General features: G+C 40.0%; 2 protein-coding genes across 2 annotated transcripts in view; one reads left to right on the forward strand and one right to left on the reverse strand.

Annotated features, from left to right (window-relative positions):
- The window catches only part of BUB1B (BUB1 mitotic checkpoint serine/threonine kinase B), a 23,601-nt gene extending 13,645 nt beyond the window's left edge, over window positions 1-9,956 (reverse strand). The window contains exons 1-12 of the mRNA XM_032208963.1: window positions 9,844-9,956; window positions 9,201-9,356; window positions 8,636-8,695; window positions 8,393-8,537; window positions 6,574-6,770; window positions 4,905-5,083; window positions 4,625-4,824; window positions 4,170-4,264; window positions 2,559-2,776; window positions 1,742-1,848; window positions 1,501-1,637; window positions 1,271-1,320 (exon numbers count right to left, since the gene is read on the reverse strand). Coding sequence (XP_032064854.1) covers window positions 1,271-1,320; window positions 1,501-1,637; window positions 1,742-1,848; window positions 2,559-2,776; window positions 4,170-4,264; window positions 4,625-4,824; window positions 4,905-5,083; window positions 6,574-6,770; window positions 8,393-8,537; window positions 8,636-8,695; window positions 9,201-9,340 — 1,528 coding nt within the window. The 5' untranslated portion in view covers window positions 9,341-9,356; window positions 9,844-9,956. The remainder of the gene's footprint in view (window positions 1-1,270; window positions 1,321-1,500; window positions 1,638-1,741; window positions 1,849-2,558; window positions 2,777-4,169; window positions 4,265-4,624; window positions 4,825-4,904; window positions 5,084-6,573; window positions 6,771-8,392; window positions 8,538-8,635; window positions 8,696-9,200; window positions 9,357-9,843) is intronic.
- Window positions 9,957-38,880: 28,924 nt separating this feature from the next.
- Window positions 38,881-74,444, forward strand: BMF (Bcl2 modifying factor). Its single transcript, XM_032233664.1, has 4 exons — window positions 38,881-39,184; window positions 51,016-51,336; window positions 52,743-52,906; window positions 73,584-74,444. The coding sequence occupies exons 2-4, from the start codon at window positions 51,021-51,023 to the stop codon at window positions 73,683-73,685; spliced, it is 582 nt and encodes a 193-aa protein (XP_032089555.1). The 5' UTR covers window positions 38,881-39,184; window positions 51,016-51,020; the 3' UTR covers window positions 73,686-74,444.
- The last annotated feature ends 69,735 nt before the right edge of the window (window positions 74,445-144,179 follow it).

A 144,179-nucleotide genomic window follows, 5' to 3' on the forward strand; every position in this document is an offset into this window, starting at 1 on the left:
TGGCCCTCACATGCACACCCTGGCATTTTTGGCACCTAACAACAAAATGGTTAGCCATCACTGGTCTAACCTATTTAATTGCTATGAAGAAACCATATCGGAAATAAGGCACTGTAGGTAATCCTCACTTAGCAATAATAATTGTGACTGGAAATTTGATTACTAAAGAGAAAATCACACAATTACAACAGACTACAACCTTACTTCCCCTTCAATTGTTAAATGAAGCAATGCAGTTGCAATGCATGCAATCACGTGATTCCAACATATTTTATGTTCATTTGTCCACATTCTCCAATGACATTGCTTGCCACAAGTGATCACAAAACACACAAATGGTGATCATATGACCAGGAGCATTGCAATAGGCATAAATTCACGCAGGTCACAAAGCATGCAAATCAGTTATGAAATCATAGGATGCTGTGATGGCTATAAATGCAATAATTGGTTATAAACTTTTCACTGTTTTAATTTCAAATGGTTGCTGCATGAGAATTGTATGTAAATCTCTCTCCTAGACAGTGTGAGATATAATTACAATAGTCATTCCTAGTCTCAGAATTCTTTCTCTTATTAGAAAATAAAAAAGTATCATGCCAAAAACTGTTACCTGGCTTTTCCACTAAAAGTCCTTAACAATATCGTTACGTGATAGGTGAGTTTTTCTGCCATTTTCTCAATGCCCATAGGCTTTAAAGAAACCTTTCCGCAGCTGCCAACTGCCGCTGTTTGTACTTTGTTCTAGTCTTTTGTATCTATTTTCCTCAAAGATACACTCAGATAAATATTTCAAGCAGATTAGAGACACACAAATGGCCAAATCCCTTTTCAGACAGTCAAAGCATCCACCCAAGTTTTCCAGATTCAGCCTCTTTATAAAGGAACATAGGAAGAGGGGGAAAAGGTCCATAAAATGGTTACATGCTTTCCCATCAACGCCATGACATTATATATTTGTATAAACTTACAAATATAATTTGAGATGCTGCATGATTAAATTTGGTAAACTAGGCGAGTGCCTGTTTAATGGCTGGGAATGGAAGCAGTATGTCCCTCACTAGAACTGAAGAATTTATTTCCCTGCAAAGCAAGCTAATGAAGGAAGTTTAAATTGCAATTTGATTATTTTCATGCTCTCAAAAAAACAAAACAAAAAACCCTAACTCACTTTACCAGTAGGTAGGCGATTCATATAAAAATACTTCCCATCTTCCCTTTGGTTGGACTCATGATTGTATTTTTTAAAAAATCTATAAACATAACTTACCATTTGAGTTTGAATTCTTGCACTGATTACTTTCAGCCAAGTCAAAATTGCTTTAAGATGACAGGATGTAAAACAGAAAACGAGGTTAATAAATAGATCTACTAATACTTATTTAAATGTATGTGTGCAAGTAATCACTTGTTTCAGCATAGAATTTTGAATTATTGGCTTTAAAAAAAAAGATCTCTCTTTCTTTCTCCCTCCCTCCAGCAAAGCAATTTTCCTATTACCTTTTTATAGAAAAACACTCTGGAAGAAATCCTTCAACTGCTTCAGTATCTAAAACATGTTGCTGTTCAGTTGGGGAAAATTTCAAATCCTTTGATGCGGCAGAAAATACGGCTGCAGCCTCTTGTTCTACTTGTTGCTGTGATTGTTAAATAAATAAAAAATGACAACATGCATTAAGAATAATGCAAGTGCACAGAAGTTAAATAATAAGCAGATGGTAAAGCCAAACTAGAATATTACCTGAGTGCCTGATTTCTGCTTATTTTCTTGCTGCTCTCTCACTACTTTTTCCATTTCTTCAATCTTTCTCTGCAACTCAGCTTTTTTTTGCGCTAAAGCCTCCAGTTCTTTATATGAAAGAAAATCAAGATATAATCTTCATAGCAAAAAGCTGTGTAGCAAAATGCTAGAGATTGCATTAAAAAATGCTTAAACTGCTATGTAATATATAATTCCAGCTACTCAGCATCGTAACACCAACACCATTCTCTAGATCTTTAAAAGAGAAACTTAGAAACAGGCTGCCATTTATAATGGCTGCACTGTATGTAACCCCATTCTAAAGCATAATTAAAATAAACATATGACTCCTATGCCACAAAATTGTTGTGTAAAATCAATACAAAAAAGGATTTGCAAACTATCACAAATATTCTGGAATAAAACAAAAGAAAATGGTTTTTGTATAATTTTAAAATCTTCCATTATTTTTGTTTAGAAAAAAATGACCTGGGCACATAAAGGCATGTCTTGCCACTTACATTTAAGGGCACATTAGAAAATAAAAATTGCAGCATTCTTATTCCAGCTTAAGGAAAACCTCTACCGTGGGATGGGGGAAAGAGTACCTTTTTAATAAATACGTGCCATATTTCAGTGGCAGGACAGGAATGGTTTCAACTGTAGAATAACCCAAAGGTGCTTTCCAAATCTCTTTCAATCATATGATGCTAAATATAGCAACCTTTGGAAATTATCAGTGCATTCCACTCATAACTCTTAAAATACAGACATTTAGCAATTCTGGAAGTTTCTTTGTAATTTTTGGATCTAATACCTTCCCTTCTCTTTTTTCTGTAGATTTCAACTCTAATCTCTTCGAAGGAGAACTCCTCTACTCCAGCATAGACTCTCTCTTTACAATACATGGGCTGTTCTTTCTTTTCCTGACCATCTTGATGATGGCTTTGCACACGATGTAGTGGATCCTCCTCTTTTCCAGGTTTTCGGGCACTTAATACAGAGTTAATGCTGGACTCTATTTTGTGAGGAGTCCTGAAAGAAACATGGAACAAAGAGAGGATGGACCAAGTATAAATAATCAAGGAATTAGGGTCATTTCCTAATTTCTTTTTGTCATAAAAGAAAGGTACATAAAAAAACCCAGTCTCTAATGAAAAACAATTGTTACAAAAATTTATAAGAGAAATTACATATTTTTTCCCAGAAAAATAAAAGTAACCGCAAGCACCTTTGGAAGAGATGGTGGAGGGAACATAGGTGTAATTTCCAAACTGGCTTCCACTTTGAAAACCTATGCTCCAAATCTGAGCAAACTTAAGTTCATCATAATCCCAGTTATCATTAAGTTTGGAGTTAAAAAAAAATCTCTCCAATTTATTCCAAAGGTAAAGAAAACACATGTGAAAAAAAAAGTGGAGTTCACATAAGCTGATCCTTCATAAGAGAACAGGGAAAGCCTTGGTTTTAGAAAGGCCTGTTTTTGCATTTCCTTTGAAAGGATGTTTTTTGTCCCCATAAAGTTGCCAGTAATTGTAGTTTGTATGGAGGGAACTTTCTGCAACTATACCAATGTCTTCTACAGAAGAGGTGTTCAAACTTTTTAGGGCTGCATTTCCCCCACACCTATTCCTCAGCTTGTAACGAGGCAGTTATTGATTTCTATATTATTGCCCATATTTGCCAATAAAAATATTCAGAGCACCCAACTGACTTTATATTATGGGTACAACGGCAGGCCAAATTTTCAAATAGGAAATTTGTTTTGCTATTTACAACTACTGATTTGGCAAGCAATTAACACTTCAAACAATATTATTCACATAGCATCCTAACACAATCACACTCATCCTTTCCCACATGAGGACTACTTTATTTAGCAAATAATATATCCAGATAAATATACAACAGCAATTCTGAACAGTACAAATAATCAGAAAGGAATACAGTAGAATACTGGGAACAAAACTAACCTTCCAAAATGTTTAAATTGTCCCTCATTATTCCTTATAAGCAGTTCCATCAAAAAGACACATACAAATGGTAACACTCACTACTGAAGGAGTCAGTTACATCTCATAAAGTAAGTAAGGGTAAGTAAATATTTACTGCAAATTGCTCTATTCCTGTTTCAGGGCAAAATTACATTCACTGGGGGTTTTTTAGTTTCATTTTTGGAGGCTGGAAGAAAAAGTATTAACATATCTAAACAATTTATCCTTTGACCTAGAAATGAGAAGACGATTTTTGTTCTTTGGGATTACACAAAATAAAATAATCTCTTAAAGAAAGACAGTTCCCATATGGATTACTTTATTCTCAGATTTCTTGAGTAAGATGACAGAATAGCAGAACCCACTAGAGAAGATTTATAAGAGTACTTTCTCCCCTTACTCAGTTATTTAATAGTCTAAGGCTGAAATCTTACATGGCCTGCTGCTGTGCAGTCTCTTCAACATATGGAGTAAAGCTGGGGGTTGCAGCAGAAGCCACAACACTGGAATCTGTATTGGATCGAGGACGCTGAAACAAAAGAAAACCATTTTTATGTTAATACATCAACTGATGGACCATGTTTGATTTGTAGATATTTTATCTATAGTCTGATTAATAGACAGTTGATGTAAGCAAAGCAAAAAATGTACTTATGTCACATTTATAAAGTAATGCAAATAAGCAGAAAACATTCATAATACCTTGAAAATTTGTGGAGCCTAAATAGTTGGGGGGGGAAGGTTTAGAAGAAACCTATCCAAAGACAGTGCTAAGATAACAATGAATCCTTAATAATAGGTTGTTTCCCCCCCTGAAGAATACATTGTTGTTTTACATTGACACACTATATATATTTCAATAGCATTAAGTAGATTTCCTATTTCTTACCCTGCCTGTGGTCCAAGGACCTGCTTTCAATTCATTCTCCTTTGATTTTGTGGGTGGAGGAGCAACCCAAGGCTGTGGTGTAAGTACTGGAAAATCAGGTGTAGAATCTGCAACTTTGTTTTCATCAAACACAGAAAAGGTGGGACGAACTGATGCTTGCTGAGATGGTGGGTATTGGAAACTCTGTCCTTGGCTTGGGACTACAACACATCATTGCATAATGAAGTTATCAATGTTTCATAAATAATTGGCAAATTCTAATAGCATAACAACAACTTACCTCTTACAGCATTTCCTACACGGCTAATTGGGGCTTTTATGATTCTCTTTCCTCTCCCCTTCAGTTCTGCCAGTGTGGTTCTCTGTGGTTCAGAAACAGTACTGTCCAACTGCTCCTCTACATCACAATCATTTCCTAGCTCTTCCAAAACCTGTCGAGACACACGGGCTTGGAATTCCCTACAAACAGAAACAGCAAGATTTCAGCTATCATTCCTGCCTTTTTGCTTCCTAATGAAGCAGTGTCTGAATCCAAAATAATCTATGCAAGGAGATTTCTTGCAGCAAAGTACCTCTGCTAAAACCGGTCAGTCCTAGAGATCAAACCTGGCTGCTTTTTAGAAGGCCAGATCCTGAAGATGAAACTCAAATACTTTGGCCATCTATCGTATTTTTTGGAGTATAAGACGCACAAGGGTTTTGAAGAGGCTTTAAAAAAAAAAGTAAGTAGGTAGATAGAGGGATAGAGAAGGAGAGAAAGAGAGAGAAATAAAGTAGGTAGGTAGGGAGAGAGAGTAGTTGGGTAGGTAGGTAGGTAAAAGGATAGAGAGAGAGAAATATAGAGATGGAGAACTACAGTAGGAAGGTAGGGAAAGAGTGTAGGTAGGTAAGTAGGTAGAGGGATAGAGAGAAATAGAGATAGATAGATAGATAGAAATACAGTAGATAGGGGGAGAGAGAGTAGTTAGGTAGGTAGATAAAGGGATAGAGAGAAATAGATGATAAATACAGTAGATAGGTAGGGAGAAAGAGAGTGTGTAGGTAGGTGGGTAGGTAGGCAGAGGGATAGAGAGAAAGAAATAGAGGGAGAGAGAAATTCAGTAGATAGGTAGGTGTTTCTGCTGGCACAGCACTTGATCACTTGATCTCATCAATTAGTAAAAGAGGTTTCAAAAAAGGGGGGAGTTTTTGCACTCTGCAAACCTCCCCAAAACAGCCCGTTTTTTGCTCATTTCTGCCCTCCCCAGACCCCAGGAGCTCTCTGAAAGCCTCCATAAGGGTAAGCATGGCTATTTTGGTGAAGGGGCAGGGCTTCAGGAGGCAAAAAATGCTGTATTCAGTGTGTAAGATGCACCCAGATTTTCAGCTTCTTTTTTGAGGAAAAAGGTGAGTCTTATACTCCAAAAATATGGTAATGAGAAGGAAGGACTCACTGGAGAAGAGCCTAATGCTGGGAAAGATTGAGGACAAAAGGGGATGACAGAGAATGAGGTGGCTGGATGGAGTCACCGAAGCAGTAGGCCTGAGTTTAAATGGACTCTGGAGAATGGTAGAGGACAGGAAGGCCTGGAGGAAGGTTGTCCATGGGGTCACAATGGGTCGGACACGACTTCGCAACTAATAACAAGAAATTCTGCTAAATTCTTCCAGTGCAGCCATGCAATTATCATTCCTATTCAAAGTCCGGTAGCATTTTGGTTAACTAAATTATTAAAATGCAAAAAACTTTGTAAGCTGAAACTCACTGCATGGGGCATACAATGGCTAATGTGTGATTAAATTGGGCCAAAGTTTTGGGGGGAGGAAGAGAGGTTGATTATGCAGTTGCAGGTTACATGCAAGGCAGATTACAAATACTTTACCAATTAACTATTACAATGGGCTAAGAAAAACTGTGTTCAATTAATTTTCTATAGTCAAGCAAGCACCTCTCAATTTTCATCAATTACCTATGGTGGGACAATAATTTATCCAAAGGCTCTGCTTTATGAAGGATCCCTTCCTGGAATATCACATCAGCTTTCTTGTAATTCTCTCTTGCCTCCAGTTCTTCCGCCCAAGTAATGTAAAGTTGTGCTAGTGAAGTGCCTATCGCCTGGCTATGCAGGTAGCTATAAAGATCCAAAGGTTCACTGCAACAGTTCCCCTAAAAAACACAATGAAGGGAAAAAATGCTCATTTATAAACTATTTTTCAAAGAGGAACTCAGAATTCAGTAAGTTTCAAGTTCAAGCTCTATGTCTAGTCTTTATATCCACAGATAAAACAGACATTACAATAATTCAGAAACTATTCAGAAAGGTGTTTTGTGATAGATGCAGACCTAAACATTTTTACTCTGAGAAGTGGTTTCAGGTGATAATGGGCAGGAGCATGAAACAAAGCTAAGAGATTTATTTGGCTATGGAACATGCAAAAAGAAAAAAAGGACTTGGAAAATCAGAGATCAGTGAGTTGATCCTTGCTGGGATATTGATGGCTGAGGTAAAGAACAGTGGAGGGCACATAAGACACACAGAGGATGGAATTGGAGTACAGAGGAGTGACATTTCACCACTTTGCTCTACTCAGGCCGCACATACCCTCCAATTTTGTTTTGGCTGAAACCCAGTATACCAAAATTCTGAGTTTTGATTCTGCTGACATGCCTGATCTGAAATGGTTTGGCACAATTTTTTGAACATAAAGGTTTCATACTTAAAACACGTTTCTCTTTTGCACATATTCTTACTGAAGTGAAACAGAAGCATGTCTTAATTAGTAGCCAAAAATTAAGTTTTTTCTTCTCTAAAATCTCTAAATTTGAGTTTTGTGGGCTCTAGATTTGTCTTTATTTTGGGGCTTGGATTTCATGGTAATAGATGCATTACCATGCATTACTGCATCCCGCTTGTGTTCTTTCAATTTACAAGGATTGAAACAGATGAACAAATGAATTATTAAGTCGTAGATACAGCCATGGGGTCCATTTTAGTTGCCTTGAAATATTATCTAGCAAAGGTATTTCTGTTCTTTAGAAATGCTCCTTACTATTGAGGCCAAGTAATCTTTTTTTTCTTATTTCATTCTAATTACTTGTCTAACCATGTTATCTATTTTATGCAGTTCTAAACTAATACGATGACACTGAGAATCAAGTATGTGATCATGTTACTTAGGGAATGCGATTACCTTTCCTTTTGTGCTTATTACATCTAATAGGGATGGAATTTTTGATTACACCCAGGACTTATAAATTTGTCTATTTTATTCTTAAAAGTTTAACATTGTAATCCACTTCAATACATCTCTCTGGCTAAACCCTTTCAGCAGATTGTTAACCAATTTCAGACACGTTTGAATAAAACTCATATAGCTAAATCAATTCTAGTCAGGCTTCAGGCTTACTTTGGGAAAAAGCAATATTGCGTTGGTGATCTACTGAGAAATGGTCAAGGAAAGCACTGATCCAGTGATCTGTGGTCTTTTGATTAAAAGGAAAACTTGTAAGGTATGTATACATATGCTCAGTTTAGATTTAGCCTGGTCTTGTTGTAATGCTGTGATTTTGTTAAGGGGAGAAGATTAAGCATGATTTGATGAACTATTCAGATACTCCCAACACATTACAAATTAGTGTAGTATTGCTGCTCTATGAACAAATAAATGGGGACAATTCCCATAAAGAATGTTTTGTGTGAAAATATTGCTGTTCACAGCACGATAAGGTATCATATCTAAATAAAGTTTGCCAATGAACTGGATACAAAATAATATAGAATTACTCACAAATTTAAGCCAGAGACTAAGATAACGGGGATCTTGGTAGTATCTCTGCTGTTCATTCAAAGCTTGAATAGCTCTCTCCAAAACAGCAGAAAGATTGCCCTCTTTACCTCCTTGAGGAAAGGTCTGTTCTGTCCATTTGATGTACCTAGTGATATTAAAAATAAATATAAACACAAGGGGAAAAAATAACTAGATTTGAAAATTATGGGTTTTTTCATATTTCACTTACAAAGTTAAGCATACCTGTCCCAGATGTCCAATGGATCATCTCCACAGTAAAAGCGAATTTCAGATTCAAATGCCCTGAAATAATAATCAAATGTATGACTTTTACATTATAGATTGTTTTAGTTGTTGATTTTTCTAATATTGCTGAGTTAGTTTATGGTAAGCTGCTGTCTAGATACAGTAAATAAATGTCTAAAGAACTAGAAAAAATATTTTCAAATTAAAATAGCATACATATAATTCAGATTTTTAGGGAACAGAGTGTATATTTGATATGCAATAAACTGGAAAAATCCTACCAAGAATACAGCAATGGTAAATGAAAAGTGTAGTTGTACATGCTTAAAAATTATTTTGAAATTACACCCAATTTAAACTTTCAACACAGAGAAAAACCTACTAGGCATATATATGTATATATGTCCAGAATTGTTTAATCGTGAAATACATATTCACAGCAGCAGTCATATTAAACACCCAGCTATTCTATTTGTATGTAAAATAAAACCATGTCTTATTTTAAAGAAAGAATTGTAAATGGCATGCATATAGTAATGAGATAAATGACTGTCACATTCACCTCTTTTGCTGCTGAATAACTGTGTGAGTAGAAACATCTTGCTGAGCCAAAACTCCTTGCAAAGTAGTCATTATTCGTCCCTGCCTCAGAGGCTGCACATTTTCTTTGCTCAATTCCCATTCATTCCCATCCGAAGCCATGGTAATTTGTGTTGGCCTATTATTCAATAATATAGACAGATCCAAAGGTAAGTACCAAAAGAGGACAATCATAACATGTGTAAAAACAAACGGGGAAAGTGTAAGATAGCCTGTTAAGGGCTTTATAACTATAATTACACCAGAAATCCTGATATCGCTTTTACAAACGACTCCTCTTTGGGAGAAAACTCCATATTTTAAAAAAATAAAACAATTTTACGTAAGTTGTATGTATGTATGCATGTTGTAACTTTACTCAAAGGATTAGAAGAGCGCTGGTATAATAGTCTAAATGGTTTTCGCTTCTCCGGCTTCACGTGTTCCTGTGAACTATTGCTGCAATTAATTTAATATTTTCCCCCAAGAAACTAACTTAGTAATTAAAACAGCGCAAATGCTGCACGGAGCGGCGAGACATCATTTTAATTTTACTTCCCCCCACCCCACCCCGCGGAAATCCCACCATTATAACACACAGGCAAACACGCGCATCTCTCCTTCACCTGTTTTGGCCCAACACAACCCAGGACAGAGCCTCCAAACGTTCATTCGCCACAGCCGGAACGTATTCACCAGACTCTCCAAGCCGCTTCCTCCACCGTCTGCGTTCAAATATTAACCGCCACCAACCGCAGCAACTCGTTCGGTCTGATTGGCTCTTGCCTTAATATTTATCGTCTCTGATTGGACAGAACATGAAAATAGACAGGCTTCCGCCGGCTGACGTGGGAGACTTAACTCTTCGTGGGCGGGGCGGCGCTTTTCTAAGGCTGGAACCGCTGTAATTAATTCATGTCCAGCTAGAGGGCGATAAGACTATGATTTTATTTAAGAGATTTTATTTGTAGACTCACTTTGTCCCAGGTGGCCAAGGAATCGCAGATTTCGGCCATACCAGTAAACCACCTTTCCAATATTTATTCTCCCTTGTCTAAATTGTGGGGCTCTGTCAGTTTGCTAGGAGGAGATAAATTGATAGACGCTGTTATTACTACACTACAGCTCAGTCAGACCCTGCAACACATGATCGCACATTGCTTTAATCAATTAAAAAATATCTTCAAAAATTAAATTCGGACACATGCAGGCCTCCCCTAATCCGTTTGAAAAATTGCAAAAGGACGGTTGATTATTTAAAATGAAAAAAATCCATTTTAGCAATTTCTTCAAGTAAAATGTATCTGGACTTCACAGTTTGCTCTAGTTACGCAAGTAGTTTGTAAAGTTCAAACTTCACTCTGTAGAAATGAATCGGATGATTCTACGCCTATTTTCAAAAAAATTGCAAGGGCGAATATTAATCATTTGCAAACACTTCGGAATTAAAAGTTATATATGAAGAATGAATATGTTTATGAAATTAAGATGAGACTGAGTTTCTTTTAGAGGAATGGGAAACTTATAGGATGTAGGAAGTTAGCACCCACTCCCCCTGTAAAAGAATGAAGTATCCTAGGAAATATTGAAAAGGCAGATTATTATATTACCCTGGATCAGAAATGGAGAAACATGTTTTTAGGCAGCAAACAGACTCATTCTAAATAGCCCCCACTTTTGTCAATGGGCTATTAAAAGGCCTGAGCCAGTTTATTCTACATAACAAAGATCCCCCCCTTCAGGTCCATGGTGATGGGATTAAGGCATAATAGTATTAGCCCTTTACCCATCTCACCACAGGGCAGGGTGGGAAGAAACAATGCTCAATCAAACTTGGACTCAAACACACAAACTAGAGAATTGCCCCTGCATGGACCCATGGGAGTCTGACAACCAATCAGAATACACTTCTTACACAGGAACAGGAAACAGAAAAGTGGGGCCAAACAGAGAGTATTAAAAACCCAGGAACTTTCAGCAAGCTCTACTCCTTTTTCTTCTTCACCCAACATCTTGAAGCATGTGATCACCTTTTTCCCCAAGGCCTCAAACCATGTGGTCGTGTCCAGCATTAAAATCATCTTTCGAAGCAGCCTCCATGTTTCCAGTGTCTTTTTCCCCCCACTTGGAGCTGAACTCAGAAGGACATTTCTTCCAACAGGGATACAGCAAAAAATGCTTTAAAACTACCTTAATGTTGTTATTTTAATAATATATTGCTCAGTTTTAAAAGGTGTCATGTGGTATACATCAAAACACTTAAACACCAGTGCAGTATAAGGAATAAAACTCAGAAATGAGAACAAGTGTTAGACTAGGGATAGAGTTTCCCAGATTCTAATCCACCCTTCACCATATAAATTCACTCAGTGACTTTGAGTCAATTACTGTCTCTTAGATCAATCTACATATACAATTATAGTATGGAGAAAATGGATAGAAAGAGCATTATGTATATTGTGTATTTCCTGAAATGAAAAGTAAGATATTATTTTAATAAATATCTTGCTTCTTACCCTCAACTTTTGCAGGCAATCCAGAAAGATACCTAAAGCCACTAATTAAGAGATACAGATACAAATGATTGAACAAAACATGACTTTTTATGTTGTGCAGGTGACTCCATAGAGACATAATACTGAAAAGAAATGTATATTAACATCTCATCAATAACATCATCAGTCTACTGATTGTGCATAAATAAAATGCATAAGAAATGCTGAAACTGGTGGGTCAGGTAATGGAGCAAATATCTTTATTATATTTTCTTTTATATTTTATATTTTGGCCAGTAGGGGCTGCTGTTAAGATATGGAACTTTTTAAAACCAGCTCTGTTCTGCAAGATCTTTTCTTGCTAAATAGTTGAATCTTGAAAACTACAGTGCTTGTGTTACTTGGTATTTCTTACAGATACACTTATGTACTTCATGAACATGTACCCTTCCCACCATAGCTGATGTAAGTAGTATCAGAATGCAAAATTTAAAACTGAAATGCAATCATAGCTTTTTATACATTGACCAAGAATGATTACCTCTCTATTTTATCTTTTTCACCGTGGCTCCTGTTAAGTGATACATCTCTGGGAAGCTTTCCCATTCTGCAAATAGTTACTGTTACCTCTGTTACTGTACATTTGTTTAATTAATTGCTCATTTTGTTTCCAGGCTGTAGTATTAGCCCAATGTGCTTAAGGTATGCATGAGTGCTTAAAAGGTGACAAGCCTCAGAAGGATGAATCTGTCAGTTTAATTTATTTATATCTTAGGTACATGATCCCCTATTAATTGCAGCTATTGTTATCTAAGTGTGACTTAATGTAATGTTGTTTCCAGGCCTCTTTAACTGTGCCAATACTAGACCTTTACTGTAATTTAGATCTTAGCCCGTATCATCCTTCAATAATAAAATAGTAACATGAAGTCTTAAAAGATGAGCATTTATCTTAGGCACAAACAAACTGAAGTCTGGTCTTTCAGTTAGCCTGAAAGTTGTCTGCAAGAAAAAATTAAAAACTGTAGCATTTACAGTTAGTGAAGAACAAGATATATGCCATCAAAACAAACAAACAAAAAAATCAATAAAGAAGAATTTGTTCATAGAGGATTTTGGAATGACACACCCACAAGTACCCCAAACCCAAACATTACAACATTAATAATATTCCTTGTCACTTGTGGGGAAATCTAATTTAAGAGTAGCTAAGCAAGCATAGGATAGTTGGGCAATCTGTGATACCTGAACTCCTTTTTGTAGTTCTGCAAAAAAAAAATTAATCCATTGCTGAACTTGTCTTTTTTTGCTACCTCAGCTTCATCTCATATTAAAGAGAGTGAAGGGTGGGTAGGACTTCCCTCCCCCCATCAGATGGTGATATTCTGTAGAAAAGAAAGGTAACACAGCCAGGAAATCCTCTGGTTCCCGTTCGTAAGATCCTTTGCACCTTAGGATAGCCTGTATATTGACAGTGTTTTACTCATTGCACTAAATCATGATTTGTTAATATAGTTTGCATAATAACAATTGGCTCAGTTCTCATAACATGCTATTATAAAAGCCACAGCTAAACAAACAATGGAAAGTATGTTCATATACCAAAGCCATAAGCAAATAAACCATATTATGACATAAATGTGCAAATTTGGTTGTCATCCTTCTCCATCAAAAGGTTTCAAAGTATGTTCTAAAATAATAATCCTGTTTTTGAATATACAGTATGTTTTTATCTTTGGTTTCCACGCCATATCACGTTGAGTGTCAAGCTGAATAGTTTTATAAGTAAGTTATGTCCCATACAGGTGAGTGATCACCTGGTGATTATATGAACATATACTTATCATCTTGAATTGCTTTTAGTAATAAACAAATAACTCTTCTAAAAAATTACTTATAATCCTTTTGAACCTATCTATCCATCTTACTAGTTATCTGTTCTCAACCATGCCAAGTATATTAATTTTTTTAGACCAGTCTCTAACATCATAGACCTAGGGTATATTAATTTCTATTTGCTGATCATTACCTCAGTGCCAGATTCAGCTTTTATTTGTTTGTAATCTGGTTGATTTTTCTTAAGTTCCCCATGTCATTTGTAACCAATCCCTTGCTGACCCACTAGAGTGGGGAGGCAAGGAATGTTGAGTGTCCCGTCCCCTAACGAGATATATCTGGTAGGACCCAGAAGAAGGGTCTTCTGTGTGGTGGCTCCCTCTCTCTGGAACATCATCCTCCAGGAGATTAGTCTGGCCCCCACTCTTTTGGAAGGCCCTGAAGGTGTGGTTCTGCCAGAGGGCCTGGGGAACCCTGAGTGAGATTGAGCACATTAAAAGACTAGTATGACTATGTGTTGTTGCCAGAGTGGAGGGGGGGTTATTATTTTATTATTTTTCTTTTTATTATTTTTATTTCTTTTATTTAGTGTTTTAATATCCTTGTAAACTGCCTTGAGTCGCCATGTGCAAGTAGCAATAGCAATAGACTTATATACCCCTTTACAGTGCTTTACGTCCCCCTCTAAGCGGTTTACAGAGTCTGCCTATTACCCCCAACAATCTGGGTCCTCATTTTACCCACCTCAGAAGGATGGAAGGCTGAGTCAACCTTGAGCCTGATGAGATTTGAACTGCCAAATTGCAGGCAGCCGGCAGGCAGCCGAAGTAGCCTGCAGTACTGTACTCTAACCACTGTGTCACAGTGGCTGATAAAGTAGGCGGCAATATAAATTTTCTAAATAAATAAATAAACCAGATCTGTAATTTCTCAGTATTCTACTTTTCACAGCCATGGAAAAGCACTGGAAAGTCAGAACTTTAACAATCTTTCAGTGATCTTTCTTATCACTGAAATATCTTCATTTCCACTTTTAAAAGTAGAAAACAATGTCTACCATCTTAATTTGTTCACTGAAAGCTGTAAATTTGCTATATGATATTATTTTTGGCTTCTTAATATTTAACATTAGTCCAGATTTTTTCACTTTCCATTTTTACTTTCATAATGAACTCTTCTAAATTGTTTCATATTCAACTATTGAAGCAATATCTCAAACTATTGGTATGATTGAATCTGCTCTTGATTCCTCATAATCAACACTTCCCATCTTCCTTTCACATAATAATAGATGTAAGCTCCAATTCAGTATACGTTTTCTTGGAGTAACTTTTGTTGAACAAAATACCCATTGTTTATTTCTTAATAAAAATTATAAGATTGTGCTCCAGTGTAGCAAGAACCCAAATTGCTCTAAGACTTCGAAGGATTATCTTAAAACACAAATTTAAAAAAAAAGAAACAGGCAAAAGAAACTATTTTGGAAATAGATGTTGTTTCCCATTGCTATACTGAGATAATTGACTCTGACCTTCCATCCATCAACACTGGTGACTATCAGGAGTACCTTTTCTATAAGTTCTGGCTTCCCAAGGGATCAAACAGCCTCCATCCTTTGTTCTCTATTCAATGTTGGGATGAGATGCTTTATCTGTGATCAGGGGGGAGTTAATTACATGGACAATATGCCTGCAATGTAAATAACATCTGCTGGCTCAGCAACTAAATATCATCAGTAATAAATGGACCAGTATGTTTATATAGTCATAGATGACAATGACTATATAATGACTTATGACTATAGTGATTATAGATAATGGACATAATATAGGGCATATACTCTTGTTACCTGAAACACAAGGTTCTATAATGTTTGCACGGAATGCATATGGATGAATCAAAGATACCCAGTAGGATCTTCTTTCTTTAAATGGAGTAGACAGCTATTCTAATTCTAATTAGGAAGCCATTATTTGCTGGGGTAAACAATACTTCAGCAATAAGCCTCTTCCAAGAGGGTTGTTGACTTTATGTAATTTCTGTTAAGGTGGTCAGGTACCACTCAGCACAGCACTCAATAGCTAGATGAGATGAGATTTTAAAAGGCCAAGATCAAATGGCTGGTTTTTGTTACTGGGTTCCAGACAGCTGAGACAGAGTTCTGATATAACTGTGTTGTGCATCCTAGAAAGCTTTACAACTGGCGTTTGTCATTGAGAAGCCACTAAATAAACCATTTACTCCTTATACAGCCGTGTCGTACAGATGCTGAAAGATCAGCTATCATCTTTTGACTGACATCACTAATTGCAATGATCTCTATCACTTGGGACTGCAGACTACTTACTATAATCTTTTCCATATAATCTTCTTTGAGAAAAGAAAATTACCACCACAGTGACTAAAGTAAATTTATCATTTTCTTCTAGTTTATTTTATTTCAAGTTTCTGGCTTCTTCTAGCACTTATAAAACAGGAACCCTTTTATTTTAAGGAAGTGATTAAATTGGTAAAATTACCTGGTAGGATATGGGCTTTAATCACAAGTTTATCACCTACAATATGTAGAGTCCTGACTGTTTCCTCCCTAAAATTGTTATCAATTATAATTGTTAATAGGAAATGACAACTTATCAAATAGATGGAAAGTTGTATTTAATTAATTGAAAAAAATATTACTGGTTTGCTGACAATGAATTAATGGCTGTTAATCAATAAATCAATTAATTAAAACAAAAATAGTTTTAATTAATTGATTTGCCTTACTGCTTTTTAAAAGTACAGCAGTGGGCATAAACTGAACAGATAAGGATAACTGTATCCTGAAAATGATTGAGCTCAAAATGCTTTCACATCAACAATGACTGGTGCAAAAGAAACCAACAGGCATTATGACTGAACTTCCATGTATAGGTAGTCCTTGTGGGTTCCACCACAAAACCGCGTTCGACTAAAGGGCGCTCGACGAAACCGCATAGCTGACATCACAGTGCGACAACAGCGCGGAGAAAAAAGCACGCTGTAAACCCCTAAACCTAAACTTAAAAATTAACCCCTAAACCTAAACTTAACCCCCCTAAACCTAATCCTAAACCTAACCCTAAACCTAACCCTAACCCTAACCCTAAACCTAACCCTTAACCTAACGCTAAATCTAATCCTAACCCTTAACCTAACCCTAAACCTAACCCTAATCCTTAACCTAACCCTAATCCTTAACCTAACCCTAACCGTAACCCTTAACCTAACCCTAAACCTAACCCTAAACCTAACCCTTACCTTAACTTGAATCGGCTTGCTTTCAAAGCGCTATTTAAAGCGCCCTTCTTTCTCCGCGCTCGCTGTTGTTGCCCTGTTGATGACGTCAGCAACGCAGTTTAATCGGGCGCGCTTTAGTCGAGTGCGGTTTTGTCGTGCCACGGTCCTTGTGTCCAAGATGCATGTCACTGACTGGATCTGAGAAACTCAACACTTTTCTTTAGAGGGCATTTTGTCAGCCCTTGGCATTTTGACATTACAAATAAGGCTGTGCCCCCTTTTGAAAATATTTTCAATCTTTTCTCAGGATTGACTGGAGATACCATGAAGGTCTTTCCTTCATCATACGATGATTGGTAGTAAGAGTGTGAATGGGGCAGAACAAGGTTAAACTCTAGTATTGTAAGAGCTTTCAGGCCTTTGTTGATGTATTATGGAATTCCTGTACCTCCAGTGCTGTTTCTTGACAGGGATTGCTACCTCTGAAAAAGTGCTCTGTGGCTTGGAGGTCCTCGTGAACTCATAACTTCTATCAGGATGAGACTGTGGCCCAAAGGACCCTTACCCAGCTTTGACCGGTATGCCAGTTACAGTCTTAGCTAATGTGTAAGAACTAGGCTAAGTGACATATGTTTTGGCCACCATAAGACTGGACTATTAAAATGCTCTCCATATATGGGTCTATAATACAATACTGCATTGGAAAATACTATTATTCAAGAATACACCAGTTTGAATTCTGATCAGCAACACATCACGTTTGTATTCCGTGCCCTACCCTGGTTTCCGTTTGCTTTCCAGGTACAATTTAAAGTGCGGGTTTTAACCTACAAAATCTTGCATGGCTTGGTACATAGGTTTCCAGGACTACATTCTCCAAATTCTTTTCTGGCTACAGATCCAGTTATAACATCGTATGTGTTTCTCAAAATGTCATCTATGAAATGCTGGGGCTACAAACAGCAGTTCAGTTACTTTTCTTGAAAAGATGTTCTATAGCAAAAACAAATGAACAATTATTTCATGAATTGTATCTTTAACTTCTCTACTATTGGAATCTTGGCCTGGATTTTTCAAAGGCCAACTCTTGATTGCCCTAGCGATTACTGAACAATTGTTTTGTGAGTTTGTCTTTAAACTTTGGACTTGTGCCTGCTTTTGAAATGCAATATGCTTGTGCACTGAATGAAGGTTCCTCCTTTCTTGATTTCCCTTTACTCCCTCCCCCCACCCCTCTCTTTCTCCCCTGCCTCCATCTCCGGTGTCACTATTCCTCAGCAGGCTGAGACTACAAAGCTTTGAGCCAACAACTTCTCTATTACTTCTCAGGTAACTCAGTTCTTCTGATCAGATGCAGTCTTAAGAAAGCCTAATAATGTGGTGTGCATTCCAGATTCCACTTCAATAATTCACACTAGGATTGTACTTCAGTATCTTTCACTCAGATAGCTCTTATCTTGCTTTACTTTCTTGCTTCTGTTTTAAATGATTTGCTGCACACCAAACATAGTGAAGGATTTAAAGAAGGATTTGGTTTCTCCATTTCAGACATCGGTTCGATGTGCTTCCCAACTATAACTGCCTAACTTTAGCTAGGTATGCCAATAAATACATTGCTATCTTCTCAAGGAGAGCCAGTTTGGTGTAGTGGTTAAGGTACCAGGCTAGAAACCAGGAGACTGTAAATTGTAGTCCCACCCTAGGCGCAAAGCCAGCTGTGTGGCTTTAGGTCACTCACTTTCTCTCAGCCTTAGGATGGTGGCAATGGCAAAAGATCTTTGAAAAATCTTGCCAATAAAGCTGCAAGATTTGTCCAGGCAGTTCCCGGGAGTCAACACTGACTCAAAGCATCCCTCCCCTCAAATAAATAAATTTATAATTTTTATCTATCTCTATCTCTATCTCTATCTCTATCTTTATCTCTATCTCTCTGTCTGTCTGTCTGTCTGTCTGTCTGTCTGTCTGTCTGTCTGTCTGTCTGTCTGTCTCTATCTATCTATCTATCTATCTATCTATCTATCTATCTATCTATCTATCTATCTATCTATCTATCTATGTATGTAGGTTGTCTGCTTCTCCAACACCAATAAAGCTGATGTTAAAGACTTCTGGAGGAGAGAATGTAATTCAGCACAATAAGTGATAAATTTGAAGCCAACATTCCAGTTAGAATAGATTGTCTTGCCCAGTAGCTAGGTGCCAAACATAAAGGGCTTTATGGGGTAAAACCAGGACTTCAAATACCCCAAAACCAACTGACAGTCAGTGCAGAGCTTAACAAACTGGTGTTATGAGCACTGAGGCTCCTGTATCTTGAACCAGTTGTAGTTTCCAAAAGGTCTTTATAGGCAATACCACAGAGAGAATACAATAGTCTAATCTGTGGCTGTAATCACTGTTGGCTGGATTCTCACATTATAGTAAACAGTAAAGAGTAGTAGTTTTGGAAGGGACATTGGAAATCATCTGGTCCAACCATCCTGCTCAAACAGGAGACCCTAAATCCGTGATGGCAAACTTATGGCACGTGTGCCACAGGTGGCATGCAGAGCCATTTGTTAGGGCACACCAGGTGTTGCCCTTTCAGCTGTAGCGCGCATGTGGCCTGCTGACTTCGGCCTTCTTTTTCGGTCATTTTTCACTCTCTGGAGGCTTCAGGGAAGCATCCTGAAGTCTCCGGAGGGGGGAAAATGGCATTCCGGGCAACCTGGAAGTCCCCATTCCTGAACTTCCGGGTTGCCCATAGGACCATTTTCACCCACTGGAGGCTTCAGGGAAGCCTCTTGAAGCCTCTTAAGGGACTCTGGGGTGACGGGGGAGGCTGTTTTTGCCCTCCCCAGGCTCCTAGAAAGCCTCTAGAGTCTGGGGAGGGTGAAAAAAGTGCGCCAAATGCAGGGAGGCTGGTTGCACGTATATGCACGTGGGGAGGTTCACGTGTGCAGGGGTCATGTGCTTAGCATTATGGGTGTGGGCACACGACCCCTCTGCGCTCCCCCTGCTTTTGGCACACGATCCAAAAAAGGTTAGCCATCACTCCCCTAAACCATTCTGGACAAGCATCCAGCATCTGAAACCTCTGGGGACAATTGATTGTTTGCACTGTCAGGAAATTTCTCCTTAGTTCTAGGCTGGACCGCTCTGATAATTTTCCATTCTTGTTTTGCTTGTTTTGGAGAATAAGCTTATTCTCCTCTTTGTGGCAGCCCCTCACATATTGGAAGTCTGCTATCAAGTCACCTCTAGTCCTTCTCTTCATTAGTCTAGACATAATTCTGCAATTGTTCATATGTTTTATCCTCCAGTCCCCTAATCATCTTTGTTGCTCTTCTCTGCACTCTTTCTAGAGTCTCAACATCCTTTTGCATTGGTGTTGTCTCACCTGTACAGTATAAAGCATACTAACTCTTCATGTGATCTTGATACTATCCTGTTGATGGAGTCTAGGACTGTACTTGCTTTTTTTGGCAGCTGTAACACACTACTGGCTCATACTTAAGTGGTAACTCCTACATCCCTCTCACACTTACTGAGGTTGAGCCATGCTTGGCTGTAAAGTATGGAATACAAAAACAACATTAGCTATATGCACATATGGTGTGAATCCAATATCAGTCAATCAATATTACAGTTCGGTTTAACATGCAAGCCAGGTTATTGCCTAATAACCAACAGAACTTCAAGATGTCTGGTAGGCATTTTCCAGACTTACCTAGATATGCAAACTCCTAAATCATACATAAACCAGCAGTGATCTGTTTGCAAATTTATGTTTCTTGTTGCTTTGGAAAACGTTATGGAAATTCCAGTTGAGGCGGAAGGCTGCCATTTGATCAGAATAGAATTGACCTACTTTAGGAAGCTTCTGGCTCATAAAAAGAGGGAGAAGTAAATTCTTTAATTTATATAAAATAAAGAGTCTTCCTTAGGAATGCTTTATTTCCTATGGTCATCAATTCCATCTTGTTCAGTTTTAGCTGCAGTATATTAGTGTGCTCAAACAATCATTGAGGCTAGCAATCAACATTCCCAGTGTGATCATTAAAGAAAATTACCCTGGGTAATCAAAATATATGGATGATGCTTTATTAAAAAAAATAATTAGTTGCATCCAAAGCAGCCTCAGATAAAACAGCGTTTTAAAGAAGGATTTTTTAAAAACTCCGATCCACAATGTCACAATTTTATCTCACTTAAATCAATCCTGTGTATATTAATTCCATAATTAAAATTCTACTAGTAAGTGCACAGGATTCAGTCTTAAAGAACCAAGAGGAGATTTTTGCTGTTTTTTAAAAAGAAAACCCAGTAAATTTTGAATATGCATAAATCAAGTTAGAATATGTAAAGTTGGCAATCAGCCATAAGAAAACTTTGATTGCTCGTTTCCAGTCATATATCTTATTGCGATTGGACTTAATTGCAATTTAATGCATACTATGTATCACTTTTGAATGAATATCTCGTGCTGGTCGCTCTTGCAGTAGCAGATTATACTATAAAATCAGCTCTGGACTGACAGGTTATTTGTGCTCTTTCTCCCTCTCCTCTCTGGAGAGGAGGTGCTCTGGTCAGCAGTGGACTGAGTCCAACAAAAGAGTAAAGCAACATCAAAGGAAAACATCATGCAGATTTAATGGTGCACTAAGAAGAGTTAGCATAATAGATGAGAGCCAAGATCTCCCCATTCCCTCATTACCTTAATGAATAACTTTACTTATAGTATATAGAAATGCACATGTCAGATTGTGCTGCCATGTGCATACTGATGCAAAAGTATAGATGGAAAATCCTAGCATAAGAGTTGTATAAAAATCAAGATACATTAGCAGAATCCAAAAAAAGAGGCAAATAGAAGGTGACAAATTGTATAATTGGTAATTTTCACAGTCAAGAGGACTGTGTGCCAAATTAATTTTCTGCATGGCTCAAAAGAAGTAACACAAGGTATGGTGCCTCCAGGTTATACAGAACACAGAATATCAATGTTGGAAGGGACCTTGGAGGTCTTTTAGTCCAACCCCCTATCTAAGCAAGAGACCCTGCCATTCAAGACAAAAGGCTGTCCAATCTCTTCTTTAAAATCTCCAGGGTTGGAGCACCCACAAGGCAAGCATTTTGACTGATTAATTGTTCTCACTGTCAGGAAATCTCCTTAGTTTTAGGTTGGCTCTCTCTGTCCTTCTGTTCCCATTTATTGTACTCATTTCTTATGCATATACTTATACCTGCTTATACTATGTTTATATGTTATATTCATACTTATACTTGTTTTCTCATACATGCTTGACAAACCAAATAAAAATAACAATAAATAAATAAATAAAATAAAATAAAATTTCCCACTCGCTATTTCTTGTCTTGCCCTCAGATGCTTTGGAGAATAGATTATCCCCCACTTCTTTGTGTCAGACTTCCAAGTATTGGAAGATTTCTATCATGTCATCTCTAGTCCTTCTCTTTGTTAAACTAGACATACCCAGTTCCTGCAACTGTTCATCATATGTTTCAGCCAGTGGTAGGTTCCTACCGGTTCAGATTGGTTCGGTCGAAACAATAGTGGTATGGCCACGAGGGTCACTTGAAGTGGCAGCGACCTAGGCCTGCCACGCCCCCAAACCAGTTCCCGGGTCTCTTCTACCATCGCCGGCATGTTTCTGCGCAGGCGCAGAACAGTTTTCAGTCAAATGCGCATGCATAGCAATGTACGGCTCACGCGCACACAAAACTCCCGCTCAACGAGCATGGTACCGGTTAGGAACCCACCACTGGTTTCAATCTCCTGATCCTTAATCATCTTTGATACTCTTCTCTGTACTTTTTCTAGATTCTCAACATTTTTTTGTATCATGGCTACCAAAACTGGATGCAGTATTTCAAGTGTTATCTTACCAATGCAGTATATAGCAGTACCAATACTTCACGTAAAGTTGATACTATTCTTTTGTTGATGGAGCCTAGGACTGCATTTGTTTTTTTTTTGGGGGGGGGGCAGCTGTAGCACACCTCTGGCTCATACGTACGTGGTTGTCCACTGGGACTCCTAGATCCTTCTCACAGTTGTTACTGTTGAGCTGGCTACCACCTATTCTATAGCTATGCCTATTTATTTTTACCCCTAAGAGTAAAGCTTACTTTTCTCATTACTGAATTGCACTTTGTTCGATAGGGTCCTATAACCAAAGAACTTCCCAACTCCCTCCTTGCTGAATATAGTTTTATAGAACCTTTATATTTGGCTTATTACAAAAATTCTTCCACACCTCAAGACCCTTACTTCAATGGTTATAGCCCATATACTGAGAGAAAAAGGTGGATTGTTTATGATTAGCAGCTGATCAGAGATGTAAATTTGTTCCTATCCTAAGGTCTGCAACTGTGCACAAGTGTTTTGGACTTATGGGATGGATGATAACCATCTCCCAACAGTGCATCCCTTCTCAAAGATTTCCCCTTTCCATGTTGCAATTTAGCTATAATATATTCCCTGTTGTCATTAAGAGACTTGTTTTAAGACTTAATTGCTCTGTGTGTATATTTAAGAGAGTGACAGATTGTGTGCTGGGATGTGACCTCTCATAGATCTGCTTGTCAACTTTAAGGTGCTCAAACAAGTAGGTCCCCATAAAAGAGGCAAGGGTAAAAAGAGAGTAAGCTAGAAAGTTGGAAGGAGATGTTTTGCCTTATCCACAAGAATTAGAGTATTAGGATACATCTAGAAGAATATTTTGTAACATGGTGTTGAATCAAGTTATTGGCATTTATAGGGAAGTAACCTTTTGCAGGGCACCTGCTTGATGTAAACACAACCTCCTCCTATGTTTAAAAACTTAAAAGGATTCCCCCCCAAAAACATTACAGCAATGGTGCGATTCAATTTTTTTAAACTACTGGTTCTGTGGGCGTGGCTTGTGACTGTGGCAGGGGAAGGATACGGCAAAATCCCCATTCCCTCTTAATCAGCTGGAACTCAAGAGGCAGAGAATAGATGGGGGCGGGGCCAGTCAGAGGTGGTATTTACCTAAGGTGACCAGATTTTCAGATTGGTAAAGAGGGACACCATTGACCGGGGGGGGGGGAGGAAGTTAGGCCGCGGCGGTTAGTGCCAGCCCGCGGCCTCGCTAGGGACATCTGGTCACTTTAATTATACATATCCTCTCTCTCTCTATCCATCCATCCGTCTGTCTGTCTATCTGCCTGCCTATCTGTCTATCTAGTTATGGTATCTCTCTGTCTCTCTCTCTCCTTCTGTCTGTCTATCTGCCTGCCTATCTGTCTATCTAGTTATGGTATCCCTCTCCCTCTCTCCCTCTCTCTCTCCGTCCGTCTATCTGCCTGCCTACCTATTTCTCTCTCTTTCTCTCTATCCATCCGTCTATCTGCCTGCCTATCTGTCTATCTAGTTATGGTATCTCTCTCTCTCTCTCTCCCTCTCTCCCTCTCCCTCCCTCATCTCATTATCATCTATCTCAGTGTTTCTCCACCTTGAAGACTTGAAAGTATGTGGACTTCAACTCCCAGAATTTTGGGAGTTGAAGTCCACACACTTTCAAGTCTCCAAGGTGGAGAAACACTGATCTATCTAATTAATATAATCATTTCTCCCACGCACACACGCAAATGCATAGGGCAGCCCACCTCATACACAGGTAACGCCAGGCGGCTTACAACATTATGATGCACACCCAAAGGGAATAGAGTCAGGTGCCTGTGATCCCAACCCTCCTTTCCCGAGGGGGAAGGGCTGTGGAACACTCCAAAACTTCTTGGTGGCGTCACTCTATGGGGCTTTCACTTTCGCTTGTCCCCCCACCAACCTTTCCAAAGCCAAGCTTCATCTGATTCTAACCAATCCCAGCGCCTCTCACATCTCTCCTTTGCAAGCGTCACCCTGAGCAGAGAGCTGGGATGGGAGGTGGAGTCCGATGCCACTGGTGATCTGGGGCTGCTGTAAGCAGGCGCAGGGCTTCGGGGGAGGGGGGATGCGCAAAGCCCCCTCCCCTAATGCTTCCGGCTCTTCTAAAGAAGAGGGTGGGGGGGGCTTGTGCAGAAAGGAATCTCTCCTCTCCTTCCTGCACGCACCCCACTGATGCCCGCATCAGAGCTCGGGCGGGATGCAGGCAAAGGAAAGGACTTTTCTTTCGCCCGCATCAGAGCTCGGGCGAGCGAAAGCAAGCATTTTAATCAGTGGGCTCCGCGCAGGGAGGAATATCTCCTCTCCTCCCTGACCGCATCCCACTGAAAGCACTTTAATCAGTAGGGTGTGTGCTGGGAGGAATCTCTCCTGGCACGCACCTCCCTGCCTAAAGCGCTTCCTCTCGCCCGCCCGATCTCTGCTGTGGGCGAAAGGGAGCTGGGAGGAGAGGAGAGATTCCTCCCGGCACGCACCCCACTGAAAGTGCTTTAATCAGTGGGGTGCGTGCTGGGAAGAATCTCTCCTCTCCTCCTGGCACGCACCTCCCTGCCGAAAGCGCTCCCTCTCGCCCGCCCTATCTCTGCTGCAGGTGAAAGGGAGCTGGGAGGACAGAAGAGATTCCTCCCAGCATGCACCCCACTGAAAGCGCTTTAATCAGTGGTGTGCGTGCTGGGAGGACAGATGAGATTCCTCCCAGCACGCACACCACTGAAAGCGCTGCCTTAGACTTAGTGTGGATGGGCGGGGGAGCGAGCGACAGCTGATGGGCTGGGGAGCAAGCGAGCTATAAAAGCGGGACTTTTTGAAAACTGTGCGGGGCGCGGGACAAATTGTACAAAAGCGTGCCTGTCACGCTGAAAGCGGGATGTCTGGTCACCTTATATTTACCGGTTCTCCGAACTACTCAAAATTTCTGCTACCGGTTTTCCAGAACTGGTCAGAACTGGCTGAATACCACCTCTTCCTTACAGGATAATTTCTCCTGGCTGCTCATTTCACTTTTAGTTAAAATAGTACCTCTTTTAGCCAACTGTGACCTAAATCAGTAGTTCTAAAACTGGTCCGTGGACCCGTGGGGGTCTATGAAGACTTGAAGAAATGTTATGATTTAAATCTTGAGTTAGGTCTTGGGGGAGGGGGTCTGTGGCCGTGGTCCATGTTGACAAAAGGAAGAAGGCCATGGTGAGGAAAAGTTTCTGAGCTATTGACCTAAATAAATAGTGCTTATTATTTTAGCTAGTTAATTCTCAGTGGTAAGTCCATCTACTCTAATAACCAACACTACCTTTTTATACCTTCTCATTTACCTCTTCTCCCCGCAAATACCTCGTTAAAAAAATGGAGCTGTAGTATCAATGTAGTAGTGCAATCCCACAACTGGGATTGTAGCACAAAACCAAGGAGTGCAAGTATTTTCTTCTGATTCTAATTCTGGGGAAAATCCTTCCTCCAGAATTTCATAGTGGGAAAAGTGAAATAATCTACTTGGTGACAGAATGTCATTAGGAGTTTACAAACCTGGAACATGTTCCGTAACAGAACGTTCAACATTTTGTGCTACTAAATTGTCACCTTCATGTTATGGCTGCAAACCAACAAAGGATTACAGTATTGCTGTTTAACAACATGATCATTGCTAGACACACTGAATGATGCAATGAATGCAACACATTACCTCATTGGCTGGGCCAGCCCAAAATTTCCTTGGAAATCTATAGTAACTCCTCACATTCTGCTTCTTGTTTTAGTACTAATGTGAGCATTGTGTGTGGTGCTAAAGTAATATAGGATTTAAAAGAAAAAAACCTTCAGTAAGGTTTTGAAAAACTTAGTGAAAAAAGTCAGCATCTGTTCTGGTGACTCTTGGTATGGAATAGGGCAAAGCCTAGTCATCTCATAACACGTTAGCTTACCACATCTGTGTCACATGTAGTTTGAAAAAACAAATGTCTAAACATCTCAAAAACCATTTTCTAGATCAAAATATATTGAAGCCTCAACATTCTAATCAGAAAAAAAACAAGCCAACTCATTGTAGAAGTAATGAAGAGAAAGCCTGCAGATATGAGGGTGGAAACGCTTGGGGGCAATATCTAGCAGAAAATATGGGGGATTTGGAAAAATGGTGAGCACATTTCTTCTGCTCTGCCAGACTAGAGAAACAAACTTTTAAATATAAAAAGGCATAAGAAAGCAAATAATATGAGCAATTATTTACCAGGGAGAACATGGGCTTCTACATTCTGTTAATACTGACTATCCCACAGAATCTGCTGTTCTAGGACTGGTTTAAAAAGCCCTCTGCAATATCTCATCCGATTTCTGCCTATGGCTTCACTCACCAGATTTATCCTTTAGGATAACTCTAAATATACTTAGGACTTGGGGGTATCTTTATGAGATTTTCATAGTGAAATCCTGTACTTCAAAATGACTATCAGATTTCCAACTTGCATAACCTGTGGTGTATATTATCATTGCTCTCCTACAGGATGAAGGCAGTGTAATAATCTTGTCTGATTTAAAGAGGCATCTTTACGAGAGAGAGAGAGGAGCATGTAAGAAGATCTGGTCTACCTCTTTAATAAGTAAAGAATTTGGGTGATACAAGACCTTCTTGTATCCAATGAAGAACATTTTCCTCCTTGGGAACTTGAAGCCCAGTTGTTATTAAAAATGAAAATCTGTCTCTGGCTTTCAGTCAATTTCCTAGAAAGGATAAACATTTAAAAGGCGTGTAGAAGGAAAAAGAACCAACTAAGAGAATCTTTTTCAGATGAAACTTTTCTTGTCATCAGGATCAGAAGATCTGTGCCAATCAATCTAATATAGGCATGACAAAAACATGGGTGAGCTATTCTGATTATTTCTGTATATTTTATATATTGGGCATACCCTCTTTTTTGCTTTTATACACCACCCTTGTCCCATCTAGTATTTTGCAAGTTTGTTTAATTGCAGTATCCATAATCCATACTGAGCATTATAAGAATTGTAGTCCAAGATATCTGGAGCGCCAAGGACAAAGAAGGATAGGATTACATACAACAGAAAAACTTATGATTCTTTATATTACTCAGAAATGTCTCATGTAGCAAATGTGAATCTTCAGAACTTTAAACCACCAAATATTCAGAGAGCTACCAGAATAATCTTAGTTAAAATATGCTTAAAATGGCCAAAGTAAGTAAATAATGCTAGGAGAATAAACAGGGAATGGTAAAATAATTGCTATTAGCTACAAAATCTCACAGGGTAATTACCTCCATGTTTCTTTATATATAAGCCTTTTTTTGTTCAGAGAGACTTTATCCCAAGTATTGTAAGACTATAGAGACATGCTCATTGTTGTTTTCAATTTTTAGTTTTTACATTTAGGTTGGCAGGAAAATGTATTCATCTCCTATGAAACCAGAGAAGCTTTTCTGCGGATATCACCACATTCTGAATTGGATCCTTAATTTTTAAATTAGTCTTCACTTAAATATACAAGTTGAAAGATCCAATCAGTTCACAATGAAGTTAGGAACAAGAACCTGTTCCTGCACCATAGGCAATTGACAAAGAATGTCTATAAGACTTTTAAAAGCAATTTAATAGTTATACTTATTATGTAAGTTAAAGCTTACAAAATAGAGAGCCAATACAAAGAAAACAGAACTACTCCTTCATTTGCCAGTCCCGTTTAAAGTGCATATTATAGCAGTTGTGTTTGAATGTGGAGCAATGTTGAAAATCAACAGTTCCAGAGTGGGTAAGAAAGACCTAAACAATTTTCTTTCTTGCTGTGGATCACTGGGAAATTTGTCTTCCAAAGAGCATGGATGAATTCCCACTGTCATGTCTAGTTTGGCTCTAAGGGAGAAGTGGTGTGTAACAATTGAATACTAAAAATGATTAAAATAATTCTATTTACATTTTAAATCAGTGGTGGGATCATGATTTTGTGTTTTGTTTTTGAGAAAGCTGCTTTCAGTGGGAATAATTATTCAGTGGGAGAAATGCAAAAATATGGCATTTTTAAAACTATTCCTATACATTTAAATGGAGCTAATGTGTAGTAGAAAAAGTTGCCCATTTGTACTTGATGCTATTGTGCTAGCTTCATCAGCAGCGTTCAGCAAATTCATCACTACATAGTTTGTTCAACTGAAACTTTTTTTTTCTTTTCAGACAACCTGTCTCTGTCTGGATTGTTTATTCAGAGCCTTTGGTTAGCAATGACTAATTTCCTTGAGGAACCCCCCTGAGATTACCTTTGATGAAATCCTGCCATATCTCTCTGAAAATCATTGCAAAGCTATTATTCTGATACTGTCATGGCTAGTTGGACGCTCCCTTTTATTCTCATGTAATTTTTCAAATTCTCAAATCTTTTGCACAAAAAATGTCACTGAAGACAAGGATCACGCCATGCATCTTTTTGCATTTTGCTTTTAATTTAAGATTAATTTAATTTAATTTAAGATACATAAAGTCTTTTAATTCCTTTGCCACCTCCCTCTTTCTAAAACTTCTGCAAAACTGACGCATAATATATACGTGGCTTCTTAGTTATCTGTAATAGAAATCAAAATATTATGTGGCAATATTAATAACCTACATAAATCAGTGCTGTTTTTGTTTTCCTTGAATGAAAAATGGTTCTATAATTCTACCTCATTCTCAAAGTGATTACAATGATTATGAGTTTATTTTAGCATTGCAAAACAGCAAAAGTGCTGCTTTTGTTGCTTCTTAATGCACATCTCTCCTTCATCCTCTCTCTCTTTCTCTAACTGCTTCTATTCTCAACCTGAAAAAGAGCAAAAAAAAAAAAAACTACGGGAGAATTTCTCTTAAAATGTCATTAATTTTAACTAAAAAAGTAGAAAGTATATGATGTGATAAACTGTTGTCGATTACAGATATGATATTGCATAATGAAAGTCACTTTTCCTTCAATACTGAATTAAGTCCAAAATATCTCAACTTCGCCTTTTTTCCATCTTTTAAAAATCAAACAAGAATTTTAAAAATACAGATGAAATTGTTCACACAATGTTAAGTGTATATATTTATTTACTCACCCAAATCAGAAAAATTACTTGTTTAGTAAGACAGTAAAACATTTTAAAAGTAAAGTATATTAATATGTAGTAAAAGAAATAATATATAGAGAAAAAAACAACAACCAACTACTATGGTGGCATTTCACCATGCACACAGAACCCATAAATGATAATAAAAATATCTGGGTTAAATCATTTATGGAGGAAGAATTAATGTAAGAAGAATGCATTAGGAAAGGATATTACATACAGGTGCATAAAAACCCAAACTGAATCTTGATGATATGCTACAGATAGGCTCCTTAAACTTCAACACAATCACACATAGACATACCCATCACCACTGTAACACCCAGGTAGTTTTCTGGAAATAATATTAAACTTCTCCATTCTCTTCTCTGTTGGAATACAAACTCAAATAATTCGCCAAAATAAAGATAGTGGATATTGGTACTTAGGGCCAGTATTCTAGTTGCTTGGGTTTTAAAGACAATTCAGTATATGGCACTTTTCCATGGATAAGGCTCAATATGATTCCCCTTGGAAGCAAAAGCTTTATTCTTATTATATCTAATGCCAGAACTTGAGTCCAGGAAAAAAAATCCTTTAAGAAGCACTATTGTATGTGATGTCTGGCCTCTTTTGTTTCCTCAAATGTTTTTGTTGCTTGATATGGCTTTTCACAAAGCTGTCTCTTGAGAAATTTTTGTCCTTTTACTAACCTCTTTTGTTCCAACAGATCATTAATTTTATTTCATATTAGGTGCACAGACATAAACACACATTTTAGTATATTTCATTGTTTCCTATGCTTAAGTAGTGGAGTGGTTAGACTTCAAACGCCTCGGGGAGTCTCTAAAGCCCAAACAAACAATTGTTTGATTTGAAAATGACTGGGCTGCTGTAGCAAAATACTGAAATCGTTTGCAACTTGGCTAAAATTTTCCAGAACATCTGTTACAATAACTGCTTTCAGAATTAAAATCAGGGCCATCAAAGTTGCCGGGACCTAAAACCAGGAGGATAGTGTTCCACTCTGTAATTGACAGCTGGTTCCTTCAACTTGTTTCTCATTTGTGCTACAAAACGCATATTTAAAATGAGCTTGAGAAGTAGGCCCAGAAATTCAGTTTAAATGATTTTTTTTAAAAAAGATCTTCAAATTATTGGTGCTCACTTTTCTTACAAAAGCAATTCTTCACATGGAGGTTTTTCATGCCCTACAAAGAAGCTCCTCCCTTAGATGATTAGGTCTGTTGTGAAAATGATAAAACTAAGACTTTTGCCTATTATGGCCCTAATTAAGAGCAAGGCAGGCAACTTGTTAATTTCAAAACCCTTCTTCAAGAAATCATCAGATCTTTGAAAAGAATGATCAGATACTTCTTTGCCAGTACATAAGAGTACAGAGAAAGACACAGACAAGGGTAGAAGAAGAGAAAAACAGCTACTTTTCTTCACTAATTATAGAAACTACGGTACTTTTTAAAAAATGTCTTGTTCTAGCTATAATTTTCTGATAGAGAATTCATCATTTAGGTAGAAACTCTGCACATATAATTTAGACCAGCAGGAGGAACCAAGTGGCACAGTCTTGACTAAGTATCAGTCTTGTGTCTTCTGAGCACAGTCAGTAAGATCTGTTGTGGTGTTACTCCATAGAATTGATCAACCAAGAAGGAGTCTGGGTCACATTTACTAAAGCACAGAGATGAACCCAAATTTCTGGGAGACACAGGCAGTATCCCAGCTGTTGGTGAATGCTGTGTTCACCTGATTGGTGCAGGTTAAACATTTTGTATTGTGTGAATGAAGCCTATGTAAATAGGTTTATTTTAAATACAAAGTCACATTACCTGGATAATAATATTATTATTTTATAATAGGGTTAAAGAAAAACCAGTCATGGGCTGTCATATTGTGGCACAGCAATTCAAATGGAAGTTATGGTTATAAAGTATGAATTATGAAAATGTGGAGAAAATACTGGATTATGTAAATGTGATTGTGTAACAAAAACTTTTTTTTCACATGATAAAATTCTTTTGAACCACAATATAGTACCTAGTATGTGAAAATTAACAACCGAATACTGTAAATAGATTCTCCCTTACCATGGCCAAAGAACTGATATTGCAGCATTGGAAAGATAACTATATGGCCCTTTTTATTAAGGGACTGATTGCATCTAAGAGTAGGATGCTAATAGACATATACTTTATATGGACACATACATAGCGAAATGCTGGGCTCACCTATACAAATTAGGTATAGAATTAAAAGGTGTATGTGTATGTATGTACATACATACATACATATATACGTACATACATAACATATGTACTTCAATAATTACATTAGATAACAATAAATAGAATTGTAACTATTTACAACTTTAAATAATATACCTTTTTTCTTTTTTGTTACATTTTTTCATTTAAAATATTTTGCGTTTTTTCTTTGACAATGCATGAATTTTTATCGTTGTGTTTTTTGTGATTTTTTTAAAAGCAAGAAAACAATAAATAAATAAACAAACAAACAAATAAATAAAATTATAGAAATGTAGCCAGCTCCTTTAAAACCACTCTCCCCAAGAAGAAAAAGTGAATTCAAATATTTTCTCTTTGAAGATGATCATGAATCTTGAAGAAGCAACAGTACCTTAATATACTGTACTTTCTATTTAAAAAGTACTAAAAAGCAATCCAGTGTTGCTTATGTGGCCTTCTATTGGTCAGTTCAGAGAAAAACAGCCCAAGGTGTTTCTACAGGGTGTTTTTTAACCATCAGATTTTTGCACAAATACCTGTCTCATCTATAGAGTTCTCTAGTTATCTGCTGTCTGATTTGAGGTGACATAAGTTCCAAGAATATCACATTTTCTCCAGTCGTCGACTGTGTATTTGGGAAAATGCCATTCTTCCTCCCAGAGAAACAGGAATGCTGCAGTGCAGAAAAATGAATGTAGAGTGTCACAATATTTTTGTTTTAGATTCTATAAAAGAAGTGGCTATGGATGAGAGCTAGAGGGGAACAGGGGATACAAGACTTCTATCTCCTGCCCCTTAAGACAAGACATTCTCCTCTGTTCCACATTCTAACACAGAAGAGCTCATCCAGTCTTTTTAAAATGGGAAAGAGATCCATGGCTATTAGCCTTAATAGCGGTGGGATTGCCTTAAAAGCCATCTGTTGGGATACTATCATTCAATCAATGCTTAACATTATCAAAGCTAAAATAGTTACTAGAGGAATTGAGCAAAGGACATTTTCTTCAACATTGACCCCCTTTAAATACCTTTTGTGGCCACGGACTATGACCATGGACCCCTAAGACTTAAGATTTAAATTTTTTTCAAGCTTTTATGGATTCCCTGTGGTAACATTGCGGCCCACACAAGGAGTCCGCAGACCCTAGGATGAGAACCACTGAAGTAGGGTATAATTTACAGAGACGGGATATTTTATAGAGTCATATTCCTAAATGAAGGATAGAAGAAAATATAAGGCCTAAATTAAATAAACATACTATGAAGGTTTCAGATTATATCTTACAATTACTAATAGCCTAATCACTTTGTGATTGGATTAATGTAATGTGGTCCACATGAAGCTGCCCTTGAGAGCTACAGCTGGTCTAGTATGCAGTGGTACAGGCAGTATTGGGTCTCGTGGCACCACTGCCCTGTAAGCTGCATGTTGCTGGTGAGCTTCTGGTGCAGTTCAAGATGCCGATCATTCACTACAAATAAGGTGACCAGATTTTCAGATTGGTAAAGAGGGACACCATTGATGGGGGGGGGGGGAAGGAGGAAGCTAGGCCGTGGCGGTTAGTGCCAGCCCGCGGCCTCGCTAAGGACGTCTGGTCACCTTAATTATACATATCCTCTCTCTCTCTATCCATCCATCCGTCCATCTGTCTGTCTGCCTGTCTATCTGTCTATCTAGTTATGGTATCCCTCTCTCCCTCTCTCTCTCTCCGTCCGTCTGCCTGCCTACCTATCTCTCTCTCTTTCTCTCTATCCATCCGTCTATCTGCCTGCCTATCTGTCTATCTAGTTATGGTATCTCTCTCTCTCTCTCCCTCTCTCCCTCTCCCTCCCTCATCTCATTATCATCTATCTCAGTGTTTCTCCACCTTGAAGACTTGAAAATATGTGGACTTCAACTCCCAGAATTCTGGGAGAAACACTGATCTATCTAATTAATATAATTACTTCTCCCTCTCTTTTTCACTCTCTCTCTCTCCCACGCACACACACAAATGCATAGGGCAGCCCACCTCACACACAAATAATGCCGGGCGGCTTACAACATTATGATGCACACCCAAAGCAAATAGAGTCAGGTGCCTGTGATCTCAACCCTCCTTTTCCGAGGGGGGAGGGTCGTGGAACACTGCAAAACTCTTCTTGGTGGCGTCACTCTATGGGGCTTTCACTTTCGCTTGTCCCCCCCCGCCCAACCTTTCCAAAGCCAAGCTTCATCCGATTCTAACCAATCCCAGCGCCTCTCGCATGTCTCCTTTGCAAGTGTCACCCTGTGCAGAGGGCTGGGATGGGAGCTGGAGTCCGATGCCACTGGTGATCTGGGGCTGCTGTAAGCAGGCGTGGGGCTTCGGGGGAGGGGGGATGCGCAAATCCCCCTGCCCTAATGCTTCCGGCTCTTCTAAAGAAGAGGGTGGGGGGGCTTGTGCAGAAAGGAATCTCTCCTCCCTGCACACACCCCACTGATGCCCGCATCAGAGCTCGGGTGGGATTCAGGCGAAGGAAAGGACTTTTCTTTCGCCGGCATCAGAGCTCAGGCGAGCGAAAGCAAGTATTTTAATCAGTGGGCTGCGCGCAGGGACAAATATCTCCTCTCCTACCTGCACGCATCCCACTGATTAAAGTGCTTCCTCTGGCCCGCCTGATCTCTGCTGCAGGCGAAAGTGAGCTGGGAGGAGAGATTCCTCCCTGCACGCATCCCACTGAAAGCGCTTTAATCAGTGGGGTGCGTGCTGGGAGGAATCTCTCCTCTCCTCCTGGCACGCACCTCCCTGCCTAAAGCGCTTCCTCTCACCCGCCCGATCTCTGCTGCGGGCGAAAGAGAGCAGTTTAATCAGTGGTGTGCGTGCTGGGAGGACAGGAGAGATTCCTCCCAGCATGCACCCCACTGAAAGAGTGTGGATGGGCAGCGGAGCGAGCGACAGCTGATGGGCTGGGGAGCGGGACTTTTTGAAAACTGCGCGGGGCACGGGACAAATTGTACAAAAGCGTGTCTGTCACGCTGAAAGCGGGACGTCTGGTCACCTTAACTATAAAGTCCTTCATGGTATGAGGGTTTTAGAGGGACTGCCTGTCTCAGTGATGGCTAACCTTTTTTTGGTGCCGAAATCATGTGTGCCCACAGCCATAATTCAACCCCCCATGCATGCGTGTACAACCCCTCTGCTCCCCCTCCTTGCATGCATGCACAACCCTCCTGCTGCTCCACCGTCCATGCATGCACACGTTCCCTGCCGCCCCACCATGCATGCGTGCCCAACCCCCTGCTGCCCCCATGCATGCATGCACAAACTCCCTGCTGCCCCCGTGCATGCGTGTACAACCCTCCTGCTGCCCCCGTGCATGCGTGCACACACTCCTGCTGCCCCTCCATGCATGCGTGCACAACTCCCCCGCTGCCCCCCATGCATACATGCACAAACCCCCTGCTGCCCCTCCGTGCATGCGTGCAGAACCCCCCCAGTGCCCCTCCGTGCATACGTCCCCAACCATCTGCTGCCCCCCCCGGGAATGCGTGCCCAAACCCCCGCTGCTCTCCATGCATGCAGGCACAACCAACCCCCCACTGCCCCCCATGCATACGTGTAGAAACACTCCACTGCAGTCCATGCATGCGTGCCCAACCCCTCACTGCTGCCCCCGTGCATGGGTGCACAAACATCTGCTGCCCCCATGAATGTGTGCCCAACCCCCAGCTGCCCTCCATGCATGCATGCACAACCAACCCCCCACTGCCCCCATGCATACGTGTTGAACCCCCCGCTGCGCTCCATGCATGCGTGCCCAACCCCTCTCCCCTGCTGCCCCCATGCATTCGTGAACAACCCCCCGCTGCCCTTCCATGCATGCATGCCCAACCCCCTGATGCCCCCGTGCATGCGTGCACAATCCCCCGCTGCACTCCATGCATGCGTGCACAACCCCCACTGCCCCCCTGGGCATGCGTGCATGACCGCCCTGCCCTCCTGAAACCTGGAGGGGGGAGAAAATGGCCTCCCCTGTCCCTCTGGAGGCTCTTTAAGGGCCAAAAAGTATCTGGCCGGTGCGCACATGCGCGCTGCAGCTGACCTAGGGCAACTGCTCTCAGAGATGTGTCCACGTGCCACCTGTGGCATACGTGCCATAGGTTTGCCATCACGGGCCTATCTCATCATGTTTTTGGCCATTCGGTAAAATCAGGCTCACTTGCTCTCTTCAGAACGATTCAAATAAATGATTCCCTGTCATAGTACTGTTCTCTAGAATCATCTTCTGAAGATCTGTTAGCTCTTCTCCCAGGCCTAGTTTTAAGTGGCTGTGGAAAATTATCTAGATCTGTGTTCCTCATTAGGCAAAATACAAATTCCTTTCTAGGAAAGAAAGAGAAAAATGGCAGGTTTATATATTAATATTGCTAGTATAAAGTTCTACCATATAAAGTTCTCCAAATATTTTGAAAAATATTTATGTTTCTCAAAGTAGGCAGGTTTCTCATATAGAGCAGCAAGTGGTTTCAAAACAGGAAGCAAGGGTATGAATAAATTGACAATTCTGACAATAGAGGGAAGTAAGTACTGAAGGCTATCCACTGGGAATTCTTCAAGGTACATAAAAAGCAAAGGCAATGAGGTTATTTAGAAGGAAATTATATCCAGAAAAGTTTAAATCAAATCCTAGGAGGGTAAGTTTATGAAAGGTTATCATGAAAGGCTATCACAACTAAATTAAACCTCCCTGTTCAAAAACCAAATAATACATATTTTTAATATCGGAAACAACTCGGGAACAGTTCTTTGTGCCCTCTTACTCCGGATGATGCAGCTACAAGTTTTTCCTTTTTATTTGACAATTTGCAGGTGCCCGATTTGGGGGCACCAACCAAGCAAAAACAAGTATCCAAGTCTTCTTCAGTCTGGCATCCTTCAATATATTGCATTATCATAGGCCCATGCTCTCCAGTGACTGTTCTGGCTGAAGAAGATGGGAACTGTAGTCTTCCAGTGGACATCAGGCTGAGGACAAACACAACACAGACTAACAACAGTTGGAAGGGACCTTGGAGGTCTTCTAATCCAATTCGCTGTTCGAGCAGGAGACCCTATACCATTTCAGGACTACTGCAAACAACCAAGAAAGCAGGAGAGAAGCTTCCTCTTTAGAATTCGAAAAAAAGAAGGTGCTAAGGACTGTACAAGAATTGCTTCTCTGCAAAGAGATTAAGAGATATGGACAAGAAAATGTATTAATAAAAGGAAAAGATATATATATATATATATATATATATATATATATATAGATAGATAGATAGATAGATAGATAGATAGATAGATAGATAGATAGATAGATAGATAGATAAAATAGTAGTATATACATTAATAGACAATATATATGTTATAACCCCAATAAGTAAAAATTAGTAGGTGGGAATTTAGGACTAGATAATGTAATTGTGTTAATAACATTAATAATATGTTAAAGTATATTGTGAATTTAAAATAGTAAGGAATAGAAATTATTGGGAGTTGGAACTATATTCCTGGGATTGATTAAATATTGTTAATAATTGGCTTTATTAGCAACCCTACACATTCGGGACATTGAAGTTATGGTGAAATAATGGGTAATTTTTAAAACTATTAAATGATATTATTTAGCAGGGGATAATAAATATAGGGCAAAAAGAAATGCTATTTATGTTTAAATGAACTGTTGGAAGAAATGTCCTTCTGGGTTCAGTTCCAAGTTGGGGGGTGGGGGAAGACACTGAAAACATGGAGGCTGCTTGGAAAGATGGTTTAATGGTGGACAGGATCACACGGCTTGAACTCCTGAACAGAAAAGGGGGATCACATGCTTTAAGATGTTGAGTGAAGAAAAAGAGAGAGACAGATGCTGAAAGACCCTGGTTTTATGTCCTCTCTGGGCTTTGAACCTGAGCTTGTATTCTGATTGGTTGTCAGACTTCCATGGGGCCATGCAGGGGCAACTCTGTAGTCCCAAACTTGAGTCCAAGTTTGGTTAAGCATTGCTTCTTTCCAGATGCCCTGTGCTGAGATGGGTAAAGGGCGAATATTATTATGCCTTAATCCCATCACTATGGAGCTGAAGGGGGGAGATCTTTGTTATGTAGAATAAACTGGCTCAGGCCTTTTAATGGCCCATTGACAAAGGTGGGGGTATTAAGAGTGAGTCTGTTTCCTGCCTAAAAACATGTTTCTCCATTTCTTATCCAGGGAAATATAATATTCTGCGTTTTCAATATTTCCCAGGCTATTTCATTTTTCTAGGAGATGAGTGGGTTTTAACTTCCTACAGAACTATTAGAAAAATGATAAAGGATTATGGAAAGAAACCAATATTGTTGAAGTTGGAAGATTTGAAGTATACATATTTATTTATTTGTATTACTATTGCTTAAGTGGCTTAAAAAAGACTTGACCCAGTCAATGTACTGTCCATAAAATATAAATGTTTATATTGGAGGAAAATTTTATTTAAAAAAAATTGCTTCTCTGCAAGTCTGGACTTGCCCTGCCTTCGATTGATTGTGAGGTTTGGCTTTGGGCTGAATGCCAAGACAACAAATAGGCACGGTTAAATATAAAATCTTTTGCTTCAGGTCTCCCAACTAATTCTCGCCCTCTTAGCGCCACGATTTGGGGGAAGGGGGCGATTGCCCCGTCTAGAGCCAGCGGCTTTTGGAAACGGCTCTGCCACAGCTCCAGCCTTTGGCTCGCTGTGAACCGAGATCACGAGCCAGACTCGACAAAATTATCCACGTTGTGACAGCCCCGAGCTGGGAACGTGCGCGCCTGCCACTTCCCATTGGCTAGACCCCCTCCCTGACGTCACGGCGGGGAGGAGTGACTTTCATCAGCTGTGCGGGGTAATGCCAGGAAGCGAGTGTCTTTTTGGAAACAATACCGTGTGGTGCTAAGCGGCGGCGCCTCAGGTTGCAAGCCCGGGGACTTTCCGGCTCCCGCTCTTTCCGCTGGCGGCTCTTGTTGGCGCTTCAGCAGCAAGTAGTAGACCTGATGAAAGGCGGGATCCGTTTCGGAGATCGCCGCTTTGAATAAGCGACCAGGACTCCTGGATCTTGTCTCCGGAGTACGATCGTAAGCTTCTGCAGCTGTTCTGCCCGGGCAGAGGCGCAGTGGGGGCAACAGGTCAGTATTTGGGCAGTAGCGGGGGGGGGGCTGGCAGGGCAGGACTTGAGTGACAACTCCGTTATTTGTATTTATAAGTTCTGTTATTTATAAGTTCTAAATCACAACGTGCTCCTTGGGATTTGGATTTCCTTAGCGAGCTAGTCGAGAGTCCCTCGAGAGCCTTCATTAGAGATGCAGGCATCGCATCGGCGGATTCTTCTACTTGATAAGTTCTGGGGGTCCCGTTGCGCAGTTAAGGAAGTTACATTGAAGCAAGGGGCTTCTCCCCCCCCCCCAAGTCGGTTAAATGATCTTCCCCCACATGTGGCTTTCTCTGCGTGAGTCAGGTTTAAAGTTGCACAGGCTAGCATTATACAAAATATTCATCGAAAGATACACTATATTGCCAAAAGTATTCGCTCACAACTGAGTCTGATTAAGTGGATGGGTGAGCGAATACTTTTGGCAATATAGTGTATATTTGTATATATTTTCCCCCTTGCACTCTCACATGAGATATTACTGCTTTGTATATCTTGCAGTTAACTTTCCAAGACATAACTTAGTCCTCACTTGGCTTAAGTAAAAAGTGGGGGGAGGGGTGTGTCATTGCTACTTGGCTTCCAATATTGCTTGACAGACAGGACCTGAAGAATGGAAACTTCTTCTCTTTCATTTTTGTTTGCTGGCCATTAAAGTTGTCGAAGATATAAGGAGAACAAACTAGTAGGACCACAGCAGCTGAAATTTCTGCCAATGGTTTGTGATAGTTTTAGATATACAGAAAAAATGGGATGCAAACAAAGATAATTTGTTATCTAGTGAAAGACTATAACCATCTTAAATAGTTCCCACATAATCATTAAGGAATGCAAATTTGTGTTCTGCAAAATAGAAAAGAGACACTTGGTTTTGCGGAACTGGCCACCAAGGTGTTGTACTTGATGTTTTAATTCTTAAAAGACTCAATTTATTTCTTGCACCATGGATGCAGTAAGGCCTTGCTATTTGTGGACTCATTTGGATAAAATATGAGTATCTGATTTTTTCCCCTCCTTCCTTTTCACTGTAAGAATTTGGTTTGACCTCTTCCTGGGCTGATATAATACATTTCAACCTTAAAGATTCTTTATGAGTCATTTAAGCACCGATTGAGTCATTTAAGCACTGGGCAGAAGGCAAAAGGAAGAGCTAAAGAAATCATGAAACCAACTTGTCACTTTGTTTTGGCTAACTGGCATGCACGTGTGTTATGTCCTCCCCACCCTCTTCCTTGTTCTTCCATTCCTGAAGAAAGGCAAGTGGTTGTATATTGATTTTTCCCCCCTGAGAGAATGCTAGAGGTAATGGAAGAATGCCTGCATTGTATGGTTCCTCAACAGGTGTTTCCAAGTGGAAAGAACTGCAGAATTGGTTTCATTCTTTCCCATTCGGGGTTGTGAAGTTGGTTGCTGAATTGATTTCCTTCTTTCCAAAGAGCATGATGGTTATTTATTATGCTTCTATAGCATTTCAGGAAATATAAAACTGCTTGCTTGGGACTTTCAGGGGATTCCAGTCCAGGTGCTCAGATGTGCTGAATGGTATCAATATAATTGCATCGTGTGCACTTAAATCCCCAGGATGTTGCCTTTGGATACCAGTGTATTCGTGGATACTTTTCTTGCTGCCACCTGCCCCACTCTTATTATTAAATATTATTATAATTCTAAACATCTAGAATAATTTTTATTTCTCAAGAGTGCCCTTGCATTTCACATTGGCATTGTTGGAAAACAAAAATAATAGATTTATCGTGTGAGAAGGAACTGCATAATCCTTGCCCTTGTGCTCAGAAGATATTTATAATTTGCGCTCCTTTCAAGGATCTTGGATTGGCCCCATAACTGCAAAATAGTGTTTGAGTGCACACATCACATTAAAGCAAATGATGTGGGTTTGCTTTTGGCTCAGTGTATAGTGCAAATACAACTATTGCCACTTATGAAATTTGCCACTTATGAAAAAAAATGAAAGTTTTTGCTTTAAGAACCCTTACAACACTGGGTTTATTCCATAAACCATGACTAAATGAATCATGATTTATTGTGATCTGTGAACCTAGCCTAAAAGAAAGTGATGAGTTCCCAAGCTCCAATTCTGTTTTTCCATACTGCTAACTGTTCAGAACCTCACAGACTCAAGGACTCTTATTTCAAAGTGAGCCCCACTGAACACAAAATGACTTACACATAGGACTGTATAGTAAGTGAATATTGTTCATAACATACTTACAAACATAGGATCTATGTTGAGGGACCGTTCTTTCTCTAGGTTATAGATTAAAGACCCTAACTATGGTGATAGATATTATGAATACTTATTGGATAGCAGTCTTAATTATGCATGCAAGATTATTAGTATGTTTAATCTAGAGAACAGGGATGTGGTGGCTCAGTGGTTAAGATGCTGAGATTGTTGATCAGAAAGGTCGGCAGTTTGGCGGTTTGAATCCCTAGTGCTGCGTAACGGAGTGAGCTCCTGTTACTTGTCTCAGCTTCTGCCAACCTAGTTGATTGAAAGCATGTAAAAATGCAAGGAGAAAAATAGGAACCACCTTTGGTGGGAAGGTAACAGCGATCCGTGCACTTTTGGCATTAAGTCATGCCCGTCACATGACCACAGAGACGTCTTTGGACAGTGCTGGATCTTCGGCTTTGAAACGAAGATGAGCACCACCCCCTAAAGTTGGGAACAACTAGCACATATGTGCGAGGGGAACCTTTACCTTTACCTAGCCTACAGAAGAGGCAGTTGTAGACAGATAGGATCGCTATCTTCAAGTATCACAACAGTTATTATATAGAAATGGGGGAGAGTTATTCAAATCCTATCCCAGATGATGGAAAAAATGATAATGGGTTGAAATTACAAGGAAGTCAATGTCATCTGGACATTAGGGTAAAAACAGCCCTAAAAGTAGGAGCACAGTGCCTTGGGTGGTGGTGGACTCTTCCACATTTAAACAGACTGGATGTTGTAGAAATGGACTTTTACCCTAGACATGAGATTGGACTAGAACATTGTTCTACCCTTTCATGTTGATGTTTCATTTCTGCAATCCTTTCTTCCATTTACAGCCTACAGCAGATACATAAATGGAGTAAAATGAAATCATTAAAAAAAATTAAGTCATTTGGGAGTTGTTTATTCCAAGGCAGAATAAAAGAAATACAGTGGAAATGGTGCATGGCATGGCAAACGTAAATTGGATTTCATTCTGCTCAAACATGAGATTGCTCAGTGAAGGTGAGATCAAAAGAACTTCTTTACAGAATGAAATGGAGCAAGCTGAAATTGAATCCAGACAATCCAGAGATACCATTGGCAAGAAGAACGCTGGACTCTGGAATGGTGATGTTTTGGATGGGACTGCACTCCCCAAGAAGAAATGGGTTTACAATTTTAGAGTGGTTCTTGACCACCAGCTGTCATTGGATTTGCAGCTGGCAGCTGCAATGAGCAGCGCTTTGCACAGTTATGGGTAGGGTGCAGCTGGGATCGTCCCTTAGCCAGTGGAATTTAGTGACAGTAATTTGCAACTTTTCTAATTTATGTGGGCCTTCCCTTGTTAAGCATCCAGAGAGTGCAGTTGGCGCAAAATGAAACATCCAGCTTCTGGTCGGCTATGCAATATAGGAATCCTGTGATGTTTGGACTAAAAAATCTGCATTGGTTGCTAAATGTGTCCCAAGCACAATGGAAGATGGTCGCACTGACCTTTAAATCCCTAAACTGCTTAGTGGTAGATTATCTGGGGCATTGCGTCTCCTGCTGCAAACTTTTCGGGTTACTCAGATTGGCAGGAGGGCCCTTCTCAAGTACCCCATTGTCACGGTTCATCTTTGTGGGAAAAGAACCACCTTCTCTATGGCTCCAAAGCAAGCTTAGGAAGAATTCCCTAAGGAGCCATGTTTGGCTCCAGATCTTTCAATATTTATCAATTATTTTATTGATTGATTTCATTTTGGTTTGGGTTTATTTGTATTATTTTTAATCTTTAATATTCTGTATTTTTGCTTATTGATAAGTCACTAGAGTAATTAGAAAACTGAATATGCATTTAGTAATATTAAAAAAATGAAGGTGGAAAGCTAATTATTTTCCAATGCCATAGAACAATTTTCTATCCCTGTTTTCAGCCTTTATTCTGTTCTTCCAAAGTTCCTTGTTACCAACCACTCCTTCAGCATTGTTCAACTTACAACGGCATTGAAAACAGAGATTTGTGATCAGTCCTCAAAGTTTTAACCTTTGTAGTGTTCCCATGGTCACATGATCATGATTCGAACTCTAGGTAAATAGTGCACATTTATGATGCTTAGAGAGGACCAGTTCATGTGATTGCCATTTGTGATCTTCACAGCCATCTGTCAATAAGCAAAGTCAATGGGAAAGTTCACAAATTATGGTGAAGTGACATCACACTTAACAACCTGTGGTGACTCGCTTAATAATCACAGCCAGAAGTGACGAACTAATATAATGCATCATAACCCACCAGCTCACAAGAAATCAGACCATGAGGTTCAGTAACAACAATCAATCAAACAATCCGAACTCAGAAATATGTGAACAAACAACGCTAATTTACATCATACAGATGGTACTTAAAATCAAAGACCGTGTCCCAATAACAATAGCCAGCCGATCAAACAGTCCAAAATCAGACCAAGACTCAGAAGTAGCTTGAACAAACAACATCCACACTAATTTGCATCACATAAAAAGACATTTAAAGGCCAGCGTTGTGACAGACGAACACAATTCAAAGTGCACTGATGATGTCTCCTCAAATGGTCACTGAAATGTTTGTGACCAAATTGCCAAGCTCGGAACTCAGAACAGTCTATCAACCCAAACTACTAATATTCAAATACATTTCAACTGTTATTATTGTTTAGAAATTGAAGAAAAATGATATGACAACAACCATCTACCAACAGAGAAGACTGATCCTTGAAATAATTTTGTTGTGTGTGTTTTGTACCTGACTTTAGGCTTATTTTTGTTCCCTGGCAATGAAACAAGAAAATTTTTATAATCTATGGCACTTATTACTAATGTAAAATAAAATTGTTTACAGTTAAATAAACTTAGAATTGCAATACAGTATATAAAATTGTCATTTCCTGGCCTTTAACTATGTGGGCTTTAGTGGACTACAACTGAAATTAAGACCAAGTCTTTTGATCCAGTGAAGGTTAAGGTTAGAGTTTAGATTTATTATTTTAAATTTCAAATACTTTTATGTACAGATATTCAAACGGGACAAGAGTTATAGCCCAGTTCTGTATGTGCAAACTCAAAAAAAAAATCCCTCAGATTTCAGGAAAACATGCTACTCCTTATATTGTTAGATCTTATCAGTAATTGCAAGTTAGATTATACAAACCACAGCACAATAAATTATCCAAATAATGAATTTTACTTTTTTTAGATCTGGAGAATTCTTGTGTGTTTTCTGTGTATTTAAATTAAGCTAACATTGAGAGAATCATGAAAGACTAATTGTTGGCCTCAAACCCTGAAAGGCTAATTGTTGGGAGATTATTTTTTTATTATTTTATTTTTATTTCTTTTATATTGTGCTTTTATATCCTTGTAAGCCTCCTTGAATCGCCATGTGCGAATAGGCGGCAATATAAATTTTCTAAATAAATAAATAAAATAAATAAAAATCAATGCACTGCCTGTTATAATCTATAACCTAAATGTGCATCAGTAAACACTTCTGGTTTTAATAGGCCAAGCATTTTGAGAGCTTATAAAAATGAAACAAGGCTGTGTAGATGTATTTTATTTATTTATTTATTGGAAGGAGGGCAGTTTTTAGGCACAGTATATACTTTTAACAAAGAAGACAAAATACAATATTTGGAGTTGGGATTTCAGGAAAAGAGTTGTCTGTTTTGCAAGATCTTGGTGCATTTTGGTGTAGTTGACTTGTTCAGGGCTTTTTCCTCTCTTCCTTGGTATTATCCAGTTTGTTACCACCTGTTAACACACCTCCACATTGCTTTCACTCAAAAGGTGTTGAACTTTGTCAACTAATTTGAAAATGGCACTACAATGTTATCATCACACAGTATATGCAATAATCTCTAATGTCCCCAAGCTATATGTCAGAATAGTGTAGTCAAGGAGTTCCCAAGGCTTTCCAAGAAACTGTATGCAATAGTCTAAGTCTTCCGATAACGCTTTCTCTGCCCATAAAATAGCCTCAGGACCACACCAATCTTCCTATGACTTCTTCTTACCCTTACCCCTTTTTTTCTATTTTTGTCTGATGGATGCTACTTGGGCAGTTCCACTTACAGGATCACCCTGGCAGTTAGACCAACCAAATTCCCTGCCCTGATTCCCAAGAGCTCCTGCCTGAGGCCAGAGGAAACAGCACAGTTTCCCTTTCTTATCTATCCCAGCGGTTTCAGTTGCTGGAGCACATTGCCAGATGTTCTCAAGAAACACTCGTTTTGCAAAGCGCATCCTTTTTGTGGAGCATGTCCTGTTATGAAAGACACTTTTTTTTTTTTACCCTGGTTCTGCTTGCCAGACTTTCTTTATATAAGCTCTTGAGAATGCATAATATGATCTCAGAGCTAAGCTCAATTATAGTGATTTACATGGGTATTTCTATGCAGTTTTCTTGGTATAGTACGATGTGGAAGAGGTTGCTGTTGGCTTCCTTGGGGATGTTTTTTTCACTTCCCACTCTAGCCAGGCGTTGGATGAGAAAAATAATCCACGCCACCCCATGCCATCTTTTGAGGTGCACATTTAATCCTCTTTGCCAAGGGATATTTATATGTGGTTCTGTGATTGCACATGGAGTTACGTAGTTTACGTGCTCTGTTGTGGGCAGGCTGGTTGTTGATTCAAGAGCCTTCTTTGAAAAACATTTGTGTTTTTCTTTAAACGTAACTCAATAGGAGAGAAATTGCCTGTACCTTGCAAGGATGTCATTAAAATTGTACATTCAGTGAAGACATGGCCATGGTGTGGCATTTGTTCGAAGTTATTAATTTGTTAGAGATTTTCTGAACAACTGCCTTCTTCATTATTATCAGTATAATCTGTTATCTAGATGCTAGATAACTGAGTTTATATACTGTTTTGTTTTTTAATTAAAATTTTAGATCTTATGCTTAGATTTAGTACATTTGTTACATATCTAAAAAAAGTTCTGCAAAAATATTTTTGCACCTGCATTGGACTAAGCCGATTCTGAAGTCAAGTCACTCCTATTGTTCGTTAGTCAACCTGATTGAGCGGATTTGCTGACCAAGGTTTTTGTCTTACTATAAAGTGAGATTGCACAACGTGAACTTCCAAAATCCAGTTAATGAGAAATTAATCACCAACCCAGAAATATAAACCACTTCCTTCTCCACTTGGTCTTGGGTCTGGCCACTGACACTGTTCACATTCAACAAAAATGTGGCTTCAAAGATTGGGCAATACCAAAGAATGGTTGGTGAATATGATAGAACTTGCTGAAGCAGCCAAATTGACTTGTAGATCTTGTCCTTTTTTCTAATCAAACATTTATTGCTGACATGAAATGCCTTAGAGACATTTTGTGTAAAACAGAAAAAAAATGAACTTATGATCTGTGGCTTGGACAACTAGATAGGATAAGTTGTAGAAAGAAAAGAGTTGTGTTATACTTTAGAGAAAGATGTAAACCCTGCAATTGTATTTATAACTGCTGTAAGAAAAATAAAAATAAAACACTTCTTTATATCTTTTTCCTTTCTTTTCTATTTTTCCACTATCCTTTTGCCTTTGAGCTTTCTCTTTTATTCTTCCTTTTCTTTGTTGATTTTACTCTATTTTAGTTTGTGTTATTCTTACTCATTTAAACTTTCAATAAGTATATTAAAAAAAAACCCCAAAAGTATGACTTGAAGAACCAAACGTTGGCTGGGCACAACAGCAAAAGCAAACAAAACAAAGCAAGTGATGGAATAGCATTATATGTGAAGTAGGTATTTAAACAGCCCTTGAATGAACTGAATGGTCCTTTGTGTTTTTTTAAGAAATAGCCATCCCTCTTTATTTTACAGCCTAGAGTTGTTGCTGTTGTTTCAAAAACAATACTACAGTATTTTAATACTGCAGTGTTGGTATCAGTCTGGGCTGCCAAAATCCAGGTGACCACTACAGAGCATGCATTGACAAACTACTTTTTACTATCTCTTGCTACCATCTACTGCCATCCGGATTTTGTCAGCCCAGATTAAATAGCTACTAAGGTAATAAAGGTAGTCCTCAATTTATGACCACAATTGAGCCCAAAATTTCTGTTTCTTAGAGAGGACAGTTGTTAAATGAGTTTTGCCCCATTTACAATCTTTCTTACCGCAGTTGTTAAGTGAATCACTGCAGTTTTTCAGTTAGTAACACGTTTGTGTAAGTGAATCTGGCTTCCCCCTAGACCAGTGTTTCTCAACCTTGGCAACTTGAAGATGTCCGCACTTCAACTCCCAGAATTCCCCAGACAGCAAAGCTTGAGAAACACTGCCCTAGACTTTGCTTATCAGAAAGTTGCCAAAGGTGACCATTGTCATCCTAGGATACTGTGACCGTCATAAACATGAACAAACATTCAGATTTTGATCACATGAACATGGGGATGCTGCAATGGATGCGGCAAGCATGAAAAACACTCATAGGTGACTTTTTCTCAGTGTCATTGTAACTTTGAATGGTCACTAAATGAATTGTTGTAAGGTGAGAACTACCTGTAATGGCTTTAAAATGAATTTTTGAAAACAGCCTGAAAACAGCTATTTGAAATAGCTCTGAGTTTGGTAAGAAATGGATTCTTCCATTTCTTTTAACTTTGTCAACCACCAGGGAGGATAGTTTATTCTCAAAGCCAGTAGCCAAGATATTTTATAAGGAAAAAAAAAAAAGTACTCCAACAAGAGCAACGGAATGTTGCAATCTGCTATTCACTTTTCCTGCTAAGTGAGACATTTGTTTAAGTGAGGTTGCCCCATTTTACAACCTTTCTTGCCACACGTTGTTAAGTCAATCACTGCAGTTGATAAGTTAGCAACTCGGTTGTTAGTGATCTGGCTTCCTCATTGATTTCACTTGTCGGGAGGTTGCAAAAGGTGGTCCTGTGACCTTGGGACACAGGCAGGGCCGGATTTTCCTATAGGCTAACTAGGCTTCAGCCTAGGGGCCTCAAGATCAGAGGGGCCTACATTCAAATTGTTAGCAAAATTAAAAATTACACTATTCTAAAAACAGTGAACACTAAAACCCTGAAACCGAAAATAAGGAGAAATTCTACACATATGACTAATAAACAAACATAAAAATGTATTGGTTAAGATTGTTCCAGCGCCGCGGCAGTGGGGAGCCCGCCCACGTTCCCAGCACCGGCGTTGGGCGAGAGGCGTGCCGCTCCCAGTAGCCACCCCGTCAACCGCGGAGCCCACCAGCGGCCAGCAGGTGCAGGCGAGGGGCCAAGCCGGGCAGCTGAGCGCAGAGGGGAGGCAGCTGGCCTCGCTGCCTTTGCCGCAGAGCAGAGCCGCCCTCCGTTGGGAGGCCAGCTATATATATTGATATAGATTGCATATATATCACAGTAATGATGATTTTTATTGTCTCTCATGGAATTTACAAACTTAAAAATGGGAGGTGAAAGGGCTTCATAAGTGGAATAGCCTAGGGCCTCTTTTCATCTAATCGGGACTGGACACAGCAACGGTCATAAATATGAACCAGTTGCCAAGCGCCTGAATTTTGATCATGGGGATGCTACGATGGTGGTGTGAAAAATGACCCTGTCACTTTTTTCAGTGCCGTTGTGACTTTGAATGGCCACTAAATGAATTGTTGAAAGTTGAGGACTACCTGTATATCTTTTCAGTACGTAAACAAACACCATTTATGTTTATGTATTGATATATGTGAATAAATATAAATAGGTAATGCAATATGGCATTAAGGGGTGTCCAAAGCAGCTTGATTTCCTCAGTCTTCTGACTCCCAACTGATTCTTGAGGTTCATAAATCAATTAAAGTAAAATTCCAGAGCAGAGTCAGGTAATTGGAGAAAATTGCAGAGCAGGGCAACCTGCCGATAGATACCTCTTCTTCTCCTTCCTCTGGCATTATCTTCTGGCTCTGAACTCTGCGCTGTGTCCTTTATCTTTCTAGAGAAGTAGTCAAGTGCCAGCAAAACAGCACTGTAATGCTTGCCAACAATGCTTTCTCCCCCCCACCTCCCTTTTCTTATCTGCTAGAAATGGAGCTGTTTTCTCCTTCTCTATGATTTGTTCATTTTCAAAATATTTTTTCTTCTTTTTGGCTCTTGTTCCTTTTTTGCCCATTATTAATGTTTAAAATCTCATGCTTAAAACCTTTTTGCCTGCTAGGGTGTTGCACTTAGTGCATAGCCTTGTGTTTACATAAATTCATAGATATAACTGTAACCTAACATTGGGGTAGGGGTGGGTGGGAGATAACATAGCTGAACAAGCAGATGGAATTGACTGTTACACAAAACTTATTGGCAAGGAAGAACATTTTGGTGGGCAAAAAGGAAACAAGACTTTTCCTTTCCTAAAGGCAATTTAAAATTACTTTTTTTTGTGGAAGACATTAAAACGGCGTGATGTTTCTTCAATTGTCATTAGGGGCGATGATTGCCTTTTGCTGTAAAAGAATCATCAGGAATCAGGCAGCATATAAATTTAATAAATTATGGTTCATTGCATAGTCAGCCAGGTCAGACTGGATTTGGCATTTTTAATCCATCTGTCAAGTCCTTTCTGAGAACCTGGAATAGGAAGATGGTGTTTGATGGTGTTAAAGGAAGAGTCAGAGGATGTAAGCTGTTCCAAATCAAGCTACCTTTTGCAATTGGCTAGTGATTTTGACGAGATTATGGTGTTCAGCCTCATTTTGGGGCTATTACTCTTGGGGGTTTGCTTTCTTTTGCTACAATTGTTCTACTTTTATTTGCAGGTCTTTATGCTTTGGGACTTTCTCCAGTTCTTTTCTATTTTGCTATCTCCAGGTATTGCCATGCCCAGTATCCAGATTTTTTTGTCCTTCTTATCAACAATTGCTATGTATGAGGTATAGTGGTGCAGATGTTTATCTGTTTGAATTCAAAGTCCCAAAGCACTTCAGTTGTTCACTTTCTATGTTTTGTGTATTTTATGGTCTTGCTTGGAGGCAAAAGGTATTTCTTGCAGATAGTCCAATCAGGGGTGTGTTCTTGTACCAGTTGGTACCAGTTCGCTGCGCATGCACTTCGCTTTTTTGCATCAAAATGGCAAAAACCTGCCATACTTGGATGTATTTCCTAGTAAACTGGAGAGGCACACTCAGCCCCAGGTTCCATTGGCTCTACGATTTAGATGAACAAACTTGATTAATGTTTTCAGATACTGTACGTTAAGAATTCTCAAAACTGTGCAGAGAATTTAAAATAAATTTTTTGAGAGCGGAATGCTTGTGTAAAGTATTGATGTGGTTTATTGCATTCTAAAATAATTTTCCTGGAAGCTATTTTTTTTTCTTTCAACTTTCTTCATAGGGCTGACCAGACGGTAAACAGTCTGAACCTTAAATGGCATTTTGTTTCCCATTTGCTTCAACATTTTGTTTGAAAGAAGAAGAGAGAACTCGGTCAGAGGGCCTCTTTCACTAACCAGCTAACCTTTCCCCCCAGGCAGCATTCAGAAATAGCTTGTGTGACAAATAAAAGGCATGCATGTTTTTGCCTCTGCTATTCAATTATTTAGTGTTGTAATATTTTTATTCTTATTACATATTTTCAGGTGAAATGGATCCCCCTGTTTACCTGGAAGATGATTTTTCCCATTTGGATGGGTTAGATGACGATGTGTTCCACTCTGATGACTGTGAACTGGTCAGTCAGTCCAGCAAGATGGCCTTTCGTGGCATTTTCACCCAAAGCAAATCTTACAACTGCCTCCTGGGCAGGTTCCAGCTCTTCCCACTTACACATTGTTGTGGCCCTGGCAGCAGGCATGCCAAACAACAGGACAAGGCAACACAAACCCTCAATGCATCCTCTTCCAGCCAGGATATCATGTTACCTTGTGGAGTCACTGAAGAGCCTCAGAGACTCTTTTATGGTAAGAATCATCAGCTGTTACTGGCTTCTTTGTCTACAGTGAAAAAAGGCAGTGAGCCACAGATATAACCTGTTCCCTTTTTTTAATGAACCGTGCTGTTCTTGAGCAAGGCAGCAATTGCCTCTGCTGTTGCGTCAGATAGTTATCTCAGAACCTTTTGCCTGGCTTTACATGAAACAGGTAGAGGGAAGTCCTGCTTCATCTTCAGAGTATTTTATTTAGAGCAAGACAGGGCAGCCAGCACCTCAAAACCTATGTGACTCTGTGCTCTCTCATCTTTGGCCACCAACATTTGGCAGCAATGAAACCCTCCCTTGAATTTTGGGGTCAAAAGTCACTTGGAAACAGCCTTCATAATATGCAGAACTGGGCTAGTTATCCAAAAAGAGTTAGTGTTATCAAAAAAAGAAATAGATGATAAATGAAAAATGTATTAATAATCTGCTTCTAAAATGCAAAATTAATAAATGAATTGCCATCATTTGACATTTTTAGCACTAGCACTTAGACTTATATACCGCTTCACAGTGCTTTACAGCCCTCTCTAAGCTGTTTACAAGTCATATTGCCCACAACAATCTGGGCTCTCATTTTACCCACCTGGGAAGAATGGAAGGCTGAGTCAACCTTGGGTCAGTGAGGATGAACTGCTGGCAGTCGGCAGTCAGCAGAATTAGCCTGAAATATTGCATTCTAATAACTGTGCCACCACGATTCTAGGAGGTGTTTATATAGACTCTTTGTTCCTTATAAACCAATAGTGCAAGCTCCAATAATAATTTAGAAGAAAAGTGATCTAAATTGTCCTCTCAAATTAATTGGTAACTAACTGCAACTCAAATTTAATTCATATGAGGGAGTCAGTGTGTTATTTTGAATTGGATCCTGACATAAAGATCACTGCTAAATTTGAGTAGTCACTTCCTCTTAGTCCAACCTTCCTCACAGACTTGTGAAGATAAAATGAGGGGAGCACCATCTTTAGTTCCCAATAGAAAGGTGGGGTATAGATGCAATAAGAACACTAAATAAAATGTTGATTAAAACCATCTTAGTTACCATGGGTATAATAATCCAAATTTGAGTTCAATTATATTGTTTAAACGAACTAGCTTGGTGTAATGTCTAAGGTGCCAAGAGCCTATGTGTTCTAATCTTGACTTAGGCACAAAGTCACCTGGCTGACCTTGGGCCAGTCGCTCTCTTTCAGCCCTAGGAATCAGGCAATGGTAAAACCCAGTTCTGAAAATCTGGCTAAGAAACTGAAGGGCCTAATCCAGGCAGTCAATGCTAACTCAACGGCGCAACAATAACAAAAAACAATTGTCTATTGTTATGCTATTGATGTCAAAAAAGATCTTATACCATATTGTGATATAAACATCTTTTTGTATGATATTTGGCAGGAAATGCTGGATACCGTTTACATGTCCAACCAATCGGTTTCACATTGAATCCCCATCTCCAGGAGGAACCTCAGGAAAGTCTGCAGGAATTGCGTACCGAAGTTCAGATTGCACGGAAGTTACAGTGCATTGCAGATCAGTTCCACAGGCTTCATCTACAGAGGGTAGGCAGCTTGAAGAGCAAGTAAAGTAGGGGTAGCAGTAAGGCAACAGAATTAATTCATTGGAGAAAAGATTTAAATATATTGAATAGTCAAGTAGTGTAACTTCTGTGCCATCACTTCCAATATGCTTAGAAGGTGCTTTGTGTTAATATTGATAATATACAGTTTGTTTCAAAACTGGGAACTATTTTCTGAAATATATATTTATTATTATTCTTTATTTGATTATATTGTAATTTATTTACAGAGGTACCATAGCTGTGCCTCTTAGAAATACTAATATAATATTATTTCTGAATGTAAAGCTGGTTTCCTTTGTTGAGTTATCCTGCAGCTGAACAAAAATAAAATAAAGTTTGCAGGGAGCTACATTATAAAGAAAGAAGTAGATTTGTTTTTGAATGTCTTCTATTAAGTCTATTGAACAAAGTAAAAAAATAACCAATGAAACTAAGATGAAAAGAATCAAACCTACTCTTTCTAAGTAGTGGGCAGGTTTACTCCTTCTCCTGAGGAGGGTTTCTAAATACAGTATATACTGTATTTTTTAGAATATAAGGCGCACTCCCCCCCCCCAAAGGGAGAAAATCTGGGTGTGTCTTATACACTGAATATAGCATTTTGGCCTCCTGAAACCCCGCCCCTTCACAAAAATGGAGGTACAGAGGCTTTGGGAGGCCTGCAAAGTGCTCCTGGGGGCTGGGGGGGAAATGGGCAGTTTTTTCCTCGTTTCCCCCCTCCCCCGAACCCCCAGGAGCACTCTACAAGCCTCCTAAAGCCTATGCATGCGCTGTTCTTTGCAAAAACCTGGCCTTTTTTGCTTGTTTTTGCCTCCCCCCCCCCAGCCCTCAGGAGCACCTTACAAGCTTCCTAAAGGCTATGCATGCTGTTTTTCACAAAAAAGAGGTATGCAGAGGGTTTGGGAGGCCTGCAGAGTGCAAAAACTTTTTTTAAAATTTACCTCTTTAAAATCTTGGTGCGTCTTATACTCCAAAAAATACGGTATTTTTATTTTCTTTCTGCTTACCTATCTATCACTTTAAGCCTTGCCTTCTGCTCCCAAGGACAACTTAGAAAATACTTTGAGGAGTATCTGTTTATCTCAGATTTATTACTTTCGCAGTGGTGTTAGGAGAGAGAGAAAGAACAAGGCCTTTCTGCCATTCCCTGTATGCTGTAAGGGGCTGGTCTCCTGTTTCCATTAGTCATGGAAAGGTAGAATATTTTCTGCTGACTAAGTCCGTCAGCTGGATAGCAGAACAAGTAGGCAAGGCTTCCAGGAAGCCAAATTTCATGCTTTGACATCTAGTCCCAAATGTAGTTCAGCCTTAAATACCATGAATAATCCAGCTCTCTCCACTAATGTGCTGAAGTATCTGTCACTTTCGAGATTTGCTCTTCTGTTGGTGCTGTCTTGTGAAGCAGATGAAAGAAACATGGTGTGATGGGTGAAGCACGATGCCATGGCAATAGCCCTTCTTCATCAAAAGCCTTTGAGTGTCACAATAACAGTATCAATAATGGTGAAATTCAAATTTTTACTACCAGTTCTGTGGGCATGGCTTGGTGGGCGTGGCAGGGGAAGGATACTGTAAAATCTCCATTCCCACCCAACTCCTGGGGAAAGGATGTTGCAAAATCTCCATTCCCATCCCACTCTGGGCCAGTCAGTGGTGGCATTTGCCGGTTCTCCGAACTAAAAATTTCCGCTACCAGTTCTCCAGAACCTGTCAGAACCTGCTGAATTGCACCCCTGAGTACAAAGCATCGGTGTCATTCTCCCAGGTACCACAAGTAGTCTGTATTAGTTTAAGTTTAAGTTTAATAACATTTATATGCTGCCCAATCCCGTGGGACTCCGGGCGGCTTACAGTACAAAAATAATCAAAAATTTTTAAAAAAGTAAGATACAGGAAAGAAAGATATATAAAATACAAAACATCATGCACTCCATTCTGAATGGGGCTGGACCGTATTTTGGGGCCAACAGCCCCAGGCCTGCCGGAACAGCCAGGTTTTAATGGCTTTCCGGAAGGCCGAGAGAGTGGGAAGGGTCCGGATCTCTATGGGTAGATCATTCCACAGGGCTGGGGCAGCTACAGAGAAAGACCTCCCCCGTAGTCGCCAACCGGCATTGCCTGGTCGACAGTACCCGGAGGAGGCCCAGCCTGTGGGATCTTATGGGTCGTTGGGAGGTATCTGGCAGGAGACGGTCCCGCAGATATCCAGGTCCCAAGCCATGTAGGGCTTTAAAGGTAACGACCAGCACCTTGAAGCGCATTTGGAGACCGATGGGAAGCCAGTGCAGCTTAGAATTGTTACAATAAAGTGAACTAGTACTGAGGCCCTGCATGCTTCAGAAGTGTTTTAAAACAAGTGCCTTGAAAGTTGCACACACATAGCACTTTTCTGGTCTTTCTTAATTAAGGCAGCCAGAGTTTTTCCAGAGTTTCTTGTAATTTTGAAAACAAATGTGCTCCTGCTACAGTATATGTTATCCATCTATTAACATGACTGTTAAAGCAGCAGCTGTCTCACAAGGAAACTAAAAAGGCAGGCTGCATAAATGAACAGCAGGAAGATGCTGCCCTTATGCACATGTATGATCCAAAGCACTTCTCCTTTTTAAAGCAAGCAAACCCTAATTAGTTCTGTTCTATCCAGATTACAAATAGATGTAAGGGTCCAAGACTGATAGAAGAACTTTCCTAAAGCCTTTTAATACATAAAATAAGGCCTAAACCAGCTCAGGATGAACCTTAAGCAAGCTTAGCATGTTGTACAAATGCAGCTACTAGGTTTTTGATTGACCTTCTTGAGTCATATTAATCAATATGGCCACTGAGTTTCTAGCAAAGGTGAGATACTAAATTCGGATAGGGACTCCTGCTACACTAGTTCACTATTGGCTTCTTCACAAAAAGGAACTTGGTGCCAACCCATCTTCAAAAGAGTATTTTGTTAAACTTTTTGATTCAATTCTCAAGATTTGCAGAAGTGGGAAGAGTTCTTAGAAGGCTCACCACAATCTTTTCTATTTATAAAATATCTTACACCAGACCAATCAGCTGTGAAGTTCTGAGCAGCTGTCTTTTCCTCTGGGTCTTTCAGTAGGAGGTGATGTTATCGTTGGACACTGGGTGCTTTTTTCTTCCCTTCCCTTCCCTCCCCTCTTTTTCTCTATTCGCCACCACCAGCCTCCACTTCCTACTATTACTTTGTAAGTTACCCTTGTGGATTGTCCATCCTTGTGTGAAACCCAAGCAGATCTCTCAGAATGCTTTACAGGAGAGGAGGAATCATCCAAGCCGGTTTAGTTTAACCTACTTAAGACTGATCTGATTTCAGCTTGGGCCACTTAAATTCCTCCTGAGAAGAATTGCATTCAGGAGTTTATCATAGTTTTTTCACCCCATTAATAAAAATTTTTTTTTAATTCTCTTACATACCATTCTAAGTATACATTCACATAATTGTTATTCTTCTTTACATTTGTCATTCTTATACATTTGTTATTTCATTTAAATAGGTTTTGGGTTGCTTATTTATTGCATTATGTTTGCTTATTTACCATCCCTTCCGCCTGTTTCTAACACCACCCACCTTATTTTCCCTTTCTTTTCTCCCTCCCTCCTTCTCTACTTTCTTCCCTCCTCCTCTCCTTTCCCTTTCCTTTCCCCTACTCATACTCTTCATCTTCTCCTTCCTACCCTCTCCCTTCTCTTTCTCTCCCTTCCATCCTTCTCTCCTTACCTCTTTCTCTTTCCCTCCTCTTCCTCTCATTCTCTCCTCCTCTCTCTCTTTCTTTTTCTGTTGTTGTAGGTGTCTCTTTCGAATCTCAGTTCATGTTTTCTTGGGAAGGTATTTCCGCAAACCCAAATATAATTTGGTATCAGTTTACCATTGTTGTGGCTTCTGTTTCTCTTCTTAAGACAAGGGCATGTTGTGTCACAATGCCAGAGCTTTGGTTAGAGGGGGTGGGCAATAAGATCCATAATGAAGGCTGCCATATTTGTAAAGGAAACTTGTGCTTTTATGAAAAGAATGTACTTGGTGGAAGATAAGGAATTCCTTGGAGCAGTTTTAATGGCTATAAATATATAAAGCAGAGAAATTTCACTGTCTGATTGTGGCTGTTTCCAGCTGAACAGGAGTGGTAGCCTGCAACCACTTCAGGAAGCTGTTGTGGACCAGGGTCATGTGTGGGATGGAACTAGGCAGTGGCTGCAGAGGGCTAGGGCTTTAAGTTACAGCCATTGCTATTTCCTATAGGAACTCTGTGCAGCTGCCAAGTTCTCACAAATGCAGAATCCGCTCAGGGAGGAAGGATATGTGTATATGTTTGCTGTGGCTGGATTTCCATGAAGTTCCAGATGTTCAGATTGTTCCATTGCTTTTCCTACAATCTCAAGCTTCATTTTACTTCGTCCCCTGTTTCTCTCAGACCTCTGCCCACAATTGTTGAGATATAACTACTATGTTTGGGGAGAGGGAGGGGGGAGAAATGGTTCTAGACAAAAGAACGGTATCTCTGATTTTACATTCAGCAAAAGAGAACAGTTTTGCCAGTTGGGGGGGGGGAAAACAGATTTACCAGAACAAAAGTGCTGGAATGGCATTCTAACTTCTTGATTGTGGTAAATGTAGGAACTCCATATGTTTGATAGGTGAGAGAAGAAATTAATCACTTCCCCCTCTCTTCAAATCCTTCTGGCATTGCTTTTCCCATCCTAGATAGCATTCCATCACATCTGTCCCTAATGTCAGTTCTGGGGTAGCTAACTTTGTTTTAGAATGGCAAAGGTTAACAGGGCTTTGTTTTTCCTGTCAAGAGTCCTAGGGAAGCTGCAGAATGGTTGTAACACGACCCGTTCCATCTGGGAGTGCAGCTATCCAATGTCTTTGTCAGGGAATGTGCCAAGAATGCCCCCAGGGGAAAAAAAAAAGCTGTAACCAAAAAAGAAATGTCTTCCCTTCCCCTTTTTCTTCAGGCAGACGTGCGTTGCGTGGCCCAAGAGAGCCAGAGAGGAACCACTGAGCAGAAATAGTGTAGGAGCATATGTGTCATCCAAGCATGTGGGAGAGTTAGTAAACAAAGCTCCCTCTTTACTACGAGCAGAGGCAGGCGGAGAGAGGAGGAGTTCTTCTTTTCAGCTGAATAATGGACAGAAAGTGTGTGCAAGCTGACAGTCCCTTCTCTCTCTTTCTCTTATATTTGTATATGCACAAATCCGTATTTGAAACAGAAAGTAGGAAAGAAATCGTAGGAAAGAGTTCGTGCATATACAAATATAAGAGAGAGAGCGGGGGGGGACGACGACTGTCAACTTGACACACTTTCTGTCCTTATGCCACTCCATTATTTCAGCTGAAAAGGAAGAGCTGCTTAAACAGAAAGAAGAGCTCTTTAAACAGAAGGTAGGAAAGAATTAGAGGGACACGGTGGCTCAGTGGCTAAGACATTGATCTTGTCGATCAGAAAGGTTGGCAGTTTGGTGGTTCGAATTCCTAGCCCCGCATAATGGAGTGAACTCCTGTTGCTTGTCCCAGCTTCTGTCAACCTAGCAGTTCGAAAGCGTGTAAAAATGCAAGTAGAAAAATAGGGAGCACTTTGGTGGGATGATACAGTGTTCTGTGTGCCTTCGCCATTTAGTCATGCCGGGCCACATGACTATGGAGATGTCTTCGGACATAGCTGGCTCTTCGGCTTTGAAACGGAGATGAGCACTGCCCCCTAGAGTGAGAATGAATAACACATATGGGTGAGGGGAACCTTTACAGAAAGAAATACTTGATCTGTTACAATCAGTCATCCTTCCTCATTAGATTGGTGGGACTTCAATTCCGTGTTGTCAACATTCTGGAGAAAAGATTCCTAAAAGATGTGGAAGATATTTATTTGGCAAGGTCTGGAATAAAGGGTTCCCTACAAATATGGAAATGGGGAATCTTCTGTTGTGTGGAACTATACTGAAGGACACCACAACACTTATACTAAGTTTGTTCTGGTGGTTTATATTCCTTTTGGCCACTTTCGTCTCATCCTGTTGATAAAGACAGTGGTGTGTTGTCCAATACTTTTCTGGACAATTATTGGTGACCAGAACTGTAACTTGTTTATTGTGTCACCTCAGAGAGGTATGGTTGCAATCAGATTGCACTAGGTGGCACGTGGAGCCATTTGTCAGGGCATACAAGGCATTGCTCTGTCAGCTGGCCAGCACGCGTGCACGCGCTGGCCAGCTGAGTTCAGCCTTTTTTAAAGCCATTTTTTGCCCTCCCCAGCCTCCAGAGGTTTATAGGAGCCTGGGGAGGGTGAAAACAGCCTCCCCTGCCCCCCCCCGCTGGAGGTCCTCTGGAGGCTTCAGGAGCTTCCCTGAAACCTCCGGGGCGCAAAAAACCGACCCTACGGGCAAACCGGAAGTTCAGGAATGGACTTCTGGTTTGCTGATAGGGCCGGTTTAAGCCCTCTGGAGCCTTCAGGGACCTTCAGGAGGCTTTCCTAAAGGCTCCGGGGGACGAAAAATCACCCAATGAGCAAACCGGGTCATTTTTCATCCTCCGGAGCCTTCAGGGAAGCCTCCCTGAAGGTCCCTGAAGGCTCTGGAGGGCTTAAACCGGCCCTGCAAGCAAACCAGAAGTCCATTCCTGAACTTCCGGTTTGCCCGAAGGGCCATTTTTTTGCACTCTGGAGGCTTCAGGGAAGCTCCTGAAATCTCTGGAGAGCCTCTGGGAGGGGGGGCTGTTTTCGCCCTCCTCAGGCTCCTATAAAGCCTCTGGATCCTGGGGAGGGCAAAAAAAGCATGCAAAAAAGGGGGGTCATGCATTGCATTATGGCTGTGGCACACCCGCGCATGACCCCCCTGCACTCCCCCTGCTTTATGGCACATGAGCCAAAAAAGATTCGCTTATCGCTGCACTTTTGTGTAAAAGGAAGAACATTGGTTTAGTACTGATGGTCTTTCCTATGTAAATGAAAATAAGAATGACTATTACCTAAAGGTGTTTCCATCAGAACAAACAAGGAACATGATAAATTTAAACTATCCAATACTTTCATTAAGCATTACAGCCCTAGTTAAAATGGATCAAGGAAGATGATACACAATTGGAAGATAGAAGAACATAGTGAGGAAAGAGATGACTGTTTTAATAGAATTATCAAAATGACCAGATGACCACACATTGAGCATGAATGAGTAAAAAACAACCTTTTCCACCTGGTGCCTTGAAGAGTCCTACATGGCTAAGATAAAGAGTCTTCACTACAACATGCAGAGCTAAAATTTACGATATCCCTACTTATTTCATATCCATAGCCATGGCCCTTCAATAGGAAGGAATCATACATGAATTCAGAGTAGACTTAAATTTGGATTTCCTTGGTCCTTGATCAGTACCCATAATCCCTACACCAGCCTCAATAACAAATATTGGAGTTTATTCTGATTCTTTTTTTTAAAGTTTACATTTCCATGAAACTATGTTTATAGGCAATGTTAAGCCTGGATTTAGTTATATCTGTATGATACTCCGTGGATCAAATCAAGCCTTGAGATGTTTGCTTCTCCTTCTCTAACTGTATTGGGAAAAATTCATTCATATTTTTCATTCGTATTCAGCTCCTTGGCCTGACCTATATATGAGTTTAGAATCAATATTTAACACAGACTCCAATTAAACATTCGGTTTGTCTTGTAGTTGATTAGCATTTGTGTTAAGCCTAAGACATACACAACTTGTATTTTCCCTTCCCTATTGAGGAGGGGGAGAAGGAAAGTCGGTTTATCTAATAATTTCCTGTTGTTTGCAGGTATTCCAGTATATATAATTGATATATTCATTATGTGCCATCAAGTTAATATTGATGACCATATGAATAGATTTCCTCTATGACAGTGTGGTCTTTCAGATCTTCTAACAATCTACCCATCACTGCTTGTAACTGAGTCAATTCATAATGCTGCTGGTTTTCTTCAGCCTCGTCTAGCAATTTAGCCTTCTTCACATAATGTGTGTAAAGTAGGTAATTTGGGCCTGATCATTTGTGTCTCAAGTGAAAACGATAGTTGATTTATTCATTGACCCATTTGTTAATTCCTTGGCTGTCCAAGAATTCCCAAGAGTCTTCTCAACCCCAATGTTCCAAAGCATCAATACTCATTTTATCCTGGTCTCTTAAATTCCAATTTCATTTCCGTAGATAACAGAAAATACCATGACTTCCACTGTTCTGATCTTTGTAGGTGAGACACATCAGAACACTGAATCACATTTCCAATAGCCAGTGGTTTAATTTTAATTTTAGGTTAACAACAGACATAAACCTCCTTATTTGAAGATAGAAATACACAGGATCAAATCCTGGGGAAAAAAAGCTTTTAAATGATTTCTACTGCACCTTGGGTGTACAGTAAGGGATATATTAAAATCTATAACACAGTAATACTCCCATCTGTAGTATGTCTGAGCTTGTTCACCCATTCTTTAATTACACACAACTTCTTTAGTCATTGGACGTTGATAGATTTTCACTCTCCTGCTCAACCAATTTCAGGAAGAGAATTATTTATTTAAATTGGTTATGCCATCCAATAAATTTTTGAATCTTGTTAAGATACAGATATAGTCCTCAACTTACGACCACAATTGAGCCCAAAATTTTTGTTGCTACGTGAAACATATGTTAAGTGACTTTTCCCATTTTACATCTGTTCTTGACACAGTTGTTAAGTGAATCACTCCAGTTCTTAAGTTAGTAACATGTGTTAAATGAATCTGGCTCCTCATTGACTTTGCTGGTCAGAAGGTCATGAAAGATGATCACATGACTCCAGGGCACTGCAAACTGTCGTAAATATGAGTCAATTGCCAAGATTCTAATTTTGATCACATACCATGAAGATGCTTTAACAGTCATAAGTGTGAAAAAATGGTCCATCAGTCACTTTTTCACTGATGTTGTAACTTCGAAGGTCACTAAACGAATTATTGCAAGTCAAGGACTACCTGTATTCAGAAGATCTAGGGAGCATAATGGTGCAGTGGTGGCTCAGGGGCTAAGAAACTGAGCTTGTTGATTATGCAAGATATTAGTATGTTTAATCTAGAGAACAGGGATGTGGTGGCCTCAGTGGTTAAGATGCTGAGTTGTCAATCAGAAAGGTCAGCAGTTCAGTAGGGTTTGAATCCCTAGCGCCACCTAGGACAGTGAGCTCCCATTACTTGTCCCAGCTTCTGCCACCCTAGCAGTTTGAAAGCACGTAAAATGCAAGTAGAAAAATAGGAACCACTTCTAGTAGGAAGGTGACAGCGTTGTGTGTGCCTTCGGCATTTAGTCATGCCAGCCACATGACCACGGAGACATCTTCGGACAGCGCTGGTTCTTGGCTTTGAAATGGAGATGAGTACCGCCCAATAGAGTCAGGAACGACTAGCACATACTGCATGTTCAAGGGGAACTTTTACCTTTAACCTTAGGGAGCATAATGGCTGCTTTTATTGTACCTATTCAAAGCAAGCATTGCTAAATTCATCACTTCAGACTTAATCCCAAGTAACAATGCATCGCCCTGCAGCCCGTGAGTACAATTCTAGCAAATCAAATCATGGTTACTTAGATTTGTTCGTGTTTTAGGGGGGGGAAAAACCAGAAGCAAATAAGTTTTCTCCTTGACTTTCTTTGGCTCCCAGGGTTTTTACTTAATAGACTGGGAGTCTATTAAAAAAATGGAGGCAGTTTATTTTTGCAGGATGAAAGTGGCATAACTGTCAATAAAATCCAGGAGACCTGACTCCAGTCTCCAGCCCTGGCCCTAGATCTGGCTGAGATAATGCTTCAGGGCTTCTGGAGGTTTTTGTAGAAAATGAGCCGTAATTGAGAGCTGTATATATTGACCAATAAAAGTTTACAGCTGTGAGGCAAGGAGAAAAATATAAACTGTTACATTCTTCTTAGCTTCCACTGCAGCAGGGGAGGCAAATAAGAGATACGCTTTAAAGATGGTATTGTTCATACAGTTCTATACCACCCCAAACAAATCAGAAGTTTTATTCTACTTTCCCACCCCCCAAGGACTGTTTCTCTTGCCTTCTGTTGTAGAGTGTTTTTGCAACATGGTTCTTGTCTCCTACACCCGTGATGGCGAACCTATGCACACCTGCCATAGGTGCCACGCAACACCCTCTCTGTGGCCACGCAAGCTGTCATCCCAGTTCAACTCTGCTATGTATGCCGCTCGTGCCTCCTGCCAGACAGCTGGTCGTCAGGTCTCTACCGGTATGCACAGGATGGTGGTGGTGCATGCATTGGGGGCGTGTGCAGGGGGCATGTGCACATGCACTAAGAGCGGGCATGTGCGGGGGCACACATGCATGTACAGGGTACAGAACGCACATGGGGGGCACCCGCACATGCACAGGTGTATGTAGCGGGACATGCGCACAGATGGGGGGCCGCACACACATTGCATTTTGGGGGTAAAGGCACGCTTTGGGCACTCGGGTCCGAAAAAGTTTAGCCATCCCTCTCCTACACCATCCCCTTTTAAAAAGTTGCTTTTACTAATTCTGATTAGATGGCATGATGCCACACAACTCCCAGGAATTATGAGAAAGGACTTTGCCTCGGAGCAAGTCACAATCATTAAACATTGTCTCATTTGGGAGTCTGGCAAGTTTTTTGTTTTAATTAGGCCTAGGGAAAAAAAAGGTTCAGGGCATTCTTATATGTACAACTGTGCGTGAGAAAGGTAGGAGCTTAGCAGGAATTTCTCTGCGGCCAGCAGTGTTTAAATCATGTTCTAGATTTAGTAACTGAGTCATCCTGACTGCTGACAAAGAGCCTGAATTAATGAAGACTTCATTGTTATACCTGACTGCTGGCCTTTGTCTGTTTCTATCTAGCAGGCACCTTTCCAAAGATTTTCTTAGCATTATCTCAACAGTAATACTAATTTTTTTTTTAAAAAAAATAGGTTTTTTTTTTGGTTAGCTGTCTCATTCTGAAGTTTTGGGCTCCGTATCTCTCCTTAGGCGAAGTAAGCTTCGACAAAGACAGATTTCTTTTAAAAACTTCTTAAAAGATTAGAAGCAGAAGGATACTTTTGCTCATTATTTGAACAGAGTTGTTATGAATAAAATATATTTCTCTAACAATTTGGTCCTTGCAGGGAAAACAAAAACAAACACAATGGCAAATTGTGGCAATGGCAAATTTGAATATTATAAAATATTTCAAAACAGAAAAAGAGTGAACTGTGGTAAAAAAAAATGTGCAAAGGAGAGGGAACTGGTGGGAATGCAGAAGGTGAATGTATTTCATTAGTTTGTGGGCATGGAGCTGACACTAGTCCTTCACACTTTGTTGCTTCTTCTTGAAGCAGATCCAATATTTCTGTACCATGATGATGTGTAAAGTGTGGATTTGTTTATAGATCGGCCAATGAAAATATTTGCGAAAGTGCCTTTCCTGGTATTGACTCCCCATCCTGTAAAGAGCATGATCCCTGCCTTTAAAATTATGTCCTGTCCTCTTGTCAACAACATGGACTGTTGCTTTGATCCCTGCTGGGACTTTATCTTTTCTCCTCCCAGAAATCTCATGTTTGCATCCACTTCAGCTGCTCTTTGTCTTCCTAGCACCTGCCTGGACCTTGGGGGGGTCTGCAGCAGCCATTCCTAACCTGGCTGCGGTCTACCAGATATGTTGTGAGTAACGCTCGCCATTTTTCTCCAACAGTTGCCTATTCAGAAAGGACACCAAGTTAGGGAAAGCTGTGTTGTGTTTTTTTTTTTCTGTTCCATGTTTTGTTTGATCTACTTCTGCATCACCTCCATCTTTTCCCCACATTCTCATTTCAGTAGCTGCTGACTCCTTCTCACCATTACCTTCATCTCTGGCATTTGTTTCTAGAGCTGATGTCAACCAAAGAGAGTTGTGTTTGAGCCAAACCCAAACTGGACTCGAATAATTCCACCATCAAGCATCTTATTCTTGTTCATAGTTGTGCTGCCAGTATCATTGTGTATAAGAGTTGGAAGGGATCTGAGCTATCATCTAATTCAACCCTTTGTCTAGTTCAGGGATCTGTTGCTGTGGCATCCCTGATGGATAGCCATCCAGTCTGTTTGCCATCAGAGGAAAGTCCTTTGGTATCAGTTTTTGTCTGTTGACCAACTAGTAGAGCAGCTGTATTGACCTCAAATGTACTTGCCTAAGGCAATGTTTCTCAGCCTGGGCTTTTGCTGGGGAATTCTGGGAGCTGAAGCTACCAAGGTTGAGAAACACTGGTCTAAGGTATTCGTACAAAATGGTGATTGATCCCTGAATGTTTTCTTCTGATTGACTATTTTATTAAAAATTGAAAAATTCCTCCAAAAGTGACTGCTATATTTATCTGAAAAGACAACGATCTATAATTTAAAATAATCCCCCACTCGGTACAGATATCCTTGATTTACAACAGTTCATTTAGTTGACTGTTCAAAGTTATACCGGCACTGAAAAAAAGTGACTTCTGACCATTTTTCACACTTACAACCATTGCAGCATCCTCAGAGTCACATGGTCAAAATTCATGTTATTGGCAACTAGTTCATATTTATGACGGTTGCAAGATCATCTAATCCGCTTTTGTGACTTTCTGACAAGCAAAGCCAATAGGGAATCCAGATTCACTTAATGACTGTGTTACTAACTTAATAACTGCAATGATTCCCTTAACAACTGTGGCAAGAAAAGCCATAAAATGGGGCAAAACTCACTTAACAAATGTTTCACTTAGCAACATAATTTTTGGGCTCAATTGTGGTTGTAATTTGCGGACTACTTATATTAATTCAGTATTAGTGAATTCAGTAATTAGTGAGCCTGGTGGCACAGTGGTTAGACTGCTGTACTGCAGGCTACTTCTGCTGCCTGCTAAGTGCCTGCAATTTGGCAGTTCAAATCTCACCAGGCTCAAGGTTGACTCAGCCTTCCATCCTTCAGAAATGGGTAAAATGAGAACCCAAATTGTTGGGGCAATATGCTTACTCTGTAAACCGCTTAAAGAGGGCTGTAAAGCACTGTAAAGCGGTATATAAGTCTAAGTGTTATTGCTATTTATATTAGGTTCTTAACTATTGATTAACATGAATTCCCTCTATAAGTATACTCTTTATTGTCATTGTACTTAAATACAACGATATTGTTTTTACTCTACAGTAAAAACTCTTATTTGAGCCCCACACTCTTGCACAAAAATACAAAAACTCAATTATGCACATATATATTTTCCTCCTTTCAACAGAAATAGTTAAGGCTGAGGAAACAATGGCAGGATGGAGATAAGGGGAGGGAGGGGAAGGGCCAGTGCACTGGGGAGAAAAGAGGGGAAATTGAAAGAAACTAAAGGGAAGTAGCTGAACAGGGAAGGATAAGTGTTAATATTGGTAAATATTGTAATGTTCAAAATTTTGGGAAGAAAATCTGAAAGAATTTGCAAGAAATCAAGCTAAAAGGACACACCCCATTTTGATTTGAAGGAAAAAAATTATCCTCTTCATCTCTTGTGCTTGACTGAGGAAGAAGCGAGATTTTACAGTTTTAAGTAAAGATTTTTAAAACCTTATTTAAAACATGGATATAAGTACTTTCATAAGGTAGGATAGTTATCAATGCAAATCAAAAACACAAAACAAACATGAATGCTTAAAATCAGAGAGTGAGTTACTATATTGAAAACAGAAGTGAAATAGATAAAAAGCAGCTACCGTAGATGGAAAGGGATTATGTGAATATACTTGCACTTTCCAGAACATTACTTTTCTGTTTCAAAGTTATATGTGATTAGATAAAAAGTGTTATGAGAGGAGAAGTTCTCAGTATCTGAGAGCCTGCAAAATTGTCATGGGTGTCATCACAAGATGGCCAGAATCAAGATCTGTTTGGTTAAAAAAGGCATTTGGATGTGCTAGAAACTCAGTTTGAGTTTGACACTGAAGTTCGTAGCAAAACAGGGAAAATGCAAAACAGCATTCGTAGCAAAACAGGGAAAACTGATGATGCTCAGAGTTGTATTCCAACCCCAGCTCAGAAATACTAAGGCTAAAATATCTTAGATATCCAAACCAGACACGCCAAAAACATACACACAAGAGATTTAGTTCCTTAAACCTATCAAGTAATGGTCAACTTCTTTTCTTTTCCAATTAAAAACAAAGCACAAATTTTTAACTGGCTAGATGTGCTTACAATAAGCATGTCACAAACTTCCAGATCAGAGGTGGGATTTACTTATCTTCCCTACTGATTTGCAAATGTGAACATGCTCACGCTAGATTCGCTCACACACACCTCATCTGCACATGCACACTGCCTTCTGTGCATGTGCAGTGCTCGCACATTACACATCAGGGCAGATGGGTGGAGCCTCCTGCAGCTGCTGTTATTGGTTCACCTGAACAGGAGAGATCCATCTGAATACCACCTCTGTTCCAGATGTTCTCTTTGCATCTGTTCCATCCAATAATAGTCTCTGGACCAGAGGGGAATCATGCAGTTAATAATTTACCAGTAGGTGGATGGGAGAGTTTCCCTGGGTGTTTCAGAAGACAGCTGTGAATGCTGAGCTTCTAAGGAGCCAAACAGAATTGCCAGGCAGTGTTAAGTCTACCATAATTCCCTCCTTGGATATGCTTTTGATAGAAGAAAGCCATTGCCAATCCTGCTGAGATTCCCAGGGCTCATGGTCAGTAGCAAAACTATCTGATAGGTTGCAAGCAGTGGTGGGTTCCGATCCCGTTGCAACTGTACGGTACAATGGGGCCAGGCGTCCACCACATGCACATGTGCAGCATGTGCGCAGCACAGGCATGCATACTTACCGCCCGCAATGCTTCAACTGCTTGGTGGAGCGTCGCACAGGTGCCGTACACTCCGTGCGTGTAAGCACCGATCAGCTCAAATACAGGTGAGGGCGGGCGGGCGAGTGGGCCTTTCGGACCACCGTACTGGAATGGTACCTGGTGCCCCCAGCAGGCTCTGGTACACCTGTACCAGGGCGTACTGGTCGTATCCCACCACTGGTTGCAAGCATAAAAAATGAGTTATTGTTTTCCATAAAATCTTCCCTTTGGCATTTGGTGGCATTCCCTGAGCCAATAAAATATGATTACTTTCTCGCTGTCCTCCTATTCATGTCCTTTTTCTGAGAATAAGAATGGATTCACCTGCATCAGAGCATCCTGTAAACACATCCCACAATTTAAACCAGAGTTTCTCAACCTTGACAACTTTAAGACACAGAAGCCTGGGAGTTGAAGTCCATATGTCTTAAAGATAGAAAGTTGGGAAACCCTGGTTTAAACCATTAAAAAAAAAACCACCAATTTCTTCTACTTGCAGTTTTAACTTGAAATGCTATGGCTTGCAATAATAGCACTGAATTCTTGTACTTCCTTTTTTTCTGTTTTTGCAAATGGAAAAAGGAACTAAACAAACCATTGAATTTACACAAGTCGAGATGCTATGAACCTGGGAAAATGTGGTGGGAGGGATTGAATACAGCAGTTGCCTCTTCCAAAGCAAAGTCAATCTGTCTTGTTATTGCACTCTCTTGCTATCAGGTGTGACGGGGAACTAGGCAAGTACTAGGAGCCCCTTTCACTAAATATTTCTTCAAACAGCTCAGAGAGTCTCCATCGTATAGATTCTGCACAAATGTCTCTTTGGCTAATGAAGCTAGCTTCTTCCCCTTTGGTTCTTCCTGATTCGCACGACATTGCCCTGGAAGGATTAGTGGCACTCTTCCTAAAATAATGATCGGGTATCACATAAAGAACCAAGTTATGATTTTTGTGTAACACATGAATTTTCAGCCTCTTAAAAGGAATTCTCACTTTTTCTTCCATGTTGGTTTGGAAGATTAAAAATTGAAGATGCATTAGCATAATGGCTAGTTTTCATCTGTGCTACTAAATCAATATTCTCGTGTTTTAATAACAAGAGTGGAGAATTACAAGGTTAATCTAGTCATTTTCCAGATACTTAAAGGCCACTATGGGGACTTTTCCTTCCCTTTATTCCACCCATCGGTTACCAGATTCTTTTGCCATCTGGAATATATTCGTTCATCTCTTACTCTGGGGAATGTAAGTGATTTCTTTGCTTTAGCTAACATTTAATCTGTTCTGGGGCAGCAGAGTATGACTACTCCATATACCGGACAGGCAGGCAAAACTACTTTTCAAATTATGCAGCTGTGAGTGTTACATTTTGTGTCATATAGCATACCTATTTGTTTGCATTCTGTTGTTGGAGTGCTCTTGATTTTCTGCTCTGTACCTGAAAGTTTCATTTTGTGCCATTGCATTTAATACTACAGGATGAGACCTGACTCTAGTGTCCTTTAGAAACTTGGCTACCAGTTTCCAGGTAAAAATAATGTGGTTTGTGAAAAGCAAAAAGGAGCCAAAGAAATGTTTGATATCCACTCAGGGGATACAAACTCATCTTTTTGAAATATGTAATTTATCACACCAGATATTTAAGTTGGCATTAAAGTGATGGAATTAAACTGTTTTAGATTTCTATAAATAGAAAGAGTTGCTTTTCAGAGTGAGTTGGGTAGCATATAAATAAATAAAATATTTTGAAAACAACCTAGTAGATCTTTCATATAGAATTACCATTCATTTTGAACATCTTAAATAAAAATTGGTCAATATCCTTGCGGATGGTTGAACTATCATCAGTATGCTGATGATATTTGTTGTACATTTCTATCCCAAGATGACCAGGTGATGCTGTCCAGCTGATGCTGTCAGCACCTGGAGGCTATAAGCATTTGGATGATGATGAATTGACTTCAACTCAACCTAGAAAGGCAGAAGGGTTCTGGTTTTTGATCCTCTTGCTTCTGGTGAAGTGTCATCTTTGACTCTTGCTGGTACACAATTTGGATATGTTCCTGGACTTGGAATCCTAGTCAAGTGGCACCTGGAAGCTATGGCCCAGATGGCCTTTGCACTGCTTCATCTTGTGCACCAATTGCACCCATTCCTGGACAGGGAGGCCTTGCTCACAGTCACTCATACTTTGGTCCCTTCCTGGCTACATTACTGCAACACACTCTACCTACGGATGCTCTTAAAAGACCACACAAATTACAACTAGTGCAGAATGTGGTGGCCCATATAGTTCTGGATGCTTCACAATAAACCCATGTTGAGTTTCAGTAGTGGGTTTCATATTTTATTATCACCGGTTTGCCCCGCGTGTGCCCACTCGCTTTCCAGGCACAAGTACCACTTCCACACATGCACCCGACCTTCTGCGCATGCACTTTGCTCGTGCACCTTCCATGCATGCGCCCAGCCTCAAAAATGTGCCTAAATAGGACATCATCGAGCCGGTGTGTGTGTGTGGGCAAAACAATTTCCACTACTGGCTCAGGCGAATCTGTCCAAACTGGCTGAATACTACCTCTGCATATCACCCTATTGCTGGAGAAAACTGCTCTGTCTTCCATTTTTTTTTAACTGATGTTATTCAAGGTGCTGGTTACCATCTTCAAAGACCTAAATGGCCCAGGGCCAGATCATCTGCGAGATCACCTCTGCTTGAGAGTATCTGCCCATTCCACTAGGTGTGATAGGATGGATGTTCTCGGATCCCGTCCCTCAAATGTTACCATCTAGTGGGACCTAGGCAATATGCTTTCTAAGTAGACTGTGCCTGTCCTTTAAATACACCACTGAGGTCTGGCAGGCTCCTAGCCTTCCAAAAGCTGGGGCAGCCTGGTTTTCTCACAAGTATAAGTCTGGAGCCCAGAAAGACTTGTTTGTTTGTTTGTTTGTGGATTTGTGGGGATGAACAGAAGTTGGAAATGCTTGGAGTTTTCCATACAGGTAGACTTCCCTTACTAATTTGTTCAATAACCATTTGAAGTTAATGACAATGCTGAAAAAAATAATATTACAACTAATGACCTTGTAGGTGAGCTTAGCAGCGATCCTCAGTCACCTGATTATCAGTATAGTCCATACTCAATGTAGTGTTGTTTTATTTTCCTCATCTGCCTTGCTGAGCAGAGAGATTGGAGAGGAAGAGATTAAAGAGAATAAGCAGGCGCACAGTGAGGAATACACCAGGCTGTGTGAGTAGCAAGCTTGGACTATGGGTACCAACACATTGCTCTCAATGAATTTTCCTCATTGTGTGCCTTCTTACTCTCTTGTAACCCCCCTTTTTTCCAATGAATGTAAATGCAGACATTAATTCCCTTCTTGCTAATTATTTCAACACCCAGCACTGGAGTGAGCATACCAAAGGGTAGGGGGGCATGGGGAAAAGAGAAGCACTATCATCTAATTTCCTACTTAGCAGCCACTTAGCTGGAGCACAGTGGCTCAAGTGGTTGGAACCCTGGGCAGGAGATTAGCAAGCCTGTGTTTGAGACCTGAGAGCAGGCAGTGAGGAAAGGTTGAGCACTTGTCCTTCATTCCAGCTCTTGCCGAGGACATGAAAGGAACCCTCAACTGGATGTCCCCAGGACATCAGTGATGTCATTGGCTAATCCTTTCAATCTGGAAGCACCTTAGTGCTTCTGACTCAAGTGCAAAGCAACGTAGCTTAATGACAGAATGCCTGGTCCCAATTATGGTCACTAAAATGAGGAACACTTGTATTGATTTTTAGTTTTCTATGGTTTGTGAGCTGTCAGGGTTATGTTGATAGTATCAGCTGCTATTAGATTATTAGGAAAGATGGCACTACGGGACAGACCTGGAATTTTTTTAAAAAAAGATTACTGATTCTGTGGGCATGGCTTGGTGGGGGTGGCATGGCATAGCTTGGTGAGCGAGGCATGGCATGGCTTGGTGGACATGGCATGGCTTGGTGGGTGTGGCTTGGTGGGCGTGGCAGGGAAAGGATACTGCAAAATCCCCATTTCCTCCCGATCAACTGGGACTTGGGAGGCAGAGAATATATGGGAGCGGGGCCAGTCTGAGGTGGTATTTACTGGTAAATACCACCTCAGACTGGCCCCGTCCCATCTATTCTCTGCCTCTCAAGTCCCAGTTGATTGGGAGGAAATGGGGATTTTTACTGGTGTAAATATCACCTCCGAACTACTCAAAATTTCCACTACTGGTTCTCCAGAACTGGTCAGAACCTGTTGAATGCCACCTCTGCTATGGGATGAAAAAAGACTGAGGTCTGGTTTCTGCTTGTGGTAGACTCCATGGCTCATGAAGACAAAACAATTCTGGAATTGCCAGAGGATTATTATAAAGGATCATTTCTCTACATCCCTGCAGCATTCCAAAACACAAGGCCTGCACCCCACGTCTGAAAAGTGTAACCTTACGAAACAATGTTCATGGCTTCCATTCTTCTTCCACAAGTAGATCCATTGGTGGAGGAGACTATAATCTAGCAGGGCTCTGGCTGATGTATGAAGGCCAAGTGGCCTTACAAATATCAATTCCTAGATCTTCCTCTCTCCAGCAGCTCTTCTGAGCCCCTTTCCATTCTCTGCTGGAGAGCTGCCAATTTTCTGGAGCAATTTTTTTTGAGGGGGGAGGGGAGGTCATTAAAGGGAAGGTAGGAGAAAATGACCTCTTTGACATAATGTGCATGGGACTCTGCTTGCTGGATCTCTAGATCTAGCTCGTCGTATCAATGATGCCTCTGTCTTTCGACAAAAAGCCTGCATCATACAAAGCCTGGATTGTGACACTTGATGAAAGCTAAGCTCTCGCTAGCCCTATCTCAAGGTAGCAGAGTTAAGAGTTTGAAGCCTCCCCGCCCCCCCAGTCAAGCTTTAAAATGTGTTGCTTGATAATGGGGACCTGAAATAACCCCTGAGTGGGGGGGGGGGAGTGTTGGTTGGGTTTTGTTTTCAAGTGTGTTCTTGCTTAAGGTTTAATTGGCTCCAGTCAGTAGGAAAGGGCTCCAAGACTGATTATTTATGGCTTACTGTCAAAAGGAGCTATTAAAAAAGGGCAGTATTATCTTGGAGATGTTGGGAAGCAAAGTGTGGGGGGGGGGAGCGTGTGTGTGTGTGTGTGTATAGGAGTGTGTTTCCTTGTACTGGATAAAATCAGTTTTGCTGTCTCAGCAGTGTGGTTTAAATTGAAGATTAACCCTTTGACCTTCACAGTGTCAAATCACTTACAGATGGATCACCAGCTACACTTCTCTTCTCCCCCCCTCCCTTCCCCCCCTCTCCTGTGTTTGCTGGAAGGGGGAGGCACTCTCCTTTAGGAAAAAAAGTGGGGGGGGCGAAGTTGTTTGTTCTTGCAGCTGGGCTATGAGACACTCAGAAGCCAATCTGATTAAAAACAGCACTTGGCTAAACTCTGCAGAATCCTGCAAAAAAAAAAAAGGAAAAAAAGGGAGGGATTAATCCTTTTGTGCACAATACATAAAGGGTCTGCTTCTTTCTTTCATAATATTGGAGCAACAATTATTCCTGGAGAAACTACTACTAGTCACACACACATACCCTGGGGCCAATGCATTCCCCCCCCCTTTTATATGTGTAGTATTGCTGGATTAAAAAGTGCCTGTTCTTAAAAAATATAATTTAGTTTTTAGTGGGACAGGTTAAGCTTTTGAATGGTGGCTTTAACATTTTATGTGAGTAATCTTGTTGAGATCCCTTTCCCCCTCCCCCCCTTTTTACAGCACCAGCAGAACAGAAATCAGGTCTGGTGGCAGATCCTTCTCTTCCTCCATAACTTGGCCTTGAACGTGGAAGCCAACAGACAACGTGTGGGTCAGAGGTGAGACATGCCCTCCCTCTTCCAGGTTCCATCCAGTCTGCTGGGAGCACCAAACAAACCCAGGTTATAAATGCGTGTGCCACTGGACAGATGTGAGGCTCCTGTGGACCCTGCAAGGGTGCTAGTTGTTGTACAAAAGACTTGTTTTCAATGGACTCGCCTTCTGACTCCCTTGCCTTCTGTAGTGGGGAGCTTTGGTCCAACACTGTTGAAGAAAGATCTTCCCAAATTGTCTGGCTTATAATCAAGGTCCAAGGAGGAGCTGATGTAAGGAAGCTTTGGAAGAGTTGGTGATGGACTGTTGGTGATATTCTAGGATCGAGGTTTGGGGCAACTACCAGATTCCTGATAAGTAAACTTCGAAGAAACTCTTGTTAACAAGCAACTGTGAAACAGCATATAGAATATGTACAACGGAATCCTAACATTTTAAATACTGGAGATACTGGTGTAAACAAGGAGTGAGTCTTGAATAATAACACCCAATCATTACACTCAGGAACATATAGGCTCCCCTCCTGTCTTTTAACTCAAGTCAGAAAAATGCAGTTAACTTTCTTATCAAATGTAACTTTCTTTACTACTCTAAAGCTGTAATCCTTATAGTAATAAAATAAGCCATTATCCAACCAATAGGATTTCTTAGCTTTCCTTCCCTAAGGAGAGAAGAAAGGTTTGTCCTTGGAGAGAAAAATCCAGCTTCACAAGGACCTTCCCTAAAGCTACAAACTCTCTGCAGTTGGTACTATGAAGGTCAGGATGGCGGTGGCGGCGGCGGGGGGGGGGGGGGGCTTGCTAGTAGAAACCCTGTTTTCCACTGTCCTCATATGCCAACTTGCCTCTAAAGTGGGTAGGATCATGGCAGCCTGGAGCTTGTACCATCCTTTTCCTTCCCATTGGAAACATTGGGCAGGACAAGGAAAGGAAAATTCTCTTTTTTGGGGGAGATCCAGTCGGCCTAAGCTACTAAAATTACAACAGAACTTATCCAGCTATCTGGGTTTCTCTCTTTTCTAAGTCCAAACATTCAACAAAATTTAACTTAGCAGAGAAAAGTGCCTTAATTTTACATTAAACTCTCATTATGATTATACTCAGTATCAGAGATGGAGCCACAAACTACTGAACGCCGCCACGTATTTACCTATTTTTCTTTAGCCATTTTTTTTAAAAACAGAAGTAAAGTTTTTATTGGGAAAACAAGAAAATCAGATACATTGCAGGAAAGAAGGGGAATGCTTTTTATTGCCTGGCCATAGGTAGAGGGGCATCAATCCAAAAGATTCTGAAAGGGGTTTTGCACTCCAGTTTCAGGTTTCTGGAGTTTTCAGTCTTAGGGCAGGTGAAACGCAAAAAAGAATTAGAAGGCTGGTTATGCAAAGATTTGGCTACATTTTTGCAAGAGACATGTACCTTTCAAAGTGTTCGCCTGAAGACATTTGCTATTCTGAACTACATAGCAATATTTACCCACTATCTTAAGAGGCAATATTCCTACTCTAGGTGTTTTTTAGATTTAGGGTCAGCGGTCACACAGTTTGATTAATGTTAAGTGCATTTGCGGTTTCGCCCTCATGGCTTTCGCATGTTGTGCAGATCTAGCCAATATGGTTAGTTTGTGCTTTGTCGTATTTTGAGGACTAAGAAAATGGACTAACACAGGAATGCAGCTGGGTGATTGTGTGTTTAGTACTTCTTCCCAAAAATAGCTGTAATGAGAGCATCTCTAATATAATGGCCTTTTTATATATGGATTTTAAGGAAATAAAAACAACATGAATTAACAATATCCGCATCGTTTAAATATTTCCCAATGTGAAGGAACAAATAGTTCAGACAAAGTTCTATTCCAAAGTTTCTAATACTTACATTTTTAATTTCATATTTTCGGAGAGGGATTTTAGAGTTTAGCAAGCAGCTTAGTCTCCAGCTTTTGCGTCTCTGTGCTAGATTTCCTTCCAGCTTTGCCACCGTGCCTTCACTAAGAGAGTCTTTGCCCCATCTGGCCTCATTATGGAACTGTAGGGCTATATTTCAGCATTTATGTAGTGAGTTGAAAACTTGCTGCTCCGAATCCTGGACTGAATCCAACTTCTGATCTCTACAAAAAGAACAGATTTCTTCTATAGTACAATCTGGTCTAATGAAGCATTCCTGCTGGTAGAATGGATAGGTGATTTCTGATTCCTCTAAAAATCTCTTGTGGAGCTCTAGTGAAGAAGGTGATGTGAAACAGAACTCCCTAATAAGAATTCTGCTTAGGGAGGTCCTGCTGGATTCAGACTCCTATTTTCACCCTCTTGAAAGGAATCTATCCCAAATCCATCTCCCCGAGAGCTTATAATTTGAAGATGTGAAAATGGATCACCTGGGACAGGTTTCCACAAGTCAGGTGTCATTTAGGTATGCTGAAGATTTAGTTCGCTAATTCTCAACCAGCGAGAGGGCACTAGGTTGGGAAAGGGTGACTTAAATGAAGTGGCTCCAAGAATCAAGAGTTTCTGAGCCAAGTCTGCAATCCCAACCATATCAATATGTTCCTATGCCGCACCTTCCTTTAATTGACTCAGACAAATAACATTGCTGACCATGACTGCATCGTGGCATATAAAGATGGAAGATTGTTTCCTTGGACTTTTTTTAATGGGCCAGATTCATTTTTGATAACCTCTTTAGATGCTACTCCTCTTCCTGATCAGTATAAGGAGTTTTTAGCCTTTTTGCCGTGAGAGCAGATGCATTAGATTGCCTTGTTTGATACATGGCCTACTTACCCATCATCAATTTGGACACAGGGCAGACATCTGAAGCACAAAGCTTTATTGTATTATTCTCTGCAGTGGACTAAGCAGTAACTAAGGAATGGAGAAGTAGGGCATGTTAGCACATGCATGTTGCCTTCTATACAATTCTTTTTGTGTGAAGACTAGAAATCCCAATTGGGACCTTTAAGAGTTTTACATTGTGTCTTCTTTAACCTAATACATCAGAATTATTATTGTTGAACAGTGGTTCCCTCCTCCCCACTATTACCAATGATTACTGTCTGTTTATACTAAAAAGTTATGATAATAATAATAAATGTGTATCTATTTAAGTGTATAATCAAGAACAGAACCTGTAACGGGGCTGAACTGGTTATAAGGCATAATAGCTTCATCCCACCACACGTAATTAATGTGTTCTATTTCTGGATGAGGACCTGGGAAGCCTATTTGGATTTTAGATTTTTCATATTGAACAATATGAAGAACAACCTGCTTAATATCTAGTAATAGAAAAAGAGCATGTAATTTTTACTTATCTCCTCTGGCTTCTTGTGACCATTGGTGTCCTTATCTTGTGCATTCTAACTGGACTACCACCTTGGTTTAATGAGACACTTCTCATTAAGACCTTCTGTGACTCTTCTTAATAATACAACCTGATGTTGCTTATGAGTCCCAAATTTTTGGAACTCTAATTTTTGAATGGATAGATAGATAAAATCAGGGCTGGCTTAGGACATCTACACTTCTTCTAAAAGAACACTTCCATATTCTAAAGTTCCTCAATTAGGGAGCCCCATTTAGGGAGGGGCTCTTCTCTCATGATCATTTAATTCAAAGGAAGCAAGAGTCCTTGGCTTGGGGTGGAGGTTGCTTTGTGCCACTAGTTTACAGTTGTCTTTTCTCTTTAGTGGCTATTTAGCAACTGAAAGAAAGTCTTCGCCATGGTAGAAAGACCATGGGAGAGCTCCAAATAACCTGCAACATTATCTGAAGCGCTACTACCTCAGTAAAATGTTGCAAATGAGGCAGAGCAATTTACAGCAAAAGCTTCCACCGAGAAAGGAAATTTCTTTTTACTATCTCTTTCTCCTCAATTCAGCTGGTTCTTTGTTAATCCTTTTTAAATCAAACTTTCCTTGGCTGCATTCTCTCCAGTAATAGTGCTTTTGCTGCAGTTCTTGGAAACTGAGACAGCAATCATAACAAACTGTACTGCCTGAGGTGACTCCCAGCTGCCAAAAAAGCCAGGCCAAGGTGGGGAGAGAATAGAGGAATGGTCTTCAGATAAAGACCCCGAGGATAAAGGCCCTGGGGACACTGGCTGATTGTCCTGCATCGGGCTTTTGTTGCGCAACGTCTGTGTCTCTATATGTAGCTGCTGTTTTCTTTGAATTGTGTGGATTTTCCTTTATCCCATGGCATTGTGTTCTCCTATTGTAGCAAATCTGCTTGTCTTGTTCTGCCAACTTAAGCAGCCTGTTGGCAGCAAGTTCTTGTCAGTGTTCCCAAAGGCTGGAATTTTCATTTTTGAAGACTGTACTAATCTCTTCACCTACTTGCAAGCTTTGGTTATAATCAGCCAAAGAGGGTGATCTAACATTCCCACCGAAAACCGTCTCTGTGACTTTGCTTTCAACACATTGGTTTTGGGTTTTATTTTGTTCTTTGAGGAATTAAAATTGTGGCCTACTGGCATTGTGACCAAACCCCAGATATGCAGGGATACTGTTGTCATGTAACAGTGAGCTTGAATTCATTAACTCCAATCACTATTTGGTACAAAATAAGGACATATACAACAGGAGTTGAAGCTGTAACTGAGATTGGCCACAAACTGACAATCCCATCCTATAGAAAAGCCTGGGAAAGGCATTAATCACGTAAAAAGTAGAATCAGATGTGCCTTGGCTTTTCCAAAGTGAAAGAGAGCCATGACATGGGACATGAATTTATTCCAGTGCTTCATATAAATTACCCACGGGCTATAAATAGAATGGACAACAATTAGAAGATTTAACTGGCTGTGATAAATTAAAGGAGTCATTACAAACACCACAAGTATTGTGGCTATAACTCCACTGTCGTCTCAAATTGCCTAGCTGCCATGTGGCACATGGGAAGTTTCTTTATACTGAATAAGAACAACAAATAATCTAACTGCACAGGCACCAACCCAACCCTACCCCCCCCCCCCGGTAAGGTAAAGGTAAGGTAAAGGTTCCCCCGCACATGCATGCTAATCATTTCCGGCTCTAGGGGGCAGTGCTCATCTCCATTTCAAAGCCAAAGAGCCAGCACTATCCGAAGACATCTCCATGGTCATGTGGCCGGCATGACTCAATGCCGAAAGCTCACAGAGCACTGCTACCTTCCCACCAAAGGTGGTTCCTATTTTTCTACTTACATTGTTTACATGCTTCGAACTGCTAGGTTGGCAGAAGCTGGGAGAAGTAATGGGCACTCACACCGTTTCGCGGCGCTAGGGATTCGAGCCGCTGAACTGTCGACCTTCTGATTGACAAGCTCAGCATCTTAGCCACCTCATCCCCCCGTGTCCCCTTCCCCCCAATATCCTCTCCCTATTATGTTGCCAAAATTTGGAGGTAAATGCAGGAAATCAAGAGCATTTCCCCCCACTTTTTATTTTTGGAAAAATAACACCTGAAAGAAAGCCCTTGAAAACTATAATGCATGTCGTCGTCACCAAGCCCTGAGATCCTTGCAGGGGAGTTTCTTTCTTTTTTTAAAAAAAAGTAGGCTCTGGTCACAGAAAAATTGACTAAACTTGGTCTACAATGCTTATCAGCAGCCCTGCCATACCTTCAGACAGATATCTTCCTTTCAATATCCCAGAGATCTGACATGGGACCACTTGATTCGACTTCAATAGCCTTGCTAGTATTTGTTAATCTCCCAAATAGATTAGTGTGCTGTAGCATTGTTCAACTGCGCCTCCCTGAATGCAGGCACATAGCTCTTTTATACTGTATATAGTACATCTGGAGCTGGAGACCAAAAACAAACAAGGTTCAAGGAAGCACCCTTCGGAAGCTGGAGTTGATGGACAGGGAACAAAAGTAAGCTTCCTGTTATGCTCCTGAATTATCCTGCAAATGAGGAGATGATTGTCCTATCCTTAATATAGAACTAATGTTTCATTTCCACTTAGTTTTCTGTAGTTGAGAAGGCAGCATCTTTCTGCAGGGACACATTGGCTCAGTGGCTGAGCCATTGAGCTTATTGATCAGAAAGGTCGGCAGTTTGAATCCTTAGCGCCACATAACAGTGTGAGTTCCCATTACTTGTCCCAGCTTCTGCCAACCTAGCAGCTTGAAAGCAAGTAAAAATGCAAGTAAAAAAATAGGAACCACCTTTGATAGGATGGTAACAGCGTTCCGTGCACCTTCAGCGTTTAGTCATGCCGGCCACATGACACAGAGATATCTTCAGATAATGCCGGCTCTTCAGCTTTCAAACAGAGATGAGCACCGCCCCCTAGAGTTGGGAACAACTAGCACATATGTACAAGGGGAACATTTTACCTTTACAGCATCTTTCTTTTCACTTCAGATAGGGGAAGCATTTGAACCAGTTCTCTGTGGCTACCTTCTCTCCTGATATGGTGGGAATTTACAGAGCAGATAACTAAGTTTACAATCTCACAATCAATACATATCTTTTAAGATATGGGTAGCTTGAGGCCTTCCAAATGTTGCTGAACAGCTGTTTTTACATGACCAATGCTGAGGAATGCTGGGAACTTGGTCCTGTGGCATCTGGAGAGCCTAATTTTCTAAGCCTTGTTTCAAGACACGAGTTTTAATACCCTGGATAAGCATGCTTAGGACCAAATATGAGGTTGCTTACATTTATGTGTTATTTTACTCCTATCCTGCTTGGTTTTGTGTACTGAAAGCAGATGGTCTTGTGGTTCATTACATTATATCATATTTTAAACATCTGGCAATATGTGTTCAGTTCTATTGGGGTTAGTTTCACATTGGAGCCAGCAACATGTAAAAACAGAACTTCAGGTGCAACCTATCAATCAGTGGCATATTTCACCCTCTAATGTAAAATAGGAAAAGGGATAATTGGTTCTAATGACAACCATATAATGCTTAACTATTAGTTGGAGATTTATTAAGAAATTTATTTTTCAGTGGAGGGTAAAATCTGAAGTTAATGAACCAAAGGTTCAACTCTATGTACACTTGAAAGTAATTCCACTTTACTGTAAACGGTCTTGCTTTTGAGTTAGCCTATGTAGAATCATATTACATGTCATCTTAATATCTTAATCGTTTAAAACAACAAATGAAGCTTGAGATCTATATCTTAAAATACAGACCTGTCCTTTACATATTCAAATATCCATTTTCCATCTAAGATTATATGACTGTCTTACTTTTCAGCTATTTCATACCCTGAAAGGAAAAAATAAATAAATTTGCCAACCTTTCCAACTCTAACTGATTTTTAAGTGCTACTTTTGTTTTGTAGGCAAGAGTGGGTTGGATCCCAACTTGGTCCTCCTTAGAGTAGAGCTATTAATTGTGATGGAACCTGGGAAAGAGGCCTGTATTTTAGCAATTCTTTTTTTTTTTTGACTAAATTTGGATCAAAGCCACTGTTTATCTTCATGGTCTGAGAAGCTTCATCTGCTTTTCAAGATATGAGGATTTTTCCCCCCAGGTATTCTGGCAGCTCTTGTTAACAAATGTCATTTTAGCTATTAAATTTTATATTTCATGCACACAAAATAATAATAATGACTTAATGTTGCTTTGGGTTTCACAGTGACAGTACCATTTGTTTAGTATCTGAAACAGTACTGAACTCCTACAAATTTCTTGTTCTTACTCATCAGCAATACAAGAAAAGAGGCCAAATATGTCACATGCATTGGAATATAATTGTGTATATCTATAAATAAAATGTGGTCTCCAAGTTCCTCTTTCCCGTTGCCTCAAATAGAATCACCAGAATTTAACTGCCTTTGCTGTATTTTGTTCACAGTGATTGGAAAAATTGGCAAGTTGCCATAAAAACTATCCCTGCTGATGTATTCAAACCGAGTTGCCTTAAAGACACAGCTACAGAGGTTGGGTGAAGCATTGGCAACCCAGACAGATTTATTGGTTGGGTTATTGCAACTCACTGGCTGTGAAACTGGATTAATGAGCACTCATGTGCCACCATGTTACCCCTCCTCCCTTCATGAATTTGCAAAATAAATAGGAACTTTTCAGAAATCTACTTTGGAAGATGATTTCTGCAAATAGAAAGCCATATGACTTTGGAGGTGAGGGGGACTTTATAATGCTTAAATGAACTCCATTGAAATCAACTGAATAACTGGCATTACTCATTTGTCCTGTTGATTTCTATGAGCTTCAATTGCAACTTATGCTCTCTGGTGGGAAGCCTGTGCCTCCAGGAACAATTGGGACATAGAAAAATTTTGGGGATGTGTTTCTAGAGGCCTTCAGATTATTTTCAACCTTTGAGTAATGAGAATACAGGATGAGTTTAAGAGTAGGAAAGGTATATTGGATCATTGCTATTTTTAAATGCTGTTAAGAAAATCACTGTTCGTACAATGTTTGTAAAAAAAAAACATTTTTTGGTAAGGATGTTTATTTTAAAAAATATTGATTAGGATTGGTATACTGGGCCTGATAGGAAGGAGCTAGAGTTTTCTGTAACTCTTTGCTGCCATCTAGTAATTCCCCAGATGCATTGGTACCCTTTCAATGCTATGAGCCTACCCAATCTGTAAGGCAATTGTTTATATTGTTTTATAAATATTTATATAACTCTTTTTTGATCAAAGTGCTTTTAATGTCAAGAATTATTGCCTATTTCATTATTATAGGAATCATAGGAATTAAGGAAGCATGTTTTGTGTAAAGATGGGATTTCTGCACATTCAGTAACTGTAAGAGAAACCAGCTTCCCTTTGTGATGGGCTTGAAAAAAAATTGGATCTGTTGAAAAATTGCACCCGTTTTGTGACTATTAAAAATAGAGGATCCTCTTTTGCTTTTGCTTACTGGATACAGCATACCAAACCAAATCAGTGTTTCTTTATTTCACACAGTTTTGGTTATTTAAATAATGATCAACTTTTTAAAAAACAAATCCTGAGACTCATTGTCATTTCGTTCTTAACTTTGTAGATCTATTGTGCCTTTTCACTATTTAAGGCAGAACTGTCTGTAACAATCTTATAACACAGTGTTTCCTGTGGACTTCAACTCCCAGAATTCCCCAGCCAGCACAGTTGGCTGGGGAATTCTGGGAGTTGAAGTCCACAGGACTTAAAGTCGTCAAGGTTGAGAAACACTGTTATAACATGTTACAAGGATGTGTGTCCAAACCAACAACGGAGAACTGGGATTTGTTTTGTTGGGGGTGTTTTTACTAGCAGCTATTCCCTAAGATCCTGGGCACACATCTTTTGAACTGAGCATACCAGGTATTTGAACCTTGTGCTTTCTGCACACGAGCATGTTCCTTATCAGAAGACAGTGGCTCCCCAAAGTTGACAAAATAATTCAGAAATCACAATGAGGACCATTCTTTAAATGAGTGTTCTTTAATTGGATGCTTCCAGATGGGAGTCTGGAAAGTTGCAATCCCAATATAGCAGGAGTTCATTTTTCCTCCAATATTCTGGTCCATTGAAGTCAATAAAATACTGTATATAAATATTAAGTCAAATGTATTTTTCTTAAACTGTGAAATTGGATTCCTAAAGAAGCTTCATTGTACAGTCTTAAGGTGTCTTGAATCTCCCGTTCTGATGTAGTAACTTATAATTAATCTATATTTGTTATAATCTTCTGCCTTTCCATCACATCCATATACTGCATGCTGCAGATTTCTTTTAAGAGTGATATAAGAAAGAAGAATTTAAGACATGTGTTGTTGACATGTTCAACTTTGTAAATAAGGAATTACAGTAATTTGGAAATAGCCAATTATACTGGGAAAACTGGTAGGCGGCAAATATTGCCACATCATTTTTAAAAGTGTTTTTAAAAAGATTTCATTCATATTGTATATATTATATATTCTCCCATTTTGCAGGATGTTTCTGTTATTATATCCTTTGCCATCATGGGCCTGAAGTGCACAGACCTCCTTTTCCATGGACCCAGTGAAAATGTAGCATTTTATCTAGCTATGGTTACATGTCTTTAGACTGTTCTGTCTCAACCAGGGGAAAGTCAGAAGAATTCCCCCTTTTTTTGTTATCTTTGCAGAATATTTACTTCTGGATGTCTCTGTTTTTCTTATTTCTGACTATTCAACTTGGACTCTTTTTTTCATAATTGGTACAATTTTTAATAAATACTTAAAACCAAATCAAATGTTTTCTTTTTGTTCTATGAATTGGCAGCTGATATCACTGGGGTTGAAGAATAATGATTGCCTATTCCATCTGCAGTGGGAAGTCCTGTTGGACAACAGGTGGCTGGAGAAAACTGGTGTACAGCATCTTTCAGAAATGTAACTGAGAGGTTATTGTGGGTGGCATGAGACCAGAGGGTAGTTCCTTAGAAGCAATTTGTGCCAGCCTGACTAACCATAACTTCTAGTCTGCATACCTGAGCTAACATATCACACTAAAGTGGCTTGTTCACTCATGGTTTGTTGAGTAAGTTTCAATCTAAAACACACTAAGCTTGTTATTATTTAAGACAACCCATGATCTCTATCCAAGAAAACCATTCAGTACATTTTGTGTTTTCAGGAAAATGTAATTTCATTCACTTTCAGCTATTGGCTACCCCATGTTCACATGGATACCTGTGGGACTGAATGCTTTGAATTAAACACCATCACAGTACAGCTACAGTACAGTACAGTTTGAATTTTTTTTATGCTATAATATCATGTCTAAAAACAAACAGTGTAAAGTCTTTAATTTTGAACAAAAACCCTTTGAAATCAACAGAGAATAGATTCAAGTAGAGGTCATTCCAGCCTTCATGAAATTCAAACCTGAACACATGTCAAAATTCAAGACTACAAGGCCACCCATTGCTGTTCTCACTTCTGTTCTAGTTGGAGTTTTTAAAACATCCAGCATTTATATTCTGCAGTGGTACAGATAATTTTTTATTGTTTCAGTTTTGTGGTCTTTCACATTAAATAAAATAGAGGCTACTCTTTTAAACCTTATTTACAAGCATGCAAAAAGTGGGTTTGAACTTTTTACAAGGAAATCCTACCCTCACTCTCTTGGAAGTAAGTATTTTTAAATGATCTCAATGAGTATGAGTCATCAGGATGAAATAACTGGTGGTGGGGGGAATGGAGTTTTAGCTGCATCAGCAGAAGTTTAGTTTCAAATACACAACAAATAATAGCCAAACTATATTCTGCAATAGCCAGATTTTACCTCAAGTACTAAATCCAGTTCTACTCACCACACTTGAACATGGATTTGGACAAATGGGAAGGATAACAAAGATCAGCAAACTGAAAAGTCTTACAAAGAAGATATTGAACATCTTTAGCTTAATTTCAATTCCTTTGCTGAACCAAGACTTAGATTCAATGGCCTCATTTGCCCTAACAATAATTCTTATGATGCATCCAAGGAAACATGCATGTGACTATATTCTAAGAATTACACTATCAGGTCTGATAATGTCTGCCTCCCATACTAAGCCATTGTTTGCTTAAACATGACTACAGTAGTTGACATCATCTATAATGAGCCAAAACTAAATCTATTATTACGGTTAGGTACGATATGTTGACTCAATAGGTGTTTTGACCACATTTAGCTGTAGGACTGGCCTTTCCTATTTGGAACAGGTTGCCAACTTCCTCTAATTCTGAGGCAAGATTTCATACCAGGCAAAAGCAATAACTATTAACTGTCCAGCGCCATAAACCATTCTTCAGAATTTTTTTTACAATAATCAAAGAGGCAAAAATTCTAGGCCTGTTGTTTTAGTCAACAGAAATTTGAACATATTGTTCCTAATTTTAAAATTGTAAGAGCATATTGGAAGTGTAATCTCTTTCCTTCCTTCAGGTTATAGGTGACTTAAAGGAGTCATATGCTTCCTTCAATTTCTAATTCTTTGCTGGTTAGAACAAATGCAAAAAGCCCTCTTCAGTTTGTTATATCCTTCCTCCGCTTGCCCGATTATCTCAAAAGGGAAGGATTTTTTTCCCCTCACAGAAAAATCTGGATAGACCTCTCTCGCTTTATGTCTTTCCATCTTACTACTTCAGACACTAGATAGCAATAAGGAGCAAATATCCAACTCTTTTAGTGGGAACATGTCCATTTCAGAATACCTACCGGTACTCGGTTCTCTGGGAAGATATGTTTGTCTGTCTGTCTGAATGTCTCTCAATTCAAATATCTCCCTCCTCTTCCAGTACAAGGCCTCACTCTGAGTCAGAATTGCTGGCAGATGCAAAAGCTTGAATATGCAGCCAGTCAGGCAGCCTGGATTTTTAAACACAATGCAAATAAAGCAGCTGAGGGGTATATAATGCCTCATGTTTCCCCAGAACATTCAATTTCCAGGTCGCCTATAGCAGTGATGATGAACCTTTTTGGCACTGAGTGCCAAAAAGAGTGTACGGAAACATCACACTCATGCGCTCACACTCATCGGGGCCACACTTTGGAAAAGCTAGACTTGTGGGTTCTGATGCACATGCGCACCCAACAATCAGCTAGCCGGTGTGCATGCGCACACCAATTTTTGATCCTGCCACACACAAGAAGGATAGCTGATAGCCACCTGCGCATGCGCGCCAGAAACAGAAATATGAACAGACAAGGCCATGCGTGCCGGGTGACATGGCTTCACGTGCCACTTTGGGCATGTGTGCCATAGCTTTGCCATCATGGACCTATAGGAGTGCTTGACATAATCCAGTTGATCCTAGAGTAGGAGAAGAATACTTTGCGGTTCCTAGAGTAAACAGGAAGCCTGTGAAAGGAGGAGGAGGCTGGGAAGCATTTCACAGGCATGGCTTGAAACTGTAAATCTCATCAACATCTCAGTAGAGGCATGAACTGAGTTACTATAAGCAAACTTAACCATAATAAAAGATCAGATGAATTTTGTTGCTGATAGTTTACATAAGAAAATCATTACACTAACTTGGCATCTGTCCTGTTTCTCCATCTAACAGTGAACAATGGACAGTGCTGAAATAGAACTTTCCAAAAATGGGACATGAATTGTATATCTCCATCAGAAATAAAGTGATTGGGCAAATCATAATTTCAGAAAACCTGATGAATAAACAAGCTATTTCAGGAATAGAGGGAAGGTGGTGGTAGGGAATAACACGATTCATCTTGGAGCAAAGCTCACCTTTAATTGGGTATTTTAATATTTGGCAGACTAGTAAAATCCAAGGAAGCTACATCTCTCTTTTGAAGAGAGACAGGGCCACACATGCAACAGTCCAGCCAATTTGTTGGTGGAAGGTTTGGAATAACAAAGATTTTTTTTTGCTGGAAAATGAGCTCTTCTGAATACAGATTTAAACAGGTAAGGAAGGGAATCACTTTTCCAATCCCAAGAATCTCAAAGGGCAGTGTAGATATTGGCGGGGAGCAGCAGTGGGATTCACTTACCTTCCCTACCGGTTTGCAAATGTAAGCACACATCTGCACATGTGCACCACCTTCTGCGCATGCGCAGTGCTCACACATTACGTCGGGGTGGGGGGGGCAGAGCCTCCCACACCCGCCGCTACTGGTTCACCCACACGGGAGAGAACTGGCTGAATGCCACCTCTGGAGGCGAAGCTCAATGTTTTCCAGGTGACAGAATAGAGAAGGCTTAAGTGACACAAAGGATTCTTGCATGAAAAATTAGAAACACGCTTGTTTTGTTTGCAAGAATGTGAGAGGTACAAAAGTTAAAACAAGAAAAAAGCACACTCATTATCAGAGTTTCTTCATCTAAATTCAAAGTCAGTGGGATCTCAAAACCCCAGAGGACCAACACAAGTCCCCTTGACCTTTAGACCTCCTTTTACACAAGCAGACATTGGGTAGTAATCACAGTTCCTTTTCCTCCACTTCTCCAGGTCTACTACTACGGCCACCATGGGTGGGTTCTAGCAGGCACTACTGCTGGTTCGCTCGTGTGTGCTTCATGCCTGCGCGCTTATGCACAGAACAATTTTAATCACACTGCAAATAAGCACGTGGAGAAACGGTTCAGGGGCATGGCAGGCCTGGGCCGCTGCCGGTTCCAGTGACCCAGCCCGCCAAACCATTATCAGTTTGGCCGAACAGGTCCGATCTGGTAGGAACCCACCCACTCTACTACCACTAATGTACTCAACTACTACAATTTTCAAAAGAAAAGTATTTCTGTCTGTTTGCCCAAGGCTGCTTCCAGTGGCTTTGTTTCCACAAAGGAACAGAAACCATTTCCCTCTCAGAACAACTCTAAACACAACACCTCAATTTCATTTCATTTTTTTCATTTTATTAGGGTTTATAGGCCGCCCTTTTCCCTGAGGGGACTCAGGGCGGCTTACAATCACCAGGGAGGGGGTGCAAATCAAAATAAACAATATACAAACAAAATAAGTAATAAAAACACAACTTGCATTCAACATTCAACACTCGGGTGGGGCAAATTAGAGACTTATCCCCAGGCCTGTTGGGAGAGCCAGGTCTTGAGGGCTGCGCAGAAGGCCTGGACCGTGGTGAGGGTGCGTATCTCGACGGGGAGATCGTTCCACAGGGTCGGAGCTGCAACAGAAAAGGCTCTCCTCCGTGTAGTTGCCAGTCGACATTGACTGGCGGATGGAATTCGGAGGAGGCCTAGTCTGTGCGATCTTATCGGTCGGAGGGAGGTAATCGGCAGAAGGCGGTCTCTCAAGTACCCAGCTGCTTTTCTGCTCAGCTTTTATAGCTGCTTATTGCTGTGGAGGTGTTAAAGGGGTCTTATGGCTGGGGAGGCATTAAAGGGACAGGGCACCATTAGCCCAGGTGCTAGCCAATTTTCAGATAGCCTGCTCTTTTACACTAATATGACACCCTGTGTCTGTCAAAATGTTCAAAATGTTCTTTTGTGTGCGTGCGTGCATGTAGAAGAAAATGAATATTGCTGTCAAACTTCATGTCAGGCACAACTATCATACGTAGCTTGCCAGAGTCATAAAATCATGTTTCCAAACTTGCATACAGCAGAAGCTGACTGTTGCAACCAGCTGCTTTATAGCAGATAGAATTAAAATGATATATAAGCAAAAGATCTGCTTTCTGTAGGACACAGGAACCAAGCTTTTTACATCTAAGATCTGTTCCAGCATTTAAATTCTAGGCCTTTCCTCTAGCTTTTTTTAGTTAATGGAAATTTGCCCGTTCTTTTCCTGGTCTTGCAAAACTGGGAGATGCTTTCTCATCCTGCAACTTGTTTGCTTTTGGCTACATTTGTTGTTTGAGCCCAGTTATTGTAGCTCGCAAATCATGGTTTCTGGCTGAATGATACGTGTCATGGACATTCTCATCATCTTTCTATTACCTATTACCTTAGCTTATGATTTGACTTTGTTGTATCTCATAATTTATGTTGATTGCATTTATTTAGTATCCTATTATGATTTATGTTGATTGATTTAGTGTCCTATGTCTATCAAGGAGTTTTGTATCTTATGATTTATGATTATTGTATGTTGTGATTATGAAAATGATTTACCACTTGTTGCTTGTATGTATCCTAAGAGCTTATACACCGGAGGCAATCACACTTGGCCAATGAAGAAAAAAGAAGAAAAGGTTTACAGAATTACTTGCCACTTTTTCTTTCCCCTATCCTTGATGAATTATTAAACATTATCCACAAAATGAAAAGTATTGATTTCTGGCTTTCATTTTAAATATTTTTCTTGTGAAGTTACATCAAAATCTAATGTAGACTTCTTTTGCTAAATGTTATACAACTGAGATTTTATCCATAATTTTTAGTTTTATATTCCTCTTGTCTACAAACAACTCTGTTTATATTTTCTTCCATTCTTGCTTCTCTGGCATCTCTGTGTATTCAAAAACATATCTTTTTGCTGCCCTCGCCTTACAAATTTCCTCTTTAATATTAAGAGAAACTAAACTAAATGCTCTCTTTCTATTGCCTGAGAGGAAAATGGGAGGGTCCCCCCAACCGAAATGCAGCCACATTCTCTCTCAATCAGCTTCTACACCATGAAAAGCAATTGGTTGATCTCAAAATGATTGAATGGCTCCCATCCAGGAGAGACTCTAAACAAATCCTTCTTTCTTTCAAACATCCTACTACTGCCAGCAAGCTATTCAAAATGAAGCCTTTTCTGCGCAAGTTTGGGAAGACAAGTTTGAGAACCACCCATTACATGTGTTTCACACAGAAAGAATGCACCCATTAATAACTCGTCTTGGAAATAAGAGCTCTTGTAAGTTCAATTGCACTAACACAAAAATTGGTTACTCCAAGGACATTCTACCTATTGCCTGAGAGTCCCTGTTTACATGTAACATTCAATCCCAAATAAGAATTGTGTGGGAAATAAAGCCACACAATTCTTAACTGAGAAAATTGGATTTGGGAAGCTGGATCAAGGATAAATGTATGGCCATACCCACCACAAAAGTCACAAATTTACAAATGGAAAACCGCTTTTCTCCTGTTATATGCCTTTCAATAAACAGCAACAGTGATTGATTACTGCAGAACTTAATGGGTTTCTATTGTGAACATCACACTTAAAAGAGAACTCCAATTACTGGAATATAGATTAAGGAGGATATTCAAGGCCCCCTTATCTTGTTTATAAATAAATTATTTTTTATTCAGAGTTATTTTTAAATAATTTCTACCTGTTATCTATCATGAGTTTAAGATTTACATGTAAGATTTACTTATTTATTAGATCTAGTTATACAAGTATATCTACCCAATTGACATGCTACTCAGGATAGGCAGAACATAGATAGAGACAACACATAATGATAACAATTAAAAGCACAATAAAACTTGTAGCGCATGAGGCATTTTTAGTCAGTCAAAAATAGTCAAGACAAACATGAAAACCTGATCCAATGCCTGAGCCTTTTGAAAGAGAATCAGAGTTGGGGCAACAAAGAACTTTAGCAGTAGAATACTGTTCCATGGGATTGGCCTAGTGTTAGAAACCACGTATATCTTGGCTCCTGTCAAATGACTCTGTTTTAAGTGACAGGATCGAAAGCACATCCATCCTGTCAGGTCTTATTGGATAGACAGAAGTATTTGGAGACAGACATAAAGTGTTTTGTAGATCATAGCCACCATCTTGAAACGCTTCCGAAAACATATTAGTAACCAGTGCAGTTCACAGAGTAGCAGAGTTATACAAATACACTGGGGTTTGCCTATAGGTTGCCACATTTTGGAGCAACTGTAATTTCTAAGGGGGGGCCTTCAAGGGCAGTCCTACATAGTGTGCATTGCTGTAATCTAAATGAGAGATGACTAATGCATGAGTGACTATAGCTAGGTTATATTCAGGAATGAGCACAATTGTTGCACAAGATAGATTTATGCAAACGATAGATTTATCCAATCCACAGCTGCTCTACCACATCCCAGCCCTTTCACAACTGGAAAATAGCACTATTTCACAGACATGTAAGGCTCATTGAGTTCAGTGAAAAGTGCCAACAACTGCAGAATAAAATGCAAAACAGTCTCTTTAATTTGCATTAATTGATAAGGATTTTGGAGCACACAGAATGCATACAATCTACATGTTTGCAGAATGCAACATGTTTTTGAAGTAATAACCAAAAGTATGGATATCGAAGTTGCAATTTTTTTTGGTACATCTGTAACCACATGAGGTCTTTTGGACTTACAGCCTTTGGTTTTCCCATTGTCCTCCTGGTTTACAAGCAGCTGTCCTTACACCTCACTGAGCAATTCATCTTCATACTTAGCAGTTGAAAAGGATCCGTTCTTGGCATCGTCTCTCATATAAACCTTGAAATATACAGCTATAATTATTTCAGACCATATATGTTTATTCTGGATGGTATTCAGATTTGTATAAAAGATCTGTATTTTCCACTGTGGTTTCTGAAGATTAAGGTCAGTTTTTCATCCATGTCCTCCCCCCCCCCCCCCGATCTGTTATGGAAAAGACGTAGTGGTTAGACTTGGAAGGACTTGGGATTCTTAACAGAGATGGTACACCTACATTTACATGAGACAGTCTTGTCAGAAAAAGTGAGTCACAAATTAAAAGCCTCTGTACATAGACAGGCATAGCTCAGAAGAAGAAGTGGGCTATGCTTATGCATTGTAAGGGCCATGCAATATTGTGGAGCATTTCAGTTATTTCAAGAGAAGACAGCTCTGCAGGAATAACAGAACAACAGAGTCAGAAGGCACCTTGAAGGTCTTCTAGTTGAACCCTCTGCTCAGGCAGTAAACCCTATAACATTTCAGACAAATGGTTGTCCATTTCAAATCTTTTCTTTAAAATGTCAGTGTTGGAGCATTCACAACTTCTGGAAGCAAGTCATTCCACGGATTAATTGTTGTTCTCACTGTCAGGAAATGTGGAGGGTTTTTCCCCCCTTCAGTTATCCACCTCAAACTCTAGTATGATGTGATGTGGAAATCAGTATGATATCAGGGATGGCTCCACTACTATGCCTCCTTCTACAACATGATGCTTCTCTATCTACGTAATGTGTTGCAGCAGGGCTGACATGATCAAGAAATACAGCTAACTTATATAATTCGGCATTCCAAACTCTTAGGGTGATTTATTCGTTCATTTTAATTTTGTCCTGTCTTTATTATTTTCAACAATAACTCAAAACATATAATGTTCCTCAGCCTTGACAGCTTTAAAATGTGTGGAATTCATCTCGTTCTGGAAGTTAAAGTTCACACATCTTGAAATTGCCAAGGTTGAGATGCACTGCTCTAAAACACAAGTTAGCCATTGTTTCCAGCTTCGGAATCATGCTTACTTTTGTTTCATGTGAGAATTGTAGGGGATGTGTTCAGTGACATTTTGCTACCGCTGAGTGAGCGGGGCTGAGTTTTCCTAGTATAATCTTGCATTTCTGAAGGGATTCAGTTAATAAGAGTATGAACTCACATGACTGTTTGCTCAGAAGAATGTCCCACTGTGTTTAATGAGCTCCCTAATGTTTAGGACTGAAGTGTTAAAAGCTTGGGAGAGCAAAATGGATACTAAATGATAATAATATGCTGAATTTATACACCCATAACAAGAACAACAAAAACTGGCAGCATTGTCTATGTCGATGCACCTTTAGTATTACATTAAATTTTCCTCCGCCTTTTGTCAAACCTTCCATTGATATTCCATTTCATGAAAATCTGCCAAGATTCTGTCCACAAAGCTTTTGAGGAAAATTAGTTGAGGCCAAACTACCATGAATTTAATATGAAGCCTCTTCTCAAAATTCTGGAGTTTTAATAGTAACGGGTTATCTTTATTAAGAACAAGTCGTGATGTGAAATTAAGAATGCTCCTCTTTTCCATTCATTCCGCATCTTAAGGAAGCTTAGCTGCATTCACATCGCTATCAGGCCTGTCTAAGCTCAGCCCCAGGCTTATCCTTCCATACCACCATTGCATCAGGCTAGGACCAGGCTTCCTTCTTGCACCTTGAATTGAGGCTCCATTGTACTGGGCTTTTACTCCTGGAATAATCTGGCGAGCTGAGCAGCATCCTGTCAAAAAAGCAAAGTACTGTGAGCAGGCTAACTCATATGCAACTCGCATCGCCCAAAGACATCCGTCAGCCACTCGTTCCCAGCATCCGCCAGCTAAATTCCACTGGCTTCCTCCTATGAATATTATTTCCTTTCATTCTACATCTTTAGGATCCTTAGTTTCATTCACATTACCACCAGACCCAACTAATCAGGGCCCCAGGTTTATCCTTCCATGCCGCCACTGCATCAGACTAAACCGACAACAGACTTCTGTCTTACACTATGAACACATTCAAAAACTCACACCCATTCACAAAAGCACACTGTGGGCTACATCCACTCTGGGATGGTCCACACCACCCATCTCTCCAGTCACAACTCTCCAGTCACATTCCATCCATTCACAATCATGTCTGTCTTCCATTCCATTCATGGATTTCCACACAGCTTCCATCAGTCAGCTTCACTAGGTCCATCTTCCAGACATCAGCTGGCTTCAGTCCTTGGGATCAGAGGGCTACAAGCTACACATGAGCCCATCCTGCTCAGCAAGTCTTCCAGAGAACTTGCCTTTCCACCCCATCTCCTTGGATCCACCTTTGGGCTCCTCTGTGTTGACATTGGTTATCGGAAAGTTCACTTCTGAAGAAACTGGCAGTGTCCAAATGCACTCTCTGGAAAGAAAGGACATTAATGATGGAGATGGTAGCAAGACTGTTTGGGCTAGTGCTTTGTGTAATGGTGAAGTGGGCCTTCCATTCTGTGAGCTGTCAATGGCCCTGACTGTGGCCTTAACAAACACAATCATGTCATGAATGGGAACAGATAATTGTCTGTACCTGGAATTTTGCTCAATAACTAGATAGGTAGGTATATACATCAGGCTCTGTTTCTCTTTACCAAAGCTGTTCCATGGCCTCGGTGGCTATTTCGTGGCCATAAAGGAACACACCACCAATGGCCTTCTGGGTGAGTTTTACTCTGCAGCCCTGAGCCTTGGGAGTAGGATTAGTCTTAAAATGGAGGGTGGGAGACAAAAGAATAAGACTTAATGAAGGAAAAGGGATGCTCTTGGGCAATCCCTCACTGGAGGCAATTTGCTAGGTGAGCCTTGGAAAAAATTCCTGATGAGCAGATTCGGAGTAGGAGAGGCTTCCTCTGGGGAAATGGCCAAATATCCCCAACTCAGCAGGAATAGCCCCTTGCCTCACTTCCAAGGAAAACCGTCTTACAAAGACCCAGTTTCATTTGTCCAAAACCTTAACCTCATGAGATCACCATAGATCACACATTTTGGGGGGGGGGGGAGGAGCTGAGGTTGGAGAACACCATTTGGATGTCACCAAATGGAAGCTAACATCTCAAACCCACCAGGTTGGGCCCTTGTGTTTGTAGGTTTCCCAGAAACCAGAAATCAGCTATGCAAATGGAAAAAGTTGGGAAAGACACTAGCACAACTTGAGCGGGTGAGTGCTTTCCAAGACTTTTTCTTTAATTTTAGGGTGGAAACTCTATTGAGGGACCAATATCACAATCATCAATCAATCAATGAAATTGTTGTATGCATGCTGCCATCCCAGGGACTGTGGAAGGCCCATGTATTTCCATTCAACTGGGTTCCTATTTGCTTCTAGACAAGACTGCATGATTCCTTCCAGAACACAATGGTATCTTCTCTAACTCAGTGGGGGATGAATTCCCCACACTTCTTTGCAACATTTCAAGCCAAGTGAGAGAACAACTTGGGGAGGAGTGGAAGGAAATCACCTGATGACAGTCAGTTAGCTACAATCTTGCCATCCCATTCGGAAACTTTTCAAGGAAGTTGCTTTTCTATTAGCCATCATGTTCTTGACCATTGGCCTCTACTCATTGATGCTCCATTGCCCCCGAGCTTCATTCCTGGAATAGCCAAGTGGCATGCTGCCAAGAAAGCAAAGTACACTGAGTGGGCCAGCTCATCTGCAACTGGCATCTCTTAAAAGACACCCACTAGCCTTGGTCTGGAGCACTCATTCCCAGCATCCGCCTGCCAAATTCCACTGGCTTCCTCCTATGAATATTTACCGGCTTCCTTTTGTTCCGCATCTTTAGGATGCTTAGCTTCATTCATGCCATCATTGGATCAGAGTAAAGTAGAGCCCTGGGTATATCGCCCCATGTCGCTACAGTGCCAGACTAAGCTGACACCAGGGCTCTCTCTTGCACCACAAACAGATTTGACAATTCACACGTATACAAAATCATTCTGGGGGCTACCTCCACTCTAGGATGGTCCACTCTGCCCATCTGCACTATCTGACACATTCCATCTATTCACAAGCTTGCCCCGGCTTCAGTTCATGGATTTCTACACTGCATCTGTCAGCCAGCTTCCTCTTGGTTTGTTTCCCAGACATCAGCTGCCTTCAGTCCTTGGGATCAGAGGTTTCAAGCTGCAAATGGTCCAACCTGCTCAGCAAGTTCTCTAGCAAACCTGCCTTTCCATCAGTTCTCTTCTGGTAGACCTTTTGGCGCCTATGTCTCAACATTTGGTTGCCTAGGCCTGGGATTTCCCTTATGAAGAAACTGGCAGTGTCCAAATGCACACTCTGGAAAGGAAACACATTAAAGATGAAAGTTGGGCTGGGGGCTCGTATGATGTTTAAGTGGTCCTTTTATGCTGCAAGCAGCCAGTAGCCCTGATTGTGACTCAAGGAAACACAGTAATGTCACAAAGGGGAGCAGATACCAGTGTATGCAGGAGGGGGGGGGCTTAATGATCAGATAAGTCTGTGTGCTAGCTTCTGTTTTCTCTTTTCCAAAGCTATTCCATGGCTTCCCAAGACCTTTTCTTTAATTTTAGGGATGAAACCGCTTTTGGGGCAGAGTGGTTGACTAATCAATTGCTTGATTATGGCCTATCGGCTACAGTCTTGCCGTCACACTCTGAAAATTTCCAAGGAACTTGCCTTTATTCCAGCCATCACCTTCTTGACATTGGCCTTTACTTATTGATGCTCAGTTACTCTGGTCTTCCCTCCTGGAAAAGGTAATCACAATCATAAAAATACTTGAGCATTGTGACTGATGCATATCAAGTTAAGAAAAAGAAGCAAAATAATCCAATAAAGATTTGTTCCCTTACAACCTAAGTCATAGGTATGTTGGAGTTGAGGTAGGAAAATATGTTTCACTCAACATGAAGATAGCAGCTGTGGAACCTGTTATTCCTAGAATTCTAATTTGAATAACTAAATCTAGAAACCCATTCCCTGCAAATCTTTGCTTTCTTCTTTATACTTCTTTCTTAGGTACCACTCACTCACTCACTCACTCACTCACTCACTCACTCACTCACTCACTCTATCTATCTATCTATCTATCTATCTATCTATCTATCTATCTATCTATCTATCTATCACACCAAATGATTTAAACATGTCTCCTATAGATAATGCTGCACACACTAAGGGAAATATAGATATGTAGAAAGGGAGAATTATGCATTTTAAGTAGTGTCATCATAAAAAAAATCAAATGTTCATATAAATCTCTTAATTTTTATCTGTCAAGTTTTAATAGGATGGAATTTGAAATTAAACAATTTTTAAGAACGTTTTCATTTTTTTCCCCTATACATTTACCTTTACTTCTCAAATGAATTGTAATAAAGAGTTCCAATATCAATATTTTGCTTAGATTTTTAGAGTCTGCTCCTCTTTTAAAATCCTAATATACTCTGTTCAGGTAGTTAATTGAATCAATTCCCTAATGAAATCCTGAATTTTTCATTCATGCCATTGAAAATTCTGTTTGTTCACTGACATATTCTCCTTTCGTCCAGTATTTTTTTGGTTTGTCCTTTCCCTTTTTTTTTCCAGTTCCCTATTCTACCTTTTTCTTTCTCTCAAAATGTCTTAATCATGAAAGGGTTCTTAGAATGAAAAAAGAAAATTGTTCTTCCCCAGTACCCAGGATATCTCTTGGCACTTGTATCATCCTTCTAGAGGGCAGGTTTCCTGTTGGAGTACTAGACTGCGCTGTGTAAATGTAGGGTTGGCTTTCCTTGGATCGGTGCCTTTTCAAGTGCTCTGGGTCCCCTCTGACTATTTCTCTACACATGGTCAAAGACATGCATGGTGAGGAAGTTAGCACCATTGTGACCTAGTCCCAGGTGAGTGTCACTGAGTGCTTACTGAGTCTTCTATTTGCCATCTGGAGCATCTAGCCACTCACCAGGGAAGTTTTGCCCTGGCCCTGAAGATTAAAGGGGGTTTCAGGAATGGGATATGTAGGGAGGGAAAAGGTCACTTCAGGCTGGAGGATGTTTTTCCCGTCTTTGCTCTTTATGAAGGACCAGAAGGAGATTGCATCTTGCTTTTGCTTCAGCAGCTACTGGCAGGGGGACTCACTACCATGCTTAACATCCTCAAGTGAGGACTTAAGCTTCTCTCTGAATCCTTTTGTAGCTGCCTAGGCTTTTCTTAGCAGCTCCTCCACTATATTCTCCTCTAGGGTGATGTGAACAAGAAATTACAGAAAGTTTTAAAAAGTTAAAATAGCTTACCCATATCATATAATATTCATTGCTGCATCATCAGACTTTTTTGCCGAGCAAAAAATGGCAAGAAGGTAGGCAGCCACAACCCTATCATCTACCAGAACAAAAGGATGTAGCATTCATCATCTTTATCTGACTGTTTTTTTTTAATGAAGGACCTGTTGAGGTAGCTCATCAAAGCATCTAAATCTAAATTTTTCATTCTTAATATGCCAACTGAAAATTTTGAGAGCTATAATCTTAGTAGCTTTGCATGGCATCCATTTGGGAATGACTTTTGAAGCCTAGCCCAATCCAGGTGGAATTTGTATCAAAACAAGGTATTATTCTCCTGCTACCGTAACAGTCACTACAGAATCAATGCAGGCTGCCATGGCAACAAAAACAAGAACAAAAGAACAAAACAAAAAGATGAATGGTTGGATCTGATTGGATGGGAAACTTAACACCAAAATTCTATCATTTACATTTCTATTGTGTCTTTATTGTTAAAATTCTGTCCAACACAAGTTAATAAACACATCTATGGATTCCATCTAATTAAATTATTTATGATGTTTCAGGAGAACAGATACTTGCTATCAGACATAGAGAGATCCGATGTCAGCCTTCCCAGATTGACCAAACAGGAATCATGACCCGATAAGCTAGTTCTAGTTCACATTATTAGAATCCTGCAAAACTGAAAGTACAAAATTTCCACCATCTCCTTTACAGCATGAGAAACTAGGGAGAGTTTCTTCTCAACCACTTTCTCCTTCATGTATTGTAACAGAAATAACAGAATCACAGAGTTGGAAAGAACAGTGGAGGTCTTCTAATCTAACCCCCTGCTCAACCAAGAAACCCTCTACCAGTGGTGTCAAACTTGTGGTGTCACATTGTCATCATGTGACGTATCATGACTTTTTCCCCCTTCGCTAAACTGGGGGTTGGCGTGGCTAGTGCATGATGCAACCAGTCCATGGGCCATGGGTTTGACACCCCTGCCCTATACTATTCCAGATAAGTGGCTTTCACTAGACTAGACATACCCAATTCCTGCAATCGTTCTTCGTATGTTTTAGCCTCCAGTCCCCTTATCATCTTTGTTGCTCTTTTCTGCACTTTTTCCAGAGTCCCAACATTTTTTTAATAATATGGTGACCAAAACTGGATGCAGCATCCCAAGTGTGGTCTTACTAAGTCTGTATAAAGAGCTACCAATACTTCATGTGATCTTGATTCTATCCCTCTATTAATACAACCTAGGATTGCATTGGCTTATTTGGCTGCTGCTGCTTTATGTAGTTGCAGACTATGCCCTCTCTTATCTGACCATTCTCTAAGCAGCCTTTCTTTGTCTTGTCTCTCAAGGTCTTTCTAACATACAGTATATAATTACATCTTCTGGCTTTATAATTACTGTAGGAGATGATTAGGCTGAGCCAGAAGGAAGCATCAAACATGTCATCACTCTTAAGTCCCTTCATGCCCAGAAGAGATCTAAGTCTAGCCCACCTTGAATTCCTTTGACTCTTGTTTATTGCTAATTTAGTTTGACCATTTGTAGTTCAGATGCTTTTAGAGAGCTTATGCTTGCAATAGACCTTTACATGCATTTGAACTGTCTGAGTTTCCTGATTTCTGCAGTTGACAGATTCAGAGAAATTGGAGTTGAGCTAGGGAAGGGAAGCGAGGTTGATAAAGGGATTAGAAATTAAGTCCTATGAAGAGAGATCGTAAGAACTGGACATGTTTCATTTTGAGAGGACAGGGAGATTTGACATCACTCTTCAAATACCTGAAACACGGCCACACACAGGAAGGGTTTTCTCTGATTTCAGTGTGCAGGGCAAGGAATAATGAGTTTTAATTACATGTAAGTAGATTCTGACTGAATGCAAGAGCGCTCTAGCCAAAATTACTCCATTAGGGTTACTCCATTAGATGTATTAAAGGAGATGCCTAAGCAGCCATTTACATGTTTGTTTATATTTGTTTATGTAAGTGGAGATAGTACAGACACTTCCGTTCAGTAACCATAACAACTTACCTGTCAACGACTTCTTCAGCTTCAACCTCAATAATATATGGGCAAATAATCGATGCAAACTCAAGGTAAACCGCTCCAAACTTGATTGCAGAAAATAGGACTTAAGCAACAGAGCGGTCAACACCTGGAATGCTCTACCTGACTCCGTTGTTACATCCTCTAACCCTCACAGCTTCAACCTCAAACTGTCTACCGTGGACCTCACCCCATTCCTAAAAGGTCCGTAAAGGGGGAGTGCATAAGTGCATTAGCATGCCTACTCTCCCTGTCCTATTGTCCCCATTTATTTGTATTCATTTATTTCGTTCATATCCGTGTTTATAGTTATACCTGCTATTGTTTACATGTTTGACAAACTAATAAATACAAATAACTATGTAGAAGTGGTTTACCACTGTTCCTCTTCCATATTTTTTTATTTAACCCCCCCCCCCCAATTTAATCTATAGCCTTGAATGAATTTCTGGATGATTTCTCATACAAGTACTAATATTTAGTTAGTAAGTTAAGGCAAGGTTTGGCAGATGCTGGTATCCACCACACTGAGACAGTCACAATTGGGTGTATTTTGGCTTTGATAGCCTAAATGGTTTCTTCCCATTTGTTAAATGGTTAATCTGGTGGTATAAATTATGGCAATTTCAAGGATGGAAGTGAGTAAATCAGTTTTTCCTATGCGGGTGTCCTCCTGACATATTCCCAAATTCCAAGCTACATTGGCTCATATGCCCTGAAGATGATGAAAGTCTTAATGTAACCCACCTAGATGATTGGAAAATGCTGCAAAAGGAGAAAGAAAAAGACATATAGCATATTTCTTGGATGCATCTCAAGATCTAGTGACAATGCCTGCAAAATCTATGATCTAAAATTTCATCAATCTTCAATGAAGATTCCTGATTTCTCTAAAATTATAAGAAAAAGGCTATAGAATATGACTTTGCATTGTCTCTGTCTTCTAATCCAGTATCCTTTTCTTTTAATAGTTAACTAAATTCCTGTGGAATATTCTCTGGAGAGAATATATGAAATCTAAAGTCCTCCTCTTCTTTTTCCCTATTTAATAAATCAATCAAGAAATATGTTATGTCTGATTCTGAAAACATTTTTGTGACATTGTGTTATGAATGGAGAAGTGTGTTGATTTGAAACCTCCCTTTTTTTTCCTAAGGCTTTCTGAAAAAATATACTTACGATAGACTGGCTACAATCTGAATAACTTTCTGATTCACTCTAGTCTAGTATGTCTTGTTGGGGGGAAGTTTTACCAAGGATTTTCCCCTTCAGCCCAGATTTAAGAAAAGAAAAAGAAATGTTTGTGGCTCTTCCCAACTAAAGGCCATAAATAATCAACTGAAAAAGCATAAAGATTTTCTATGCATTTGTGCAATTTTACATGTGTGTAGGTTTCAATGAGTATTTCCCCTTTTGAACAAACAACACCAATAAATATCTCCATGTAAAAAAGATAATTTTATTGGAAAGAGAAATACACTGGAAAAAAGAAAGGAAACAATCCCATACAAAATTCTGAATAAAATAATCATCATCGCTAGAGATCAATAATAGTCCATTTCTTTCTTGAATAAGCTCTTGAATTTCTGGACACATTTACAGTTCATTCCCATGAACAGACTTAGAGAGAGGTCATTGAAACAACTCATTTTGATGTTGTCAGGCAAGTCCATTTTGTTGTTGCTGCTGCTGCTGCTTCTTTTCTTTTCAATTGTGCATTGCAGAACTTCAAGAGATCCTGATACCTGTTGGAAAACTAGAGCAGTTTGGAGCAATAGCAATAGCACTTAGACTGATATACTGCTTTGTATGCTTTTACATCCTTCTCTAAGCAGTTTACAGAGTCAGTATATCCCCCCCAACAATCTGGATCCTCATTTTACCCACCTCAGAAGGATGGAAGGCTGAGTCAACCTTGAGCCGGTGAGATTTGAATTGCTGAACTGTAGCTAGCAGTCAGCTGAAGTGGTCTGCAGTACTGCACTCTAACCACTGTGCCAATTCGGCAGGAGGACCCATAGAGTTTTCCTGCAGATAATTTCATTTTTCAGAAGAAAGAGGAAGAAAGAAGACACTCATCTAATCTACAATTAATCCTGATCACCTACAGACAGGAATTGATTAAAGGATGAAAATCTGTTTGGGGGGGAAGCAATTAAATCATATTGGAATTCAAGATAACTAGGGGAAGAAAAAGTTGAAAGAAGTTGGACTTGCTCCAGGGATTTCAGAAAGACAGCTTTTAATGCACTCAGGCAAAAGGTGAACAGCATGCCATGGCTTGAATTTTATGGGATAAACAACAAAAATTAGACATTGAAAACATAGGCACATATTATCTCCATGGGAAGAAAAGATAGAAAAACATTAAAGACCTGTGTGAATGAATAATGATCTCATTAAAAGCTGAAAAGCAAAATGTTTGATAGGAAATGGAGACAGGAGCTGAAAACTAATGAGAATTACAAAATGCTGTAGCTAAACCATATAGAGATAGAGACAGGAAATGTACAGATCAGAATAAAATTTTGATGGGGAGCACAAAATATAGCAAGTTAGGGGAAAACATTTCTGAATATATTTGAGGAAGAGTGGGGAAGTTTAGCTTAGGATGGAGAGAGAAAGACAGCCTCATTGAACTAACTGTTCTTTCTCCTAGTGTCTAACAGAATGCTCCATCTTTGATGTCATGGATCTCATTAGCAAATTAGAAGATTATCTTGTGCTGAATCCACTTTCCTAACGATCTCTGAACAATAACGCCACTATCTAATTTTCAGCAGTTGTGGTTTTGTTTAAAAAAGATTAAGTGGGAGGCTGTGGGGAGCAGGTTGAAAACAAAGGCTCAATTTCACCTACTTAGGCCTCTTAGGCTGCCTTTAGCCCATTCTTAACAAAGCGCAACACTTATTATGGACTGTAAATAAATCTGTGCAGAATGAGAATGAAGGACTTGTATGAAAAGCAAAATCTTCTGGGTAACCAAGAATTTGTTGTTGTTAATTGCGAAGTCATGTCCAACCCATCGTAAACCCATGGACAACGTTCCTCCAGGCCTTCCTGTTCTCTACCATTCTCTGGAGTCCATTTAAGCTCATGCCTACTGCTTCGGTGAGTCCATCCAGCCACCTCATTCTCTGTCATCCCCTCCTTTTGCCCTCAATATTTCCCAGTATTAGGCTCTTCTCCAATGAGTCCTTTCTTCTCATTAGGTGGCCAAATACTTGAGTTTCATCTTCAGGATTTGCCTTCTTAAAAACCATCAGGGTTGATCTCCTCTAGGACTGACTGGTTTGATCGCCTTTCAGTTCAAGGGACTCGCAGGAGTCTTTTCCAGCCCCATAGTTCAAAGGCCTCAATTCTTTGGCGCTCAGTCATTCTTATGGTCCAACATTCACAGCCATACATTGCTGTGTAACCAAGAATACACATTATCAAAATTGTGCAAGTCCAAAAAAGAGAAATTGAAGTCTTTGCACAGCAAGGAAAATTTTTACAAGTGCCAAAAATGATCTGAACATGTTCATGTGAAGTAACAGGTTCAGACCAAAGCAGGTACATTTGCTGCTCAGAGAAATACGAGAATTAAACAATATTAAAATAAAGATTACAGAGTGGAAATTTCAGTCTAGAAACCTCTTCCCCCTTCATTAGTGTAACTATAAGCAAGGAACAAGTACCAGGGGGAATGAAAATGTAAGGAAACTTAGACAAACTGGGAGAGCCTTGAAATGAAGTGCTTTAAATTTGAGTAATATTACTTTAATGGGAAAAGATACAAAAGAAGACTAAATCTTAAATGGAGAAAAGAAGAATTTCTTCAGAGTGAAAAATTCAAGGCAATTCATAGCATAGTACTGCAAGAATCTGATAAAAGCATGTTACAAATTTCTTATTTAGTTTTGAAGAGGAGGTTGTATTGTTAGAAACAATATCATTTAACTTGATATGAAACAGGGTTTCCCACCTTTTTGTTAACTGTGGATCAACATTTTTCCTAATTAAAACAAATTGATTTCGATACCCAGTACTCCCACTTCTCAAAACAGCAATGAGATCTTAGGGCAGTTCTTTTATCGGGCTGAATTTCCACTGGATGAGCGAACACTGAACATTTAAGGTGTTTCTTAGCATCTGTTTTATTGATGCTCTGATTTCTTTCCCGAACAGACTGAACTCATTAGTGAACCTTGCAAGAAGGGGGACCTTTCAAACATTGTCCACTTCCTGCAGTTAAATGATCATAATAGTAATTCAGGATTAGTCTCATTTGATTGAGCTGGCTCAGGAAACAGGAAGGAAGAGGTGATATGTGTGAACTTAAAATTTGTGAAGATATGTAAGTTATTGAGGTTTTGATCATGAATAGTCATCATTCTTTATAAGTAATCTACAGTGGCCTGGTTTAAACCAAAACAAACTTGTTTATGATTTGGTGTGGCATAAACAGTATATGTTACATGCATATGAAGGGGTGTATATGTCTATATATACATATAAAACCACCAATCCATCACTGGGAGAAATTGTGGTCAGATTAGTAAAAAAAGGAAGAGATAGTGAGCAAGTCACTTGGCAGCTTATCTTATGAACAACAACTAAGATCAGGTGGAGAAAAAAAAACCTAACATTTTTCAAAAGACTCTACTTTAATTAAAGGTAAAGATTCCCCTTGCACAAATGTGCTAGTTGTTCCTGACACTAGGGGGCAGTGCTCATCTCCGTTTCAAAGCCAAAGAGCCAGCGCTGTCCGAAGATGTCTCCGTGGTCACGTGGCCAGCATGACTAAATGCCAAAGGTGCACGGAATGCTGTTACCTTCCCACCAAAGGTGGTTCCTATTTTTCTACTTGCATTTTTACATGCTTTTGAACTGCTAGGTTGGCAGGAACTGGGTCAAGTAACGAGAGCTCACTCTGTTATGCGGTGCTAGAGATTCAAACCGCCGAACTGCCGACCTTTCTGATCGACAAGCTCAGCATCTTAACCACTGAGCCAACGTGCCTCCTTTAATTAACTGACTATAAATAAAATCAGGAAAATCCTATTATAATTTCCAAGATTCTGTGTTTAACCCTAGACCAAGAACACTACATAGTTCTTGCTTTCTTGGTCTTGCCTTCCTGCATAGGACTTGATAACCACCAAGAACCTGTTAGAACCTGCTGAATTTCACCCCTGGTCTGAAAGCAGCAGATTACTCCAGTGAAATTTGGCAGGATACTGTAAATGTAGAATGTCTGTGTTTTTCAATGCAATATTGCCCTACATTTTATTTACTTATTTTTATTTATCAAATTTAGAGACTGCCCATCTTGTTCATAAAGTGGCTCTGGGTAGTATAGAATCAAAATATAAAAACCATACAAAATGTCAACTTAGGTATTAGGAGGCAGATAAAACAAGGATAGACTAATTAAATTTAAAAAGGCAAGGGGAGTGTTATATATTATGATTTGTGTTCTGTCATATTCAAAAGGGCTAGCAACTGCTCTGTGCTCCTTGATTGGTTGGGACACAGAAGAAGCTGTTGCTAGCGTACTCTGATTGGCTATTGCTGCCTATAAATACTCTGGTGACCGTTGGAACCGTTTGAATTGCTGTCATCTCTCTTCTGTAACTAATAAAGTACACCTACTGGCTTATCCATGGCTCCTGTGTTCCCTCCCACATCACTATGCAACAAATGGCGACGAGGATGGGATAAGCAATTCCCACAGGGCCTGGATCAAGAAAAAAGCCAGTCGCAGCCACCTCTGTTACGCAGAGGTCCAGAGGCTACCCGAGGCTACTGTCCAGCAGCAGCAGCTGTGGCCACCGCGGCGTCTATGCCAACTTGCACTGGTGCCAAGGACGAGCAGTGGACAGCGGAAACCGAGGCCAGCATGCGCCCAGCCAAACCAGTTCCTAGCCAACTGTCTGGGCCCGAGGTCATTGGGTGGTCTGGCCACTCCGCCTGCTTGCAAAGCCAGTCCGCCTCCCTACACATGAGATCAGCCTGCCAATCTCCAGGAGAGCTGCCTCTACTAGCCGTCGCCGAAGCCGAGAGCCGAACTCTGCCTCACCACCGGCTTCCGTTCTTCAAAACCGCACTGCCGGCTCGCCTCTACGCCCTCGCCCTCACCTACTGCCTCCGCTCCGTTTCGTGGCTTCAAGAGTGACACACCGGTCGAATTGAAGTCATTTAAGCCTCTGCCGGCTTGCAGAACTGCCTTTACAAGTTGTCAAAGCCTTCCGAGCCAAGCCGCAGCTCAAATACACATTCGGCTACATTGTAACAGCCTTCTACCTTCCTGAAACCGTCTTGCTACTTTGTTTCTTACTGCCGGTCTAGCCGGTTTTCATCGATACAGTGTTACAAAACATGCTGAAAATGAATTAAAACAAAAAGGAATGTGAGGGGAAATTATTAAAACAAAAATAAATGCGCAGGAATGTGAGGGAAAATTATTAAAACAAAAGGAATGTGAGGGGAAATTATTAAAACAAAAAGAATGTGAGCGGAAATTATTAAAACAAAAATAAATAAATTAACGAAATAAAATGGTGAATATGCACTGGGGGGTAAGGAGAGTGGGGAAACTAAATTAATTGAAAAAGGAGTTGAAACTACTATGCTTCTGGGCGTGTTCTTTTACTGTATTCATTATTTTGAATTGCTAAAGTTGATAAAAAAACTCCCCCCTTCAACTGAGCTGGGGGGAAGGAGTGTTATATATTATGATTTGTGTTCTGTCATATTCAAAAGGGCTAGCAACTGCTCTGTGCTCCCTGATTGGTTGGGACACAGAAGAAGCTGTTGCTAGCGTACTCTGATTGGCTATTGCTGCCTATAAATACTCTGGTGACCGTTGGAACCGTTTGAATTGCTGTCATCTCTCTTCTGTAACTAATAAAGTACACCTACTGGCTTATCCATGGCTTCTGTGTTCCCTCTCACATCACTATGCAACAGGGAGGACCTTAAAGGCACTAACCAACCCCAAGCTTGTATGTTCTTCTGAGAGTCCCATGTGAGTTGGCAGAGTTTGGTCTTCAAATTGTTGAAAGGCCAGGAGAGTGGGGGCCCACTTCTCCTCTGGGAAGGAATATTCCAAAGGGTCGGAGCAGAGAAGTCTCTCTTCCTGGCCTCTGCCAGTCAGAATTCTTTAACTGACAGGGTGGGTAACATATTTTCCCTGCCAGCCCTGGTGGGATGGGCCAATATAGTGGGGGAAAGATGATCCCATGTCACCAAGGTGATATTCTGCTGGTTCGGACTGGTTCGCCCAACCGGTAATGGAAATTGTGGGTGGCCTTCCTTTGTTTCTGAGAGAAAGAAACTAGAGAAAAAATATCATATGATCAAAATATGAGCCGCTGGGAACAAATTTCTTCCAGAACCAAGTTGTACATTAGACGATATTGAAATAATTATAAATAAAAGACCAAACATATTAGCTACCTCCTGCTGACATATCGACATTTGTTGAACTACAAGTACAAAAACGCATGAGCGGAAGACTGAGTGCATGTGCTGAGGACACACATGCACGCTCACATTTGCGAAACGGTAGGGAAAGCAAGTGAATACCACCCGTGCATATCACATATATACAGTACATAGATGCGTTAAGATCAGTGGTGGGATTCAACCAGTTTGAACCTATCCGGGAGAACCGGTTGTTAACTTTTTAAGCAGTTCGGAGAACCGGTTGTTGGAAAAAATCTCCTTTTGTTTCTTTCTACTTTACAGGGCTAATCCTGTAAGGAAGGCAGGAAGGAAACATTCTGGTTTTATTTCTAGCCTAATCTTTATTGCCCTGCTTACAGAAACTGCCTCTCCCGTTAACCCTTATTACATTGTAACTGCTAAGGCGAAGCGCCCATTGACATGACTGACGTTGAGTTGGCCACGGCCACCCAGTCACATGACCACTGAGCCACGCCCACCCAGCCATTCATTAGGGCAGAGAACCGGTTGTTAAATTATTTGAATCCCACCACTGGTTAAGATCCTAGAAACCTTAACATGTCTATTTTGAGTAACTCCTTTACAGGATTTGAACCCGCTGTCTACAAATGACATCCCTATAGAGTTAAAGCCAAGTTCCTTTGTTTCTGAGAGAAAGAAACTAGAGAAAAAATATCATATGATCAAAATATGAGCCGCTGGGAACAAATTTCTTCCAGAACCAAGTTGTACATTAGACAATATTGAAATAATTATAAATAAAAGACCAAACATATTAGCCACCTCCTGCTGACATATCGACATTTGTTGAACTACAAGTCCATTATTCCTAAGGGAAAAAAGTGCTAGAACACCATAGTCATTAAGCAAACCAATGGTATGTGCCAGTTGAAAGTAAATGTTTTTGCAAAACTGGAAAAAATCTGGTCATGCTGCAAACGGTTTTAAATACAGTCTGGTTACTGAGTGTCTGAAGTGTGGTGGTCAAGGTAATCTCCAGGGAGACCTACAGTGGCCGGAGGGAGGGACATATGGAATTGCTTCATTGGGGAATGTGGCTGATGACACACTTTGTGGGGAGGGGGAAACAGGTCAGAGCCAAGGCGCAAATTAAGTGAAGTCAGAGTTGGCTTCACTTGGTTTGTTGCTGACATGAAGCTCCTAATAAATAACAGGATTTATTTTGAAGCTTGGCTTGAGGCTCATGATTTAATTAGGGCATGGGTTGAAACCCTGACACTTAGCAGTTTTGAGATGCATGGACTTCAACTCCTATATTCCTCAGCCAACAATGCTAGCTGGAAAAATTCTGGGAGTTGAAGTCCATGCTTCTTAAGGTTGAGAAATACTGGCCTGGTATTGTTGGAGAAAGCCATACATGCATGTTTGGATTCTCTGGATAATGGGCAGGAAATGAAAAACTAAACTAAAAGTAAAGTAAAGTAATGCTCTGCTTTTTGACCCAGATGTTAATGGTGCCCTGAAACACAAATCAATAACATTCTTCTAAAGCTATGTAGAATGATGACAGCATTACAATCAGCTGGTGTAATCGCAAACAGGTTCTTCAAAAGGTTCAGCCAAATGGATATGAAATGGCTATAAGAAAAAAGCATTGGATTCTTCAGGGAGAGCTTAGCAAGGCGGGGGTGGGGAAGATTAATGAATTCTTATAGTAGTGTGCAATATTTTCATACTATTGAGTTTTCAAATTATGTTATTAGCCTCAAAGTGGCAAATCAGGATCAAGGATGACCCCAAAAGCTGGGATGGTAGCATAATTGTCAGTAGCATAGAACCAGCAGTGTGTGCGTGTGCGTGCGTGTGTGTGCTCGTGCACGCACGCACACACACACACACACTACAGAGATATGCCCTAACAGAACAATCACCAAGCATTTAAATGCAGCCTATAAACATTCTGACTTCAATCTTTTGAGACTTTTATAGGGGGACGGCCGGACAAGAATAAGTGTGTTGTAGCAAAGAACCTCTAAAATTCTGTTCTCAATACAAATTGCAGTCATGTTCAACAGGGAATGTAGATGTGGTTTAGCATATTAATAATTCAATTCATGAAATCACAACGTTCCCTAAAACAAATGCTTTAAGCAACTTTTTCGTTTCCCCCTGCTATTGTCCGATTCTTACCAACAACTCTATTCTGTAACATTTTCCCCTTTTCTCATGGAATTTCTTTGTATTTGATACCTTTTTGTAAACCTCTGATTGCCTTAATCCAATATTTAAACCCTGATTTATACTGTTCAGAATTAAATATGTACTCCCCTTTTTACTCCAGAAATATGGTTTCATCATATACACATAGCAGTTAATGAAGGTATTAATTCAGGGTGTGCACTGGATTTTGCTAAAGCCTGAGTTCCAAGGGAATGTGGGATAATTTAAGTAGAGCAAAGCAGATTGGTCTGAGCCTGCTTTCTATAGTTATGTGCCAACAAAGCTGTGGTCGCAATCAATTTTTTTTCATGAGTGCCAGCATGCTCCAAATGGCAATACCATGGCAGACACAGCTTAAGCTATTTATCCAGAGGAGGGATATTTGGATTCAGTATTGGACGGTTCTGCTCTTCAGTCAGAGTGGCCTTTATGATTAAGACCATGATGATGATTGAAATTATACTTTGAAGCTTATTGTTTAGTTTGGATGAAAGACTGGGTGCAGCTAAGAAATAGAAGGTTATTATTGGACTGAGAAGGACATAATTTGAGGTTAGGTGGCATGGCTATTTATGGTATCATGAAGTCAAGGTTAACATAGATGTTAAAAATCATTTTATTAGATGTGCCATGTTGAGATTAGAGAATAGATGTCAATTTAGGTTTGTTCAAAAATACTGTTGCAGTTCTCACCACAAGAAGCATATTATTGATGAGAAATGATAACTTAAACATAAATAGTTAACTTATGGTGACATATTGGATACATACATGACAGTGGCATTCTTATCTATAATTATTAGAAAGATTTAAAGAAGATGAAAAGACTTTTGGTTTTGAATAATGTAAGAATGAATTTGACACAGAAATAGGTGCAGATGATGAGCATGTTATTACTGGCTTATAGACTTTTATTAAAATTTGAAATAAAAGAAGATCAAGTAAAAGAATAGATGATAAAATGGGCTAAAAGTTTGGTTATAATATACACAATGGAATAATGGGAGAATATATAGGTGAAAGGACTAAAATTCACATTATGTTGTAATCTTAAAGACAATTTTTATAAAAGAATGTATCACTGGTATTTGTCACCACAAAAAATTGTCTAAAATGTAAAAAGAAATATTTTGAATATATGCTGGAAATAAAAACAAGAGGGGATTTTTTTTATCACTCTAGGTGGCATAGAAAGTTTTTTCCTAGAGAATGAAATATTTTGGGGAATATTAAAAAGGCAGGATAAAATATTTCCCCTAAAAGAGAAATGGAAGAAAAAAAATCTTAAGGGAGCCAAACACTGGTCCCAGTCTCCTTGCTCCAAGCAAAAAATTGAGGAAGCCAACTTTTAGAAATGCAGATTTGGTAATTCATTCAGAAAGACTGGGTCAGACAGAAACTTCAGATAAGCAACAAGCCAAAGGTGGACAAGATTAGCTTAGACAAACATCTAGAATTTGCATTTCCCCTTTTGCCTATACAGCCAGCCATAACCCCTACCTGACCTCATAGGGATCCAGAAGGTATAAAACCCACGTATTCTCAACTCCATTTTGTCAGCTGTCCCAGAACTGCATGCTGTGTGTTGGTTCTGTTCACAAATAAACAGAATCTTTCTTTCCAATCAGGCTCCATTTTATTCCCGACTTGGAACCGCACCTGGATTTTTCTTCCAACAGTGGACATGTAAAAAAAGCTTAAAACATTTGCATTGAAATAAAGATAAAGGGAAAGGGCCAATCATGTCTAACTCTAGGGGGCTTATCTCCATTTCTTAGCCAAGAAACCAGCATTGTCCAAAGATATTTCTGTAGCCAGCATCACTATAAGCTAAGGCACACAGAACACTGCTACCTTCCCACCAAAGTGGTATCTATTTATCTACTTGCATTTGCATGCTTTTGAACTGCTAGGTGGGCAGGAGCTGGCGCAAGTAACGGGGGCTCACCCTTTGCACAATGCTCAGATCTTGAACTCAGGCTGTCAGCTTTCCAACTAATAAGCTCAGCATCTTTAACCACTGAGCCATTGTGCCCCCTTTTTTTGCATTGAAATCATATATTAATTCAAAGGATTTAAAAGATTAAGATATAATTGAAACCAGAGATTTTTCTTTTGGTACTGATTGACAAAAACTCGTGAAACTTTGTTTTTATATCTGATAAAGGCAGCTAAACTTTTATATGTGCCACAGGAGAAAGATTCAACAATACTCACCAAGGAAGAGAGATGCAAAATTAATAGCTTTGATTAGAGAAAAGATATTAATTAATTTTAATGCTGATTAGGAACCTATTTTGGACGTTTTGTGTGAGACAGAAAAAAATGAAAATATGATATGTGGCTCTGATGATTAGAAAAAATAGTTGATAATAGAAAACATAAAAGTAACCTTAGACTAAGAGATCAATTTAAATTTATAACGGCTGTAAAAGAAAATCAGAAATTATTTCTTTATATTTCTTTCTCTGTCTTTTTTCTTCTTCTTTCTCTTACCTTAATTATTAGTTTCTTTTAGTTTTTAAAAATCTTTTTGGGATAAAATGTCTAGATATAAAAAATGATTAGGCCATGATCAAACACTAGTGGTCACCTGAATCATATAATTTTGCTTAGCAGACAAGGTCATGTAGGAGCAGGCGGGAAGTCAAGAAATCCTTAATTGTGACTTTTATTTCATGACATTTCATTTAATTTGAAATGTTTTTAAAAAGTTTCACTGGCTAGCTAACCTGGTTTTATTGCAACCAGATTTATTGTGGAGACCAGTAAACGCCGCAGCAACTACCCCACTCCTAATCTGCTGGCAAAGATTTGCCTTGTGTAATAGGTAGATATGGGTTACTAAATCTGAACTTACCCTTTTCTGCCTGATCCAAATAGCCCCAGATCCCAGAATAATAGAGAAGAGCGAAGTCCACCAGATCTACATTAAGTAATAAATCCTAGAGTAGTGATGGCGAACCTATGGCATGCCTGTCACAGGTGGAACACGGAGCCATTTTTTAGGGCATGTGAGGTGTTGCCCTGTCAGCTCCAGCGCGCATGCGTGCACTGGCCAGCTGACTTCGGCCTTCTTTTGAGGCCGTTTTTCACGAAAAACCGGCCCTATGGGCAAACTGGAACTTCAGGAAAGGACTTCCGGTTTGCTCATAGGGCCATTTTTCGCCCTCCAGAGCCTTCAGAAGGCTTCCCTGAAGGCTCCCTGGGGTAAAAACCAGCCCTACGAGCAAACCAGAAGTGACTTCTGGTTTGTCCGAAGGGCCATTTTTTTGGTTCCTGGAGGCTCTGGAGGTCAAAAATTGGCCCTATGGACAAACCAGAAGTTACCATTCCCGAATTTCCAGGTTTCCCATAGGTCCATTTTCCCCCCTCTGGAGGCTTTAGGGAAGCCCCTGAAGCCTCTGAAGGGCCCCCAGGGGGGCCCTGTTTTCACCCTCCCCAGGCTCCTAGAAAGCCTCTGGAGTCTGGGGAGGGTGAAAAAACAGCGCCAAAAGCAGGAGGGGCCACTGGTCACGTTTGCATGCATGTGAGGGAGGGGGGTCACATGCATAGCATTATGGGCGTAGCACACCCGCACATGACCCCCCTGCGCTCCCCCCCCCCGATTTTGGCATGGGAGCCAAAAAAGGTTACCTATCACTGTCTTAGAGAAAAAGACAAGATTTTTAGTAGCTGAATATAAAAACAGCTCAAGGCCAAACCTTCTTTTTCGGCATTGGGTCTTCTTCAAAAGGCACACGTTCCCCTGCAGTCTTCAGTCCTCTACCCTAACACAATTACCCTGAATATGCTCATGTCAGAATGCGGACACCCAGCTAGACTATTTATGTGAAGGAGCTTCTTCCTGAAGCCTGGCATGTCTATGTCTCTCACTCTTGATTCAATTTGTTATTCTTGGACACTCAGGGGACTCAGAAAAGTTCCAGTTGCAACCTGGGCCTGCACGAGAGATAGAAGGGTCAAATTCTTCCATACTGGCTGGCGCTTGGCCCCCTAAGTCTCCAATTTTCTTTTGTCTGGCTCCTTCTAGCCCCCAGAGAATGACTTTCTGTACAGACCAGGGGCATATTTGTCTAAAATTTGACAAGAGATTTCTCTACAATTGCAGAATCCAGGTTTTTAAAAAAGTACTGTACAACATCAGAAAGGTTTATGAAAATTGGGACCCATCAACTTGCCGAAACCCAAGACTCCTCATGACTAAAGTTCTTAAATTGTTTGATCCTTTACCCTTTTTCCTGCTCTCAAATACTGTAATATCATTACCTCCATTAAAAAAACACAGAATGTTATTTTACACAAATTTCTCGGCATTGGCTGTTATAAACTGGATCCTCAACTCTCAAACAAGCAATTACAAATTGTTCCATTTTCCCCAGGATCTGTCCAAAGAACCCCCAGTTTAAGAATTTCTGCCCTATGATGTCAACCAGAATATTTTTGTAGTGTTATTTTTATTTGTATCCAGGCCAGTAATCGCTATCAACTTCATTGTTTCTTGTTCATAAGAAGCTGCCATACTATCTCACACCAAACCATAGAACCAATTACAAGGCTAAAATAATATGGTTGAGTAATTTAAAGTTTACTGTAGGAGATAAATGTTGTCCTTAGAGAGTGATAAGACTGGCAATTCTCTTCTTCCAGCAGAGATAAGAAATGAGTAGCTCTCCAAATAGCTATTACAATTCCCCAATGTTTCACCAGTATGGCAAGTGATAAGGGAGTTATATTTTGGAGGACTTCACATTCCCTGCAGTGGTCAATTAAGGCTCACTGGTGCCCTAAGCACTGACAAATCTTGGTGCCCCCTCCTTTGTACATACCTTACAAATCTTAATTGTTTTTTTCCCCTCAACTTTGTGATGTCCCCTTGGGCCTGGTGCCCTAAGCACGGGCCGAGTCTGCTTAATGGTTAATACACCACTGATTCCCTGTCTCTGTAATAGAGAATAAGACAACTCCTTCTAGAGATATTTTATTACAATTAAGGTCTGCTATATATTATGTGCATAATCTGTTGTTCCCTAGATTATTCATTAACAAGAACCATCTACTGTTGAGAAAAAAAAATACAGCTCTGCTTTTTAATTGTAAATGTATTTTACAATTCTGCAGTAAGGTCCTTTCAAGAACCTATGCATCACTGGGAGGCTATGTCTAAAATTACGAACACAGGAAATTAAATGTTAAACTAGACAACAATAGCCAAAAGAATCAGATTCAAATTAAGAATGCACTTTCTTTCATTGTACTGCATTCCATTGCATTTCTACCCACCTTTACTTTTGACAATTTAGGGAAGTATATATAATGGTCCCACCTCCTATTTTTCCCACAAGAACAGTCCTGTGAGGTGTCGGGGCTGAGAATAAATTCCTGGCCCAATATCACCCGGATGGCTTCTGTTTCTAAGGGAGTACTAGAATGTCTATGGGGGTTTCTAGTGCAGCACTTTAATCACTATATAAAATGCCAATCAAATAGTGACACTTCAAAATCTCTTGTACAGAGATTACCAAACCTCTTAAATGTATTTGGGGCAAATAGGGCCCAACATTTATCCTTATTCAGATAAATGATGGTCAATCTTTTAAATTCTCCACCAGCAGAAGAATGTGTGGTGAGCTCGGCTAGAACAGATCACAGGTTTCTATCATCAGATATTGACCACCCTAATGACTATGAAAAACTGCTAAGAGAACAAAAGCTCTTACTCTCTCCACCTATTGATTGATTGATTGATTGATTATATTTCTATGCCACCCTTTTCCCCGGAGGGGACTCAGGGCGGCTTACAATCCAAGTCAAGGGGGGGCGTACAAATAAGGGAAAGAAAAAAAAAAGCACGAAACAAAACAGTACCACAATTTAAAAGCACACAGCAATCATACCATTCGAGAGGGGACAAAAGCTCATTAGCCCCAGGCCTGTCGGAAGAGCCAGGTTTTAAGGGCTTTGCGGAAGGCCTGGAGGGTGGTGAGGGTTTGAATCTCCACGGGGAGATCGTTCCAGAGGGCCAGAGCAGCCACAGAGAAGGCCCTCCGGGTGGTCGCCAATCGGCATTGGCCAGTGGATGGAATTCGGAGGAGGCCTAATCTGTGGGATCTAATCGGTCTATTGGAGGTAATTGGCAGCAGGCGGTCTCTCAAGTACCCAGGTCCAATACCCAATATTGGTTCCCAATATCTTCTGCTTTTAATTCTACAAGTAGCATATAGTCATAAGAATAGTCTCATCCACCATGAATGTCTAATTCCATTTCAGACAGTCCAACTGGCAGCCATTACCACATCTAATAATAATAATAATAATAATAATAATAATAATAATAATAACAACAACAACAACAACAACAACAACTTCAACTATGAGTTGGATAAAGAAATTGGGTGCTTTTCTGGGCTACTTTTTTATTCGCAACATATTTTATTCTCCCACACATATGATATTGGCCATCTGCATTGAAAGTAGAAATGTTGTTCTCTTCAAGATGAAAAAGCCATGGGAAAACCAGTGGAATAGACCGGAGAGACGATAAAGTCATATATGGTAAAGATGCAAGGGAGATAAGGAACTATATCTCATAGAGCTAGCTCTGCAGTGAAAATTTCCTGTCCCCAATAATTGAGATAAGACTAAATTAAGGCATTTACAGTAGGTAAGCAATCTTTCATATGTGCCCCTACCTCTATGTACTGATATGTATCATGGCAGATTTCTCCAACTTGATGTCTCCTTGCGTTGGCCCAAAGTAAAAACTGTCTTTGAGGCCATGGGTCATATGAATAGGAAAGATGGAAATTATCACCAACTACATTGGGAAATTGACTCACTGGAGAAGAGCCTAATGCTGGGAAAGACTGAGAGCAAAAGAAGGGTACAATGAGGTGGCTGGATGGAGTCACCAAAGCAGTAGGCGTGAGCTTAAATGCACTCCAGAGGATAGTAAAGGACAGGAAGGCCTGGAGGAACGTTGTCCATGGGGTCGTGATGGGGTGGACACGACTTCACAACTAACAACAACACATTGGGAAAGGCTGCAGTTTAGTGTACTTGATTATCTAATGCCATGACTAGTCTCCTTGAAAAACATCTATGAGAGAGTTAAAGCAAATCAAAGTCTCCCTTTACTATTATAGTTTTATGCATAGTACTGTACTTTCTCTTATCTCTTTTCTACATTAGCACTTTAAAATCTCAACTTTCTGCTGATCCTTTAAAAAAACCCAAATCGATGTGGCTCAGAAAAGAAATAAAGGGACTTGAGAAGACGATATAGCAGTGAGATTAATTTTCTCCTGGAAAAGAAATTCAAGAGAAGTTCTGAACATTTACACTGAGAAAGGATCCCAGCTCTCCACAATCAGAAGGGGCCACAGTTTTTAATCAATACCCCTTTACTGGCTTGCTGTTTCTGAATAAATGTAGCCCCATCAACTGGAGTAAATAAACAGCCAGGCAGTCCCAGACAATAGGCCTTGGCGGTGACTTAATAAACTCTGCCTCTTGCATTAGCAGAGTGTGACTGGAACTGGCAGGAGTTCCTGGCTGGGCTCCAGAAGCCATTATTGCAAGACAGAGCCAAAGGAGACTTGGCACAAAGCAGGGCCCACAGCTGGAGATTAGGTAACAGAGTCAGAGCACTCAGAGAGCTGCCAGGGTGTTGGCCATTGTGCCTAAAGAGAGGGTAAAATGTCTGTTTTTCGAAGCCCAGAGCTGCACGCACACATAATCTCCATAAAGTACAGCATACAAACTGCAGCAGGGCCTGCTTTCCTTTCTTCCTTCCTTCCTTCCTATACAGTTTCTATATAGGTTTACTAAGTCTTCATCACCCTGTCTCAATTGTTCCCCGTCTTAAGTAGAATGGGACAAAAGTTTATAATAATATCATTTTTGACTCATCATTTTATGACTTCCAAAAGATGGATCTACCTTTTGGAGATCATAAAATGATATGCCAGATTATTATTACAAACTTGCAAAACAAAAAGCAACCCGCTCTCTTAGAGCAGTATTCTCAGGATGAGTCAGTAGAACAATTTATAACTCTTTGTGGCTGCTATAACCAAAGTTCACATCTGAAAAAGTGAAGATAATTATTTTGTAATGTTTTCTAAAGATAGGTGGTTCTGTCCTGAAGCCACCCTATGGATGTGCAGTCCCATCACTGATATAGTTACCTCCCTATAGAGATTGCAGTAAAACTGAAGGAGTTTGTGAGAGACAACTTGAGAGTGAATATCAGGACAATGCATTTTCCCATTCCATAATTGTGAAATGCAAAATGTCTCTCCTCTGATGATGATATTTATTCTCTCGTAGGGGACAAATTATTGGCTCTATGTTCATTTTTCTAGTAATGTAGGACAAGCTACTAAAAGCATCCACAGGTTACTAGCATCTTCATATGAAAATAAAAACTTGCCAAAGGTGCTTTTTCAAGAAGCAACTGGACTTTCTTGTTTTTCTTTGAAGATGTTTCACTTCTCATCCAAGAAGCTTCCTCAGCTCTGATTGGATGAGGAGCGAAACGTCTTCGAAGAAAAACAAGAAAGTCCAGTTGCTTCTTGAAAAAGCACCTTTGGGACAACCATGACCTGGATAACTGAGAATCTCCATAGAGAAAAACCTGGCTTATTTTTAGGATTTAGGATAACCTTCCTAGTGCAATACCATTTGGTAGCAGCTTCAGCCCTACATATTGTCTTGTCTGAAAAGCAACATTTGCATTAAAAAGTGACAGGGGGATGGGAAGCTTAAAGTCCCCCCCCCCCCGCTCCTTCCCTTATGAACCTACAATTAGGGTTGTCTTAACACAAGGGCCGATGGGCACTTGCCCATGGACCCCACGAGCTTGGGGTCACCATACTAATCTGTTTTTGTGAACCCTTCAATGCACCTTGTATCATATAAGTACAGCAACTGTATGGATTACCTCATGAATATTATTGTGTTTTTCAAGCGTCGTGTATTGTTCAAATGTTTATCATGTTGATTAGCTGTTGCTGCACAGCATTTTTAATGTTTCAACACTGATTTTGTTGGAAGTGCCAATAAAATCATTAATCTTATCAAGCAGAATATGGGCCATTTATTGCTCGTTTTTGCCCCCCCGACCCCCAGAAGCACTCTATAAGCCTCCTAAAGGCTATGCCTGGCTTTTTTTTTTTTTTTTTGACAAAAAACAGGCCTGTTTTTGCAAAAAATGGGCCCATTTTCACAAAAAAACGGGCCTTTTTGGGAGGTCTGCAGAGTGCAAAAACTTTTCTTAAAAAATTGCCTCTTCAAAATCTTAGTGCGTCTTATACTCCAGTGCATTTTATACTCTGAAAAAATATGGTATTGTAATGCTTGAATGAGAGACCAACAGGAATATCAGCGAGATAGGTGGGCAGTCTGCACTGTTTTGTCCTGTTGTTAATGTTTTTTATCCCTAAAGTTGCTAAGAGTCAAAGTTAGTTCTAAGGAACCTTTTCTTAAAAGAACCTTAGTTGCTTAAGGAAGCCAGTGGAAGACAAGATAAAGCTACAAATGAGACATTCTCTGAAAGAATGTTGGGAACCAGGCAGGGTGCTTAGTAATATCTGGAAATATCTGCAAATTTTCTTGTTTCCTCAAGGATGCTTCATAGCAAAGATAATTGTCAGTGCCATTACATACAGTTGCAAGTTCACAGGTGACCAAGCAGATTGCACCTGGGCCTCTTTTTGTAATTCTGTGGAGGTAGAAAATATTCACTCCTGAACTATTAAGAACATAAAAAAAAAGTTTTGTCACATGCAATTCTTTATGCTCTATATTTTCTCTATTGCATTTTTTTAATATGAAAGTTAAAAAATGCTCCTCTTTTATCCAGTGGAAAAATTGACAGATGTATAGTTATTGTTTGCATTAAACTGAGATCAGTGACAAAACACTTACCTTTTTTCTCGTGTTTTGAGTTGGGGTATCTGTGGTTATAGCTTGTATACAAAGGATAAAATATTCCTTTTTGTATTGGAAAGGCAGGCAGGCTGGATAGCAAGAAGGGTAAAATTGGATCTTCTCAGGTGTATTGCAGAAACATTAATATTTTTTTGTGAAACAATAGTAGTGAAGTTCCATATTTACTGTGAAACGTTACATGAGAGAACTCCTTTTGCTCGCCAATTTGGCTTGACTTTGAGCATTTGGCTTAATATCTTGAGGAAAAAAAACATTGTGTTGATTTGCAGGGATCTTGCCTGCCATTGCTGAAAATTATCATCAGGTTTTTTTTAGAAATGAAGCCATAAATATGGATAAAGTGAGAATGGACTAGGCATAATCCACAGAACATATGCATACGAATAAAAGAAGAATGAAAGAAAAATCTAAAGACATAATTCATTATGGTGAAAATCCTTTTATAAATACAGTAATAAATAAATAAATATAACAAAAGCCAGCTTCTTATTAACAGATAACAGTTAGAAGGGACCTTGGAGGTCTTCTAGTCCAACCCCTGCTCAGGCAGAAAACCCTATACCATTTCAGACAAATGGTTGTCCAATCCCTTCTTAAAGACTTCCAGTGTTGGGGCATTCACAACTTCTGGAAGCAAGTTGTTCCACTGATTAATTGTTCTAACTGTCAGGAAATTTCTCCTCAGTTCTAAGTTGCTTCTCTGCTTGATTAGTTTCCACCCATTGCTTCTTGTTCTACCATCAGGTCAAGGGTGGGTTGCTGCGGGCGTTGCTGCCAGTTTGCTTCACACTTTCTCTTGCTCTTCAAAAGTATGATTACTTACGTCTCTATTTCAATTTACCTATGTACCGTGTTTTATACTATTTGCATCAATATTTTTTTCTTAAGCCTATTCTGCCTGAAATCCCCCTTCTCTGAGATGTCTTCTTCGTTTTATGTTAATGGCCAGCATGTAAGCTCTTAGATTTTTTTTTAATATTGTGTTTCATCTTGCCGGGCTACAAAACCATCTGCTTGGGCCCTCCATACCTTCTGGATGAACAATGCCTTCATTGGTTTGTCCTGAATTCCAAAATAGATACACAAACACACCAGCCTATGTCAAGGTTGTAGCTTTACTGGCAAGTTTGTTGTGCTGACATTCAGGGAAAGGTTCAGATGGATGGGAAAGAAGGCAGCCCAGGTGCCTGCAATTTTGCTAAGCAGCCTGATCTTCCACAGGACACATAGTTTATTTATGCTGCTTTCCATGTAACAGTAAACAAAGAGATTAACAACAATAACATTCACATGAGAAAATAACATTCTGATGTTAAGCTAACTGGTTATTTTATTTACCATTTCTCAACATGAACAACGGCTGGCATCTGATGAAAGAAGCTGACATGGCCACTTGCTGTAATATAAAGGAATTAAGTGACTTTGGCATGGAAAAGTGACCACGTTATTTGCCCAATAGGTTATTTTAAGATACCAGGAAGGAAAACATCTTCGGTGCAAATTAAAAGCACAGCTTTTATAGTAGATTTTTTAAATGCCTAGATTTAAAGATATATGTATTTCAGAGGTGGTATTCAGCCAGTTCTGACAGGTTCTGAAGAAGCAGTAGCAGAAATTTTGAGTAGTTCGAAGAACTGGCAATAGACTGGCTCCACCCCCACTGCCTCCCAGCTGATCTTCTTGTGTTGCCCTGAACAGGAGAAGGGAGCTGGAAAGCAGGTTAGTGGGGTGGGGAAGGAATGGGGATTTTGCAGTATTCTTTCCCTGCCATGCCTACAAAGCCATGCCCACAAAGCCACATCACTCCCAAAAGCCCATGCCCACAGAACTGGTAGTTAAAAAAAATGAATCCCACCACTGATGTATTTGTAAAAATTGCATCTTTAGCTGTGCCATTTCATTGTTGATAATTCATCAGAGTTCCAAACAGTGGTGGGTTCTGGGAGGTACGGCATGGTACAGCTGTACCGATAGTATCCGGGAGCAGTGGTCATCATAATGGTAGGGTGGCTCATTTGGCCTACCCACTCACCTACGTTCCATAGCTGTTTATAACACAACCGGCCAATTGTGCACTCGCACAGAGAGTGCAGTGCCTGTAAGACCTCCACCGAGCAGCTGGGTGTTGCAGGGTGGTGGCATGCACATGTTTGTGCAGTGCTAGGACTAGGGCGCCCAGCCCCATGTGCAGTGCACCAGTTGCGACGGGGTCCGGAACCCACCACTGGTTCCAATCCTTTGCTCACATTCTAGGCAGTAGGTCCTGTTGAATGCAACAGTATTTTGGTTAACACAGAGTCAGACAAAAGGCAAACAGCAAACAGCGCATTTCAATTTCAGCACAGCCTGATTAGTACAAGCAGCTGATGGTCGGGCCTCCCAACCATCAGCTGTTTAGGCTGCAAGGATTGCCATAGCCTATTGCCACCTCCGCGCAACCCATTTTCCACTCGTTCTGGGTGGCAAGGATTGGAATGGGCAGAAAATGGGGCACACAGAACCCAAAAATGGGATGTGGAGACCGAAAATGGGGCAAGTGGAGGCTACAATAGGCAATGGCAATCCCTGCAGCCTGAAACAGCTGATGATTGAGAAGCCAATCCAACTGAAAATCAGCTCCTTGTGCTAATCAGGCTGTGCTGAAGCTGAAACAGACTGTTTGCTGTTTGCTGCAAGAAGGCAAATTGCTGGGAAGCAGAGGCCAAAGGGTGAGGGCCGGTGGATGGGCGGGGCTACACTCAGTATATAAGATGCACTCAAATTTTCACCCTCTTTTAAGGGGGGAAGTGCATCTTATACTAATATGTTAAATTGCATTCTTCAAGGGAAGATCTATTTGCATAACAACATGATGTTTTAAAAAGTGCTGGAGGAAAGCAAAAACGGAAAAAGAATAAACAAATGGCTGTGGTGAGCTTTGCATTTTTAATATATCTTTTTTTCCCCCCTGGATCACAGTGATATTGCAAAGGGCAGCAATACCATTGCAGAAAAAGATCCAGCTTTTCAACTAATGTGGTATTCTGCCTCCAACCTTGGCAACTTTAGGCCTGAAGGAGCAAAGCTGGCTGGGGAATTCTGGGAGTTGAAGTCCACCAGGCTTAAAGTTGCCAAGGTTGGAGACCCCTGCTATAAAGCACCTTTTTGCTTTCAAAAATAAAAAGCTACAAAGACCTTTTTTCATGTACATAGGTGTGAAATTATCCTTGTGTAGGAAATCCCTTGAGTCAGGCATATCATATCCGAACTAAAGTAATCTGAGCAACACTGCATGGTAGCAAAGAGGATTGTCTCCATCACTTTGCTGCCCATGTCCTGGTCATTTGGAATTTTTGTAGCTTAGACCTGCTAATTCCTATTTGCGTAATAGTATGGCCATGTTCTGACCCAGCTCTCCAAACACAACAAACCCTCTGTAGTTGAAGCAATGATTCCTTTATTAGGAGCACCAACAGCACCAGTGAAAAGTTTCTCTTTCACCACAGGATAACAAGTCTGTCCGGCAGGGAGATGAATCGTTGCCTGCCACACCTATTAATCTCCTCCCCCTGCCTTTTATCCCGAGAGCTAGGGTGGGACTTCGCTAGCAGTGGTGGCTTTTCCTTCCCAAGGATCAGCCCACAGATTTCCACTGCTCTTCTCTCCTCTGCCTTCTGCGCACCCGCAGGTCAGGCACTGAGCCAGCTGTTCCTCCTCTTCCTCATCAGCCACCTCCAGACCTGGGGGCTGTTGACTCTCCATCTCAGGGCTGACAGATGGCCCAGGCTCCACCTCTGCCTGTCTGTCTCTCCCTGCAGTTCCATTCCCTCTTCCCCCTCAGAGCTCTCAGGTTGCCTTGATGCTGACCCCCACTCCCACGCCTCCTCCTCCTCATCTGATTTGGTTGCTGGAGGGGCCAGCGGCCAACAGGCTACAACAGGCCACTTCACTTGGATACTACGGTATATCGGTACTGTAGTCCTATAGTTCCAATGATACTATTCATCCTTAACAGATGTTTAAACAACCTTGATTTTAATTGTGGGAATTACAGAGAGGAAATCTTACAAATCTCGTGTTGTCATGAAATTTCTACCACTTGGGGAACTGACCAGGCTTCTAAAGTTTCAACAGCAATGAACTAATCCTTATGCACAGGATTGCTGTCAAAGAGCAGCAATTTTTCTATCCAGCCATTTCTGGATGATTTCTACTTAAACAGCCTATGTTCCAGCTTTACTCTTCATTTCTGGCTGCTTAGATCCAATGTGTTTCATTTTTTCCCCCATATTCAATTCCTTCCCATGATTTCTCTCCATTCATCTCCTTTCATAATTTAGAAGCTTCTTTCTATTTTTATTATTACTCCTTCTTCCCAATGAGCTTTCATGACACACTATAAATTTCTCTTACATTTTAATAAGAATCAGGTTCAGTGCTGTTACCTATATTAACTATTGCTCCATATTTCTGATTGTAGAGGGTAGACTTTCTGAAACCACTAAACTACTACTATACCTTAAGGAACATACATTTTGATTTATAGTATCTATGAATACTGCTGAATGTTGTGTCTTTAAGTTTTATTTACCATTAGAGCTTTTCAAGTAGTTTGTTAGTATAGCTTAAACATACTGAGCCAACTTTGAATCTAGGATTTTAAAAAAAAGTTTTGTTGCTGTTGCCTACAAAGTAACAAATTTTTGTGTAGAGTAGAGGTCCAATACAAATATTTTAAAATTGGCAAGGATTGATTCCTGCTTCACATACACAAAATATTTAGCCATGTATTTCTGATATAAATAATTACATATTTAAATATTTACAGGTCTGCTTATTCAGGCTTTATCTGAGCTGTTGCTCTCTTTGACTCCTCAACAGAGCAATTTACTCTTGACTAGGTTTACATAGATATGTCCAACTAATTTAAATAGGATTTGTTTCCAACGAAGTTTAGATTTGCAGGATGGTGCTGCAATTTGAGTAGGTGTACTCAACTCAATTGGTCTTTCTTCTGAGTAAATGCACACAGGACCAACTCTTGAAATTATCCCTAATGTGTAAGTAAGAGAAGAGATTGTTTTATTATGCTCAGAGGAGTATCTTTTCCAGATCCTCCTTCTTTTGTGAAATGGGGCATGTGTAGGTTAACAGTGCAAAAAAAAGAAGAAACATTTTGAGGAATATGAAAAGTAGATGAAACATTTTGAAGGGTTTCGGTCCAGAATTCCAAAATAAACAAAGAGGTCAAAGAACCTTTCAACCTGACTTCTTTTTTTTGCCTGAAACATTAAGAAAAACATTTCAGAAAACAATGCGTGCTGATGCTAATGTAACCTCCCTTGTGGCCCAGTTCCTGCCAAGAGCAACATTTCAGTGGATAAATGGTGGGGGTTGAGGAAGGTGAGAGAGAATAAGACTGGGGCTAGTAGATGAGGGTTGCAAAAATCGCACAAGACCAGTGGAGGATAGTAAAGAGCTTTGTTTTCTCTCTTTGCTGCCCTCTGATGGTTGTCTGCATTTTTACATCCAGATCTAGCAGCTCTAAGAGAATGACTGAGGGCATTTTTCCATAAATTAATTGTATTACAAAATTATTACTGTTTCTAAATTCTCTGCCCTGTTATTAACAACACAAAAGTATGTCCCTTCCCCCCTCCCCCTCCACAAGAGCCATAAACACATCTCAAAGAAGGTTTCCAAAGCAGTTTTCAGGTTAATTGTGAACATGCCCAAAGCAGTCTTGTTTTCATTCATCAATGGCCACCTATGAATTGAAAGATCAAAGGTCAGGGAACCATAAGCATAGACTAATATGAAATAATTTAGTCATATGGGTACCTGTGAGGAAATATAAATAAGTTGAATTCACAGAGAATTCAAGATAATCAGACAAGGGGATAAGGAAAAACATACCCTATGCCCATGATGGCAAACCTATGGCATGTGTGCCATAGGTGGCATGCAGAGCCCTCTCTGTGGGCACACCAGCTGTTGCCCCAGCCCAGCTCCACCACGAATATGTGTGTGCCTCCTGCCAGCCAGCTGGTTGTTCGGTCTCTGCTGCATATATGTGGGGAGCAGGGAATGTGTGGGGAACGTGTGTGTATATGCACAGGGGCAAGGTGCATGTGCAGGGGGTGCTCGCATTGCATTTTGGGGGGTTGCGCATGTGCATGCACCTCCCTGTACCTAGTTTTAGGCCTGGAAGGCCTCCTGCACCAACCTGGAAGCCAAAATGGGGCCAGGGGGACGGGGTGCATGCATGGGGGCGCTCACATTGCATTTGGGGTTGTGCACATACGCTTGCCCTTGGTTAACCATCACTGCCCTAGGCAGTTCCAGGGGAGTTCCAGGGGAGAAAACATATTTGTATCAGACTGGCCCAATTTAGTTTTTCATCAGTAATTGCACAAGACATGGATATTGGAAAGGCCCCTTCTTTGGCAAAGTGAAACAAAAAAAAAGTGCATATTCTCCAAAGGGAAATTTTTTAAAGAGTAGAGAAGCAGCAAAAGCTCCAAAGATATGTTTTTTTCTGCCAACAGAGAGTGAAAGTGATGGGAAAACCCCATTTGCTTAATAATGCTTTTTGTGGAAACTCTTATGGGACATATTTCCTTCCTTGGATTAAAAGCCATCTATCCTGGATCTAAGCAGATCTAGCCATAAAATGTTACTTGGGATGATATAGCAGAATCTAAAATTAATCACATGTTGGAAAGGGCCAAATTTTTTTTTTTTAAATCTATTTTATTCATTTTCACATTCCATTTTACAATCACTTATATACAGGGTATTTGCTATAAAAGAAAAAAATATATAAAAAAAAATAAAAAAAAATAAAAAAGAAAACACAACTCATCATTCACAACCCCACCTGACACTTCCATCCTCCATACACCCCATCTACCCCCTCCAACTTTCCTTTCCTCCCTCTAACGCTCCCCTCCTACTTCCCTTTCCCCTCAAACCTTCCTTCTCCCCTTACTCCCAACACGCCCTCCTTGCATTCCCCTTACTCCTTCCTTACTCCTCCCTCCTCTTTCCCTCTACCTCCCTCCTTGGTGTATTCCTTTATTCAAGTGTTGTTTATTAATCTGATAAAAAGTAAAATAAACCAAGGGAAAAAAAAATATAAAGAAAGAAAAGAGAAAAAAAGGAAAAAAAAAGAACAACCGTATATAAGTGCATTCTTGTTCTTATTGCGACTATGTTAACACCCACCCACCCACCCCCCATAAATCCCCATCCCTACTCCTCCCGACTTCCCAGGGCCCACACCTGGCACTGCCTTCTATCTAAAGTATCTTATGTTCGTATGGATTAAAAATAAAAGTAATATATTAAAGGAAAAAAAAACCACAAAAAAAAAGAAGAAAAAAAGAAAAGAACAAAGAAAAAAGAAAAAGAAAAAAAGAAACTCTTTGTGTTAAGCTCAGCCCCCCATCTTTATCTATGCTTAAATAGTATAAGTCATTCTATCTATATTTTATTCTCGTCTCTTGCTTCTTTGTTATTTACCCCGACCTCCTGTAGACTCTCCCATTCCTCTTCCTTAACCTTGTATTCAGATAAACATTTATCCAAATTTGTATAGACATCAATATACAATCTAACTCAAACATAATCCCTTCTAGTAAAATTTAAGCAGCGTGGATCATTCCACATATTCAAATATTACTTTACAGAAGAATAATCAAACTTTCCCTTTCTTAACCTTAATTTCAAACAATAATTCAAAATAATCTGACCAAACTTTCCCTTCTTAGTAAAATTTAAGCAGCGTGGATCAAGTATTACTTTACACAAAAATCAGCTTGCATTCTATCTTGAAATGATCCTGACCAGCTTACCCTTCTAATAGGATTTAAACAACGTAAATCATTCAGTATATACATTCAGTATCACCCCACCAATATACGTAAATCATTCCGCATGCATTTTACCCTCATCCCTTGCTTCTCAAATATTTGCCACTATCAAATTTATGCAAACATTAGTTTAAAATCTAGCTCAAAATAATTTCACCAAGCTTTCCCTTCTAATAAAAATTAAATAGCATAGATCATTCCACATATTCAAATAATAGTTTCAGCAAGAATCAGTTTACCTTCTATTTTAAAATAATCTCTTCAAACTTTCCCTTCTAACAAGATTTAAACAGCGTAAATCATTCTGCATGCATTTTACATATATACATTCAATATCACCCCACCAATAAATTCCGCTTTTTCTGCCGGAGAGAGGTCGCAAACCCCCATTCAATCCACAACTTTAGTGAATATTTTAGAATGTCTAAATCCTCAAACTCCGCTTTTCTGCTTCTCCGAGGGAGGGGGAGCTACCCCCTCCATCTTGCAGCCATGTGGTCTGTTGCTTGCCTTCTCCTTCGGCTTGTCTCTCCTCTTTTCCAAGTGAATCAGGAAGTCCCGCCTTCAAAGTCTTGTAATAGAAATCTCGAGCCTCCGAAACAGAATTGAGACGAAGTCTTTGATTCTCAAATGTGACCGTAATGCCGGCTGGGGCCTCCCATTTATATTGAATCTGATGATTTCTAAGCTCTTTAGTTAAAAAGGTATAGTCCCTTCTTGCCTTTAACATCTGGAAAGGTATTTCTTTGAAGACAATCAAGTTCTGGCCATCAACTCTCAAACTATTATTGTAAAATTTTTGCATGATCGCGTTTCTGGATTCTTTTGTGGAGAAATATATAATATGTCCCTCGGGAGCTGTCGCTGTTCCGCTACCAACGAATTCTGGCGATAAATTTTCCGAATCTGCCAATCAAAGTTAAGTCCCGGGCTTCCCACCGCATGGCTGAGGGCTTCAACAAAGGTCTGTTTCAGATTCTCTCGCTCCTTTTCGCGGAATCCTCTGACTCTTATTGCGAATGCCTTCTTATTAAAGTTTATCATAACGAGCTGTTCTTGAGTGTCTCTAATTTTTTGTTGTAATATTTGAATATTAGTAGTCAAATTAGAATTAGCCTCTTCCAAACTTTCTAATTTATTCTCTATTTCAGCGGTATAATCTGACAGGGCAGACACGGCTGCAAACGTATTCGCCTTCATTTGGTCAATTTTAGACTTTAAATCACCATATAGCTCCAATACAAATTCCTTAATTTCTTGTTTAAAATCATTAAACATTTGAAAAAAAAATTCCTGTGTTAAGAATTCTCCAGTAGAGGGCGTAGGAGACAAGGGCTGCGATGCCAGTGTAAATTCTTTAAGTTCATTCACAGATTCTTTAGGCACATTTGTAGAGAGACGCTTCGATTTTGACCTGGGTGCCATTATAAATAAACAAATAAACAGCGCTTTCGCTCCCCTCTGTTTCCAAAAAAACAAAACAAAAAAAAATTATTTTGTTAAGGAGCGGTCTGCAGGAAGGTAAAACCGGCTACATACATCCCCTATCAGTCACCAACAGAGAGAAATTGCCATTTTGAAGTCCGTTTAAACAAAGAAGCCTCTAAGACAAATGGTGCTGGTATTTACGATAGTAATAAAAGCATAAATCTCACAGGGGTGGGACCCGCCCGTATTAATCTTAGCTTCAAACAACTTTGCTTTGTCCTGGGGGGGGGGGGTCGCCTGTCTAGGGCTGCAAAAAAAAGGCAGCTGAGAAGAACTGGCTGGAGATAAAAGCTCCGCTCACGCTGGATCTAATCTCTGTCCACAGCCAAAAAAAAAGAGAAAGGCTGTGAATTACGAATAGACCCTAGCACACAGAGCTACTCCCTGCCCCTTTATGCCAAAAAGGGGTGATATCTATGATCTTATTTAGATATACAGACCAGATCTCTGAGAGGAGCTCGGTTGAGCCCTCCTTGGCGACAGGCTCCTCCCCCCGGATCTCGAAAGGGCCAAATTTTAACAGCAGGAGGAGAAAGAGGAAGCTTTTGAGCCCATTTAGCAGCACCAGTTCCCCACAGAGGACAGCTTTGGTATGTCATTTCCAGTTGCTAAAGAAATCAAGAGATTTGATAGCTGGGTCTGTTCTGGAAATCTTTTAAATAAATCTGAAACATTTTCTGGAACAAACTTTTGGATTGTTTCCTTGCAATAAATACATTTAGCAAAACATCTAAAACGTGTGGGATGTTGCCTTTTCTTTGTACCTGGAGCTTTCATGGTGGGTTTGGTCCTTCTACCGTACATCAGACCAGTTACTCCCAGGGTTATCCCATTGGTCTTTCTCTATAAGCTAAATATGGAATTGCAATTACCATCCCAGTCTTCTTGGCGTATCACTAAGTGCATATTCTTTTTCCGTCCTTCTAGATTAAAGGAATAAATGTCTATTAGTCTTGATGGAAGTGAGCTTGCCTCTGAAGGCCATCTGCTGACAAACTAATGATCTAAGAAGACAGACTGCTTGACTATATGGGCCAGGGATCTAATTCAACATGGCATTGCTTATATTCATAATGTTCTTAAAGATGTGTGTTTGTGTGATGCACACCTGTGATGAGGAAGAGAAGAAATTATCCACATAAGCATATCATTTTTAATTCCATTAGTATTGATGTTTAAAGTTTGAAATGAAAGTGCTTGTTAGTATACTCACAACTTATAAATATTTTCAGTCCTTTCAGTATGTATAAGTCTGTACAGATTCTCAGTCATCTCACAATAAATTCTTCTGAATCACACACATAGAGGCTTATATTTACAAATAAACACACTTAATAAAACACTTTACAACAAAACATACATATAACTTTACAAATATCTTTACGAAAAAAAACCCACTTATTTACAAAGCAACACACTCCAACCACTTTTTTCCCTAATGTGTGACATTTGAAAGAATGCAAAAAGAGACATTTAAAATGTACATGAATCAACTTAAGTTTGTACTTAAGTTGTAAATGTCAAGTTTTACTTTGAATAAAGTTCATCCGTTACATCTTAAGCGCCTATCATCTTGGATATTATTCATCTTCTTGCTAATTCCAGGGGTTTGCCTGGAAGGAATGTGGTGGGATAAAGGTTGTATAAATATCATGTGTGAATAACACACACATATTTATTTTTGTCAATAAGGACCATGTGGAAATAAATGTATGATACATCATCCTATAATAAAATACATTCTCTTTTGTAGTCGATGAAAAATTAGTTCAATTCTCCAGTTACACAAAGGGCAGCTGAATTTCATTATATTGACTTTCCTATTATCATTTTAAGTACTACTAATCTACAGCTACATGATTTTGATTTTATGTCTTCCAGAGCCTCCCATTATTGTTCTAATGTAGTTTAGCAGTTTTGGAGAGTATTCCCCTGATTTAATTCGTTGTTGCCATCTTTATTCTATTTTCTCTGTACTCTATGTTATGCTTTTATTCCTTGTACAGGGTGTGTTTTATATTGTATATTTTATAATATATTTTTTTCTATGTAAACTCCAAGTGGCATAGAACTAGAAATAGTGGCAGTGGCTTAGAAATATATCTAAAGTAGAAGAAAATAAAACCAAGCATGCTTAGACTGGAAACACACAAAAACCAGTAATACCAGTAATGTTTAGTTTATTTGGCAGACCCCTCACTTACCTATTTTAAAGATAATCTTCAACATGACTGTAGTTGGGATTAGAATTTCTGTTGCTAAGCAAGGCGGTTGTTTGAGTTGTGCCCAATTTTATGACCTTTTTGTCATGATTGTTAAGTGAATCACCGTAGTTGTTAAGTGAGTCATGCAGTCATTAAGCGAATCTGACTTTGCCCATTGACACTGCTTATCAGAAGCAGTCAGGGAAAGTCACAAGTAGCAATCCCATGATCCCAGGATGCTGCAATTGTCATAAATACATTGCAGTTGCCAAGCGACCAATTTTGATCACATAGGCATGGGAATTGTCTATGGAGTTTCTCAGTCATCCAGGTCATGGTTGTCCCATGGTTTCAAGAGGCAAATGGACTTTCTGGGTTTTTTTGGAAGATGTTTCACTTCTCATTCAAGAAGCTTTTTCAGCTCTGTTTTCTTTCATTGAGAAGTTCAGAACTGAAGAAGCTGCTTGGATGAGAATGAAATGTCTTCAAAGAAAAAACAGAAAGTCCAGTTGCCTGTTGAAAAAGCACCTTTGGGACAACCATGGGAATTCTGCAATGATCATGAGAACCTGTTATAAGTCACTTTTTTCGAGTGTTGTTGTAACCTTGAACAGTTGTTAAACGAATGGTTGTAAGTCAAGGATACCCGTAACACTGTCCTAAGACTTAATTCCTAAGCCTATTCTTTTTTTTAAAAAAATGATACCATGCATGTAAGACGGTCCCACTGTCCATGGATTGTCTAGTTTGTTGTGATCAACAGCCTCCAAAGATGCCTGGATCATTTGTATGGCTCTGATTGGGAATTCTTTGACTGAGAGAGAAGGCTGGAAGGAACAACTACTGTTTCCTGTTCCAGATGTGACCATTCATATCAGTTGGCATCTGATCTACAAAAAAGCAGTTAGTTAGGGTTAGGTAAAAGAACTAGCATCCTTTATTGAAGAAAACAACAAATACTTTCATTTCTTAGAGTCAGCATGTATATTATCATGTAAATTGAAAGAGCATGTCTATAGGGAATTCTACTCAGCCCTCATCAAATCTAATTCATATGTATACCGTACTACAGACATGTTGTGATCACAGACATATTCTTGTTCCTCAGCTTGTCCAGATATATGTGGCTGTTCCATGAAAAATATTAAGCTGTCACATAATAATGAATTAGATCAGTACCAGAACTGCTGCAGTGATCTATTGAAGAAAGTCTGTTTCCTATTTTCAGGACAATCTCCCATCTTTCAATTTTTGAGCTATGGAAAGCTACAAATCTTACATCTATTACCAGTTGCTTTATAAGTATTCTGACAGTTCACCTACTTATGTATAAGTCTCAGCTAATCTGATCCAGATTTAACAACATTTGAAAAAGCCAAACTACATATTACATTCAGTGCAGGGCTGCCACTAAAACCATTGCATCTGTGTCAAATTCTCACATTGTTGGACTGTCACCAACCATATAACTACATCTGAGCCTACTCAAAAGCAATATGAGCTAGCATGTGGGATAAGAAATTGGAGGAATATCTTCTCCCACACCCATTTGGAGTGAGTGTGATGACATTTCATGTTGAAGAAGCATCATTTGGAGTCTTATCCTGCTTCACTTAATGTGCACCGAAGCATAAGATGACCTTAAGTGATCATTAACGCATTTAAACATGTATGTATGATTTTAGCTTGTCAAGATATAATCTGTATATAGTCCACAGCCCAATGTGGGCTGAAAGTTGGATCTTAGCCAGTGCAAAATGCACATCCCCGAACCAATTGTCTAGAATGAAGCACTTAATGAATGCATTTGCTTAAACATTCAACTAGGAAGCCTTCCAAATAATGTTTTGACTTAATGAAACCACATATGGAAAATGAATACACAATACGGATCCCCTTCATTGGCATAAAGCTCTGAGAATATTCAGCAGGCTGAATTGCTTTTTGAAGAGACTGTGCAGCTGCTCACAAAAAGGCAACTGCCATCATCATGTGCACCGATGAAAATGTAAGGTGTTGAACATTTTATCACAAACCCAGCATTTAGCACAAAGTAAACTTAGTCGGGAATGGCACTGTAACCTGAAAATGTCAGACAAAAGCATTCAGTGAAACCCAGGGCTGACCTTGGACCCTCTTTGCTGCTCTTGCTAAGACTCTGCCTCTTCTTTGAGGAAGTTCATGGCCCCGAGCTTCTTAATAAGGGAATTCCTATTTTAGTGTATTTCTGCTTCATTAAGCAACCTATTATACACCAGACAAGCCACATAGAGGAAAGCTTGTTAAAGGTTTAATGAGTAAACACAGTTTCCCCCCCTTCAGCTTTATCTACAAGCATTCAGCCTTAAAGGAGACTTCAGTAGGCAACTGAAGGGCCTCCTGTTCTTGTTTCTAACATACAAGAGACTCTGATGAATCTTGCTCTTTGAACTGGAACGGCCCCAAGGAGAAGGAGTGTTTTATGCATGTGACAATCAGTCAGCCAGCGTCAAATGAACTCATTACAACAAATAGAATTGAGAGTGTGTAATATATCCACACAAGGCCACACTTGGAATACTACATTCAGTTTTGGTTGCCACGATGTAGAAAAGATGTGGAGATGCTAGAAAGAGTGCAGAGAAGAACAACAAAGATGATTAGGGGACTAGAGGCTAAAACATATGAAGAATGGTTGCAGGAACTGGGTATGTCTAGTTTAATGATAGCAGTGTTCCAATATCTCCGGGGTTGCCACAAAGAAGAGGGAGTCAAACTATTCTCCAAGGCACATAAGTGTAGAACAAGAAGCAATGGGTAGAAACTCATCAAGGAGAGAAGCAACTGAGGAGAAATTTCCTGACAGTTAGAACAAATAATCAGTGGAACAGATTGCCTCCAGAAGTTGTGAATGCCCCAACACTGGAAATATTTAAGAAGATGTTGGATAGCCATTTGTCTGAAACAGTATAAGGTTTCCTGCCTAGGCAGGGAGTTGGACTAGAAGACCTCCAAGGTCCCATCCAACTCTGCTATTGTATTGTATTGTATCCATCTGAGTTCATCATACGAAAATGGCATCTGCCATAACATCATTGTGAAGGGAATCAATAGCTTTTCTCCCCCACAAAGTATTTCCCCTACTACCACTAATTTTTAAGAATAGAACTGCTCCTATGGGACACACTTTACTTTTGTGCAGCCCCTTCATGTAAGAAGCTATTATTTTGGAAACTCTCTTTCTTCATGCAATTGTTCCTAAAAACAACCCATCAAGGTAATATCTGAGAACTATTGATTGGGATCTTAAGGAAAACTCCATTCATCTCTAAGATCTTGCCCTTTCTTTCCTCAATTCATACTCTCATCCTTGCAATGAATCCACCCATTACATGCAAATTTGATTAATAAATTGCGAAGTCATGTCCGAACCATCGCAATCCCATAGGCAACATTCCTCCCGGCCTTCCTGTCCTCTACCATCCTCTGGAGTCCGTTTAAGCGCATGCCTACTACTTCGGTGACTCCATCCAGCCACCCCATTCTCTGTCATCCCTTTCTTCTTTTGCCCTCAATCTTTCCCAGCATTAGGCTCTTCTCCAGTGAGTCCTTCCTTCTCATTAGGTGGCCAAACTATTTGAGTTTCATCTTCAGGATCTAGCCTTCTAAAGAGCAGTCAGGGTTGATCTCCTCTAGGACTGACTGGTTTGATCATCTTACTGTCCAAGGGACTCACATTAATGTTTACATTAATAAATAATGCATAAATATTACTTAAATATACAAGAATGTAAAAATCCCAGAAATATTTTCAATTGCACATTATGTTTTCTAAATATTGGATTTTGATTGTCTTGCTACTGTTTTCAAACATTATATATTTGTAATGGGTAAACAACTTTTCTTCAGTATCCTGCAGTTATTGGCCCTGGTTGTTCAGCCAACAGTAGCATACTTGTCACCAAAGACAAGTCACCAAGAGTGGCCTTGTTGAACTGGGCAACAAATGATCCAGTATGTCCCACTGTATTGTTTATGTGGGAGACATTATTTGTGTATCTCCTCTGATGAAACCTCTCCAGTATGGTATGGAACTCGGGCATAGCTTTCATCTTCCTTAGAACACACAAGCTCCACAACCACATAGAGCCTCCCTGGAAGTTTTATTATTAGGATTCATTGCATAGTCAGCCAGATGTTTAGACAAGATTTGACATTTTTATCCACATATCAAATGTCTCTCAAGTATCTGGAATCAGCAGAGGGTGGTGTTTGATGGTGTTAAAGATATTGTTGCAGAATGTGAACTGTTTCAAGTAAAACTGCATTTTGCAATTGATTGGTGGTGATTTTTGTCAATGCCAATGGTGTTCAAGTAGTGTTTCAGTTGTTTTGGGATTGCACCAGAGGTGAAATCAACTTAACCTTTGCTACCGGTTTGCAAATGTGAGCGCTCACACATGCTTGCTTCGCTCACACGTGTCACTTCCGCGCATGCGTAGAGCATCAAAAATGGACATGATGATGTCCGGGGTGGGTGGGCTGAGCCTCCCGCTGCTGCCGCTACCGATTCACCCGAACTGGATAGAACCGGCTGAATTTCACCATTGGATTGCACCCAAGACACCTATTAATATTCTTACTATTTCTACTTCTTTTGCAACCGTCATTCTGTTTCTACTTGCAGGTCTTTATATTTTGTGATTTTCTCCTTCTTTTCTCTTCTGCTGTTTTCAAGCACTGCCATGACTACTATCCAGACTTTTTAATCTTTCTTATTGACAATTGTTATTATCATCAATATTTTTTATATCCCTTTATGTTGGACAATGCAGAACAGTGTACATAACATTCCCTACTCCCATTTTCCCTCCAACAACCATCTTATGATGTGTGAGAGGATGGCTATAATCTAGGAGAGAATGGTTAGTCCCAAGTCACCCAGATGGTTTCTGCCCTATGAGAACTGGAACTTATGGTTTTCCAATACTTTAACTATTGGATTAAATATTGACTGAATTGGAGATTGGGTTTTAAGAAAAGACTTTCAAAGAAAGCCACCAATCTAGTTACAAAATTTCCTTCTGAATCAAACATAATCCTCAAAATCATTATATTTCACAGCATAGTCTAACCATGGTTTTAATCCACAAAAACCTATCTTAAAATTCAACTTAAAATAAAAAGGCAAAAAGCTAGAGGGCAGCTTTAGAAAAGATCATATTAAGACAGGTTTGCAAAGAAGCAGGGCATCCATCTCAAAGGTACAAACTCTTCCTGATACCAAGCTTCCATTCTAAAACACTATTGACCACTCAGACATAGGAAAATATTCATATCCCAGAGGTGTCTTTAATCTCCTTTCCTCCTTAAACTATGCACATGATCTCATTTTAAAGAGGAATGTCTAGTTTAGGGAAGAGAAGGACTGGAGTGACATGACAGCAGTCTTCCAATATTTAAGGGGCTGCCACAGAGATCAAGAGATCAACCTATTCTCCAAAGTACCTGAAGGTAAGACAAGAAGTAATGGATGGAAGCCTAACAAAGAAAGATCCAACCTAGAATTAATGAGAAAATTCCTGTCAGAGAGAACAATTAATCAGTGGAACAGCTTGCCTCCAGAAGTTATGGGTGCTCCAACACTGGAAGTTTTTAAGAAGAGATTGGATCATCATTTTTCTGGAATGATATAGGGTCTTCTGCTTGAGCAGGAAGTTGGACTAGAAGACCTCCAAGGTGCTTTCCAGTGCTATTATTCTGTAATTCTGTAAAGTTTGGCCATTCCAATCTCATTTGCTGCATCCTAGAGTTGGGTTAAGGGGAACTGTTCCCCAAGAATAAGGAAGCCCCACCTCATAAAGCGCCCCATCCCCAGTGACAAGCATTGGTATTTCTTTGTAGATTACAATGAAACAGGTATGCAAATTTAGTACCTTTCAACACAGTCTCAATGTTTCTTTATAAATGACAGTAAAGCATCTACAGTCTCAACAATACAATAATCTTTTATCGTTTGCAGTGAAAAAGAAGCTAAGCCTCTGCACAACTTTGGCAGTGACATGGTAAGATTTATTATAGTATGATATTTATTAGAGTCACAGATAGATGAGGTAGGTGAAAAGTATAACAACCACATGGTGGCTTGCCTGCGTAGTCCAAAAAATTGAACATTACGCACATAATCTAGTAGATAGTCCTAGGGAACAACTAATGGTTGTGGTGCAGATTGGCATCAATAATGTGAAGGAAAATGATTGAGAGTTTCTGAAAACAAAATTTAAATTGGACTCCTGATGCTTAGGGCTGACAAACTAAGAAACTCAGGCAAACAGAGCTGAGTAATCATGCCAGAAGGAGATAGAGGTGCCAGATGAAGGGGTTTAGATTTGTGAGGTTTAGACAAATGTGTGTAGCCAATTAAGAAAGCCACAAGGATTTAAGCACATGCCAGAGAAAATCCAAAGATTAAACTGTGCAAAGGTGTTTATATGTAAATGTCAGGAATCTTTAAGCCAAAATGAGCAATTTGGTGTTCTCATTATTAGAAGAAATCATAGATATAGCAAGCTTTGCAGAAATCTAGTGGGATGGAAATAACCAATGAGATTCAGTTGATTCTGGAAGGAAAGTTGCCATTTATAGCAAAAAGAACATAGGGCCCCATGAAGTAGAATTTAAAAATGAAACCAAATCTTTTACTAAATCGGAGTAGGTTATACAGTATGTCAGCTCTAGAAAGCAAGTTAAGACTAGAGCTGTGCTATTGCTCCCTGATCAAGAAACTAAAGCTGGTGTACATATGGAAACAGTTATGTATTTATTTAAAAAAGAAACAATACCAAAGAATGGTGTTGGTCATCTTCATTTAGAATGGAAAAATGCATATCCCACGTGTGACAAACTGACAAGTCTTTGTTAGCAACTGTTTTGTTTTCTGACCATTTGCACTTAATGATGGTGATGAAAATGTAACTTTATGACCAATCTTTACAATTATGACTTTCACAGATCTGTAAAACAAAGGAAAGCTAAAGTAAGATCATGAGCACCATTGTGGTTTCACTCAGTGACTGCTCCGTTTAATGACTGAGTTACGAGTGCCAATTGTTGCTAAACAAGGACTTCCTATGTAGCTTGACACCCTAATGATTATGCCATGGAACTGTTGTTCAGGAAGGTAAAGAGACAACATAACACTGAATTTACTCTTAAATAATGCCTAGAATCATGTCCAAAATCCAAAAAGCTTTTGAGCCAATTGAGAACTGTGATCATGTCTTCAATGTGCCTTAAGTAAATATCTCAAAGGTTTAATAATGTAATGCTTTGCTTCAGAACAGCAAGTTTTAGATGAGGTGCAGGAGGGAGAGGGAGAGAGAGAGGGAGAGGGGGGCAGGCAGACAATAGAGGTAGAAGTGAAAAAAAGGGAAATTTCAGATTGAAAATTATTCAAAAGTAAAATAATAGAATCTCAGTTAGGAAGTATACTTCAGAACAGGAAATATACCATAAGATTCAAAAGTAAAAACATAGTTTTTAATGGGCGGGGCTAGATATTAAAGGCAAGAGGTTTTTTTTTAATTGAAGTCTTGCCCTAATAATATGATAAACAACATAAATCCTGTTAAAAAATGTAAGCAGATTCTGTGAGTGACATGGGCAGTATCTACATTTGACAAATTAATAAAACACTGATAATAAAATATGAAAAAAATCTTCAAGGTATACAGTGCATCATAAAGAACATTAAGATAAGCCATAAAAATATCCTTAAATGTAGGTAGAATAGAACATTGATTACATTTTTTAAGAGGCAACAGGAAATGAAATTATAAGGAAAATCAACAACAAACAAACAAACAAATTGCTGTTCAGATGGATTCATCCAAGAATTCTCAAGTAATAATTTATACATGAAAATGCCAGACTTTTAAGCAAAACCATGCAGGTTGCCCTTAACATCAACATCTGTTTGTCAATACTGTACTCAAAAGTAGCCAGGCCGACCCCAATTTTTAAAAGATTGTGAGAGAATAAGGAAAATAATAAGCCAGGCAGCTTCACATTTGCTTCAGTGAAAACAGTTGCAAATATTTTAAAGAGAAAATAAGCAAGACTTGCTGAATAAAGAAACAAAATGATTCCCTTGCTATATATTTAGGAGTCAACAATATAAGCAAAGGTAATTCAGTATTAAATATTAAATTCTTAGATTTTCAAAAAGCTTTGGCAATCTTACAAACAAGACTTTTGCCCAAACTCAACCACTATGGAAAGAACAGCCTTTTCTAAATCTGGCAGCTTTAAGATGTGTGGACTTCAACTCTCACAATTCCCCAGCCAGCAATGGGTCCCGGACAAAATTTAAGTCATTTTTATAATAGGCTATTGTAACAGAGAAGAAATGGAAGTCTTAAAACAGGTCTTGGCTTACAACAGTTCATTTAGGGATTGTTCAAAGTTACATTGGCACTGAAACAAGTGATCAAAATTCAGACACGTGGCAGCTTACATATTTATGACGGTTGCAGTGTCCCGGGTGTCAGGTTCTGTTCAGGCAAAGAAAACAAATAAGACAACTAAGCAGGTACTTCATAGTAAATGTAGTCTTTATAAGCCTGTTCTGGTACTTCCAACAATCACACAGTGAAAAACGTGAGTGAATTAAAGTCAAGCCTGTAATTCCATACTTCCCTCCACCATTTAAACCCTCCTGTGGCCCGCCTTCTACTACGCGCACACAATAAACCAAGATACTACGATGACATGACAGACCATGCTGGTTTACATTGCCATGCCTGGACTGGTGCCGTTCCGTATGAAAGTCACTGCAGGATCCAAAGGTCCTTCAAGCTCTTGGCGCGGCACCGAAACGTGTGGCACAGCAGCAATCCAAGCCATGAAACTCCCCAGTCACGAATCTCCCCACCAACAGAATTGCAGCCCCGAGCTTCTGAGAGCGCCGGGGGTTGACACCGGGTTCATGTACCGTATTTTTCTGAGTATAAGACGCACCAGAGTATAAGACGCACCAAGGTTTTGAAGAAGCAAATAAAAAAAAAAAACGTTTTTGCACTCTGCAAACCTCCCAAAAATGGCCCATTTTTTTTTACAAAAACGGGCCCGTTTGTTTTCAAAAAAAGGGCATGAATAACCCTTAGGAGGCCTGTAGAATGTTCCGGGGGGGGGGGGGAATGAGCAAAAAAAGGCCCATTTTTGTCAAAAAAAGGGCATTAAGAAGCTTATAGAGTGCTCCGGGGGGGGGGGTAGGGGCAAATTTGAGGCCTGTTTTTCACTCATTTCTGCCCTTCCCAGCCCCCAGGAGCTCTCTGAAAGCTTCCTACAAGCTATGCACGGCCGTTTTGGTGAAGGGGGCAGGGTTTCAGAGGCAAAAAAATGCTGTATTCAGTGTATAAGACATACCCAGATTTTCAGCCTCTTTTTTGAGGGAAAAAGGTGTGTTTTATACTCCGAAAAATACACCTTTTGTGACTCTGTGACAAGCAAAGTCAATGAGGAAGCTAGGTTCACTTAACAACCATGTTACTAACATAACAACTGCAGTGATTTACTTAACAAATGTGTCAAGAAAGATCATAAAATGGGGCAAAGCTCACTTAACAGACGTCTCACTTAGCAACAGAAATTTTGGGCTCAGTTGTGGTCATACGTTGAGGACTACCTATAATACAAGAATTCAGATGATGCAGTGGCTCAATTGAAGGGATGGTCTTGGTTGCGCAAAGTAACCAATGAACTGCTGGCTTTAACCTACAGCCATCTCTGATGCTCTGGAGCCAGCATAGGTAAGAAAGTTGTGATTTGGCAGCAGAGCAAAGCAGAGGAGAGGAGATGAGAGCAATAGTGTAAAGTCTGTGCTTAGGGGAAGCAAAATTTGATAGAGGATGATGTTGCCTTCCATAAAGAGTTGCCTGTCAATGGAAGCAACTCTTCTGATAATGGAGCAAAAATATATACCCGAATCTGCTGTTTAGACTAAAACAGGAGGCTGTTTTCTTAACCAATAAGGGAGAAATGTCCAGCTCTATAAAATATTAATCTCTTTGGTTCTAAAACAAACAAAAGCACAACATGATGTTATGCTAGCTGCTCCAAGATTGATAGAGCTGCTGGTTGCCAAGACCTGTGACTGATAAACCTTGCTGGCTAGCTGGCTGTGAGTTGCCACAAATGAGGTATACCAACCACAAATAAGCATCCTGCACATGTTTTGCACTATGTCTAGGTTAGTATGGCAGGCAAAGATGTCTCTTGTGTGATTAAGGCAGGCTTCTCCAATTCAAAGCCTTCCAGAAGTTCTGGAATTAACGCTTCATAGGATTTCTCAGTGTGGCCAAGAGACCTAGAAATTTTGGGAATTATATCCCAGTGAAAATGGCAGTAACTGGTTTAAAAGAGATAAAATTAGGAAATGCTATTGCTGTTCAAGGGACGTGGGGACTCAGTGGCTAAGACGCTGAGCTTGTCAGTCAGAAAGGTCGGCAGTTCGGTGGTTTGAATCCCTAGCACTGTGTAACAGAGTAAGCTCCCATTACTTGTCCCAGCTTCTGCCAACCGAGCAGTTCGAAAGAACGTAAAAATACAAGTAGAAAAATAGGGATCACCTTTGGTGGGAAGGTAACAGTGTTCCATGTGCTTTTGGCATCTAGTCATGCCAGCCATACGATCACAGAGACGTCTTCGGACAGCGCTGGCTCTTCGGCTTTGAAATGAAGTTGAGCACCGCCCCCTAGAGTCAGGAATGACTAGCACTTATGTGCGAGGGGAACCTTTACCTTTACCTTATTGCTGTTCATTTACTGACTGAACTCAAGAGGCAAGATAGCAACTCTGAGAAGATCTCAAAATAAAATCACAGGAAAAAACACCTTGTTTGCCATTGCAGGGAAGAAAAAAGTCTTGGGGATGAAGGTTTGCCTGCTGTGCAGTGACTACTAGTGCAGTTAATGTTTAATATTACCTCATCTTCCTGGAGGCACCTTTGCAGCATAACAAACTGATGACAGGCTCCTGATACTTCAGAAGAGATAGGAACCCAGACCTAAGGTAATGGATGGATGTAACTTCCCTTCCCCCTTTGTTTTGATTTTCTACTCTTTACTCTAGAGTTTAGGCTGGGTATGACCTCTGGCTGCTTTTTCCGTCATTCTACTCCTGCCAGATTTTATGTGGAAGTTAATGTCTGTTGCAGCCAAGTCAGCCTTTGCTGCTACATCTAGACATTAACCCCTGCCTTCCATGAGAGACTGATGCCACAGGCCAGGCCAGGAGATAGCCTGGAGGACAAAGAGTCAAGACAAAGTTGTTATATCATTGACAAAGGTGGTACTGAAATGTTGCTGACATTTCTGTGACGGGGATTACTGAGTAATTGCATGCTGAAGACTCTTTTCCAAAGATTAAAATCACGTGAAGTATTAGGACTTTTATAAAGCCTTGGTAAAACCACACCTGGAATACTGCATCCAGTTTTGGTCACCACATTATAAAAACAGATGTTGAGACTTTGGAAAAAGTGCAGAGAAGAGCAACTAAGATGATTAAAGGCCTGGAGCCTAAAACACATGAAGACCAGTTGGAGGATTTGGGTTTGACTAGTCTAGAGAAAAGAAGGACTGGGAGGGGCGCATGATAGAAGTATTTCAGAGGATGCCACAAAGAAGAGGGGGTCAAGTTAGTTTCCAAAGCACCAGAGGGCACGACAAGACACAATGGATGGAAACTAATCAAGGAGAGAAGCAACCTGGAATTGAGGAGAAACTTCCTGCCAGTGAAGAGAATTAACCAATAGAACAGCTTGCATTCAGATGTTGAGGGTGCTTCATCACTGGAGGTTTTTAAGAAGAGACTGGACTAGAAGACCTCCAAAATCCCTTCATGCTCTATTCTGGTTATGATTCTGAACCACAATATCCCAAGTAATGATCAGAATGGTTGGAAACAAGGAACAAAACTTGACATTTCAAATCAGTGGGCTCTATTATTCCCCCTGTCATATTTGTGTGAAGTTGCTTTCCAAAATGTTAACTGCACCACAACAATTTTCTTTTAACTCAGGAAAATCCTTGTTTTGTTTATCCTTACATGGCATTGATTAAAATAGAAAAATTCCCCCAACCTTGTCCCAAAGTTCAGAGTGGATGTATTCTCTCACTTGGAAAGTAGTACTTTATAGAACTACATCATTTATTCTGAGATTGGCTAGTACTCATTTACTTTTCATCCCCTTCTTTGGGATATTATAGAACAGTTTCATATTTGCTATTTTTGGCTAAAATGCCTTTGTGTACAGTCACTTATCAGCTGCAGGTGACTTTGGAATCAGCTCAATAGGGCCTAAGGCCAACATTTAGGAAAATTAATACGGAGGGGTCAATTAATCTTCCAGGCTGTCTCAGTGGATTCTGAAGTCATTGCATAATGTATTCTTCTGGAACTTTTACAAGGATTAAAAATAAGAGACATTGCCTTGCAGAGATTCTACACATTCCATGTGTGGAAATTTCACTGGGAGACCTCAGCCCAAAGAGATTTATTCCTTGTTTTGAGTCATCATGTTCCTTTTTATCTTCTTCACCCATCTACAGAAAATGTGCAGGTTAGGTCATTTCTGGGAGCCAGAATAAGGTAGCTACAGGATAACATTGTGTTACCTTTTTATTTACACACACACACACATCCAGATACAGAGAGAGAGAGAGAGAGAGAGAGAGAGGGAGAGGGAGAGGGAGAGGGAGAGGGAGAGGGAGAGGGGGAGAGAGAGAGAGGGAGAGAGATCCAGATCCAGATCCAGATCAGACAAGGAGTCACACAAGGGATTGTGTGTTATGTATTTGTTTTCTGTGGTAACCCAATTCACAACAGTTTCTCCGGGAAACTTACAGTAAAAAAAACTATACAAACAAGGAATTAAAAATGCAGTAATTACAATAATAACAGAAACAACCAAGGTCAACCAACACATCTAATTTAAAGGTCTTCAACTCTCTATGACCTCACAGTTTGTTTCAACATTTGGGGAAGAATCAATTCTTTGGGGGATAGAAGGGTTGAGGCCAGCTGATAAAAATGGGAAGAATGAGGTTCCATAGGGCAGGTTTTCAGCGGAGAAGACAAACCTCCTTGGACCCATAAGGCAATACTGTTTCAAGGAAGTAATCCAAAGTGTGCATACCTGTGCTTGATCTCTGTTAGAGCAGAGACAGATACAGGTGGTACTAGAAGTAACATAGCCTTAGCCATGAAGGCTTCAGAGATGACAATCCACACCTT

The sequence above is a fragment of the Thamnophis elegans genome, chromosome 1 (assembly GCF_009769535.1).
Source record: "Thamnophis elegans isolate rThaEle1 chromosome 1, rThaEle1.pri, whole genome shotgun sequence".
In the NCBI taxonomy this organism is placed as follows: Eukaryota; Metazoa; Chordata; class Lepidosauria; order Squamata; family Colubridae; genus Thamnophis; species Thamnophis elegans.

What these genes read in the sequence shown, in the direction of transcription:
- BMF (XM_032233664.1), top strand. Translation starts at nt 51,021, where the DNA reads ATGGATCCCCCTGTTTACCTGGAAGATGATTTTTCCCATTTGGATGGG. An exon ending in GCCTCAGAGACTCTTTTATG is followed by an intron (nt 51,337 to 52,742) that starts GTAAGAATCATC and finishes GATATTTGGCAG; the next exon opens with GAAATGCTGGATACCGTTTA. An exon ending in ACAGGCTTCATCTACAGAGG is followed by an intron (nt 52,907 to 73,583) that starts GTAGGCAGCTTG and finishes CCCTTTTTACAG; the next exon opens with CACCAGCAGAACAGAAATCA.